General features: G+C 35.3%; 2 protein-coding genes and 1 long non-coding RNA gene across 3 annotated transcripts; 1 reads left to right on the forward strand and 2 right to left on the reverse strand.

Annotated features, from left to right (window-relative positions):
- Nucleotides 1-2,250: 2,250 nt before the first annotated feature.
- LOC127563887 (kinesin-like protein KIF19) lies at nt 2,251-63,805 on the reverse strand. Its single transcript, XM_052000096.1, has 12 exons — nt 58,687-63,805; nt 57,605-57,685; nt 49,925-50,035; nt 46,113-46,200; nt 35,127-35,263; nt 25,108-25,233; nt 21,264-21,458; nt 13,156-13,308; nt 11,321-11,443; nt 10,110-10,260; nt 9,187-9,361; nt 2,251-3,202 (listed from the first exon to the last, which is right to left on the reverse strand). Exons 1-12 carry the CDS (start codon nt 58,810-58,812, stop codon nt 3,037-3,039), a joined length of 1,632 nt encoding a protein of 543 aa, XP_051856056.1. The 5' UTR covers nt 58,813-63,805; the 3' UTR covers nt 2,251-3,036.
- Nucleotides 63,806-63,890: 85 nt separating this feature from the next.
- EIF3B (eukaryotic translation initiation factor 3 subunit B) lies at nt 63,891-93,714 on the reverse strand. Its single transcript, XM_052000094.1, is given in 20 exon segments — nt 63,891-64,430; nt 65,732-65,850; nt 66,254-66,362; nt 67,858-67,935; nt 68,634-68,759; nt 72,454-72,592; nt 74,230-74,308; nt 76,489-76,611; nt 78,628-78,700; nt 80,371-80,581; nt 82,441-82,487; nt 82,864-82,930; nt 83,022-83,153; nt 84,756-84,913; nt 85,313-85,441; nt 85,636-85,693; nt 85,810-85,929; nt 88,596-88,788; nt 93,039-93,146; nt 93,149-93,714. Coding segments are annotated over 19 exon segments (2,490 nt in total). The 5' UTR covers nt 93,585-93,714; the 3' UTR covers nt 63,891-64,430; nt 65,732-65,746.
- Nucleotides 93,715-94,478: 764 nt separating this feature from the next.
- LOC127563903 (uncharacterized) lies at nt 94,479-102,395 on the forward strand. Its single transcript, XR_007954150.1, has 2 exons — nt 94,479-94,736; nt 102,251-102,395. It is a non-coding gene; the product is annotated as an uncharacterized LOC127563903 (long non-coding RNA).
- The last annotated feature ends 5,248 nt before the right edge of the window (nt 102,396-107,643 follow it).

Here is a 107,643-nt window from a genome sequence, read left to right on the forward strand (position 1 = left end):
CAAATATAAAGATGTCAAAGCCAATATAAAAATATTTCTTGCCAGTAGAGCTGTCCAAAAAGTAAATGAGTTGTCTGCCTGTGGAGACAATGAGTTTCCTTTGAATAGAGGTTTTCAGATGGAGACTGGATGACCATGTGTTAGGGATATAGTGGAAAGGAGTCATGCTCATGGCTAAGATGCAAGAAACAATCTCTGAAGTCTTTCTCAATCCTGGGGTTCGATCAGTGTTCATTTTCAGAAGGTTCATATGTTCTACCTCCTACCTACCTAGAGGTCCCCAGTCTTCTGCTGCAAGTACTGGCCTAGGTAGTGAAATGTCTCAGGTAGTACATATGCCATCAGGAAGCAGAATTCACAGGTACCCTTTCAGTAATAGCTCTATACCACAGAATATTACCAGGACAGTAAGGTAGGAGATAGATTATCTGCAGGACAGTAAGGTAGGAGATAGATTATCTGTGGTTCTTATGTCTTTTCCTATAACCTTGAATAGCCACAACCTAGTACTAGTACTATTCCCTAGATGTTGCTACCCCAAGAGGGATGCAGATACTTACTTTGAATGAGTCAACCAAAATCCCCATGGATCACAAAATATACGGCCCTAAGAAAGGAAAACCAGGATTTCCCCAAACACCATAGCTGCTTCCATACATGAAAATGAAAGTTCCTAACTCTTTCACCCTTATTCATTCAAACCTATAATCTGCTGCTGCAGAATGATAGAGCAGAGCTTGTTTCACAGTGACCTGCATCTTTCTGCTACTGGGTCCCTTTTATTTATCAGATAAGCTTTTATTGATTGCCTTTGCTTTCCTTCTCTCAGTTATTCCTTATGTTAAAGCATGAGAAAAAGAAGAAAAAAATTTCACAAAATCCATCAATTATGTTCATACCCTTCTTCTTTTTTGCAACTAATAATAACATTCCTATGGCACTTTAAGGTGTGCAAATTGCTTTTAAAATATTATTTCATAAAAACTATAATTTTAAAAAAATAAAATTAATCTAATTAAAAATATATATTATTTCATGACTGATACTAAGGAAAGCAGGCAAAACCTGGGAAGCAAGTTTGTGTAATGACCAACTATGGTAGATTTGGCTTTTCTCAGCAATACAGTGATCCAACCCAATTCCAATAAATTTTGGTTAGAAAATGCCATTCCATCTCTGGCATATTATTTTCATTTTTTTTTCTTTTGTTTTGTTTTCTTCTTTCTTGTGGTTTTCCCTTTTGTTCTGATTCTTCTTTCCCAATGTGACTCTTATGGAAATATGTTAAAAATGATTGTACGTATGTAACTTATATCAAGTTGCTTGCTAGCATGAGGAAGGGAGAGATGAGAAAAAGAGGGAGAAAAAAATGGAACTCAAAGTCTTATAGAAAATATTGAAAGCTATCTTTACATATAATTGGAAATACAAATTTCTATTGAATAAAAAATTATTTCATGGAAATATGTTTTTCATGATTGCACATATATAAGCTATATAAATTTGCTTACTATATCATGGAGAAGAGAGAGAATTTAAAATTCAAAATTTTAAAAAACAAATGTCAAAATTTGTTTTCAAATGTCATGTCAAAAGCTGAACTGAAAGCAGCTAATTCTAAAAATAATTATTAACTTTTTCACATACATTTCATTTTGTGGTAAGTGATAAGACCCCTGTTTTATTCTAATCAATATTCATTAATTTGATATGATTCCATAGGGGTGGTGAGTCTAAATTCTATTAAGCCCCAGATCTGTGAATTGTAGATTGTACATTTACTCACTTAACCACGGGAAGCTAATTAGAGGACTTTCATCCTTGTTTTTACCTTTCTGTGGTGACCAAATCTAGCATGCCAGAGGAGGAAATCTCCCAGCTCTTTTTGTTGTCCCTCCATTTTTTATCATCCCTTTATTACCCAACATGGAGAGATAGAAATAAGCATTTGTTCAAAAAGTGGTCCATTTTGCTGGCCTGTGGCCTGCCTGTCCATCAGCCCATTGGCTCACATGGATGTTTTGATATCTGTTTATCAGCCCAGCCCATGACTGCTTGTCAATTTAGTAGAACCTTCTGAAAGGCCAAGATAAATCTGTCAAGGTCTGCTCATCAGCTCAGTAGAAGCTCCTAAAATGTCAAGATAAAAGTTTTTCAACCAATGGAATTCTGTGTTTTGTGTAGACTCTCTTGGAGAGAAAAGGTCAAGATTTATCAACCATTGAAACTCTATTTTCAGTTTGCCTCATCTATATTATCCAGGTATCAAGCACTATACAACTAAAGCCCTGGAGAAAGGAGACATTAACAAGTATCATATAAGGAAGATCTGAGGTCCATTTCATTAGAGAAGGTCATGGATCTTAAAGTACTATTGTGGAAAAGGATCCACATGTGCACAAACGTTTGTGGCAGCCCTTTTGGTGGTGGCAAAGCACTGGAAGCTGAGTGGATGCCCATCAGTTGGAGAATGGCTGAGTAAGTTGTAGTATATGAATGTTATGGAATATTATTGTTCTGTAAGAAACTATCAGCAAGATGATTTCCGAGAGGCCTGGAGAGACAAGAACTGATACATGAACTGATGCTGAGTGAAGGAAGCAGAACAAAGAGAACACTTGGATTTGGCTCTTTTCAACCAATGAGGTGATTCAGGCCAATTCCAATAGACTTGTGATGAAGAGAGCCATCTGCATTCAGAGAGAGGACTGTGGGAAATGAATATGGATCATAACATAATATTTTCACCTTTTTGTTGTTGTTTGCTTGCTTTTTTCCTATTTTTTTTCCTTTTCCATGCTTGTGTGGCATGATTTAGAAAAAAGTTTAGAAAAAAAAAGAATGAATGAAAAAATAATAAAGTACTATTGTCTCAGAGTTTAGTCTCAGTTTCTTTTATTGTTTATGGGACAATTTTGGACCCCAGGATTTTCTGTCTTCCCAGTTAGATTATAAGCTTCCTAAAGGCAGGAATCATATTGTTCACAATAACCAGCACAGAACTCAGTCAATAATTACTCAAGTACCTGCCTACCTTTAGAGCTGCTGTTTTCCGTTGCTCTGCCAAGAGCATGTTGATCTCCTCCCTGGCCACTGAAACCTCATGAGGTTCATTAGAGTCTCCCTCCTCTCCTTCACCATCAGCCTCCACATTTTCATCGTCCTTCTCCTTGTGAGCCTGATGGCCTTTTCTCGTTCCCAGCTTCACAAAACCAATAAATAGGGAGAAAAAAAAAAAAAAAAAAAGACTAAGACCGCTGTACACCAAAGCAGCAAAACAAACTTAGCATGAAACAGTCTTAGTATCAGAAGTAGAATCTGAACTCCAGTCTTCTTAACTCGAACCTCTGCATTCTATCCATTGTGTCATCTTACTGCCTCAAACTGTAGTATGATGGAAAATAAGTACACTAGAATTAGAACTGGATTGGGAATCAGGAGAAATATAGAATCGAATCTCTTCTATATAACTTACTTTGCTATGTGCTCCTAAATAAGCCACCTAATTTTTCTGGCTTTGAACATAAACTCTGAGGGTCTTCTCCTCCAAGATTTATTGACTGATTTATTTATTTAGAGTTTTGTTTTATTGTTTGTTTGTTTTTCTTTTTTGTTTTTGGACTAGATGAAAGAGAAGATTCTTTGCTTCGATTGCTACCTAGTTTTATTTACTGAATGGGTCGGTGCAGCCTCAGTCAAATTGAGACTTATTGAAAATCTTAGCTTAAAAAGACTAAGATCTCCCACTGCATGCAGGTCCATCCCCAGTCATCCTGATCTTTATCTGACCACTGACTCAGATAGGTCTGGAAGGGAAAGTGAGGCAGGTGACCCTGCCCAGTTCTTCCTCACTTAAATTCAATTCACTAGCATGTCACAGTATCAACTCCCTGGTGTCATGGTCCTCTTTGAGAATGAAGGACAAACAACAACAATTAACAGATGGACATCAGTCCATCAACTATGATTGACTTAGTTCTAGTCAGCAAAACAATGATCCAAGACAATTCCAAGGGAATCATCATGAAAAATCTTATCCAAATCAAAAGAAGGAACTATCTAAATACAGATCAAAGCATGCTACTATTTTCACTTTTTTTTTCTTTCTCATGTTTTTTTCCCTTTTGTTCTGTCTTCTTTCATAGCATGACTAATGTGGAAATATGTTTAATATGATTATACATGTATAACCTATATCAGATTGCATGTTGTCTTGGGGAATGGGGAGAAAGAGGATGAAGGAAAAAAACTGGAGCTCAAAATTTTACAAAGATTAATGTGGGAAGAGGATTCTGAGAAGATGGCAGAGTAATTGGTAAATCTCAAGATCTCCATATTTTCCCCACAAATGGAACAAATTTGTGCCTCAGGGTGATCATAGATTGGTAAAAATCAAGAAGATTTGGAACAGAACAGCATTCCTCCTGATACAACCCAACAAGATCTGAAGAAAGACCTCAGGCTGGAACTAACCCATGTGAAGGGCTTAACCCCTCTCAGCTAGGTCCACAAAAACACCAAGTGGGGACTCCTCGGACTACCTAGGTGTGGTTGGATCCCCAGTAGGAACCACAGAGACTTTTATCTCCTGGACTGTTTGTGTAGTCGGGGTTTGAGTCTGGGAAGATTGAGGGAATCTAATGATTAAGAATACCACGTCCAGCTGTGCTGTTGAGTGCAGAAGCAGTGGGAAAGGGATGCTGCTGGCTGTGGGCACTTGCAGGAAGGTGGAGCTCTTGGTTTGGGGTTCCTGGTCAGAGGGGAGAGCTGAAGGGAAGCTAGAGGCACCACCCTCCCTCCCCAGGATTAGAGGTGCTTACACTAATACCTCATATTTTAAAAAATGAACCAGCAAAGAAGAACGAACCTTACCATAGAAACCTACTATGGGAACAGGGAAGACCGAGGTTCATCTTCAGAGAAGGACATTGAAGCAAAAAAAAAAAAAAAAGCCTATTGCTACATGGATGGGAGGAGATTAAGTAATAGCATGGCAAGTTAAGAAGCAGAATTAAAGCAAAGTCAGCAGAGATGGGAAAGATATGAATGTGTGTGCATGTACATATAAATACATTAAATATATCTTTTCTTAACTATAGCTTGTTTGGGGGAGATGAAAGGAGGAAAAAGAATAAAGTAACTAAGGTGTGAAGCAGAGAACAAAAGAACAGTTTACAAGGAAATAAAGAAAAATTAACATTCGTGAATATAATTTTATATATAATTTGAATCTTTCCTGATGTTCTGCTGGGCAGATGACAATGTCCTCTTTTGTTTTGTATTCTTTTTCTGTTTTTCTTGTTTGTTTGTTTTTTATTATAAATAAAAATAAATAATTAAAAATAAACAAATACTAATGTATAAAAAGATGAATGTTGAAAACTATCTTACCAAAGAAGAACTAGAGATCACTATTGACCACAACATAGAAAAATTTGATTATATCAAATTGAAAAGTTTTTGTACAAACAAAACAAATGCAAACAAGATTAGAAGGGAAACAATAAACTGGGAAAACATTTTTACAATCAAAGGTTCTGATAAAGGCCTCATTTCCAAAATATATAGAGAATTGACTCTAATTTATAAGAAATCAAATCATTCTCCAATTGATAATGGTCAAAGGATATGAACAGACAATTCTCAGATGAAGAAATTGAAACTATTTATAGACATATGAAAATATGCTCCAAATCATTATTAATCAGAAAAATGCAAATTAAAACAACTCTGAGATACCACTACACATCTGTCAGATTGGCTAGAATGACAGGGAAAGATAATGTGGAATGTTGGAGGGGATGTGGAAAAACAGGGACACTGATACATTGTTGGTGGAACTGTGAACACATCCAGCCATTCTGGAGAGCAATTTGGAACTATGCTCAAAAAGTTATCAAATTGTGCATACCCTTTGATCCAGCAGTGTTTCTACTGGGCTTATACCCCAAAGAGATACTAAAGAAGGAAAAGGGACCTGTATGTGCCAAAATGTTTGTGGCAGCCCTGTTTGTAGTGGCTAGAAGCTGGAAAATGAAAGGATGTCCATCAATTGGAGAATGGTTGAGTAAATTGTGGTATATGAATGTTATGGAATATTATTGTTCTGTAAGGAATGACCAGCAGAATGAATACAGAGAGGACTGGCGAGACTTACATGAACTGATGCTAAGTGAAATGAGCAGGACCAGGAGATCATTATATACCTCAACAATGATACTGTTTGAGGATGTATTCTGATGGAAGTGGAACTCTTCGATAAAGAGAGCCTTAACTGATCAAAGATGGACAGAAGCAGCTACATCCAGAGAAGGAACACTGGGAAATGAATATAAACTGCTTGCATTTTTGTTTTTCTTCCCGGGTTATTTATACCTTCTGATTTCAATTCTCCCTGTGCAACAAGAAAACTGTTCGGTTCTGCACACATATATTGTATCCAGAATATACTGTAACCTATTCAACATGTAAAGGACTGCTTGCCATCTGGGGGAGGGGGTGGAGGGAGGGAGGGGAAAAATCGGAACAGAAGTGAATGCAAGGGATAATGCTGTAAAAAAAAATTACCCTGGCATGTGTTCTATCAATAAAAAGATATTAAAATTTAAAAAAAACTATCTTCACATGTAATTTTTAAAATACTGCTAAATTTTTAAAAAATAGTCTAGGTGAAAAGATATGAGGGCCTAAATTAGAATAATTGCAGCACAAGTAGAAGAGAGAGGACAAAAGGCAGAAATATTACAAAGGTTAGAATTAATAAGACTTGATAACAAATAAATAGGACATAGTTGGTGAATAAGAGAGAATCAAAGATGAATCTGAGGTTATTAGTTTGAGAAGTGGAAGGATAATGGTTCCATCAATAGACATTAGAGGACATTAGAGTACACATTAGAGGAAAGGGAAAAATGTAGGGTGTGGAGACACTAAGATTAGGAGTTCAGTTTTGGAAATATTGAGTCATTGGTACCAACGAAACACATAGAGAAAGATCCAAGTAAGTAGCTGGAAATGATGATTGGACCTTTGGGAAGATATTAAAAGTGATGATAGGGATTTGGAAATCATTTGTATATAGGTGGTAAATGAAATCATGGGGATAGATGAGATCTCCAAGGAAAGAAGTTGGGAGCTTCCTATGTCTTTAGGGAATACAGAAAAATTAGGAGAGAGAAGGAGCAGTCAGAAGAGAAGGAGGAAAAACATGAAAGTGCAATGTTAGAGAAATAGAGAGAGAAGGCAATATCAATAAAGAATAACAAATACTACCAAAACATTAAGGAAAAAGAATGAGGACAGAAAAAAAGAATTTAAAAATAAAATACTCAAAAGAATAGTCTCAGTGGAATGGTAGGAATAGAATCCAGATTTCAAGGGGTTGAAAAAAATGGATAATTGAAAAGTGAAGGCAGCCAATATCAATAATTCAGATGGTTGGCAATGGAAGGGTAAGAAAGAGAGGGAATCATAGCTTTAGTGTGTGGAACAAGGAAGGTTTTTTTAAAGGCCTGCATATTTCTAGTCTAAGGGGAGGAATCTTTGGAAAGTGAAAGATCAAACACCTATGTTCAAGGGGAGAATTCTTAACCAAAGAAGAAGAATAATAACTATAATCAATAAAAGAGACAATTTCAGCTACCTAATTTTAAAAAGTTTTGGCATGAATACATTCATTGTAGCTCAAATAAGAAGAGAAATTGTTGTTTGGGAGGGAAAAAATATCACTACAAATATTTCTGGAAAAGATTTGATATCTAAAATAAGTAGTGAATTAATATAAATTTATATAAATAAGAGCCACTTCCCAGTAGTTAAGTGGTCAAATAATATGAATAAGCAATTTTTTAAAGAAACATAAATAATCAGCAATCATCTGAATGTTTCAGATCACTAATAATAAAAAATGCAAATTAAAACAACTTTGAAGTTTAACTTCACTCTCATTAGATTGACAACGATAACAAAAGAATATGGTAAAGATTAGAGGGGCTGAACAAATTGTAACATTAATGTAATGGTATATTGTTACACCATCAGAAATGATGAACATGAAGTGAATTCTTCAATTATTATAAATTATTATTATATTCCCTGAATTGAAAAACTTAGGAAGATTATATGATATAGAGGGAAAAGCCAATAGAATAATTTATATAAAGGAAAAAAGAAAATTTATATAAAGGAAAACATTGATCAATGCAAGGACCAAATGTAAAAAAAATACTTGTGGATGATGAGTACCTCTTTCCTAAAGAGTTAGGAGAATATAAGTACAGAATGTAGCAGTATTGACAGACAGGAACAATATGTTGATGGGTGTGTGTGTGTGTGTGTGTGTGTGTGTGTGTGTGTGTGTGTGTCCTCTTTGGAAAAGGAGAGAGGAGGCTACAGAAAGTTAGATGTCAGAGTAAGAGTAAAGACAAGAACTCACCTAACTCTCACCCAAACTGTTCCAAATTTCTTTAAATAATGACTCTAAATCAATGTTAGAGGCTCAGAATACCAAAAAGACAGAGCCAAAAGTTATTGGAAATTGACAGTGACATATTAAAAGAGCAACAATAAAACATTTACTTCTGAGGCTTTTGATGGAGGGTTAAACTGTGTAGGGATGGTGGTCTATAGGCAGTGTAATAGTAACAATAGGACTGCTAATGAGAAATAGTGTGGTAAGTAGAGTCTGTGGCATCAGAGGCTGGAGTTTGGAGGCTTGATCTTGACTACCATCTCTGACACTAGTTGGATAATTAAGGGCAAGTCACTTAATATCTATAAACCTTAATTTTTTCATAGATAAAATGGGTAGTGATATTTACACTTTATACATCACAGCATTGTTGAGAGTTAAGTATTTTGTGGTCTTTAAAATGCTATGGAATTGTAAATTATTGTAATAAGTCAATACGGATGAATTTTCCAATATTAGTTCTATCCAATTCACATGTAACATGGTTGTATTATGTGAGGGGAACAATTCCATTGATTTCAAATCCAGCACACTTTCCCCTAGGCCATGCAAGTGGTTAGTAACAGAATAGGGATTCAAAGGCAGGTTTACTGATGTTTCCAAACCCAGTGGTCTTTCCAAAAGTGATTGAGATAGGATATTACATCTAAGTAACATGGACAATTCTATATCCTGTGATCTGTCTTGGGCACATTAAAGACCCCAGTCATACTTACTCTGCTATTGTCAAGAGGTGTCTGGAAGTATCAATATGCAGCTCAATATTTGTGTTTTCTAATTCCATAAGGCTTCTTCTCATTTCCATCTGCTCTTTGAATGCACTAATCAATTGTCCCCGAATCTTATTCATCTGAATTCGACTATCTTCCTCTGAGTCATGATGGACTTCTGCTATGAGAGAGAGACAGAGACAGAGACAGAGACAATGAAAGAAATACAGAGAGACAGAGGCAGAGGAGAAACACAAAGAGACAAAGAGAGAAAGAAAACTTTAACTCAGCTAAAGGAAAAAAATTAAATTAATTTTTCAAATTTTACATATAGAAAGGGTCTTGGATATCATTTTTTCCAAGGCTGCTTCTCACTTTATAGATGAGTAGACTGAGAGTCAAAGGGATAAAAGATAAGAAATTAGTTCTCCCTAACTTCAAATCTAGTATTCTTTTAAACGTATCTATTGCCTCCTTTCAAAAGGTCTAAATATAGTTAAAATATAAAAATAGAAGAAAAAAATAAAGGAAAAAGGAAATATGGGAGAGAAAGTCTAAATCCCTTATTTTCCAAATGGGAAAATTAAACCCTAGAGACATTATAAGCCTTGTTCACAGTCACACAGTCATCAAAAGTGTTAGGACTACAACTCAGGTCTCTTGACTTTTGCTGCAGAAACTTTTTCAATTATACCCTATCCTTTGAATGGAAACGTCAATCCTAGAGAAATGCAATCCTAGTGAAAGACAGGGCTTTACTTTTTGTTTTGTTTTGATTTGATTTATAAGGCTTTACTAAAAGAAGAAAGCCACATGGTTACAAGATTAGGGTCATTCTAAACCAAAGAAAAATCACCAGTGTTATCAGATAGTATCCAAAGAAAAGTCTAGCAATTCTACAAGAAAATAACATCTGCTTTCTAAACTACCTTGCACATCTCTGATATCAGGTCCATTTTTCTTCTCCTTTTCTTGCTTCTCAATTTTCGATTTCAGATGTTCTATCTCTCTGCGTAGATCTGAAATTACGTCAGTGTATTGGGCAATATGATAGGAGACATTCTGTAGATTACGTTTAACCTAATGAATAAGAGCATAAAGGCCAAAAATGAGATGTTAGCTCCACATAAGGAAGAACTTTCTGATCATTAGAGTTATCCTGAAATGGAATAAATTGCTGTGTGAGCTCTCTAGCCCAGGAAGTAGTTGAACAAAGTGTTTGAACACTTGTCAGGGATGGTAGAGAGATTTCTTTGAGTGAAAAGTTGATCTAAATTACCTTTAAGGTCTTTTGTAATTCTAACATTTCATGAATCTGTGAATAGTTGAGTATATAAATACCTTGTGTTTCCCAAGAGCTATTCAATTGTTTAAAAATAAGGCAATACTTTTTTTTTAAAGTTCCATTGTTGTTAATCACATCCAGAGAAAGAAGTATAGAAACTGAATATAGATTGAAGCATAGTATTTTCATCTTTTGTTTGTTTGTTTCTCAAGGGTTTTTTCTCTTTTGGCCTAATTTTTCTTGTCCAACAAGACAAATATGGGAATATGTTTTAAAAGATCGCACATATTTAACCTATATCAGATTGATTACTGTCTTGGAGAGGGGGAAGGTGAAAGAGGGAATGAGAAAAATTTGGAACACAAAGTTTTACAAAAATGAATGTTAAAAATTATCTTTACATGTATTTGGAAAAATAAAATACTATTAAGTAAATAAAATTACATTGTTAATAGCTTAGACCTCTGAAAAAATATCCCTAAAGCATTGTGGGAGCAAGGTGATTTAATATTGAAAAATGTGCTAATAAGGTTGAATTTCTCTTCTAATCTCCATAAACATTTCCAGCTGGATTATCCTCTTGTCTTTCTACAATACCTCTTTGTTATACTCAACATCAATCAAAAAATTATCCCCTTCCTTTTCTGTGACCTTTCTGCCCTACCCTCAATTTATTCTTTTAAATCTGTATCATTTTTCTGAGCCTTTCTGATAAGTTATATTTGTTACTTCATCTATTATACAATAAACTATTTTCTGATTCCAAATCTCATTCATTTTGATTAATTAATCCTCCAGCCTGGTGCTTTATTGTTGGTTGGATAGATTTTTAACTGCAGTGTTTGATTTACTTACCCTGGTCTTGATATTTTTTGCTCGATAGGCATATATCAGAGTTGTTCGGGATTCTTCAAAATAAATGCTAGCAGGGCTGATGTGGGCAATCATCACTGTTCTGCTGTTCCCTCCCAAGGCATCCTATATAATGCAAATATTGCTGGAACCAAGTTGGAAAGACAGAGCCCATCTTCCATATAAGCATTTATCAAATCTGAATCATATCATGGCATAGAAAATAATAATAATAATACAATTCCCCATCTACAACTTTCAATCTTCTGTTTCAGTGTCATGATACAAGTGATCCCCCATGTCTAGAATGTCCTCTCTCTTCCCCTTTACCAGTAGAATAGCAAGTTTTCTTCAAAGTGCAACCCACATACTATTTTCTCTATGAAGTCTTTGCTCTATCCCAAAGATATTAACTCTCTTCCTCTTGAAATTATTTTGTATTTACTTTCTTGCATACATGTTACATCCTGTCCCCTAGTAGAAGTTAATCTCCCTGAGATTTTGAAAGGACTATTCTTTTCTCTCTGTCTGTCTATCTCTGCCTCTGTCTCTCTGTCTCTGTCTCTCTCGCTCTCTCTGTCTCTTTCTCTCTGTCTCTCTCTCTCTGTCTCTCGATTCTCAGCATTTAACAATAGTGCTTTATTCAGAGGGGTAGGACTAAGAATCACTCCCACTATTTCATTAGTACAGAGAACTCTCAGAGAAGAAAGCTCCCTCTTCTAAGACAGTTTGGTGCCTTTTCTGTAACCTAAGCTTGAAAAATCATCTGGTGCACTAAAAAGAAAAATGACTTGTCCAGGGTCATACAGCCAGCATGTATGAAAGGCAAAATTTGAACTTCTTTAATCCAAGGCAAAATTTCTATCCACTGCATTTTTTTTTTGCATGTAGTAGGCACTTAATAAATATTTGTTAGATTGGATTGAATTCAAAGAAAGCTAGACTTAGACTCAAATAACATGGGTCAGAGTCCTGTTTTTGATACTACTGACTATGTGACATTTCATTTCTCTGAGTTTCAGGTTCCTTTCTGATGGAACTCACTCATGTCCATGCTCATATGTGAACACTATGCTCATACTCCACAAGACCCTGGTCCAACCCAGAAACCAATATTAATGATAAATTAAAATATTTTCCTCAAAGATGATCTTTTCTAAATTAAATGTTATTTTATTTTCATGAAGATCTACTCTCTCACTTCCTCTCCCTATACCCCCATTGGGGGGAAAAACACACAAAAGAAAAACAAACCCCTTGTTACAAACTTATATAGTTAAGAAAACAAATTCCCAAATATAAATATATATGTCTAATATGTATGTGTGTGTGTGTGTATAAACTTGAAGTGGAACACAGAGGCTCAACAATTAACTATCCTTTCTGTACCTCCTCTTCTTGTTATATCTCAGTTTCCCAGCATTAGTTTCCCTCAATTGTTCTGCTTCAGTTTCCTGAATTGTTCTGCCTCAGTCTCCCTAGAGTCAGGTGAACCTGTGTTCAAATTCAGACTCAGGCACTTGACACTGATTAACAGCATGACCCTGGGCAAGTCACTTAACCCCAATTGCCTTACCAAAAAACAAAAAACAATGAAAGATTGATAAACTAATATTAAGTACAATGACCTATGCTGGCTCCTCATGGCAGAGAGATGGGATACAATGGGTACAAAATGCTGCACATGCTGTAAAATGAGGTTGTTACGCCATTCTCTCTTGCTTAATTATTATTCTTTTCACATGAAAGAATTCAGTGAAAGAGGGATATATTGGGAAATGAATGTGATATGAATGACAAAAGGCATCAATAAAACTGTTTATAAAAAAAAATTATACCTTCAACAAACGTGTGAGTTTGCTGTCCCGAAAATTGACATACTGGGATCGGCTTCCTCCCTTTTCACTCAATGCATTGATGCAGTTGCCAAGAGCCAGCAAAGAACGGTTGATATGAGCTCCCTCCTTCATTCTCTTGCCTCGATTCTGGGTCTGAAGAGGAAGAAAACGCAATAACTTCAGAAGATGTTAGGTGGCTTTGACAGTCATTTAATTAATAACATAGATTTCGATCTCAGTTCTAAGTAACTGAAGCTAGATTTAAACTCATGTCTTCATGATTTCAATCCTAAAGTTCTATCCATTGCACTATGTAGCCATCCCAGAATGGTTGGATCAATGTAGAATTCTACCAATAATGTATAAGATCTTCCCATAGCACCTCTAATATAACTATTATCAGTTCCAAAACTATTGGAAGGAATTTGGGATTTCAGCTTGGCCTTTGGTCAAAAATCTATGATTATCTAACTACTTGTTGAATATCCCCAGGACTCTTGTAACTGAAATCATAGTCAAAAACAAAGCTAATTGTCAAGAAATCAGTTGTGTAGATCCACTTCTCTTTCATGATTGTCTTCCTAAGTAAAGACACTGCTAAACATAAGCCTATTCATTAATTCTAAAACTATGGCACTCCTTTTTCTCTTAATTTTATTCATTTAATTTTTAGAATAAGACAAGCATTTCCATAACATACAGAATAAAAAAGATGATTGTACATGAAACTACAAATACATTATACACAATTTGCAATTCCTTTCAAATATACAACAAAATTATCATTCAAATTTCTTTTTTTTTTTTTTTTTTTCCTTCCCTCCCTCCCTGCCAGAGATGCCATGTGCCATTAGACACAAATAAATGTACAGCTGAATTGCTTGCTATCTAGGGGAGGAAGGAAGGGGGAGAGGGAAAAAAAATTGGAACACAAGGTTTTGTAAAGGTGAATGTTGAAAACTATTTTTGTATGTATTTAGAAAAATAAAATACTATAAAAAAGGGAAAAAATAAACACCGAAGTTCAGATGTATAAAATTTTTTTTAAAAATTATATATGAACACCTTCATACATATATATATATATATATACATCACACATACATACATATATACTTCTTGATCCTTTTAAAATGTTGCTTTTACTTCTCTAGCAAGAGGACCCTTCCTCATAATGGACAAATAAACAAAATGAACCATTACATTGGCCATGACAGACTGGTTATGCCACATTCTACATCTATAATTCACCACTTCTCCACCAAGAAGAGGAAAATATTTTTTCATCAACATTTATTTCAAGTCAAGATTGGATTTGAAATGAGAAAACATGGGTTCATATCACAATTATACCACTTACTATCTATGTAATCTTGGGCTTCAGTTTCTTCATGTATAATTCTCCCTGTGCAACAAGAGAACTGTTCGGTTCTGCACACATATATTGTATCTAGGATATACTGTAATCTATTCAACATGTAAAGGACTGCTTGCCATGTGGGGGAGGGAGTGGAGAGAGGGAGGGGAAAAATCGGAACAGAAGTGAGTGCAAGGGATAATGCTGTAAAAAATTACCCTGGTATGGGTTCTGTCAATAAAAAGTTATTTAATTAAAAAACAAACAAACAAACAAACAAACAAAAAAAAAAAAACACTGATGTGCTCTATATCATCACTCTTTTTTTTTTTTGCTTTCATATGTCAATTATATAACATTTTATAATTTCACATTTGTTTTTTTTTATTTTTTTTTATTTAATGATTACTTTATATTGACAACATTATTCCTTGCACTCGTTTCTTTTCCGATTTTTTTTCCCCCTCCCTCCCTCCACCCCCTCCCCTAGATGGCAAGCAGTCCTTTATATGTTGGATATGTTGCAGTATATCCTAGATACAATATATGTTTGCAGAACCGAACAGTTCTCTTGTTGCATAGGGAGAATTGGATTCAGAAGGTATAAATAACCCGGGAAGAAAAACAAAAATGCAGATAGTTCACATTCGTTTCCCAGTGTTCGTTCTTTGGTTGTAGCTGCTTATGTCCGTCATTTATCAATTGAAACTCAGTTAGGTCTCTTTGTCAAAGAAATCCACTTCCATCAAAATATGTCCTCATACAATATCGTTGTCGAAGTGTATAATGATCTCCTGGTTCTGCTCATCTCACTTAGCATCAGTCCATGTAGGTCTCGCCAGTCCTCTCTGTATTCATCCTGCTGGTCATTTCTTACAGAACAATAATATTCCATAACATTCATATACCACAATTTACCCAGCCATTCTCCACTTGATGGGCATCCTTTCATTTTCCAGTTTCTAGCCACTACAAACAGGGCTGCTACAAACATTTTGGCACATACAGGTCCCTTTCCCTTCTTTAGTATTTCTTTGGGATATAAGCCCAATAGAAACACTGCTGGATCAAAGGGTATGCACAGTTTGATAACTTTTTGGGCATAATTCCAGATTGCTCTCCAGAATGGTTGGATTCGTTCACTACTCCACCAACAATGCATTAGTGTCCCAGTTTTCCCGCATCCCCTCCAACATTCATCATTATTTTTTCCTGTCATCTTAGCCAATCTGACAGGTGTGTAGTGGTATCTCAGAGTTGTCTTAATTTGCATTTCTCTGATCAATAATGATTTGGAACACTCTTTCATATGAGTGGTAATAGTTTCAATTTCATCCTCTGAAAATTGTCTGTTCATATCCTTTGACCATTTATCAATTGGAGAATGGCTTGATTTCTTATAAATTTGAGTCAGTTCTATGTCATCACTCTTAACTGCTTAATGATTGACTCTTTTTTTGACAATACTGATGAATGATTTCTGTAAGTCATCTGTTCAAATGCATGTTATAATAATTTGGTCAAACAGCATTTTTATCATTATTGAAAGTCCTCATCCTCCTTGACACCACTAACTCAATATAAAACAATAGCAACAATACTGAAGATAAGATCCCTGTTCTCACAAATACATTTATTAGCACTCTACTAAATCTACCATCCAAAATGTGGTTAGTTCACTAATGATTTCAGATATTTTCATATCTCCCTTCTTCTAGAGTTCTAAGAATAGTCTTCTTGCTTCTCCTTGAGTAGTTTTCATTCTTTGTTCCCTTCTATGAAATGTGCCTATAAAATACTGGCTTTTTGCCCCTAACTTCTGGGAAAAGAATTCATTATTTGATAAAAACTGCTGGGATAATTGGAAATTAGTATGGCAGAAATTAGGCATGGACCCACACTTAACACCATATACCAAGATAAGATCAAAATGGGTCTATGACCTAGGCATAAAGAACGAGACTATAAATAAATTAGAGGAACATAGAATAGTTTATCTCTCAGACTTGTGGAGGAGAAAGAAATCTGTGACCAAAGATGAACTAGAGACCATTACTGATCACAGAATAGAAAATTTCGATTACATCAAATTAAAAAGCTTTTGTACAAATAAAACTAATGCAAACAAGATTAGAAGGGAAGCAACAAACTGGGAAAACATTTTCACAGTTAAAGGTTCTGATAAAGGCCTCATTTCCAAAATATATAGAGAACTGACTCAAATTTATAAGAAATCAAGCCATTCTCCAATTGATAAATGGTCAAAGGATATGAACAGACAATTTTCAGAGGATGAGATTGAAACTATTACTACTCATATGAAAGAGTGTTCCAAATCATTATTGATCAGAGAAATGCAAATTAAGACAACTCTGAGATACCACTACACACCTGTCAGATTGGCTAAGATGACAGGAAAAAATAATGATGAATGTTGGAGGGGATGCGGGAAAACTGGGACACTAATGCATTGTTGGTGGAGTTGTGAACGAATCCAACCATTCTGGAGAGCAATCTGGAATTATGCCCAAAAAATTATCAAATTGTGCATACCCTTTGATCCAGCAGTGTTTCTATTGGGCTTATATCCCAAAGAAATACTAAAGAAGGGAAAGGGACCTGTATGTGCCAAAATGTTTGTAGCAGCCCTGTTTGTAGTGGCTAGAAACTGGAAAATGAATGGATGCCCATCAATTGGAGAATGGCTGGGTAAATTGTGGTATATGAATGTTATGGAATATTATTGTTCTGTAAGAAATGACCAGCAGGATGAATACAGAGAGGACTGGCGAGACTTACATGAACTGATGCTAAGTGAAATGAGCAGAACCAGGAGATCATTATACACTTCGACAACGATATTGTATGAGGACATATTTTGATGGAAGTGGATTTCTTTGACAAAGAGACCTGAGTTTCAATTGATAAATGACGGACAAAAGCAGCTACACCCAAAGAAAGAACACTGGGAAACGAATGTAAACTATCTGCATTTTTGTTTTTCTTCCGGATTATTTATACCTTCTGAATCCAATTCTCCCTACGCAACAAGAGAACTGTTCGGTTCTGCAAACATATATTGTATCTAGGATATACTGCAACATATCCAACATATAAAGGACTGCTTGCCATCTAGGGGAGGGGGTGGAGGGAGGGAGGGGGAAAAAAATCGGAACAGAAACGAGTGTCAATATAATGTAATTATTAAATAAAAAATTTAAAAAAAAATACTGGCTTTTTTCAAAACATACATTTTGAATGAGTGTTTCTCTTCTGTGAAGTCATACACTTATTTGAATGATGGTATCATTGAGCAAAACATTTTCAGAACTTTGCTTTAGAACTGTGGACTTCTTTTAAATGATGGTGGTGATGGCCATTTTCCATATTTTGGAAGGTGAATTAGTTTTAGCTTAAAAATGAGGTGTGGTCATAAAGAAATATAACAGGCTTTACACTAAACAAGATAAATGGTATATACTAAATGATTGCAATATCAGCGCTACACAAACATTAATCCCACTGTTTTCATAGAAACATTGTGTAGCGCTGATATTGCAATCATTCAATATATATTATTTATCTTTCTATGCCTCCTATATTCTTTCAGTTATTTCAAGCTCTCAAGACTCCTCCTAATCTGTTCTTCCACTGTCCATTCACTTTTCCATTCTTTCATTTATCATTGTCTATGAAAGTTTTTGATTTTGCTATTCTTCTCTTTCTAAATGAGATATTTCAGAATTATTTAACTTTATGCTTTTCACTTTGGAAATGTCAGTCCTTCAGGGGATAGAGTAAAAAGGATAAATCTTTTAATTCTGACATATTACTTGAATTTTTACCCCTCTAACAATGTGATAACAGGTGCATTCATTCACTCATTAATTTAATCAGTTTACTAAAAACTAATAAAAATGGACTAAATATCTAAAAATACAAGGCTTACAGGAAATTAGTCTCTGTAAGGATTGAGAATCTATATTGATTCAAATAACTGATAAAATTCACTGCTACACAAATTTAAAGTTGAAAGAGCCCCTAGAGGCTCCTTGTTGCAGTCTTCATTAATACATCACCCCCATTTTACAAATGAAGAATTCTTAATATTTAACATTATATCATGGCCTACCTAAATTCAAGATTTGCCACTTTCTAACTGTATGAACTCAAAGAAGTTATTGTAATCTTTCTAGGCCTTAGTTCCCTCCTTTGTAAAATGAAAGGGTTGGACTAGATTTCTCCAAGATCCCTTCTAGCTCTAAATTAGTAAACCTATAAATCCTGACAAACTGCTCTAATATTCTCAGCTTACTCCCAGAAAATTCTACAATCTTTTTGGGATAATGACTTTTTTCTATTTCTTTAAAATCAAAACACTATGACTAATCAATATTCTTAATTTCAGCATTTAAAAAAAAGGCCTTAATGTTTCCTTTAATGCAGACCTAGATAAATATAACCAAAAGATAAACAAGGAAGAAATTAATGACATGAAAAGTACTTGAGAAAAATTAGAAATGATAAATTTCTTATGATTACTGAATGGGAACAGAAAGAAATTTATGTGCTTCTCATCTGTACATGGCACCTTTACAAAAACTGACAATATGCTGAGGCATAAAGATCCTTACAAAGCATAAATTCTAAATGCATCATTTGCCAATCAGTGCAATAAATTATATTTTAAAAAAAAAGGATATTTAAAGAAAGAATTTAAAAATAGTTGGAAGGTAAATAACAATTTTAAGACCAGGTGTTAACTAAGTAGATGATGAAGTGAAAAGAGCACTGAGCTTGAAGTCAGAGTTCAAACTTAGCCTCATTCACTTAAGAGCTGTGTGACCCTAGGAAAATCACCTAATCTATTTCTGCTTCAGTTTCCTCAAATGTTCTGAATACAGACTTAAGCATAATTTTTTTCTTTTCTTTTCTTTTCTTTTTTTGCTGGGGCAATTGGGGTTAACTGACTTGCCCAGGCTCACACAGCTAGGGAGTGTTAAATATCTGAGATCATATTTGAACTCAGATCCTCCTGTCCTCAGGGCTGATGCTCTATCCACTGTACCATCTAGCTGCCCCTTAAGCATACTTTTTTAAAAACTTTATTTTTCTTCCTTTTTTTCTTTTTTCTTTTCTTTTCTTTTCTCTCTTTTTTATTGTCTGTGTTCTCCTTTTCAACGTAGCTGATATGGAAACATGTTTTATGTGATGCACCTGTATAATCTATATCAAATCCTTTCTTCTCAAAGAGAGAAAAGATGGAGAAAATTTGAAACTCAAAAATTATGAAAAACTCAGAATAAAAAAAATCAATGTAGGCTCTAATCTGAATTTATTTTTTACTGTTTACCTGTATTTTAGTAGGGAAAATGAATACAAAGCCTTTATTAAAAAAAAGTCACAGTAGTAAATTATTGGTGATGCTATGAATTGATGCAGCTATTTTGGAAAGCATTTTGGAACTAGGCCTCCAAAGCAACTAAATTGTGCAAACCATTTTAAACCAGCTAAAATACTATCAGGCCTAAATTCCAAAGAGATGTTTTTAAAAGAAGGAAAAGAACCTATATATGGAAAAATGCTTATAATACTTTTTGCCATAGTAGACAAAACTGAGTGGGAGGGGAGCAATGTTACCCTTCTCTTGAGAGAGTCATGGGGGATTATGGGGACAGAACATCAGAAATAATCATTCTATTAGTTGTTTTTGCTTAAGTTTTTCTCTGATACTATTTTTTTCTGTTATTACTACCATAATCTTCCCTTCCTCATATTCTCTGTTCCAACTAAACTTCATTGCTATCTATCTTTCAGACACACACTATGGGAGGGGAGTGACTGATATAAATATAAAAGACATAAATAAATTCTATTTATGTTTTGCATGACTTCATATGCATAATCAGTATTGTGCATTTTGCTTTCTCAATGGGTGAGAGAGAGGTAAAGAGAGAGAGACTTTAGAACTGACAAAACACTTTTTATTTAAATAAATAAGATTTCTTTTTAAATGAAACTAAACACAGTATGATTATGACCAAAAATCCCCAGAGAAGAAATCTGAAAAATACATCTTGTTCCTCCTTTGCAGAGGTGAGGGACTATGGGTATGGGATATTCCATATACTATCAGACTTAGCTGGTAATGTCAGTTTTGCCAAAATATTTTTATTTTTCCTCTTTCTTTTTTATTCTCCATTACAAAGGATGACTTACTGGGTAGGATAGAAGAGAAGGATATATTCAGAAATGAAGGTGATATAAAAACACAATGAAGCAATATAGTTAAAAAAATTTTTTTAAATAACTTTTTCAAAATGGCCAGAGAAGAATCCAATTCTCCCTGTGCAACAAGAGAACTGTTCGGTTCTGCACACATATATTGTATCTAGGATATACTGTAACCTATTTAACACGTAAAGGACTGCTTGCCATCTAGGGAAGGGAGTGGAGGGAGGGAGGGGAAAAATCGGAACAGAAGTGAGTGCAAGGGATATAATGTTGTAACAAATTACCTGGCATGGGTTCTGTCAATAAAAAGCTTTTTAAAAATAAAAATTAAATTTAAATTTAAATTTAAAAAAACAGGAAAAAAAAAAAAAAGAAAAGAAAAAATGGCCAGAGAATTTTTTAAAATTTGATTTCACTTGTGAATGTCCTGGGCTTGTTATTCCCTAGGGATGGCCCTGGATCCATGTAGCCTCCTAATTATAAGGATAATCTTATCGACCTAAACATGCAGCATTACCTGGGATGCTCTCTCTGACCCTGCCAAATCAACCATGAAAAGCTTCCCTACTCGAACTTCCTCAGAAAGATCCTTCACTCGACTTCTTTGTTTTACAGTGACTTGCAGAACAGCATGGGAGCGGGAAGAAGTCTTGTTTGCTGCTGTAGGTTCCTGAGTCCGTTGCTTGTTCCCTTTAATTAACAGCTGCATGATCTATTGGAAAGAACAGGCAGGGAAAAGGATGTCTTCTGAGAAAAGTGTCTTCCGAGCAATTCTCTGTCCTGGGGACAGTCCCAATACCTACTATTCCATAAGCATGGATTCCAATGAGCAGAGCTTCATAGAATCTCAGATATGACATGACTTTTTTTAAAGTCCCAAACATTTTTAATCAAAATTTATTAAATCTCTATTATATGTCAGGCACTATATCAAGCGAGGCTCCCAGCATTCCTATGAAAGGTCATGATCTCTAGCTCTTTCTCAGACCCCACACTGGGAATTTGTATTCTTTATAGCTCCAGGAACCCATTTGTTGTCTCTTCTTAAAAAAGAGTACACCCTCCTAGTTGATCACTGATGCTTGAGAGTCCACACAGGCCATTGAGATTCCATCATGGAATCTTACTCTCTCAAGGGCATGGTTAAGAAAACCTTATCTAGAGTCACAATGGCTGAATCCCTTGCCCCCACAGAAAATGCATACAACTCATAAGGGAGGAAAGAAAAGGATATGCCATCAATAAATGTAAATAGTGCTTTAGTCTAGCTAGTAATATGAGCCAATTGTTAAAATTTCAGTGTGCGCAATTACTTGCTTGATTGATTGTTATTATATTATTTTATATTACTATATATTATTTATTTATATTATGTTATAACATTTTGTTATATTATTTATATTACATATTATTTTTATTACTGTTTAGACTCTATTCTTTAGAAAATGATAGAGAAAATGTTAATAATGCAAATTAAATTTCAAACTGTATTTCTGCTATTTATTTTTAAGAAAGGAAATTGTTAAACATTTACCACTCATTCTTAGGTCAAACCATGGAAGTTTTTTTTTTCCTTGGTCCATAGCTGGGAATTACCAAGATGAGAAAACTCCCTCTACTAATTCAGATCAACAACTCTTGTACAAATCGATCCTTCTTGGCGGCACTATGAAGTTTAATGATTTGCCCAGGGTCACACAGTATGTATCAGGATGAACCTGGACTCAGATTTTTTATGATTTGAAATAAAAAGTGTTCCTATTCTCCAACAATGTGCTTCTTCCAACTTAGAAATTTTTATAGATTTTTATAGTTTTAAGGGATCTTAAATCTAACTTCCTCATTTTACAAAGAAGAAAACTGAGGCTTAGTCAGGTAATAGATAAAGCAGCTAGGTGGCAATGGGAATATAGAGCACTAGATCTGAAATCAAGAAGACTTGAATTCAAATCTAAACTCAGATACCTACCAGCTATCTGATCTCTGTCTCACTTTTCACATCTGTAAAATGAGGAGGTTAAATTGAGTGATTTTCAAGATACTTTCCACATAAGATTACATACGTAAAGTCATATGAGATAATATTTGTAAAGTACTTTGCAAATCTTAAATGGCCATATAAATGCTGGCTATTATTAGTTATTATTATTGTTCTGGCTTTACAATAGCAGAGTGAGATTAAGTCCTAAATCACAGAATCGCAGAATCCCAGAGTTGAAAAAGAATTAAAAATGTTCACACTTATTAGGAAGAAGACATTAGGGAATAGGGAATGAATTATAAATTTTCTTCTTTATGCTGAGTAGTTACAATGATAATAAAGTTCCTTTCTTATCTTTAGTTAAAAAAGTATCTCCTTTGGGATAGTCACTGATCTCTTCCTAGCCCCTTAAGTGATCCCTAAAAGTTTGTCTTTGGCCTTCTCTCTCTAAAACACCAGTTTTTAACCTTTTTTGTGTTTTATGTCAGGGATTCCTTTGACAATTTAGTGAAGTCTGTGAACTCCTTCTCAGAATAATGTTTTTAAATGCATAAAATAAAATGCATAGGATTAAAAAAGAAGCCAATTATGTTGAGGTAATTATATAAAAAATTTTTAAGAAAAGTTCATGAATTCCATGTTTAGAATCCCTGTTCTACAGAACCAAGAGAATATTGCATACAATAACAACAATATTGTGCAATGATCAATTACACATAATCAGACTTAGCTCTTCTCAGCAATATAATAATCCATGACAATTCCAAGGGATTCATGATTTAAAATGATATCCCCATCTGAAGAAAGAACTACAGAGAATAACAAAATTCTATTTAAAAAAAAAAAAAAAGAAAAATTCCTTAACAATGAGATGATTCAGACTAGTTCCAATGATCTTGTGATGAAGAGAGCCATCTACATCCAGAGAGAGGACTGTGGGAACTGAGTGTGGATCACAACATAGCATTTTCATTTTTTTTATTGTTGCTTACTTGAATTTTACTTTCCTTCTCATTTTTTCCTTTTTGATGTGATTTTTCCTGTGTAGCAAGATAATTGTATAAATATGTATGCATATATTGAATTTAACATATCTTTACCATATTTAGCATATGTTGGTTTACTTGCTATCTAGGAGAGAGAGTGGGGAGAAAGGAGGGAAAATTGGAACACAAGATTTTGTAAGAGTTATTGATGAAAAATTATCCATGCATATCTTTTGAAAATTAAAAAGCTTTAATAAAAACAAAAAAAATTATTGCTCTAAATTCTCTCCTTTGGTCAATTCATTCATTCATTTCCATTCCTCAACTATACAGACAACTCCTAATTAGTCCTGACCTCAATTCTGAGCTCTAGAACTCTTCAACCACCTATAGGAATTTTCTACCTAAATGTATCATTGGTACCTCACATAATCCAAAAAACAAGCTATTTATCTTTCCCCTTACATCTGTCAATTTTTTTTTCCTTTACTATTTTCTTCATTACAAGGATAAACTAAGTCATGCTGGACAGAGCACCAGACAGCATCAGAAGATGTGAGTTCAAATCTGTCCTCAGACACCTATTAGCTATATGACCCTGAGCAAGTCATTTAACTCAGTCTGTCTCAGTTTCATCATCTATAAAATGAGCTGGAGAAGAAAATGGCAGACCACTCCAGTATCTTTGCCAGGAAAATCCCAAATAATATTACAAAGAGTAGGGCACAACTTAAAAAAGACTAAATAACATTATTGTTCTTATTATCATAGTGTTCCCATCCCCATACTCTATGCTCCAGCTAAACTGAATTATTTTCTGTCTGCCAGACACATGCTGTACTCTCCTACTTTCCTAACTTTCTTCTAGTTATTTAGAACTTACAGCTAGAATGTTCTCTTCTCTCCTTCTTTGGTAGGATTCCTACCCATTCTTTAAAGAACAATTCAAAGAAGTTAGTCTTTGAGACTTCTTCTCCAGGAGACTAACTTCTCCAGGAAGTGACATTCCCTCCATTCCATCATTTTCAGTAATTTCAGATATTGTTTTGTTTTGCAGCTCTCTGTCCATTTACCAAGGACATTATAATTATATGTGTTTGTTATTTATCCCCCACAAAACTCTTTATTAAGTTCCATAAGGATAGGGATCATATTTAATTTTGTATTTCCCCCAGGGTATGGCATAATGCAGCTGCATATATATGGCTTTTAATAAATATTGTTAAATTGATCTGCTAAACAAGCTGCAAGAACCGAGGGGCTCTCCCTAGGATTTTATTTTGCATCTACTGATTCTGTTTCATTCATTCTGAGTACAAATAACAGTATACACAAGTGTGTGGTTTCCGGGAATGATATTAAGTATCCTATTGAAAGCTGCTACTGAAATTTACCTCTTGGGCATTTGTGGTGGAGACCTCAGTAATGCCTGCTATCTGAATGCTTCCTTTGGCATCTTCTCTCAACTCCAGAAATTCTGAAGATGGATTCAGAAGGTCACGGATTACTTCATTATAAATCTGTAAGAAGAAAAGAAAATATGAGGTTGCTTTTATGGCAAAGAGGTCTTTAACAGTTACAGAGGACTTGAATACTCATCAAACTAAGCCTCACAGAGTTAATTCAGAACAAAGATGGACAGAAGCAGCTACACCCAAAGAAAGAACATTGGGAAATGAATATAAACTGTTTGCATTTTTGTTTTTCTTCCCAGGTTATTTATACCTTCTGAATCCAATTCTCCCTGTGCAACAAGAGAACTGTTCGGTTCTGCACACATATATTGTATCTAGGATATACTGTAACCTATTCAACATGTAAAGGACTGCTTGCCATCTGGGGGAGGGGGTGGAGGGAAGGAGGGGAAAAATCAGAACAGAAGTGAATGCAAGGGATAATGCTGTAAAAAAAATTACCCTGGCATGGGTTCTATCAATAAAAAGTTATTAAAAAAAAAAAAAAAACTAAGCCTCACAGAAAAATCTACATTCCTTGAGGGCAGGAACTATGTTTGTTTATGTTAAAAGCTGACAATTAAATATATATACAATATATTTTTAATTTGAGACCCACTGTGATATAAATACTATTCCCAATTTCCAGAAAAGGAAACTAATGTAACCTGCTCAGTCACAGAAACATATCAGAGGCAGGATTCGAAAACAGGTCTTTCCTGAAACCATGGTACACAACTACATGGGTTACATCACATTGCCTTAGATCAGTCTTCCAACCAGCACCATATCGTTATCAGGCAATCAATCAACAAGCTTTTATTACGCACCTCTATGTATCCACTAGATACCAAAGCTACAAGTATCAAGAATAAAACAATCCTTACTGACAAGGAATTTATATTATAATGGGGAGACCATAAGTACATATATGTATGTGTGTGTGTTTGTAGATATACACATATATATATAGTATTTGATGATAAGCCAACATTTGGAATTTAAAATGTTATTAAAATTATGTTTCTATTCTTTGAATAACATTCACAAAATAAATTTTTCTTGTTGTTGTTTTTCAGTCATGATCTCATTTGGGGTTTTCTTGACCAAGATATTGAAGTGGTTTGTCAGTTCCTTCTCTACTAGCTCATTTTACATATGAAGAAACTGAGGCAAACAGGGTAAAGTGACTGAGGCTGTATTTGAACTCAGGAAACCTGATTTCAAGTCCCCTGCACCACTTAGCTACCCCATGATGTATTGGTACTTTTTGGAAACAAACTAATATTCTGATCTAAGGGATGACCATGTGTTGTATTTTGTAGTCACATGTGGTACAAGAGAAGGGGCATTATGCACAAGCAGGAAAGCAACAGCAGATGTAATAGAAGAAAATCAGTAAAAGGACACTCAATAAAGGGCTTACATTTCTACAGCACATAAAGTTTTGAAAAGCACTTTAGTACATGACTGAATTTGGTTTTCATGTGAGATAAATGTTATTATCCATATTTTTCAGATGAAAAAATTAGGACTGGGAGAGGTTTGGTAGAATCCCACATCTACTAAGTATTTGTGGTAGTTCTTTCCATTTCCAATTTTCTTCAGTGTGACAGACGAGGTAATAAAACCCAACAAAAGAACATGTCCTTGTTAGCAAGTCAGTGTCTTAGATGGATATAGGGAAGGGTGTTGGACATTGGTTGCATTTAAGTGGAATTTAAATGGGCCTTTGTTGCAGTGGACTCAATCTAGTAGAATTCCCACAGCTGCTCAGAAATTCTTGTTTACATGCTCTCCTTTGTTTATTAAAAACAAAAACTTAAATAATCTCTACTAGAAATGAAGTGATACAGCATCTAGGATGGATGTAACAATAACCCTAAGGCTATCTGGCCTTAACCTTGAGGTCACTTGGACTTAGGAGTGCTACAGTTCCCATAAACAATGCTGGCTGTCAGATAACAATCTGTTGGTCAGTAATACACAATTTCTGAGACAATAATGAGGTGCGTATCAGATCATGTCTCAATTCTACCTCTAAGCATCTCTCTACCATTTTCCTAGATTTATCTTCTTCTTCCTGGTTCTTTGCTAACTTCCTTTTGCAACTTAGTCCCCATCGTAAATCTTTGCCCCTTAACTTGGAGACAAATTAAGTTTGTGAATTCTTTTGCCATTCCCATGACACTGACCTGGGGAAACTAACATTGGGAGCCTCAACATTTGCTGGCTCACACAGGGAGTCTAAAATTTTACATCTTCCTTGTTAAGGTAAGCTCCTTTCTATCCCTATCCTATAGTTGGGACATCTCAAGCACCCAGGAAAGCTTGCTGGGTCGTTAGGAGCTCCATGCTCAGCAAAATTTCCTTGATTAGGGACTTGGACTTGGAAATTCTTACAATTATTGGCATAATTCCCTCCTGACTAGGGAACATCTGCCACCTTTCCACTGACATGCCAGAGGAGGCAAGACACCATAAGACTAGGAATTCTAAGACTCCTGGCAAAGATGGGACAACCCATCTCTATCCCCTAAGGATTCTCTCTTAGGCTATCTCTTTAAAAATAGAGACAAATTTGGCCTAAAAGATCTTAAAGTTAAGAAACTTATTTTCTTTTGCAATATTGCCTGGTCTCAATATACCTTAGAAGATCGAGAAAAAATGGCCCATTAATGGGTTCATTAACTATAACACGTGCTTTGTTTTGCTGCAGGCAAGACAAGTAGACTGAAGTCCCATATGTCCATGTCTTTATGGCTTTTTCCAAGATCCTAAATAAGACAGCACTGAAGCTTCCAAATTTACTGGAGGGAAATTGAAAGTAGATACTGACCTCCTAGATGATCCCCTCCTCTCCACTCCTCCAGGGATAAGGGACCCCCATCTGTCCTCTTATGCAGTCCTTATCAGGAGACTGGAGAATCCCTTCTGGGATCTCCCCCTTATTAAGATTCAGACCTTATGTCCAACAATGTTTCTTCAACTCAGTCCCCTTCCCCCGGATCCCCTAGACCCTCACTTCTCCAACTAGATTATGAAACCTCCCGGCCCCAACTTCTCAGTCCCTGCCATACAAGGAACAAGACCCTTTTTCTCCCCATCAAGATCCTGATTCAGTCACTCCTTCTAAACTGCCCATTCACAGAAGTAACAGACTCTTGGGATGGAACACTCAGGGTGCATGTGTCTTTTACAATGTCAGACCTTTCCTAGATTAAAGAAAAACTTGATCATTACTCTGAGGACCTCACTAAATATATTGCTTCCCTCTTGGTAATCCCACCCAGATCGGAGACTGGAACAGCACTAGGAGAGGGCTCAGCTATATCATCTCCAAAATTCTGGATTAACTCCCAGATTCTCTTTTTCTTCTCTATGGCACAGCAAAAAAATAATAATAATAATATATTAATATCTCCCAAGTTAAGATCAAATTGGAGGGAGATGGCTCCTCAATATATTAAGTATGCAGGGAAAATCCTACAATTACTGCAAATTGTCCCTAGATTTAGAGAGGTTTCTGTTATATTTTATGAAGGAAACTGGAAGGGGGTTCATTTCAGACCAAGAGAAACCAAATGAAAATCCAGCTGCTTGTACTGCTCCTGCTCCTGCTCTTGCTCCTGCTCCTGCTCCTGCTCCTGCTCCTGCTCCTGACCAAGGCAGCTTTGATTCCCCAATTCCCTGTCCTATACTCGCATATATCTCTCGGGAATAGGCCCTTGCTAAAGAAAGGAGATCCATTCTTTCCCCTTTCTGGGTGGTTTCAAACACCCTCAGGCCAGTTTCTAATCCCAGAGGCCAGCCAGTGGAAACTTCTCTATGGCATAAATCAAGCTACTCACTTGGGAAAGAAAGCCCTCCAATCCCTTGTGAAAGCTTTTTTCACTGCTCACAAACTGGGAGAAACAATGAGACTGGTGTTCCAGGCCTGCCTGGTTTGTGCCCAAGTAAACCCTGAAGGGGCATTAAACCCCACCTCTCCTGAAGCTCATCTAGGAGGGGTACATACCCAGGCAGATAAATTTTACACATATGCCCCTCTTACAGGTGCTTCAAACTGCTTTTGGTTTTTGTTGACACTTTTCCTTTCCTTGTAGAACTGAAAAAGCCAGGAGATATCAAAGTGTTTGCTGAAAGTACTCTTACCTCATTTTGACCTACCTAGCTTTTTACAGAATGACAATGGCCTAGCCTTCACTTCTCAAATAACCCAGGTTGTAGCTGAGGTACTTAGGATTACTTATCAACTCCATTCTCCTTGGCATCCTCAATCTTCTATAAAGGTGGAGAAAAAGAATCAAACCCTCAAGCAAGTCCTTTCTAAACTGTTCCTGAGGCTCCTAAAGATTGGGTAAAGAATCTCCTGTTAGGATTCGTTAAGAGACTACCTTGTTCCTCAGGAGAACATCAAGCTGAGCCCATTTGAACTTCTGTAGGGAGACCGTTCTTAACCTCTGACATTCTTGTAGATTCAGATCAGCATCTGGTCACTCACTTTGTCACAGCTTGGTGCAGTCTGGAAGGCTCTTTTGCAATATGCAAATGTATATCTCCTTAAACCCACAGATGTTCATCCCCAAACTGTCAGCCCAGTAAATCCAAGGGACATGCTATACTTTAAATCTTGAAAGGCCCAAGGTACTTACCCCCTGGGTATAAAATGGAAAGGATCATATAAGGTCATTCTGACCACTCTAGTTAAACTTAAAAACTTTCCCAGCTAGGCTCATGTTTCTAGAATTAAAAGTGGTATCCCTGTTTCCTATTATCCCTCAGACCTTACTGGATATTCCTGTGAACACATAGAGGACTTGAAACTACTGTTCCACAGGATTCTCGGAAACACTGGAAACATACAAGATGGAAAAGAGTAAACTTACTCCAGATCATTTAATTCCCAACTATTTCTTCAATCTGAATACCATTGGCTACCTGATTCTGAGCCTCAGCACCGCCTGGATGCCACTCTTACTATCTTCAAGCCACATATCTCCCCTCCTCAGTCTAGACCCGGCTTGAGACAGCTCTACACTGTTGGGCCAAAGTTCCATTTTGGGGTCCTGACCTAGTTTCCCCATTGTCCTATTTAGTTATTCTGCCTCAGGTTATAACCTTTCCCTCTTAATGTTTGATGAGATAAAGGTTTTATATCTTTAGATTATAGACATTCCTTCTTAATGTTTGACAAGATAAAGGTTTATCCATTTTAGATGTCATTAGAATATCAGTAACCTCCATCCATTGTGTCATCCTAGGGGCCTTTCCCACCATTAGGTTATCCCCACCTAGGTACCTCCATTATGTCTTTGTTCTTGTTATCCTATAAAAAAGCTTGCCCTCTGATACTTAAGTGCTGGACTCTTTGAGATGATAGTCTCATCCAGCCCTGGGATCAAACATGGATCCATTGGTCCCAGTATTTCTCTCCATTTAATAAACTATTGAATTGGTCTCTAATCTCTGTCTTGATCACTTTCTTTGGCATTACATTTTGGAAGCCCCAGCGAGATAATTAGAAAATGAGCAGGATTAGAGGTAAAAGACTTTAGGGTCTCTGCCTTGGGCAGGGTGGCTGCAGATCTGAATTCTTGGCCTGGAGAGGTGGAGCCCTTCTGGATTTTTTCCCAGAGCCTCTGGGAAAGAGAGCAGTCTCCAGCCACAACAGCCTGATGGTAGACACCCCCATTCAGCCACAGGAAAGTAAGTCTGTCTGGGTACCTTTTGGGGTACCATCTGATTATGTCTTAAGACTTGTTTTGTTTGGTATGCTAGCATTTGGATTCCCAGAGTTATAGATTCTGGAAGTAGGGTCTTTTGCTCGCAGGGGACCCTACCTGAGTGTCTTTTAAAGACACATTGGCTTAGCCTTGTGTGTGAATAACCAGACGTGGTTGTCACTATTGGGGTGTCCTTGAGAAATCCAGAACTCTGGACAAGGTAAAAGACTTTTGTCAAGTGGATTGGGATTTGCAGTCATCATTGGAGCTCTTGGGAGCTCTGGCACAATTCTTTAGGAATTGCTGCGGATTGACAAAAGGCTTTCTTTTGTCTAGCTCTGTCTCTAAGAGATACGAGGGAGGCTACAAAGATTTGGAAAAAGTTTTGTGGATTTGTGAAAAAGTTTTTACCTGTCCACAATCTAGACACTCTGCTGCCTCTAAAATCTTTCCTGGAGCAGATGCATTGCTTGAGGAAACTCCCTCTATCCAAATCCTTTTCCAGAGACAAAGGCCCTTCCTTTGCATCTCAATGCATTTCTACAAGAGGTCCTCTCCCACCCTCCCTCTGGCCTTTCCTCCCATTTCTTCCATCGAGTGGGGAGTATATACATTTGAAAACGGGACTCAGTTTCCCTGATTTGATCATCCTATGATAGAGTAATGCCCCTCCCATCACAGCCTTTTAACTGTAGAAGCCTCTGAATTAGGCTTTTGCATGCTCAGGGGGCTGTCTACAAAGACCGGGACCATTTGTCTTGGCTTTAATGTTAGTGTCCTACTGAATGTTGTAATTGTGCAATCTAAGTGTGATCAGTGTTCTGTATGGCTTGTATAGTTGTGCTCTGTGTTCTGTGTGATTTTTGTCTGTGTTAAATTGTAATTTGTTTATTTTGTTAATTTAAGAGCTCTGTTAAATTTAAGAACAATGATCAAATTTGGGAATTGATTATTTCAATACTGAATTCCAGCTGGAGAAAACATTTGATTAGAAATTTAAAGATGAGTCTAAATTTGGGAAATGAATTGGTTATCTTTAAGTATAAGATCTTAAAGGAACAATAGCTTGTTAAAGAAGTTCTGTTAACTTGCCTGAAAGGGGTCATGTGCCTCTAATTAGGTAAAGTATGTAACAAAAGGGATCTGACTTTTCTGAAAGCTTCAACTCGGGCCAAGTTAGAGCTTAGGAGGAGTCCATTGGGAATAATGGCCACATGGGGCCAGAAGGAGAGAAAGAAACTACGCTCTTTTATTTTTGAAATGAGATAGGAAAGGCAGTTTTATAGTATTGGGATTTTAAAGCTGTTTGTTACCTATATTATAACATTGTAAATTATGCTTTAAATCCAGCTCTCCTGGACATGTGAGCTTTATGGAATTCCCCCACCCACCCAATCACCCACTGATTTCTGCTACTTTAAATATTGGATGAGGTAGGGATCTTTTGTAAAGATTTAAACTCGCCCCACCCCCACCCCTTACACCCCTTCCCCATCCCCCTACACCCTGCCTCATCCCCCTGTTACTTCAGCTATTAGAGCATTTAGTTAGCCTGGAGTGAAGTTCAGGTAGATTTCTCTCCCCCTCTTGTCTCTTTGGAGGTGGAGTGGAGGGAAAGGTAGTCCATGGAATCCTCTCCTCCCTCCCCCCCCTCCCTCCGCCCAAATTGTTCCAGATTTTTTTTTTTTTTAATCAAGTTGTACCTACCTGGTTCTTGGCTAAAAGCAGCAAACTAATAAGGTTATGATATCATATCTGTTTAGGATTTGTTACTAGAGGTAAAATTTCTTGGGTTTGTAGCTAATATGCACTGCATTTTTTTTCCTCCTGTAACTGATTTCTATGATTGGAATAATGGTCAATAAGAAATTGTTAATTCAATTATGGCATACCTTGCTGTTTCCAGTCTGGTTATCTGTAATCATTATATTCTAAATACTTGATCAAATAAGTATTCAATCTGGTCATCTATCAGTTACTAGATATTGTGTCTGGATATTCAAGTTTTTTTAAGGTTTATAACTAATGAGAGGCCACATCTTGTAGCAGTCCTTGTGGACCAGTCTTTCTATCTCAGACTGTTGTAACTTTTCTTTGTTAGATTTGTTTTTGTTTTTAGATTTGGTCAAATTACAGCTATATTGACTTGCTTCTGGGACCTACATCAAGCTTTGATTGTCAGCACACCACACTCCACCCATTTTCAGCAGGAAACAGCTATTGAGAACCATCGCCCAATTTTCCTGATGTAATTTGGACTGATAAGGGGGAGTGGGGAAAGTGGTTGACTTGTCAGAATTTTAACTGTATTACTGTGTGTTTAAGACTTGGGATGGAGATTGTTAAACTTGTGTAACTTGCTGTTATGTTTGATGGACTTTTAGTCTGTTATGTATATGCATATGTATATGATTTATATGTGGAATGGTTGTTTGATAATTTCTTTCCAAAAGAAAAAAAGGAAGGAGAAGAAATAGGAAATTGGGGAAACTGGTGTATTTCCTTAGGCACTTCTGCCCTACCCCCTATCTTACTAGTTCAGATTTAACTGAAAGTCCTTTATTCCTTGCTTAAATTTACTAGACTATGATTTGCTGGTGTGCTTTAACTTTGAAATCCCTTATTCTGTTGGAATTGCCCTGGCAGACTCAGTTTTGGGGATTATTTTTTAGAAACAACCAGAAATTGGATACCTGTCTTGGAACTGGCAGTCTCTCTGATCTGTTTCTCCACTCCTGTTACCCCTGGTCCTTAACTAGTAACTTTTCAGCATACTTAAAAGGACTTTGTAGTTGATATTGGGTCTCTAAAAGTTTGGGGTTTGCCTGCCTTGGTCTAACTGTGCATAATCTGCTCAGAAATCTGATACTTTCTGCAATCCTGTTTGTTCCTCTGGGCAGGGACAGGTGAAGCTACTCCAAGCCTCACCCTTCTCCCCTAGAGCGAGTTGCCCCTCTGAATGGGCAGCACAACTGCCTTGAGCCCTGCTGCTCTGTAAGCAGAGGCCGAGTCATGCACAAATGACCACAGCTGTCCATATGCTCCCCAACTGCAGAGGACCTGACAATTGATTGTCAGAAATAATTGAAATAAGGAACTGTGTGTATTGCTGATTAACTCTGGGATTATCAGGGAGAGACTTGACCTTGCCATAAGTTCTTGCATTGGTCTAGCTTTATTTTAATTTTTATTTGGTCTATTTACTTCACGTAGGATTGTTCAAAATTATGGTGCTAAGACCTTCTAGAGGAAGGTAATTCAAAGATTTGAATAGTTACCATGAGAAGAGTGGAATGTTGTGCTAAAGTTCCATTTTGAGGTCCTGACCTAGTTTCCCCATTGTCCTATTTAGTTACTCTGCCTCAGATTATAACCTTTCCCGCTTAATGTTTGACAAGATAAAGGTTTATCCATTTTAGATGTCATTAGAATATCAGTAACCTCCCTCCATTAGGTTATCCCCACCTAGGTACCTCCATTATGTCATTGTTCTTGTTATTCTATAAAGAAGCTTGTTGTCCCAATACTCGGGGCTAGACTCTTTGGGATGATAATCTTGTCTAGCCCTGGGATTAAACATGGATCCATTGGTCCCAGTATTTCTCTCCATTTAATAAACAATTGAATTGGTTTCTAATTTCTGTCTTGCTCAGTTTCTTTGGCATTACAACACCCTTATCAGTGTGAAGCATCTCCAGAAAATGAGACCTTCCCTTTACTCCAAGTGAATCTGGGTCCCAACTGCTCGAGGGGGAATGATGTGATGTAGCTTGTAGGGAGTCTGTAGCAATAACCCTAAGGCTACCTGGCCTTGAGAATATTGTAGTTTCACACACAATGCTGGGTGTCAGATAACAAGTCAGTAATAACAAAGAGATAATAATGAAGTGCATACCAAACTACTCCTCAACTCCACCTCTGAGACCACTCACAATACTACTTCTGTCATAAAATTAGGATGTCAGTGATATGAAACATTTGATCTCTTTGTCTTTTCCCTATAAATTTATCTTCTTGTTCCAGGTTCTTTGCTAACTTCCTTTTGGAACTTAACCTGCTGTTAGCAGCATAATAGATCCTTTCCCCTTAACTTTAAGAGACAAACTGAGTCTGCAAATTCTTTCGCCATACTTGTGATAGTGACCTGAGGATCCTAACATTATTTGGGTATCTTATGCCTGCACAGAAGCAAAGTTCCAGGTTGGCCCCTCTCTGCCATTAAAGGCACCTCACCTCCAGATAGGACATGGAAACTGTATATTCCATGTCATCACTAGTCTCTTCAATAGCCTGAAAGAGATCATTCAATGTCTGGAGGTAGATCCCAGGTTCAGAGTCCATTCCCAGCATGGTGTAAGTTTTACCAGCACCTGTTTAAAAAAGAAGAGAAGCACAGATTAGTGTTGCATGGAATATGGCAATTAAGGCTCCTATTTCCCTGCAGAGATTCAGATGTCACACAAATAGCATTCTTTTCACATATCCAAACCAATTGGAAAACAGCTCTTACCTGCTTTAACATTATTTTTTTAATTTGCTTACTTATTTCTTTGTTTTACCAGATTTCAGGTTTCCTAGATATAGGGAGCTGTAAATGAGCAGAGTATTGCGTGTTGGAGTATTGAGAAAGTGTTATACAGCCAATACATAGCAGAAAATGGACTTGAAGTCCAATCTTCCTAATTCTGAGACAAGTACTCTTTTGCCACTACCTCTCTGAAATTGTTGCCTTCACTTTGGAAATAAGAATAAGCCATGTCACCTTATATAAATGATGTAGTACAGCCATTGTCAGGAATGATGTGAACTCTAACCATTGGATGTCATATTCCTAGGACTGTTATCATGTCCAAATGAGTAAAGCTTGCTCAAACTACCAAATCAATAAGAATCCTGCAGAAAAAAAGACCCTACCTTCCCCTGGGCAGCTGTGCTAAAGATACTCTTGCCCTATAAGTAACCTTTGTGACTAAAGCACCTGTATTAGTATATCCCACTTCCTATATCCCACCATGCAATTGCTGATGTAGACATAATGAGCATGTGAGTTCATTTTAGGCTAGACCCTTCTTAATTCCTCCCTAACTCTTTTTACCCCACCTTTATTTCCTCTTTTCCTCTTCATCTATGATTTTAAAAGGTATTCTTTCATTCACAGCCAGCTGCTAAAGAATCTTGATCAACCTGGTTTTCACTCTTTTTTACCCTGTATCTACAAGAAGCTTTCATGATTTTTTTCACATTCCCAACTGCTTTCCCAGAACCTGGTATTTCATCATAAAATATTTTAACGTCTCTGGATCATAGTTGTGGTTTTTTTTGTTTGGGTTTTTTATTTGTTTTGTTTTGTTTTTTAATCTGGAAAATTAGAGTAAAATGAGAGTTGAAACAAGAAGATATCTAAGATACTTTCTAGATCTGACATTCTAGAATTACATGAATCCTCTAACCATTGTGATACACCATTTTCTTGTCCCTGAAGTTATATAATCCTTAGATTTGTGTGCACAGAATATTCATCCAAATATAGTAACAGAATTTTTTTATATTGGCTTTATAACTTAATGACAACTAATCACATCTCCAACTAGAGTTTACAGAAATTTAGCTGAAATAACAAATTTTAGCACAGATAATTAACTGGTTAGTGATAGAAAAATTGCTCTTTCAGCTTTATGAACTCTACTTATGATGAGCATATCCTGTCATTAGCTATAGCTCTAGAGGAAATGTCTAATCTGTAAATTCCAGTTAATACCCTAATGTTTGCTGATCAGTTTATTATTTTTCTTAAAGTAGATCTTCTTTTTCTGTTAGCAGTTCTTTCATGTGTAAATCTTTACCTTTCTCTAATGCCCTCTGTAAATTCAATGGTATCCATTTTGCTGATGTAACTAAGAAGTATAAAAAATTGCTAAAAATGTAGATCAGTGTCCATTGGTTTTTGGTGTACAATAACACTATAATCATATAGTAAATTGGTTATTAAAATATTTCTCTGTGTTGATAAGTATGACTAGTAACAGTATTTATCAATGAATCCATAGATAATTTTTAAGTCAAATTGGCAGATGACAAAAGTATAGAAATAACATTGAATCTTCCAGCCCAGTAGCCCTCCGGCATGCACAAGCTAAAATTTACCCAGGGAGAGTTTTAGGCAGGAAAAATCGACTAAACAAAATATACTTCAAAAATTGACTTAATAAATTTCCTACTACAAAATCTCAATGACAAGTTAACATTCTGAGTACTTCTCTTCTATTACCTGTTGACTAACTCTTGTGCATAAAAAATCAAATAGGCATAAACTGTTGAAGTTTGGAGTGTTTGAACTAGTAGCCACATAGATCTCCTTGATGATCATGCCACTATGGGCTGAGAGGGTCTCCTCTACTTCTCCTTTTTCTGGGCAAATACCTAGGCTAGGGCTAATAATTCTCCAAATTAGGGGCAGCTAGATGGTGAAGTGGACTGAAGTCAGGAGGACCTGAGTTCAAATCTGGTCTCAGACACTTAACCCCAATTGCCTCAGCCAAAAAAAAAAAAAAAAAATTCTATCCTTTTATCTCATTTTCTTATAGATAAGAAACTTATCTTTCTGCCATTGGTTATTACTGCATTTCCTTGACTATCTATGCTCCTAGTATGAATAGTACCCCTTTGATCTGGTTTTTAAACATAATATAAAATTCTACCCTAAGTGGATCCCTAAAGGTCTGTTTTGGTCTGGTTAAAAGAAAACAAATCTGACATAAAACTCAATTCTATACAGGGGGCATCTGACATCTTTGGGGTAAGATCTCTCAAGTCATTTGTGTGATTGTGGTTGCAATTACTGCACTGTCTTGTCAAATGTTTGCTTGCCAAAAAGACTGTTTTGTGGAGAACTTCACATGGGGCAAGTACTCACAAGATAGTCAGAAAAAGTGATACAAGGATATTCTCAAGGTATTTTCTAAGAACATTAGAATTAATTGTATGACATAAGAGGCACTGACACAAGTCCATCCAACATGGAGCACTCTCATTCCAGAAGATGCTCTGCTCTATGAGCAAAGCAGAATTGAAATAGCTCTGAAGAAACATGAGATGCACTAAGTTAGAGAATATTAGGATTCTTACGAGGTGCTCAGTGGAATTGATGAGATAATGATTCTCTAATTTACATGTACTTAGTACTTATTATAATTCCACAAGATTCACACCTTTAAGAGACCATATATAAAGAGGAGCTGTCAGGGCCAAGAAGAACAAGCCCAGTAAAGGACAAGCCCACTAGAAGAGAAATGCACTAGAAGTTCTGAGCCTCAGCCAGGATTCAGTGGAGGAGATTCACAAGCCAAAGGAGGCAGCTTAAGCTCTCAGAAGCAATACTACAGAAGGCCTCCAGAAAACTAGCCGAGCCCCAAGTGAAGAAAACAAGACTTTAAAGGATTTGGACTTTAACTCCTAGCTGCATTTGGAGTGATTACACTGAACTGAAACTATGGCTGCCTCCAGAAGCCCCTCAAGAAACCTGCTCCCAGAGAATAAATACATTTTAGAGAAAAATATTACCCCAAGATGTTCAAAGGGACTATCTGTGTCTGAACTGTGGCAATGCATTCTGAGCTCTTATGATATCATTTTGGTCCTCTTGAAGAATAAAGGATAACAACCAACTAGTCTTGACCAGTTCTGGTCCGGCTTGATAGGAATCTTAAATGGTCAGAAAGAGTGTAAGGATAGATAGGAATCTATCACCAATAATATACTTGATGTAAATCATTATTCTGCCTTGAAAGGTCAATGGTAATTATGGGATTCCTCAAATAATCCTGGTTAAAAGTCAAGGAATTCTAGTTTGTGAAAACTGTAGATTCAGAAGTTAAATTATTTATTCTACTCTCAATATAAAAGGTCCAGTCTAGTTAAACTCTCAGAAAAAAATTATGAATTGTAGAAATGGATAGAAATATAATATTCTTGATCCCAGAAGGAACTTTTGAACTTGAAATCTTATGTGTAAGTTTAAATGAATTAGCTCTGATTGTCTATAGTAGCTACTGTTCTGATATTGACCTCACTTTACTGTAAAATGTAAACTTGCAGTTAAACTTTTAGTGGGAGAAAATTTCAAGAACTAGAACACATTTTTTAAAATGGGAACTTTTTCTCATCTTTATGTCCCAATTCTGGCTAGATTGGGAGTGTAAAGAGAGAAAAAAAGAGAGAGAGTTGTCTAAAAAGACTTCCCTTTAGCAGAAACATGCAATAAATATTCATGAAAATGTGATTTGAAAATGCTGAAATATCTTAGTGAGTTTTGTGGGTAAAAGGATTTTTGTTATATAAAATACCTCTGTTATCCTCTTTATTGCCTAAAGATATTAAAATAGAAAGAAAAAAAAAGAGCAAATCCTAAATCTTTTAATAGGAACTGTAATGGATTTGCTTCTGTGAGAAAAATTTCTGAGGAATTGCAATATATCTTGTACCTAGGGTAGGAGGTCTCTAATTTCATTAGAATACAGAGGGAGGGCAAGAAATTTCCTAAGATTGTAGAGATCTCCTTCAAGATAGGATTTTGGCTAAGTGCAGGCTAGGAATAGTCTTTATTTAAACAATCTTGTAACTGTTCCTTGTCCCTCTAAGAAGCTTCAGTTATGATCTGGGGAAAGGATTGAAGGTTTCATTTTAATTAGTATTTTGTTAATTTTCAAAGGAGTGATTCAGTGGAATGAAGGAAACTAGTTCTGAAAATAGATTTGAGATATGACTGGGAAATATAGAAATGTGAGGGATTAAGAAATAATAAGAATAAGTGTTAAATAAGTTGATAAGGCTTTAATCAAAGTACATAAGAAGATAGAAAGAAAGCTTTAGAAAGCTTTGGATGTTATTGTGATCAGAGGAGAATGGGAAGATTTCTGTTCTCATACATTTGAAAGAGAGCCATACATTTGAAAGGGAGAGATAAAAGTAAAAGGAGGAAGGGAGAGAGGGAGAGGGAGGGAGGGAGATGGAGACAGAGACAGAGATACAGAGATTAGAGAGAGAGAGAGAGAGAGCTTGAAATCTTACCAGCTCTGTGAAAACATTAGGAAATTGTGGTTTGTTGATTCGACCTGAAACTAGAAGTACTTTGAGTCTTTATATTACAAAGGTACTAAGTCCTTTCCCAAAAACACTCATAGCCTAAAGTGAGAAAAACTTCGTTATTTATGTAATGTATTTGTCCCGACACAGATTCTGTAAATTGTGGAATTGTATCTGTAATAATATGTATTAATGTTTAAATCTTTGAGTCAATTTAGTTTTACCTATATATCTTAATATCTTCAGACCAGTAGTTAACTGTTATTTCTTGTTCTGGGTTATGAATGAATTATTCAGTATTCACTTTGTGTATAAATGTTCAGAATACAAATATTTTAAAATATCTTCTTACTTGGCTTTTACATCAGCATATGTTTAAACTTTGAAAGTAAAACAATGAATATTTTTGGAAAGCCTTGTAGATGCTTAATAAGAACTGTCTTTGAATGCTTTTATTGTTACTTATTGTTAATCAGTTGTTATTACAACATGAAAAACAACTGTATTCTGCTCTAAACTGTAAGCAGTGAAACTTGCTGTCTGAGATAGAACTATAATTTAAGATGTTTTGAGTTTTAAATTCAAATATATCTCTATTTGAATTAGTTACTCCAATATTCTACCATTAAAGGAAAGTGCTTTCTGTAAGAAATGACCAGCAGGATGAATACAGAGAGGACTGGCGAGACTTACATGAACTGATGCTAAGTGAAATGAGCAGAACCAGGAGATCATTATATACCTCAACAACGATATTATATGAGGATGTATTCTGATGGAAGTGGATTTCTTCGACAAAGAGAAGATCTAACTCAGTTTCAGTTGATCAATGATGGACAGAAGCAACTACACTCAAAGAACACTGGGAAATGAATATAAACTGCTTGCATTTTTGTTTTTCTTCCCAGGTTATTTATATCTTCTGAATCCAATTCTCCCTGTGCAACAAGAGAACTGTTCAGTTCTGCACACATATATCGTATCTAGGATATACTGTAACCTATTTAACATGTAAAGGACTGCTTGCCATCTAGGGGAGAGGGTGGAGGGAGGGAGGGGAAAAATCAGAACAGAAGTGAGTGCAAGGGATAATGTTGTAAAAAATTACCCTGGCATGGGTTCGGTCAATAAAAAGTTATTTTAAAAAAAAATTAAAACAAAACAAAACAACAACAACAACCAAAAAAAAAAAAAAAAAAAAAAAAAAAAAAAAAAACCAAGAAAAGAAAACAGGGGAAAAAAAAAAGGAAAGTGCTAAAAGGTGCTTAGAGAAGCTGCTTTATGGAACTGCTACTGGTTAATATTAATGAGTAGGAAGGTTGAGATTCCCTTATGAAGGGAATCAAGGAGTTTCTTGACTCAGTTTCCTTACTGTGATATTTCTTTTTTCAGCAAGAATGTTTCCCTCTTGCTTGATTCTGAGCTTGGCTTTAATATCCTGTAAATAATTTGGAACTCTCTTATATGTTCTAAAAGATATTTATGACTTTTGCTGTGACTTCGTTATGGCAATACTAAGCAAGTTTTTCCCTGGTATAACTATGACAGGTCTATCTGTGACTTTAGGCTCAGGCTTGAAGCAACAGTGCTGATTTTATTTGTTACAATGTCCTTCTTTCTTGTATAACAACTTTCTCTAACAATGACAAGAAAACTGCAAAAATCTTATGGTGGACCTTTTTGTTATTGGTGATTACACCAAGCATTTCTGAACTGCTAAAATGGAATGCAATTATAGAAGGTCCTATTGTTTTGTTTTTACTGTACTGAATTTGTGACCATAACTTGCCTCAATTTCCTCATCAGGGTGACTACAGAAAATTAGATTTTTCGACTTGGTATTTCCTTTCTCATTGACTCAATAATTATTGCTGGTCAATCAGTGAGAGCAAGAGTGACTTGGATTTAAGGCATGATCCTTAAGAAAAAAATCTAACCTATAAATCCCAAGATACCTTGCAAAGTTTCAGTGATCAAAATTTATATTCCTTTGGACAGAGCACTGTCAGGTAAGGATATGATACCCTATGGGGACAAAGGGAAGGGAAAGAAGAAGAAAGAAAAGATAAGAAAAAATTGCATTTCCCAACTGGCCAGTTTCTATTGGGTCCCCAATAAGGCAGTTCCAATTCCTACTCATAGAAGTTGTTTATACTTTGTTGGAAGAGTCCCAGTTGTTCATTGTTTGGACCCTGATTGGTTCAAAGGGAATGTAAATAGCAATTTTGCTGTTTTGATCAGAAACCCTGAGGGTCTTCCCCTCCCAGATTGATATTTTTCAACTAGGTAAAAGAGGCCATTCTGCCTCATTTCTTATCTAGCCTTAATAAATGACTGGGTATTGCCTCAGCAAACTGAGATCTGTTAAATAAAACAAAACAAAACAGAAGCCTAAGCTTAAAAAGACCAGGTTCTCCCACTGAATCCAGGGCCATCTCCATTCATTCTGATCTATATTTTTCCACTGAACCCAGTTGGTTCCAGAGGAGAAAGTGAGGCAGGTACCCTTGCACAGCCCTCCCTCATTTCAATCCAATTCAATTACACATCATGGTGTCATCTTCCTGATGTCATGGTCCTTTTTGAAAAGGAAGAACAAACAACAATTAGAACTTAATAATTACATATCTGTGTATAAGATTAGATCTGCAGTTGGAGAATGGCTGAATAAGTTATAGTATAAGAATGTTATGGAATATTATTGTTCTGTAAGAAATGACCAACAGGAGGGGATGTGGGAAAACAGGGACACTAATACATTGTTGGTGGAATTGTGAATACATCTCAACATAATATTTTCACCTTTGTTGTTGTTTTTTGTTTTTTTCCTCTTTTTTTTTTCTTTTTGATCTGATTTTTTCTTGTGCAGCATGATAATTGTGGAAATTTATATAGAAGAATTACAGTTGTTTAACATATATTGGATTACTTGCTATTTAGGGGAGGGGGAGAAGCGAAGGGAGGGAGAAAAAAATTGGAACACAGTTTTGCAAGAGTGACTGTTGAAAACTATCTTTGCATATATTTTGAAAATAAAAATCTATCATTAAAAAAAGATGATATCTATATTGCTATCACATCTTTTTCTGGATGAAATGAAGGACATATAAATATATGAATGTATATATATATATATATGTATGTGTGTGTTTATACAAAATTCCATTTCCTTTTGAGAGAAGATAGTTATATCTATATAGTGTATATGTGTACATACAAAATTCCATTCCCCTTTGAGAGAGGATACAGTTATATCTATGTGTATGTGTGTAAAGATGTGACATGATAAAGATATAAAATTTTACTTCTAATGGAATAACAAACTTCACTTTATGGAACTCAACAATATATTCTACTTGAGAATAAGAATGTAAGTGATTGACTTTCAAATGTTTCATTGGATAAAGGAATATACGTAAAATTTCTTATGATAGATGTAATTATATTTGTAATCTTAAAATTTCCACTGTTGTGTCAGTTATGAAAAAGAAAAAGAAAAAAGCTGAATAATGATGATGGTCCTAAATGATAGATTTTATCCTACAAGTAACAGGGAATTACTAATAATTCCTAAGATTTATTTGAATATTCACAGATGTCTATCTATGCAAATACATAAATACACAGGTTTTGGATATGTTTTAATAACAGCCTTTAGATAAGTTATAATAACTATATCTGAATATGTCAGTGATTCTTGATAAAGTCTCAAATTGAATTGAGGCTCTCACATAAAGAGCTGTTTTTAAGTGTCAAGAAACTGTTTCACTACTATGGTTATAGGCATATACATTTTGTATATACACATTTGGAAAACAGAAGGAAAATATTTTTGGTCCTCAAGATGATCAGAAATAGGATATCTTGCCATAACATATAACATATAATTATATGCTCTTAAAGCACTTGGCTTTAGGGAAAAGGTTTCTCAGTTTATTGAGGCTTATACATTAGATAGATTGGTTATCCATAATATTTGATATGTGCAAGATGGTTAAATAGATATGGAAATTTTAAAAGAAAAAAAAATGAAGTCTGTAGTGCTTTGTTAAAAAGCCAGTTTTTCAAATTAGGGTAATATTGGAGAATTACCAATCATTAAGAATGAATATTGTGGGATGCTATTTTTTTTAATTAAAGCTTCTAATAATTAAGAGAAAAATGCATTTTGAATTATATTTTGTGAGTTGTTCTTAAATGGGAGATCATTTTTTTTTTCCACTGAGATAATTCTTTGATAATATGGAGAAACAGAATGACTTATTTTACAAAGACTATTTCTTCCTCTGGCTGATGGATAGAATTTTTCTTACAGAGTTCAGATAAAAATAAGAACAATCAGTATGACAAAACTGAAATTCTTTGAACTTTCAGATGAACTACAGGTAGTCTAATTTGATGTTCTTCTCCCAGCTCTATTTTGTATTAGGTTAACTCCATAAAGTTTGAACTGGCTTTCATCACATGGATTACTGGAAGGCCAATGTGATTAGATTTTGTCAGGCTCTACTAAATTACACTAAGCATAACAGCAAGCAATTTTAAGCAGCATTATCTAGAGAACTTCTATGATTGATTTAAAAACTGTGAATTTACTAAGAATGTCTTTTTTTAACTACCCTAGGAACAAGACCCATTCCAAAATTTCCAAGGGAAAATGTTTTCCCAGAAGCAGATGATTTCATGAGGGAGAGAGCTGAATCCAAGTTGACAGGATATCTATTGTTAAAATCAACATTAACTGAATTTTGTACATACGTGTTTGATTAAACTCTTGATATTTTCTCAGTACCCGAATTACTTTTGGAAAGCTAGGGGAAGATCTGAAGAAGATTAAACATTTGGAGATATTGACTGGATATCTGGGGTTGGTTGCTTATAAGAGGTTAAATTGAAGACATCATGAAAACTCTATATTGTACCTTGCAAATAATTATTATTGTATTATTTTTGCTTTGCTCGTAATGTATTCAATGCTTCACAATACTTGTATCTGAAGAGAGCCTTAATTGATCAAAGATGGACAGAAGCAGCTACACCCAGAGAAAGAACACTGGGAAATGAATATAAACTGCTTGCATTTTTGTTTTTCTTCCCGGGTTATTTCTACCTTCTGAATTCAATTCTCCCTGTGCAACAAGAAAACTGTTCGGTTCTGCACACATATATTGTATCTAGGATATCTTGTAACCCATTCAACATGTAAAGGACTGCTTGCCATCTGGGGGAAGGGGTGGAGGGAGGGAGGGGACAAATTGGAACAGAAGTGAATGCAAGGGATAAAGCTGTAAAAAATTACCCTGGCATGAGTTCTATCAATAAAAAGTTATTTAAAAAAAAAGTCAAAAAAAAAAAAAAACAATACTTGTATCTGCTTGTGAAAATACTTGATAGAAAACCTGTATTAAGGCATCCAGAGACAAGTTTGATGTGCATTAATATGGCCAGACATGTACATGTTATTATGTGTATCTATGACCAAAAATGGGAACTATGGTAAGAGAATTTTTCCATGCTGGAATTATAACCATCAGTCAGACTCAGTCAGAGAGGTCAGAGAACAGCAACTGCCTCTCAGTCTCCTTGTATCATCCTCTCACAAGAAAAGATCCATTCTGCAGGTCTGGGTTGGATCTCTAGCAGCCATTATCAGGTGGCTCCCATGTATTCCAACAGCTCCCATTAGCACAACTTGTGATGAGAATTTTGTGGTTCTAGTGTTAGTGGTTAATCTGTAAATTCTAAGTAAATCTTTTCATGTTCTGATTATTTTACCTGATGTAGAATTTTCCTTTCTTCTAGCAGCCCTTGGTAAATCTTTACATTCTCCTTCTATCTTGTGTAAAATTCTATCCATCTTTCTGATATATAACTAAAAACTATAAAAAATTGCAAAAAATGTTGACTGGAATCCATTAGATTTTTTTCATACCATGAGACTGTGCTCCAAGTATATAATAACAGTCATTAAAATAATTCAGTAGGTTGTTTAGTATGATTGGCAACAGTACCTATCAATGAATTCTTGGACAATTTTTGTGTTACTAGCAAATAAATCTTGCAATTTTGGGTTTAGTCCTCCTCATTTTAAAGCCTTTGCTGATAAGCACGTTTTGCTTTTTGTTTTTTAATTAGTACCTGATGGGCCATATGCAAAGACTGTTGCATTGTATCCAGAAATGACTCCTTCCACTAAGTGTTGAGTTGTAGAACAGTACACTTCCTCCTGCAAATAAACAGTAAATCTGTCACTCTAATAAGAAGCCAAAAAGGTGGCAGTCAGCAAGTGTTTCATTTAATTGCTATTTTTTCTCTAAATTATGCACGTTATTTCCACTTTTGCCTTTCTCAGCAAGAAACAAGAGAAATAAAAAGAAATGCAAAAATTAGCAAGACAAAAAGAGTTTAAAAATCATAGAATCATAAAATTTCAAAAGAGGAAATGATTTGGAGGGATCATCTGTGAATTTCCTCATATGATTTATAGCTAAGTCCCATTAGTTTTAATAATGAATCTCCCGAAATGATCACATTATTATTTCTACTGAGCAATAACCAGTTATTATATTTTACATTATTATGATGTCAAAGTGTGAATTCAAATATATGCGACAATTTCAAAGAACTCTTTATTCACACTAATCGGGTCTTAGCTATAGTTATTCTGTGAGCTTGGAATCAAAAGTACAATCAAACTAAAAAAGTGAATGTGGAAATTTTCCATGTTTAATAATAATATAAAAGAATGCCTCAAATCACTTAAAATAAGAGAAATGAAAACTAAAACAACCCTGAGATTTCACCTTATCCACCAAACTGGCAAAGATGACAAAAGACAGGAATGGTCAAAATTGGAAAAGTTGTAGAATGATATGCATATGAATGCATTGTGAGAGGAGATATTAGCACAACTACTCTAGGAAGGAATTTAGAATTAAGAAAATAAAGTAAGATGTCCATACTCCTAAACCCAGAGATCCAATACCAGGCTTATTTGGACAAGACTCTTTGGCTTTTAGAAAATAAATGAGCTGGGAGCAGCTAACTGGTGCTGTGGATAGAGCACTAGCCCTGAAGTCAGGAGGATCTGAGTTCAAATCCGATCTCAGACACTTAACACTTCCTAGCTGTGTGATGCTGGATAGGTCACTTAACCCCAATTGTCTCAGAAAAAAAAAAAAGAAAAAGAAGGAGCTGTATTAAATCAATGGCTTTCAGTGTGAGGCAGAAAATCCTGAGGTCCCTGAGACCCTTTAAAAGAGCCTGGGAGGTCAAAACTATTTTCATAATAATATTAAGTGTTTTAATTTATAATATAATAAATATCAATAGATATAACCTGTACAAACAAAACTTCTTTTGAGGAGGGTCTTCAATAATTTTCAAGAATGTTTGAGACCAAAAAGTTTGAGAACTGCTAGACCAGATGATCTTTGAAGATGTAAGCCTAACTTGAAATCCAGTATTCTGTGGTTGATTTTCAGTGAATAAGCTACTTAATTCTTCTCTGTTTCAGTTTCCACATATGTGAAATTATGATAAATGGATAAACTTGTAAATCTGTGGGATCATTGATTTAGAGTTCTAAGGAAGATAATTACTGGAAAGCCTTTTAGTCTGAACCATAGATGATATCTAAATACAGAATAATAGAGCTTTACTATTAGGAACTTGGAAAGGACCTTAATTGGTCTCAGTTCTTCTGAAAAATTAATATTCAAGAGCCATGACTAGGCCAGAGTCACAGGAGCAGTGTCCTAAAATGCTAAGATTTAAAGGGCATTTAAATAACATTTACCTTTTCAACAGCATAGAAAAAATTAAGCAAGGGCTCAGTTGAAAAGAATATTAAAAATGTCTTATGTGGCATGGTGGAAAGAGTTATAAATTTGGAATCAGAAATAACAGAGTTGAAATACTACTTAACTATAATTATGATGATGGTGGTGAAAAAGAAAAGACCACCACCAATAAACTTTTTGGGGAAAAAAAGAACAATTGAGCTCAGTATCTAGTTAGCAAGAATAATTAATTAAAATAGAAAGCTGCCAGCTGGTGTGGGCTTCCATCTTTCAGGCTGCTTCACCCTAAGTGAACTTCCTACATCTGCCTGCCTTGAGGCCCTTCTGGGTTTCTGGGGTCTTTGCCTACTGGGGGTCAGTGTCCCAGGGTTTCTATCTATCTCCTTCACCTCAACTGAATTTATCCTAAGTCAATTTGAAAAGATTACTCATACTACTTACTTGGGTCCTCTTTTGTGAAATTTGCCCCAAAAACCAAAAAACAGAAAAGCTAGTAGCTCTAACAAATCTAAATGTTGGATGGATTATGGGGCTTTAGAGCAACCATTCATTTATTTATTAACTACTTACTTAGTGCAGAGCACCAAGCTAGGGAAGATCCAAGGTTTGAACAAAGCTAAAACAAAGATTTGAACATTGGTCTCCTTAAACAGCAGGCAGATAAAAGACATCTATACAAGTAACTATATTACTTTTTTTTTATTGGATCCATGATTTCATAGATACAGGAAAATGCTGTTGAGAAATTTCTTCTACCAAGGCAGATCAGTTCCAAGAATTTCAATATCTATTATGTGCCAGGTACTGTGCTAAATCATGGGGATACAAAAAAAGACAAAAAACAATCCTTGCTCTTAAAGAGCATATATTTCAAAAGAGGAGAGAATATGTAAATATGTGTGTGTGTGTGTGTGTGTGTGTGTGTGTGTGTGTGTATGAAATAAATAGAATTGATTTCATGACATAGTAGACTCTGGAAAAGGACTATTCAGCCTGGCATTCCCACATCAAAGAAGTCACTGAAATGTGTGAGTGAAGCAAAAAAAAAAAAATGTGAGATGTATAAAGGTAAAAACATCTCCGCTCCAAATGTTCATGAGGACTATTTGTGCCCGACCTAAGGTAGTTTTCTGAGCTCATATTGATCTGGTCAGACACAGAAAGATTGTACCTTGACTTCAACATAGTAAAGTCCTTTTGGTATTCCTTTAAGAATAAAGGGCAAAAAAAAAAAATTAAAAAAGAAAAAGAATGAAGGGCAACAACATATACACACACATCACTAATGATGGTAATGTGTATGAGGAAGACATGAAGGATGGGGAATGGAGAGAACTGGAAAGATTCTCTTGCAGAAGGTAATATTTGAGCTAAGTTTTGAAGGAATCCAGGGAAATTCAGAGACAGAAGGTAGCAGGGCATATTCCAAGTTTGAGAAATAACTAGTGCAATGGCCTGGACAAGGAAGTAGAATGTCAAGAAACTATTAATAGGTCGTTACAGCTGGACACTAGGATTCAGAGTAAATGTAAACAGCAAGAGGAGCTCTAATTATGCCATGGGAAAACTTGCACATGACCCTGGGCCATCCGGGCCTTCTTTATTTCTTCTTTATTCTATTTTTATGCAATACCTGACCTGCCCTGGGGTTGATGTGAGGATCCACAAAGTTACTTTATCCTACTACTGCCCAAGATGACTGGCCTCTTATGACTAAACTCCTTTAAACAACCAAATCAACCTAATGAATGCTAATAAAATCTCTTGTTAGTATGAGCCCCTCTTTCTTTGGTATCTCAATATTTTCTTGGAGGGCATGCAACTGGCATAATTAGAGCAGGATAGTCTGCCCCTTACAGTTTACCACTCTCATTAGGTGCCACTTCAGTCACTGTATAAGGGAATCCAGAAAAAGGGGCCCCTTAATAGATGGGAACAGGGGAGCTCCAGTTGTAATTGTTAGAAATTCATTAAAGAATTACAAAGCAGAGTACAAAGTCAGAGGAGGAATGAAATAATCAGATTTTGTGAAGGAAGTGGTATTTGAGTTAGGTTTTAAAGGTTGGTCAACTGGCACTTCAGTAAAATGACCCTATTTGAAATCAGGCATCTGAAATCTCTGAAGAAATGTGCTAGGAAGAAGTTCACCTGGGAAGCTTGCTGATCGAAAACAATATCAAATATAAATGTCTTTTCACGAGAACGATTGGCTCTCAAAGCATCATCTGGATCCTCATCTGGGTCCATAAGCACCACCATCTTTATAAAAAAAAAAAAAGAAAGAAAGAAAGAAAGAAATTGAAATAATTAATATAAGGTGGAAAATCTTTCAAGTGCCAAAACAATCTGATTCTAGAATGAGTGGAATCACGGGAAGGGCTTTTGTGAACTCTGAGCTACTGGTAGAAGGAGATTGAGGAGCCTCAAAGGCTGAAGTTAGATTAGTAGCCCATGGCACCACTGGAGTAAGTGATGGCTCACAGAAATAATCTTTGCCATACTGAAGAGGGAAAGAATTTGTGTCAATTTTTTTTTATTCTACTTCCATTATTACCTTGCATCTATCTCCTTTCCACATACAGTCATTATTCGACTTGATCTGGACAATTAGCTTCCTAATTGGTTCCTTTGCTAAAAGTCTCTCCTTTCTCAATTCCAACCTCCACAGAGAAGATAAATTATTTCTCTTTTTTTGGACATAATGAATACATTTTAATAGACTGCCATATTCTGTTACTTGATTTTTCTTTTAAATATATTTATATCACTGTTCATTAGGAGGATTAAATTTATTTTCTTTCTCCAGGACTATCTTTTATTTATTTTTTAGCTTTTTATTTTCAACATTCACCCCTGCAAAACCTTATGTTCCAATTTTTTTCTCCCTCCCTTCCCTCTACTCCCCCTCTTTGACACCAAGTAATTCAATATAACTATCTTTTTTTAAATAACATTTTATTTTCCCCCAATTACATGTATGAATACCAAATTAATATTTCTAAAGCATTGGTTTGACCATGCCATTTCCCTGCTCAAGAAACTGAAATGAAATGACTTTTTTTTGCCTCTAGAAGAAAATTACAAATTTTTCTATTTGATTTTTAAGGTCTTTCACAATCTGATTTCAATCTTCCTTTCTAGGTTTGTTTCACATTACTTTCCTCTATGTGCTTTGTGATCCAGCCCAATTGGCCTGTTGCTTGCAGAGAATTTGGGGGTGGGATGCAGTCAAGGAATAGAGTGACAATTAATAAACATTGACTGATTGATTGTTGAAATCTTAGCAAGAGGTTAGAGCAACACATCTCCAAAAGAAACCAAGATTCAAGTTCAATTCTTCACATGCTTCAGGCTTTCAGGCATCAGAGAGAGAGATTTTGGGAGAAAGGGAGAAGGAACAATATTTTAGGTAATATTTAACTCAGTAACATGTAAGACCTGTCCCTGACACCTACAAATATTGCCACTAAACAAATCTGTCTTCTCCATATCTGCCTAATGATTTGTTCACAGTAGGCTCTCCATAAATTACCTGTTAGAACTGCACCTATTAAACCTGTATCAGATTACTTGCTGTCTTGGAGAAGATAAAGGAGGGAGGGAGAAAAATTTGGAACACAAAATCTTACAAAAGTGAATGTCAAAAATTATCTTTACATGTATTTGGGGGGAAAATATTTTTGAAAAAAAATTTAAATAAATGACTTGTTAAAGTAAATCAGCCACCAAGGTTAGGCTGGGAGAAAAGGGGGAAAAGGATTTGCAGAATATTTTGTGAGTAGATAATTGGAAACCAAATCAAAGCAAAGAAAATCAGAACCCAGGGAATGTCCAAAGTCAACCTTGAAAGCAGTACGCATGATCTCCATGGGGCCTCCCATGGCGACCAAGATGAGAAAAAGAAAGAACAAAAGATTCATACTTGAAAGATTATGAAACAAGTTTTGTTTAGCAAAGTGACTTGTAGGCATCCTCTGGGACATAGTCTGCTCTATTGCATAAATACATAATTATGAAGGAAAGTGTATTAGGTTCTCTGGAGGCTGGAAAAACTCATAAAGAACTGCTTCAAAGGGAATTATGCTATTGGAGGGAGTAGGGAGAAATGATAAAAAATAAAACCCACGTGCTATTTACTCAAGAGAGGAGTTTCCACAACTGAGAAATGTAGAATTAGCTCAGTTGGCATAGTAGGAGGCACTTACTCAGTTGGACTGTCATCCAGGTAGGCCCAGAATTACATCATAGAAGCATACAGTGCTAGGGTTGGCAGGAGACTTATAGGGTGTCTGGTTCAATCTCTTTACTTTTGCTGTTGGTGGCCTTAGAAATCATTTACTCCAGGGGTATATAACCATTTTGGGGGTCATGGAAAGCCCTGTGGATCTCTTCTCAGAATAAGTTTTTAAATGCAAAATATATATATACATATGTGTGTGTGTGTATATATATATATATATACACATATATGCATATATATACATATACATATATGCATATATATAGGATTACAAGAGAAAATATATTAAAATAAAGATATCAAAAATTGTTTTAAATTCATGGATCCCAAGTTAAGAACCCCTGATCTAGTTCAATCTCTTCATTTTTATATTTGGAGGCCTTAGAGATCACTGAGTCTAGTGGTTCTTAATCTAGGATCTGCAAATTTGTTTTGTGTGTGTACATATACATATACATATGTGCACATACATATATACATATTATATATATAAATATATGTAGGTATAATATGTATTGTATGTATACATTTATATGTGTGTGTATATACATGCATATACATATATGGTTTCCTTTATAATTTTATACATTTAAAAACCAAATTCTGAAAAGGGTCCAGAAAAAGTAAGGAAATATATTTGTAATAAAACTCTGTCTTGTAATAAAACAAGTCTTTTTTTTTTTTTTTTTTTTGCTGAGGCAATTGGAGTTAAGTGAGTTGCCTGGGGTCACATAGATAAGTTAAGTGACTGAGGTCAAATTTGAACTCGGGTCCTCCCGACTTCAGAGCAACAAGTCTTAATACTATAGATAACTAGGACTATAAATTGCAAGCAAGATGGAGACCCTTACTGGTACAGATATAAATATCACATTTGAGTTCCTAGTACCAAAGAAATCACAGGTCTTTTTGGCTTTCAAACTAGGTATCTCACCCCTATAGACTGCTTCTCAAATGGGGAAAACAGAAAAGGAATAGCAGCCGGGAAGGGTTGGAATGGGAAAAGAACAGAAGGATAAGACATATCTTTGCCTTTTTATAAGGACTTTACCATCTAATTGCAAAGGGAAGACCGAGATACATGCAATCATTAGTAAACAAAATAGTATCTAAATACATGTTTAATTGTTCAGGAGAAACAATTAGATATTGTGGTGTATTGTATTTGGACTTGGATCCCCCAAGAATACATTAACCAGGGCATATTAGTTGTGCAAGTTGGGCAAGTCACATTCTGGTTCAGTTTCTATCTCTAATACAAGCATGTTGGACTAAATCATCTTCTAAGTGATCTAAGAACAATCTAATTATACTAGATTTAAGCATAATGTCTTGGTGGAAGAAGAACTTCTACTCGTGTTAAATTTTAAAGGCTTTTGGCCTTTCAAAAATGAATTTGTTAAAATTCCTGCAAAATCAGATTAATGATATCTTTTGACAGCGAGATGCATTTACATGCATTGGCTGTTTATTAAATACACAGTTCCATCTGATAGACACTCTATCAAGACAAATTTTCTCTCTAGGTGCTGTGAAGGCTTAAATTACTAGGTGGGATTTGCTTCTGATGCATAATGGACTTGTTTGTAATGGATGGGCACCAGTTTGGTTTCAGTTACAAAAATAAAGAGAAACAGTAATTTATAAAGAAACTTGGGATGAGCAGGTTCCTAGCAGGGAACCGAAACACCCAGAAAGGACCACAGAGACTAATTAATCAACTCCCCTCAATTTATAGAAAATGAAAGCCCATCAAGGTTAAGAAAGAAGAGAAGCAGCATGATAATTGAGTCAGGAAGACCTAGATTTAAATCCTCCCTCAGACTGGCTTTATGACTTTAGGCAAGTCATTTGCTGATATGTAAAATGGTGACTAGGTCAGTATGTAACTCATAACTGTCATATAAATTAAATGAGATAATCTATTTAAATTCTAGGAACTGACAAGAATGAAGTGAACAGAATAACCAGGAGAAAAAAAAATTATGTAATAACCACCACTTTTTAAAAGACAACTTTGAAACATCTAAGAACTCTGATCAACACAATGACCAACCATGATTCCAGAAAACTCAGAATGAAACATGTTCCTCACCTCCTGACAGAGTGATAGACTTGGAGTAGAGACTAAGATATAATTTTGGGCACAGCAACTGTAAGTATTTGTTTTGTTTGACTATGTAGATTAGTCACTCAGTTAACTAGCTATTATTTGTTATAAGGATTTCGTTTTTGCATATTCCTCAAGAGGAGGGAGGCAGAAAATAGATCTTTGATCACTGAAAAAAGAAAATTAAGCTTTCAAAAGATAATATATGTAAGGCACTTTGCAACTCTTGGGGAAAATATAAATGTATATGTATATGTGTGTATAAAACTATCATGTTGTTATTATTAAGTGACTTGCCCAAAGTGAACAGGTGGTAAATGGAAGATCTGGGATTCTACTCAGTAGTTTCTGATTCCAAATCTAATGCCCTTTCAACTACAGACAGTATTTATTTTCTGCCTATTGATATGTCTTACAAGCTAAAGTAGAGGCTCGATTTTTTTTGACATCCTGGACCCCTTTGGCAGACTGATGAAACTTACAAACCTTTCTGAGAATTATGTTTGTTGCCTTCGACAAGGTTTGCTAAATATCAGTTAACAATTACTGAAAATAAAGGTATAATTTTTTTCCTATCCAAATTCAGGGCTCCCCTGAAATCTATTCATGAACCGCAGATTAAGAACTCCTGGACTAAAAGATAAAGTGATTAACAAAATCTCTTCCTAAGAGATTTAAATAATAGCTCTAAGGATAAAATAAAAATAAAATGAGAGTTGGAAAAAGTCTAAAGTCTCATAGACTAAGAAGGAGGCAATGTATCTAAACAAGCCATAGGAAGACAAGGAGTTTTAACAATTCAGACCTTGAAATTAAAATGTCACAAGTGTGCGCTTCCATTTGCAAGCGAGATGTCACAAAATCTTTTCATTACAAAAGCATGAAGCACAAGGTGACTATAAGGGGCCTCTAAGGGTCAGGCTGTCTTGCTGACAGGCAAACAGGTGTTTCTTTTGTTCTTAAAGATCACCAGGGAAGCCACTTTAGACTATGTACAATTAATTCATTTCAGTGTTTAGCAACGCTTATTGTCAGACAGATCTTCTTTGTAGGTAAATTAAGCCCTTTTTATTCTGAATTCAGTTAAGAATGATTTCAGCTGGATTCCAACCTTATATAACAACTATTTGTGCATGCATTATGTAAACACCATGTGGCCCATATTGCATACAGACACACTCTATAATTTGGTTTAAAAAAATCAACTACACTTACAAGAGTATCTCTTAAAAATTACTATGAACAAAATAGCCTCTTAGAATTTAATATCACTAAGCAAAATTTCACCAGGAGGCATTATTACCCTCGCTCTTTGATGCTGATTTAGCTTCTGAAGGATATTGTGAAAAAGACCTGAAGTTGGGAATCCTTAGCTCCAGCTTTTTCAAAAAGGTCAAAAAGCCCATTGGTACATTAATTAATTTGTCTGAGCTTTAGTTAGTTTCTTTATCTCTAATATAGAAATAAAGATATTTGCACTGTCTTATGAGATAGTTTTTGAAGAAAGTACTTCGTAAACCTCAAGTGATATTATAATCAATTTTTTTGAACTCTTCCTACCCCAGTCCTATATACATGTATTGGGTGCTACAAATTCTCTTTCCCTCCCCTTCCTTCTCTCTCTCTGTCTTTCCCCCTTTTCTCTGTCTCTCTCCCCCTTCCCCTCTCTTTCATATATATGTAACTATATACATATCCAGGTACATACATATATACATATGTATATAAATATTAGTACACATATTATATGTATCCCATACACACATTCATATAACACTATGTGTCTCAAGAATTCCTTGAAGGCAGGACTATGTTATATATATATATATGTTGTAGAACTTGGCATAGCACCTTGCACACATATGATAGTCAAATATTCTTTCAATGAATATATATACACTCTATACCACACACTCAAATATGTATAGGTTAACATTTATAACTATTAATAAGTTATAATTAATAACTCCAAGTGCTCAATAAAGACAGCTAGATGGTTCAGAGAATAGAGCCCTGGACCTGAAGTCAGGAAGACCTTAATTTAAATTTAACCTTAGACACTAGCTAAATATATTTGCAAAGTGGAGATAACAATAGCACCTGCCTCTAAGGTTGTGAAAATCAAAAGAAACTAAAATTGTAAGGTACTTAAACATGGTACCTGGCACATTATTGTTGTAATTGAGTCATTTTGGTCATGTCTAACTGTTCCTGACTTCATTTGGAGTCTTCTTGGCATGTTGTACTATATAAATGGTAGCTATTATCGTTATTGTTCATTGTAAAAAGTTACACTACTATTTTTGTGACTGGTTATGATGCAGAAATAGTCTCATTTCCCCAAAATAAAGAATGCATTGGTCTCACTTAGCCAAAAAAAAAAAAAAAACCCACAAAATCTCATTATTTCAATGCCTAGGACCAGAAGTTTTGACTTGGAAGGGATCTTAGAGGTAATCCAAATTCAATTTTTCCATTTTACAGATAAAGAAATTAACACCTAGATATGGTGATATGTGGTTTATCTGAGGTGACTAGGAAATGGTCAGGTTAGGATTTAAATAGAAAACCTCTGACTCCAAATTCATTGTTCTTTTTGCTTCACAACACACAAAAGATAAGTAAGATATGATCCCTAACCTAAAAGGGCATGAATATGACAGGAGAGATAGGATGAATAAAAAGAAATATAAAATCAAGCAGAATATAAAAGTGCCATTAGAAATACAAAGTTAATTCAAAGAATAGAACATATGGAAATCCTTTACTACTGTTTTGTCCATGCTTTTGCCTCCATTTATAGGAATACTATCTTGCAATCTATTTTATTACTAAATTTCAGCATGGTTATTAACCGTTATCATCAACCAACATTTATAAGCTTTTTAAACACAACCATACCAAACACATCAATAATAAAATTTATTATTTTATGGTACTTTTAAACACATTACTTCCACAATCATATTTAGCCTTCTTATCAACCATATCAAATAGGTCATAAAAATATTATTCTATTTTTGGAATGAGTAAATTAAGGATGCTTGGATATTAGTTCCATACCTGTTCATTTAGAATAATTGTAACTTTTTTGGTCTTTATTTATATATTGTTGTTTTTAAAAATATTATTTGCCTTTTTTATCAAGTTAAGTAGCATTTATGTGATGCTTTAAAGTTTGCAAATATTATTTCATTTTATCTTCACAACACTCCTGGGGCATCCTTATTTTACAGATGAGGAAATGGAGGAGAAAGAGGTTAAGTGTCTTGCTTAGGTTCATTCATCTAGTAAGTGTTTAAGACCAAATTTGAACTCAGGTCTTTGGGACTATTTTACTCATTCCATATATTGTACTTCCTAGATTCCACCTAAGTCATTAGTGATATAGGAGTTGCTAGACTCTAGTAAGTATACTTTTAAAACTGTCTTGACCATAACTAGCTACTATCTTAAGGTACCAAATCCCCATTCTCACCTGATCACCCACTTTGTGGGCAATGATTGTAGCTCCCTCATCCAGTTCAGTGTCATTAATTGGGCGGATCCTAAGTGCTACCTGCACAGAAAGAAAGATTATATATTTCTTACAAATAATTTCCTATTTTCCTTTCAAGGGTCTTTTGGAAAAGTTTGCAAATGGTGATTATTCTATCAATAAATTCTTTCTGATTATTTATACTTTATAAAAGGTTGTTAAAAATTCTTTACCCCTATTTCACTCCTTTTTTTAATACTGGGAAGTTAATAATAACATGAGACACTTCTCAGGAAAAACAAACAAACAAACCTTTAAACCCAAACATCTTTATTGAAAAATAAAAATCAAAAACAAAACATAAATCTCAGGTAAAAAATAAATCAAGTCTTTGTAGACAGAAGAAAAATCAGTTTTCAAATTCATACATTTTACGGAAAAAAAAAGTAAATTAAAACTCTTCTACTTCTGGGAGAGCACGGGTGTTTGACTCTGTTGACGCCTGCTACTTCTTGTGCCCTCCTGGTTTAAAGTGCCTCCCCAAATCCTCCACCTCACCTCCCCATCTCCGCAGAGAAAAAATGATTACATTTCTAGAGCAGCTATGTAAATTTTTTTTTTTTCCTGTTCCTTAAGTCAATCTTAATTGTGCTTAGAAGGCTGGTCTAATCTATTCCACCCATTTCCTTGTCAGTTAAGAGAAGATGAATTTCCCGGAGAGCTGTAGCTCCGGGTAGTGAAAGGCAATATGCACAGTCCCATCCTGAGCACGGAGGCGACGGGCTGGGATCTGTTTAAGTACCTTAAGAAGAAGAAACAACTGGAATGCTAAGGGTGGAGAGATGGGGAAACTTGTAGAGGAGCTATGGAGGAGGGCAACGAAGCTAAGAAAGAGGAAGATGGAGTAGCATACTTGAGAGCTCTCTTTGGGAGTAGACGATTCGGGATTTGGAAACCTTGGAAAGGTCTTAAAAGGTAATGTGGACAGTTCTGCGAGCAGGGAGGGGACTTGGGACAGAGCTAAAAAACCCGGCCGCTCTGCTGTGGGGCTGAAGGAGGAAGGGAGCGATCCTCGGACTCACCATTAGCTGCTGGTCCTTAGGCTCAGCTGGGAGCTCCTTCATGGCCGGGCTGCTCCGGCCTCCGAGCCCACTGCTGGCCCGGGATGAGCGCTCCTCAGTGGAGGGCGCGTTGAGCCGAGAGGGCATAAGAAAAATGGGCAAGAAGCGGAGCCACACACCTGTGCCCTCCCAGTCACCGATGGCGCCTCTAGGTACCTGCAGTCCCCACGGATATGCTCATACATCCCCGGCTGGCCCCGGATGACATCACCGCGCCGGGTCCCAGAAGGTTCTCTTGAAAAGGACCTGGGAGTGGGAAGCTTAGGAAAGGTTTTGATTGTAGAAAACTGCAAGTCTCCCTTCACTCTTATCAGCTTCTTCAGCCCGAAGAAGTTAAACCTGGGCTAGAGCATCCTGACTTCTAAAATAGGGGTTTAACTTCCCGAGGGATGGAAACGAACAACCTCAATTCGCAAGAAACTCCTGGAGTAATGAAGCACATTAGAAGGAAGGTGGGATAAACAGATGCACGTGGCGGAATTCTTAAAAGGAAGTGGAAATTGAAGTGGGGATGGGGAACCTTTCAACTGGGGAATGGATTAATAGTTATGGTATTATGTGATAGAATACTATTGCCACCACAAGAAATAATGGGAGGGATAGTTTCAGAGAAGCCTGGGAAATGAATGGAGCGAGCATGATCTGAAGGAAAATTTGTATATATGACAACACTACTGGACGAAATAAACAACTTTGAAAAACTTAGGAACTCTGATCATCATAATGAAAAATTCCAGGGGACAAATGATGAAAACATGTTATCTCCTGAGAAAGTTGAAGGACTGAATACAGAATGAGACATATTTGGGGGGATGAGAGATGGATTAGTAGGAACATGGCCAATGAAAAAATGTTTTCTTCAATGGTACATGTTTGTAAGAGGGGTTTTGTTTTTGTTTCTCAGTTGGGCTAGGGGTAGGGAGAGAAAGGGAGAGAAGGTAAATTGAAAAAAAAAATTTTAACTTTAAAAAAAGTAAAGCGATCAAAGGACATAAACAATCCTTAAATTGCAAACTATTAACAACCACATGAAAAAATGCTCCAAATTACTAAGATAAATGCAAATGAGAACCCTAAGGCTTCACTTCAGTCTGTAAACTGGTCAGGGTGACAAAACAGGGGAATATTCAATGTTGGAGAGGTTGTTGGAATATACACTAATGTATTGTTAGTGAAACTACTAATCAATAGTCATTTTTGGAGGGGAAAAAAAAAACTATAAAATGACAAAAAAAATCCATTTTAACCCAGAGAATTTTTAGGCTTATACCCCGTAAGGCTACTGATAATGAATGGATTAAGTATTTATTAAGAGCGTGTAATTGTAAAGCACTGTGTTAAGTACAGGGCATACAAGTAAAATAGTTTTAGTTCAGTCTCTGATCTTGAGGAGCTCACAATATAATGGGGGAGACAACACACAAGTTTCAGCTGAAGACAAAGACAAAGGCCCACGGATACAGCGGCAAGGCAGACAGACAGGGATGCCTTCTTCTTTAATGTCTTTTTCACTTTGAAAATACCAATTTCTTCGAAAAAAGAAAAATGACAATTTTTTTTCTATTGTGCAATAAGAAACGAATAGGCAGACTTCAGAAAAACCTGGAAAGACATGTACTAGCTAATGCAAAATGAAGCGAACCAAGAACATTGTACACAGATCAGCGAAGTGCAATCAACTATGATTAACTCAACTCCTCAGCAACACAATGACCCAAGACAAGTACAAAAGACTCATGATAAAAAACGCTATTCACATCCAGATAAAGAACGGTTATACTGTGAATACAGATTGAAGTATATTTTTTCACTTATTCTGTTTTTTTTTTTTTTTTCCTTTTGATGCTTATTTCACAACTGTGATTGATATGAATATGTTTGGGAGGAAAGAAAATTTGGAAGCCAAAATCTTGTAAAAGTGCATGCTAAATTTTCTTCACATATAACTGGGAAGAAAAAAAAATACTATCAAAAAAATAAACTATCAGTTTCTACTATTGAACTGTTGGCAATACCAAGGACCTTGGTGGCAATACTTGCCAAGAGTAACTGTCAGAGTGTATTTCTACATGAGTTTCTTACCAGCCTGGCCAAGGACTCTGGTCTACCACACCATTGCTATTCCCAAAGTTCTTGGGTTCAGAGTCCTAAGCTGTTTTCATCAGGACTTGAGGGGAAATTTTCAAGTGGTATTTTGTTTTGCCTGACATGTCTCCTGTTCCTCCTTTAGTGCTTCAGCTAGACTGACCTGCTTATGCTATATGACAACTTTTTGATGGTTAGGGGGGATATTTGGCCTCTTTTCTAAAGGAGTTACTTCCCCAGAAGCTGTGAAGTCTCATACTGAGACTCCCATCTTTCCTTTAGGGTGTCTTGCTAAGAAAAATACTCCCACATATACCAGAATATTTGCAGCAACAATTTTTGTAATAGCAAAGTTGTAAACAATGGAGATTCTCATAGATTAAGAAATGGATAAACAAATGCTGTTGAGATTACTAACTTGTTAGAAAGAAGTAAGGATTTTCATGATCTGATTCAGGGAAGTAAACAGGCAATAAAACAATATGCACAATTACAAAATGCAAATGGAAGAACGACATAAGTCAAAAGTGAATGTTTGCAAAATTACAAAGAACAAGTAAATCTCCAAAAAGAGAAGATACTTTCACCCCTAGGTAGATATAGGAGGTCCATAAAGTCTGGTATGCTGTATACATTTTCATTTTTTTCCAATATATTAATCAATTGGCCTTTTTTTTTTTCTTTAAAAAATGTTATATGAGGGCAGCTAGGTGGACAGTGGAGAGAGCACCACCCCGCCCGAGTTCAAATCTGACCTCAGACACTTAACACATCCTAGCTTTGTGACCCTTGGCAAGTTACTTAACTCCAATTGCCTCAGCCAAAAAAAAAGTTACATGGAATATTTATGGGTCAAGGAGAGATACTGGGGAAAATTATGAGCTAAAAAAAAGACATTAATAAAAATTTGGTTAAAATAAAAACAAATCTAGAACATAGAGTCACGAGAGATCATAACAAACATATAGTACAACAATCCCCTCATTTTACAGGAGGAAACTAGTCCAGAAAGATTAAGTATTTGGCCAGGGTTACACAGATAATGTCATAAAGGGTTTGAACTCAAGTCATGAAAGGCAGATAAACCCCTTCCCTTTGAATCATATTTAGTTACTCAATACTGTGTCAAATATCAGCTTAGATTATATCTGATTCAATAAGTGTTTTTTATACCTCAATATTTAGTAGATGCTGAGGATACAAATAAAATCAAAAACTTGCATTCTACTGGGGAAAAATAGGTATATTAAGCAAATATAAAATATAAAATACCAAGTAATTTTGGGGCAGAATTACTTAGCAATTGGCTTGATCAGGGAAGGCCTTCTGTAAGATTGGACACAAGCTGAGCCTTGAAGGGAGGTAGAACAAGAGACAGAGATGAGACCTGACAAAGCATTCTAAATATGAGCCATACCCTGTGCAAAGGCAGAGGCTGGAGATGAGAATATACTGCAAAATAAAACGAGTAGAGCACTTTGCCTTAAATAGAAAAAGTGAGGTAGAATCCTGTGAAATCAGTCAAAGATGAGAGGTTTGCACCAAATTTGAGAGGTTTGCACAGAGCATCAAAATGAGGGCGGTAACAAGTCTACTGTGATCTGCACTGGTCAGTCCACACAAGGAGTATTGTACTTAGTTCTCAGGGCTACATTTTAGGAACAATACTAAAAAGGCAAAGCAAGATGAAGAAAGATCTCAAATGTGAGTCAAGTGCTAATTATTCAATATAATTAATTGCTTTCCAATAATAGACTCTACCAATAGAATCTGCTCCATGCAGCTGGTAGATCAGTAATAATAAGACCATTTAGCCAGTAGCTCAAATCTATCACTAATTCTAAATAAGCTATACAAAAATCCATTTATATGGAGGGAAAGCTTATTAAATCAAGCACAAATATTTCAGAAATCTTTTATTTATAAATTATGTAAAACAATTACAACTAGGAAGTTAAAAAACATTAAATGCTAATGTTGGAACAGCCCTGTTTAAAATCCATCAATCATCAGACAACATGCCATTGTTCTCTGGAAAAACTCAAGAAACTAAGTAGTGGTATACTGAGATCTAAAAAGTGTGAAAAGGGCAACCTGAGATACCATGAAATAAGGACACTAAGGAAGTAATATGATTAACTAAACAGGATCAGAATATTTCATCAGTTATGAGAATTTTGGATAAACCACAAAATTAATTATAAAGCAAACAGTAGATGCCAGAACTGCTTAAAGGCTTATAAGAGGGTCAGAAGGGAAGTAGAGGAAGAATAGCTTGAAAGCAATCTGATATTATTGCTCTCTTTTGTATACAAAGTGGTAACAAATATTACTTGTCATCTTAGAAGTTAAGGGCAACTGGCAAAAACTAGAAACTTTGTACATTATGAAACCCCCAGAATGCTTCAATCCCAATAAATTTGGCTTCAAGAATGTTTTTGCCTTTGCATACCAACACATAAAACATTCTTGGTAGAACTTACCACCTATTTTTCATCCCAATAAAAACTTTTTCTCTGGTATGAACTGAACTGAACCATAAAGGTGACCCAGTCCAAGTACAGCATTTTAGGACCCTCTGATAGGAGGAAGAACGTTAAAGGACAAGAAGTATCACAGTGGGGTTAGTAAGGCAGTTTAAAAATGAAACAGGTTTGCATACTATCTCTTGAATAGGAATGTGGCATTTAAAATATTTAAAGGGAAGACCATAATTTGAAGATTAAACCTCAACCAAGTGTCTCTGAGTTTGAGACTTACTTTGTGAGTCTCATCAAAGTGAGATGACATGAATTTTCCACAAAATCAAAATTCTCTTAACTACTGCATTTTAAACAAACACTTGTTAGTGCTGTAACACTTTCTGAAGAGCTCTCAACTAAATGCACATAATTTTTATGTTGCTTCATCACTCAAATAGAATACTCTTGTAAATGAAATATAAATAATAGAATCAGAATGATACACACCAACACAGTTTTGCCTTGAAAACAGATTTTCCATTTCCAAACAGATTATGGGAGAAAAAAAAATTAAGTCTAAGGTAGTTTTCTAGGTTTAAAAGAGATGAGAAAGACGGCTTTTTGACATAGGTCTGCTTTTTATTTCCATGTTCAACCTGTTGAGAAACCCTATCACAACCTGAAGGGCGGAGGGTATAGCCCGCTGTAGCGCTGCTTCAGCATACTAACATGTGAAGGATACACTGTTTTCCTGCAGATTTTTTCTGGAACAAAAAGAACACCAGTCCATGCACTTGGGACATAAAGAGAGTCCTTGAATGGCAACATTGTGTGATTGTGGGGATGATACACTTAAGAAATGCTACCGAGAGCAGTAATCAAAAGTTACCTGCCAGTAGCACTGCATAAAAGTCTGAGTAGCAAATACTGGTGTTTTTGGATTTTTTAAAAAATCCCCCAAAAGTAAGAATTTAAAAGCAGTGCCTTAAAACCTCCCACAATGCAGACACTGGGGTTTAAAGGCACAAAATGTGTCAGAATGGAAAGATCCAGGTGTGTTCACTGTCCAGAGAGCAAGAGAAAACACAAATAACTCAGAAGCTGTGTAGGCTTTCTGCAAAAGGATGAACTCCACTTCTGGCACGAGATATGGCAATGCTGCAATGATTAAAAAAAAAAAATTATTATTTGTTTTACTCAACATGCAAAAGCACTTTTTATTAGAAAAAGGCTATATGCAATTACAAGTAATGTTATCATTTATTCCCTTTTCCTTGGAACATTCCAAGAAGACAAAGATGATCACAGAATCTTAGAAATGCAAAGTTGAGTCTCATCTCCTATCCACTGCCAGAAATCTATCCTAAAAATGTTTTTGACAAATGGTCTTCCAGTCTCTATTTAATACTTTTGGTGCTAATAAACTTACGACTTCATTAAATAAGAAATAGGGAATAAGTAATACACTTGAGGATCAGAAGATAATGAAATCAAGTGAGTTATCACATGAAATAAACAACTACATGACAATGTAATATAAACATGAAATAAACTGCTACAGCCAAGACTGCTCATTAGTCCCTTATTGTCATCCTGACAATACAGCAATAAATGTAGTTGCTTTGGTGCTATAAAGAAACTCAAAACAACTAAAGCTAACCCCTGTGATACTGAATAAGCTAGCTCAGTCCCTGTGGGAAAGAATTTCTTTCCAAGTAGGGCTGATGGTGAAAATGTATGGAATTCAGGGATGAGTAATACCAACCCATGCTAATGGGGATACTTGGCCTTATATCAGTAAGGCCCAATGCTGACTTTCCTGGCCCCTTCCATCCCCCAATGATCTCAAGAGACAGAGGAGAAGCCCATAGCTAGGTAGTATAAAATGTGCTTTCCACCAGTTCATTTTAGCTCCAGACCAGCTCCTCCAGTGCAGTCTCTCAAAATCTAAGTCTATTAATTCCCTTTGTAGTCATTAGTAATTTTCGGGTCTATTTCATCTTTTTATGAAGTAGTATTGTACCCATCTAGGAAATCTCATATAAAAAGTTTTGATTTTTATCATCAGACTAATTAACCATCACACAAAGAGAGAACATGATATAATGGATAAGAGTCTGGACTGTAAAGTAAGGAACACCTGGGAGCTAGACACGGTGCTAAGAGTTTTTTACAATTATTATCTCATTTGATCCTCATATTAAACTTGTAAGATAGGTGTGGTATTATTATTATTATTATCCCCATTTTACAATTGGGGAAATTGAGACAAACAAGATTTTAATTCAATTTTTTCTACTCCAGGATCTATACTTTATCCACTGTGCCACCAGCTGCTTAGACATAGAAAGATTTTAGTCTCTCATGAACACCTAATTATTTTACATCCTAATTTATAAGATAATGATTTGGAAGGGAAAGAAAACTGATAAGAAAGTATAACAAATAGTTAATCTTACCAGGACCTTATCAGACTACTCCTGGTTTCCAAGAGGAATAATTTCTTCAGTGACAAAAAATTCAATTGTCTCTTCTTCCCAATCATCTACATTGCTATCTAGTTCATCAGTGTCTACACCTAAAAAAAGAAAGGGAAATTGTTACATAAGATATTTAGAGCACTTTGGATGTTCAACAGCAATATTATATTTGTAGTAAACCAATAGCTACAAAAGAACAAATAAAAATTAAGGAAAAAATTATCTCTTATTTTTCCATTTTAACTCAATGGCTTAAATATCAAATGACTGCTCAAAAAAAAAAGCATTTCTGTATTCAAACAAAAATTAACATCAAACTTTCAGTTTTAAGTTTTTTCAAGGGTGAGGAAGTACTTGCAATACAGATGCAAAAGTGCTTTTTAACAGCCTTAATTTAGCAGCCATTCCCTGAGTATCCAAAGGTTTTTAAAATATATTTACCTCTCTGCGATACAGAACAAATATGTAAAGCATCAGATCATTATAGCATTTGTGATTTACCTCCTCGTAATTCCAGACGCTCATTTTTCTGTTCCATATAAAGTTCTTGGGCCATTTTTCGATATTTCCTAAAATCTTCCATCATTGTACGTCTCCTTTCTACTAATTCCTAGAGAAAAATGTAGAACGGCATTACTAAATGAATTGAGTACCTAAGGCATTAAGTATGTACTAAAATCACCTGAAAATATTTTAATATTGCTTACTATAACTTGAGAGAAAAAAAATTTTAATTAAAGAATGCTTAGGGGACAACAAAGGGATAGGGAAAATGGAGTTGTCTTTTTTTTTTCTGTTCTTGATTTTCCTCCATTTCAGAATACAGTTTCTTTTACTGGAATATTACTTTGGTTGCTGCAAGGATATAGGAGGAGACAGAGAGAGAGCGAGAAATCACCTTATTTTGGAAGCTGTGACTTCAGCCTTTATATAACAAAGTGCTTTTGGATAGAGAATCTTTACTATTGGGTAAAAACTATCATTTTCATTATATTATAGAAGTGAAAAGTAATGACAATAATTGATTTATATCCTTTGTGTACCAAGAACTAGACACTTCAAGAACATCAATTATATGAAGCTGACTTCAAACCTCCCTAACATGTTTTTAATGTGTAGGAACAGAGGTATATTTTTCAATATTTTTATATAGAAAAACATTTCTACATCCAGCCATTCTGGAGAGCGATTTGGAACTGTGCTCAAAAAGTTACCAAACTATGCATACCCTTTGACCCAACAGTGTTTCTACTGGGCTTATACCCCAAAGAGATTTTAAAGAAGGGAAAGGGATCTGTATGTGCAAGAATGTTTGTGGCAGCCCTCTTTGTAGTGGCCAGAAACTGGAAACTGAGTGGATGCCCATCAGTTGGAGAATGGCTGAATAAATTATGGTATATGAATATTATGAAATATTATTGTTCTGTAAGAAATGACCAATAGGATGAATACAGAGAGGCCTGGAGAGACTTACATGAATTGATGCTGAGTGAAATGAACAGAACCAGGAGATCATTATCATTATATAACAATACTATATGATGATCAATTCTGATGGATGTGGCCCTTTTCAACAACGTGATGAACCAAAACAGTTTCAATAGAGGAATAATGAATTGAACCAGCTATACCCAGCGAAAGAAATCTGGGAAATGACTATGAATCATTACATAGAATTCCCAATCCCTCTATTTTTGTCCACCTGCATTTTTGATTTCCTTCACAGGTTAATTGTACAATATTTCAAAACCCAATTCTTTTTGTACAGCAAAATAACTATATGGACATGTATACATATATTGTATTAAACATATACTTTAACATATTTAATATGTATTGGTCTATCTACCATGGGGGAGGAGGAGGGAAAAATTGGAACAAAAGATTTTGCGATTGTCGATGTTGAAACATTACTTATGCATATATCTTGTAAATAAAAAGCTATAATAATTTAAAATTAAAAAAAGAAAAGAAAAACATTTCATTGTTATCCTTCCTTCCTGTGTAGTCATGATGCTCTCTTCACCAATAATCAACATGCTTGTTTTTCTACATCATGAAAAAGCTGGGTTTGGCTTTTTATTGAGGTCAGGAACAAGGCTTACCTTTGAGGCTTTGGATTGACTCAAACGATCCTTCTGTTCAAAAATCTTGGAGTATCTCTTCAAATCCTTTTTAATTTGCTAAAACAAAAACAAAACCACTCATGATTTAAACATCTGAAGTAAAAAAGTAAACTTCAACGGTGTGACCCTGAGGCAAGTCACTTAACCCCAATTGCCTCAGCTCGCCCCCCCAAAAAAGTAAACTTCAAGATTACCAGAAAGAACCATCACCCACAAAAATTAAGTAAATACACTCCCCTCCCAGGAGCATCAAAGTGATCTAACATTCTTTTTAAAAACAGGCTTCCCCTTCATCTAGAGGGACTTTCTTCTCTAGCCCTGGGATTTTCTCTTAGCTTTGCCCTAATATTATTAACTTATTTCATTATAATTATGCAAATCCTATAGAAATGTTGCTTTTAAACCCATTAAAGTACTTTCCCATTCACAACCACTTCAGTTTATACCAGAGTTCTTGGGATGCTATTGATATATTTTAAAATAGCTAAGATTCTCTGAAGGAGCTAAAGTGAGAAGCCACAAAAAAAAAAAAAAAAAAAAAATCTACATAATCCCCTAAAACTGGAACTTTTAATTTAGATTATATTGTCCTAAAAAAAAAAATTCCCTCTTAAGAGTGGGGTCTTAAAATATCTTTAACCACATTCCCTAAATAGCAATGAAAATACAAAGTAAAACTAAACTAATAACTTCCTCCAAGGTAATGAATCCTTGTATAATCTAACCTCCTAAAAATATGCTGGGGGGCAACATACCTTTATCTGATCCTGGCTGAGCAAGGTTGGGGGCCGAGGCCTCCACAACAACTGGCAGAAACGATCCTTGTTATTCTTCTGAAGGAGACGTCCTTGGAAGGTCCATAACCAGTAGGCATTATCCACCTAAGAATGGAAATTGTGAAATATATGACTCTAGGTATGTACACAGAGATCCTGGGTATACAATATAACTCTAGGTTTAATATAAATAGGGGAGAGGAAAGGGGAAAGGGCACTCAAATAATTATGCTGGCCTTTCTTTGAACACTAATCCATAGTTCACTGACACAACCTATTGTATATTTCCTCTTACGCATTCATGGGATGCCTTCTCAGATTTTATACCCACCCTCTCCCCACCCCCCCAAAAAACCCCCACCCCATTCTACCATCAACAATTCTTAAGACTTATATTTTTCTTTCTGGTCATAGTATATCCTTCCAGTTCGTCCTCTGCCTCACTCCTCCTACCATTTTTAGTCATTACTTCAACCTCCAATGCCCATTCTTAATGCTCTCAATCCTATGCCTTCCCCCTAGATATATTATTTTCCCTTGGCTTTTTTAATCACTACTCTCTTTTGATTTTCCTCCTACTGATGAGAGTATTCCTTCTCAGTCTCTTGAAATCTAATTCAACATCTATTATACACCTCCACCAGGATATCCCAAAAGCACCTCAAATATGACTCAAACTTAACTCATCTTACTACTAAATCTTTTCCAAACTTCCTAACTTCTATAGACATCACTTTATTTCAATTAGTATCATTATTTGTCAAATCACCAAAGTTCATAACCTCAGAGGCATTGTTAACTTCCCCTCAATCTTTGTCATATTCTATCAGTTGCAAAATCCTAGTTATTCTACCTTCACAGTAACTTTTGAATCCATCTTTTCTTGGCTACTCATCCAGTCATCATCTTACTTCATGCCCTTATCATCTTTCTTCTATGCTATTCCTTTTCCATCAATTTTCCACAGCTGCCAAAATAATCTTCCTAAGGCACAGATCTGAACATAACATTTCTTCACTTAAAACTCTTGAGTGACTTCCCATCATATTTAAGAGGTAGCATAGTTTAGGAGTGGCAGTACCATGTTATGGTGAAGGTAATAGACAGGAAGATCTAAGTTTGAATTCCACCTCAAATACTAACTGGACATAGGTTCACAAGCAAGCTGCTTAGCTTCTCTGTACTTACATTTACAAAAGGAAGAACTGAACTCAATGGATTCCAAAAATCTTTTTCCAGCTCTCAATCTCTAACCTCTAATATATGAAAAGACAAAATTCTTAGCCTGGCCCCAAAGCTCCTCTGTGGTTCAACTCCAATGTCCCTCCTCTAAGTATCATTCTACATCATTATTCTCAAAGACTCAGTGTTCTAGACTTGACTTCTATCAAGTCATGGGCCATTCCCCAAGGCCTGAATTGTCCTCCCTCTTCCTCTTCTACCTCTCAGGATTCTTACTTTCTACAAAGCTCAGTTCAGGTGCTACCTCCTCCAAAAAAGGAGAAATCATATCATATAGTCCCTGGCAGAATCTAATTTTATTTTTGTCTTTGTATTTCTAGCATCTATTGCACAACAGACAGTTACATCTCTGGTGAAGGAATAATGATGAATTTTATTCAAAGTACTGTCAACCCTATATATAGACAGCAATCCTCTATAGTAAAAGTTCACTCTAATCCCACTAAAACAATTAATCAATAAGCATTAAGTCCTATTCTGTCCCAGATGGCCAATAGGCTAGATAGTCTATAAATTTTAGAAATGAAACAATCTTACTTAAGGTACAGAGCTCACATTTTAACAGGGATGACAAACTAAGTAATAAGTAAACAGAATAAATACAAATAGAGACAAATAACAGAAAATTTGGGAAGGAACTACTGAAAGGATTGAAAAAGGCTTTATGGAGAAGGTAGAACTACAGCTTAAAAGATTTTGTGAGGTAGAAGAAAAATACATTTTGAGGGAAGGGAAGGGAGAGAGGAAGAGAGAGAGAGGGAAGGAGGGAGGAGAGAGAGAGGGAGGGAGAGGAAAAGAGAGAAGGGGAGAGAGAAAGAGAAGGGGAGGAAGGGAGAGTAGGAGGGAAGAAAGGAGGGAGAGAGAAAGAGTGTAAAACAGTCAAGGTCAATTTGGTTAGTGCAGAGCATGTTGGGGAAGTAATGTAAAATAAAGACAGGTTTAGGAAAGATGATCAAAGCCTTTAATGTTTATACAGAATGCCTCAAAAGTGTTAGTATATTAAGAATTTTGGGAATAAGATCCAATTCTAAAGGCAGAAGGAAGCTAATGGAGTTTATCAAGTATAGGAGTAGGATGGAAGAAAGGGATATGAAATACTCATCTACAGTTAATGCCATTTTTAATACTACAATTGCTATCATTTTGACAGCAATGCAGAGACTGGACTAAACTAGGGAAGACACTTGAGGCAGGGAAACTAAAAGAGGAAAATGTAATACATTAGGCAAGAAATGAAGCAGACCTTTAAGGCAGAAATTGACTGCATAGAAGAGCAGTGATCACATGTGAAAGATATTGGATAGAAAAAAAGCAAGAAATGGAAAGTGACTATGTGGGATGGAGGAAAGCAACTGGTCAAAAAAAAAAACTGAGATTATAAAGATGAAAAACCATAAGAATGGCACTCCTTTTGGAAAAAAACTGGGCAGAAAGACCTGGAGACTTACAAGAAATGATGTTGAGTGAAATGAGCAGGGCCAGGAGATCATTATATACTTCAACAATACTATATGATGATCAATTCTGATGGACGTGGCCATCTCCAGCAATGAGACGAACCAAATCGGTTCCAATGGAGCAATAATGAATTGAACCAGCTATGCCCAGTGAAAGAACTCTGGGAGATGATTAAGAACCACTACATAGAATTCCCAATCCCTATATTTTTGTCTGCCTGCATTTTTTATTTCCTTCACAGGCTAATTGTACACTATTTCAAAGTCTGATTCTTTTTGTATAGCAAAATAACTGTATGGACATGTACACTTATATTGTATTTAATTTACACTTTAACATTTAACATGTTAATCTGCCATCTGGGGGAGGGGGTGGGGAGAAAGAGGGGAAAAGTTGAAACAGAAGGTTTTACAAAGGTCAATGCTGAAAAATTATCCATGCATGCATATAACTTGTAAATAAAAAGCTATAATAAAAAAAAGAAAAAAAGAAATATTTGAAGTGGAAAAAAAAAAAAGAAAATTATCTAGATCTAGGGGAGGGGGTGGGGGAAAGGAGGGAAAATTGGAACACAACGTTTTGGAAGAGTTAATGTTGAAAATTTATCCATGCATATGTTTTGAAAATAAAGTTTTTATTTAAAAAAAAAAAAGAAAAAAAATTGGGAATTGTGGAAGATGATGGATTTGAAGAAATATGTTTTAGACAGCTTGAACTTGAGGTCTATGGGACTTCCAAGCTTAACAGGAAAAAAGAAGATATGGTGTATCCATTGGGGAGCCAGCAAGCATCAGAAATGAAATTTCAAGTCTTCTGAGTCTATCCAAAAAGTTCTTTTCTTAATTATGAGCCAATTCTCATTGCTTGTTATGACTTAAATCATTCAATTGGCAATTATTGAAGTCACATGGATTCTCCAAGGCATGGAGGCCTTTTTTAGATGAAGACAAATGATCTATAATTTCAGCACATGCCCTTTCATAAATACTAGACATTTTAGGAAAGGAGGCATTTATCTGACAATATAAGATGTAACTAAAGGTAGTCACACTATCACCCATGTCATTCATTTCAGAGGCCCAGTAACAATTGTATTTACCTTGTGACTCCACCAGGACACCGAAGTTACAACATAACGGCCTGTAGGATCCCATTCAACATCAGAAGCCATGTAGTGTTCTGCAATGTTCATCATGGTACAATCTGACGTATCAACAAATGCCAAGGCGCCATTCATGCTGTAGAAATAAATTGGTCATTGGATACAAAAAGCTTTATTACCCTGACAATTATGTGAAAGCTAGAGGTTAAGGCATGGAATAAACCACTATGGCCTCTCACTGCCCTCTGACATCAGTTTTACCTGCAGCATTTCATTTAATAGAAGACTAGGGCTTCACATATCAATAAATATAATATTAATGTTAAAATAAAATGGGGAAAATTAGGAAGTAGAATATATTTCAATAACATATAGAAGTGATGAGAGAATGTCATTTGCAACAGTATATCTTCTTTGATAATGGCCAATATGCAGAAGCAAGAAAAGGACCTCTTCAGTTATTATATGACTGATCTCAGAAATAAAAATATTTTCAAACATTCTTAAATACTTTTTCTTCAAGAAAATATGCAAATTATGAAAGTATTATTGCTAGAGAAAATGATAATTCAGTACTCAATAAGAAAGAGTAATGGAGCTTCCAGAAAATGTTTATATGATCAAAGATCATATATAACATATGTTAGGTCTCATAGTATTTCCAAAATTATACAGCTTCAAATCTAAGGACACTGATGAGTCTGTTGTGTGTTAATATTGGAAAGGTATCAATAGAGTACAATGGAAAAACACAGCATATGGAATCAAAAGTCATAGCGGAATCCCTTTTTCTGCCACTTATTATTGTTGTCACCAGGAGAAAGTCATTCCATCTCTCTAAGCTCAGTTTCCCATCTGTAAAATGAGGAGGAACCAATGAAGAGGAAATTTAAGAAATACTAAGGGGTATTTGCCCAACTTTATGCCAATAAATTTGATAACCTAAGTGAAATGGATGACTACCTCCAAAAATATAGACTTCCCAGATTAACAGAGGAAGTAAATTGCTTAAATAGTCCCATTTCAGAAAAAGAAATAGAACAAGTTATTAATCAACTCCCTAAAAAAAAATCCCCAGGACCAGATGGATTTACATGTGAATTCTACCAAACATACAAAGAACAATTAGCCCCAATGCTATATATAAACTATTTGAAAAAATAAGAGAATGAAGGAGTCCTACCAAACTCCTTTTATGACACAGACATGGTACTGATACCTAAACCATGAAGGTTGAAAACAGAGAAAGAAAATTATAGACCAATCTCTCTAATGAATATTGATGCTAAAATCTTAAATAAGATATTAGCAAAAAGAAAATCATCCCCAGGATAATACACCATGACCAAGTAGGATTTATACCAGAAATGCAGGGCTGCTTCAATATTAGGAAAACTATCAGTATAATTGGCCATATTAATAACCAAATTAACAAAAAACATATGATCATCTCAATAGATGCAAAAAAAGCATTTGATAAAATCCAACATCCATTCCTATTAAAAATACTTGAGAGTATAGGAATAAATGGATTTTTCCTTAAAATAATCAGTAGCATCTATTTAAAACCATCAGTAAGCATCAAACTGCAACCATTCCCAATAAGATCAGGAGTGAAACAAGGTTGCCCACTATCACCATTACTATTCAATAAAATGAGGAGTGATAATATCACCTCTCCAAAGAACAGGAACCAAAACTTAATTTTCCATGATTACTATGGAGGGCAAATTCCTTAAAACAACCAAAAGGTACGGAATAAGAAAAACCTACCTTCTCAGACCAGCTAGAACAACAAATTGTCCCTGGGGACTCCAAAAGATTGTGTTTGCCTGCTGCTTATCAAACATTTCTGAAAAGAAATAAATAATTTGTTAAAATCTTTTTTTAAGGTAAATTTCTTTATTCTAGGAGTAATGACCAATTTGACTAACCAAAGAAAATGTTGCCCCCTGAAGGTTTTCAAATTAGTTAATCACATTTTTAGTATATCTACTACTGTTTCAAAAAATGACATGAAGTATGTAACCTATCATCTTGGAGGGGAAATAAAGGGGAAAAAGGGAAAGAGGAAGGGAGCAAATTTGGAACTCAACTTTTTAAAAAAACAAGTCTTAGAAATTGTCTATTTACATATAAATGGAAAAAAAAATTAAGATGCTATTTAAAAATTTTTAAAACCTGGTCTGTCAAGTTTTTCAGAGTCCACAAAAGATGACTATCAGGTTGAAGCAAATAATCTAAAATTTATTTTCAAGGGAAAACAGGAAAAATTAGGGAAACAATACTGCTTAAGTTAATAAACAACTTTCCCATGAAAATCATTTTTTTAAAAAGAGGTTTACCTGAGCAAATAGTTCCATTATAGCTTGTTTGTTTTTTGTTAGCTTATTCTTGTGTTTTTAGCTATTAGTTCAAATATGTTTTTCTAGATTTTTTTAAAAATTCTGTTTGCTTATTAACAAGTTTGTCTATTAAATATCTCATTCCAAATCATTTCCATTTACTTTTCCAGAGGTCATTTACTTGGCAATCTTACCTAACCGAGACAGCCAAAACAAAATAAATCTAAAAGAACCTCCAAGAGTTAACATGATGTTAAAAAGTCTGTGCACTAAAATGTATGTTCAATATTGATCTTAGAAATTGGAGCTTATTTAATCATTTTAAATATAATGTTATTAAAGGCACATGGTTTTCTACATTTTGAACCAAGTTTTTAAAAGCAACTCTTACACAATAAAGCATTTTCCTAAGCTGTGGGGAAGACACAAAGATAACCATGTTGTGGCTCCTGTCTCTGTGGAACTTACCACTAACAGGAAGTATTGCAACATAACATTCACCATTCTCTAGACAATTCCCATAGGGCAAAGCAGAGAATATTTTAAAAAAAAAATCAGTAGCATAAGAAAAGATCTGAATGGTTATGTCTGTCAGAGGCAGCCCAGAAAGGTTTCTTAGAGAGACTGAATTCTAGATGGGTGAGAATTTCAAAAGGCAGAAATGAAAAGGGATGGGAGACAGAATCTAAACAGAGATTACCTACTTGTTTTTCCTTTCTGCAAGATTATGCAGGAAAACTATAGTTTTTAACAGATTTCACTGTGGTTTATAATTTTTAAAAGATAACACTTTGGACTTTTTCCTTTAAAAAACTATCCTCTTATTGTTCATTGGTTATTTAAGATTTCTTTAATTTGTTTGCCTCACTTTTTTTAAAGAACAATGAAAATCATCCAAGTTATAAGGAAAGCATAATAGAAAAGGATCCTCATCTCCCAAACATACAATTATTTATTTTTGTCTTATATAAAAGTCATTAATGTGATCAACTCTTTAAATTGAGTTTCCATTACTATATCACATAATGACAGCAGTGAAAGCTAGATTATCTGGAACAATATAATCTGTAGAAAAGAAAATTATTGCTCAGAATATTCTCATACAAAAGTAAGACCAAAAGGCGCTGCTAGGTGGCGCAGTGGATAGAGCACTAGCCCTAAACTCAGGAGGACCCAAGTTCAAATTTGACTCAGACACTTAACACTTCCTAGCTGTGTGACCGTGGGTAAGTTACCTGCCCAAATGCCTCAGCCAAAAAAAAAAAAAAAAGTAAGACCAAGAATACTTAATTATAACCTATCTTGGGGAGGAAAGAAGCAAGCGAGGGAGGGGAAAAAAAATTTAGAACTCAAAATCTTACAAAAATGAATGTTGAAAACTATCTTTACATGTAATTGGAAAAATACTTTTGAATTTTTAAAAAGAATCCTTGATTATGCTTTTCACATGAAGGTCTTCTAAGAGTATTTTAATACATAATTTTCCAAAAAAAGCCCCAACCTCCCCATCTACAATAATTTTAAACTGTACTTCACTTTTTTATCTTTATTAGACATTTAAATAATTGTGATTTAGGAATTAGGCTATAGAAACACTGGCCCCTATGTAACTAAAATGAACACTGTTCACAAAGGATAAACAATACATCAGTAACACAAAACAATATAACAAATGAAGCCTACTTACTAATAAGTTCAATTTTTCCATTGTTTTTTACATGGTAGAAGGACACAGATATTCGAGGAGCCTCTCCATGTAACACAGCAAACTTACTTCCATTTGGTTCCCAAGCAAAGGCTATTATGCTTTCTGGAAGACAAAATGGGAGTTTTCATATTTCCTTTCACATGACAAAAAACATAGTATTTATATAGTGATTTCAACTTTACAGTGTAACTAACATCACCTTGGAGTCTTAAAACAATCCTGTGAAGAAGATACAAGTACAATCATACCTCTTTTACAGATGAAAAAAATGGGACACAAAGAAATTAGGTATAGGAGAAAAGATCCAAACTCAAGTCTTCAGCAATCATTAATAAATCAGTCTTACTTTAATAACTACAGTTAAAATAGCTAGAATTATAGTACTTTAAGACTTGTGAAGCATTTTTCATTTGGTTCTCATAAATCTGGGAGTATAAACTGTTTATGCAACATGACTTTCAAGACGATAAAAAATAAAGATATATTTATGCTTAAAATGGGATATTTAACTTGGTAAATTAATGTATGTATTACCCTTTATAAGAGATTAATGGTTCAGACAGAAATAAATCCAGGTACTGTTTCCAGCAATTCTGATGAATAAACCACTTCAAAGAGAGCAAAATCTCTTAACCTCTGTGTGATTCAATTTCTACACATATAAAACGGTAAAAATAACACTATGTACCTCACAGGGTTGTTGGGAGGATAAGTTAAGTTACTATGTATAAAGCACTTTGCAAATTTTTAAATACTATAAAAATGCTAATTACTGTTAAAAAAAAAAAAAGTAACCCATTAAGGGCAAAAAGAGAGGAATTATGCCTTTACATAGTTTCAAACAACAGAAATATTTTCAGACACATTACTTAAGACTGAGTTGTGAAATTTTCCTAGGAACATTTCCACTTCGATGTGTGGTGTTCTCAGTGCTTTCTTGGAGGCGGTGTTCAACCACTCACACAAATATTTTGTCAGTGGAATGAAAAGGATCTGAATCAGTGGTTCAAATTCAATGAATACTTGCAAGCCTCATACTGACTTAGAAAAGATATTAATATTATTTCTGTTCTCCTGTATTTTTACTTGTTCTGTTAAACATTTCTCAATTACGTTTTAATCTGGTTCCAGTGAGTCTGATAACTGATATAGGCAATCTAAACACTAAAAATATTCAAGCAAGTATGAATGTTCTAAAGCATTAATAAAGAATTATGCAAACTTAAAATAATCTTGAGAGGTTTCAATTCACAGTCCACAAATTGACAAAGATGCTAAGAGTCAACACCAGAGAAATTGTGGAAGACAGCCACATTAATGCACTGCTGGTGGAAATGAGAGTCAATACTGGAAATGGAATTATGAAAATAAAGTGACCAAAACATTCATAACCTTTTGAACCAGAAATTCTGTTACTTATGTGATCAAGGAGTCACAAATATTAGAAAAAAAATAAATCAAACTAAAATATTTATAGCAGTACTTTTTGGTGATTCCAAAAGAGTTGGAAAATATAGTAGATGACCATAAATTGGGGAATGGATAGAATCATGGTATGTAAATATAAGGAAATATTATTAGGCTCTAAAAATAAAAAGGAAAAAGAAAAACACCTGTGAAAACAGAGAAGAATGGAAAAATCTACACAATCTTATGCAGTATAGTAAAGAGAAACAAGAAAACTGACTACAATAATATAAAAAAAATATTCTTTGTTTTATAGGATGGCTTTCTGAGAATGAAGTGGAAGAAATTCCAGTCATGGAGAAAGTATAATAAATAATTTCTGTCAAGAGAAAACACTGAAGCTAGAAAAGTCAGATATAATCACACCAACTTTTCAAATTAAGCCAACTACTTTTACTTTATACAGCATTTTAAGATTTGCAAAACACTTCACAAATACTACCTTATTTTAACTTAAATGTTCTCCCTTAAATATTTTTCACAGATTTCAATATATCACTTGGAAATGCAATTTCTGTAAGAGAAACACCTGTATTTAGATTCTGGTCAATACTGAGTGGAATGTAAATTCTTATTTAAGCTTAAAGAAGCATTTCTCTTGTTAATTGTATAAACATGGCACATAAAATAACACAAAAAAGTGAAGCTTGCCTTTCATTTCCACTACATCAACAGGCACCTGTTTCTCTCTCATACGGAAGATTTCAAAGTTGGTTACTACACCCTGTTTAAAAGTAAAGAAAAAATACTGTTTCAATAGTAGTTATAATAATAACATACAATACTTATAATCCAAAAACAGTTCTAAAATTAGTCATAGAAATTACAGACAGAAGATACTTTAAAAGGTTTTCAAATGACTTACACTACAAGAAAAGTGATTACTCTGAAATTAAATAATTTGACCCAAAACAGTATATTATCTGTCCAATCAGAAAATAATGGAACCAAAACTTGAATAATGATCAGTTAAGTTTGGTTTTTATTGGATGAATGTTTTTCTCCAAAAGTCCTATGGACAAGCTTACAAAGGAAGAAAACCAAATTGAGCTTTGTGAAAAATTCTCTAAATCATTCAGAGAAATGGAAAAAAGTAAAGCAACTCTGAATTCTATCTCACATCCACAAGATCAGTTTAAAAAAAAAAAAAAAGGGGGAAATGACCACATAATGAAGGAGCTGTGGGAAAACTAGGCATATTGAGACTTGTGAAGTAGGCCTCTGTGGCCAAAAGCAATCAGGGAACTTTGTCCAAAGAGTTATTAAATTATGTTAAGGCCTCTGACCTAGACTACAGCAAGATCAAAGAAGAAAAGGAACTTTGTACACAGAAATACAAAAATATTGCTAACAGTCATTTTTTCATAGTGTCAAAGCGACCCTAGCATTTCATCCCATGGTGCTTTGTCCATAAACAAATAAAATAAAATGCTTTATTTATTTGTTCATCCAAAAAAGTAGAAACAAACAGGGTGATATAAATTAGAGATAATGAATAAAATTATAGTACATGAATGTAGTGGAAAATTACTATATAGTAAGAAATAATGAAGGAGACAATTTCAGAGAAAGCTGAGAAGATTTGCAAGTACTGATGCAGAATGAACAAAGCTAAGAGAACAATTTATATGATAACAACATTGTAAAAATAAATGCCTCTAATCAATGTGAGAAGCTGATTAAAAGCATTTACTAGGAGACAGGTGATGAAGGTGATAAGATAAACTTCAAAATGAGCCTTTTTTTAAACGTGGCCAATGCAGGAATTTCTTTTCCTTAATAATACATATTTCCTATAAGGATTTTGAATTTCTCCTTTATCAATTGGAGAAGGGAACAAGAGGGAAAGAAAAATCAACTTTTTGGTTAATTCAAAAAAATGTTTCTCCTCCAATATAGCAATCTGACATGGCAGCTACAAATTTATTATCAAATACTTTGATATCAACCGCAGTTGCTAAGTCCAAAATTCAATGCACATATAATCACAAAGTATTATATAAAGTGGGTTAGTGTTATAGAGGGAGGGAACCTGAGATAGAAGAAAAGTGGCTGACTTTAATTAGAAAGCCTGGGGGTTCAAATATCCCAGCTCAGATAGATACTCACTAGCTATCAGACTTTTTCTGAGCAAGTCACACTTAACCTTTCAAGTTCAGTTTCCTCCTCTATTAAATGCAAATAATAACTACTTCACAAAGCTCTTTTTGTAACAAAAGCAGAGTATAAATCTTTAAGCACTACATAAACGAGTTTTAAAAAATGAAGAAAAACCCATGTTATAATCTAGCAAAATAAAAAAATATATATTTTATCTGTAGTAGGTGAAGCTACTGAAACATGAAGTGAAAGGTCTAAGTACCAGGAAACCAGGTGATTAGTGTCATTACTTACCTGGGTACCTTTTGGAGTTCTATCTACTTTGACACACAAGTAATCTCCATTCTTTTGCCAATGTAGTTTGCAGTCAACAACATTAAACAGATTCCTAACCCTGATTTCTTGTCTGGTGGGGAGTTGCATCAAGGTTACCCTGGCAGGAATGTCCTTATCTTCTGGCACCCAAAAAGCAATTATGTTACCACCAGGTGACCAAGAAAAGTCCCTGTGGGAAAAGATATATCATCATAACAATTATGAAAATTAATGAATTCTGACTAATTGATTTTGAAAATATATAAAATCTATTTTTATTATGCTCTAATAGTTCCTGGAAAGGCTGAAGAACATAAGGTGATGTGTCATGTTATTAGTTTATATGAACAATATAAATATAGAAGATATAAAGTTGATGGAACATGAAATATAGGCAGAAATGGACAGATCCAACTATAATCTGATCTTTCTTCAAAGACTCCCATTACTGAACTATAGACCTAGAATTGGAAGGGACTTGAGGCCAACTAGTCTGACTCCATCATTTTACAGATCAGAAAACAAAAAAAAGAAGAAAAAGCTATAGTATAAATAAACACAAGTGCAAAGGAAAAATTATAGATGAATCTATAGATTATAGATAAAATATTTCATCTACATTTTTTCTTCACAGCACAGGCAGTTATTACAAAGAACAATTAATGAAGACAAATCATATAACTCATATACATATCTCAAATTTCTACATATAAGTAGACAATATAGAATATAAATGTCCTAGTATTGCACAGCATTTTAATCACTATTGCAAAATGGGAGTGGAAGAATGCAATCTAAGACAATATGCACCAGATATTCATATATGATGTTAATAGGAAATGCACATTAACTCATTTTAACAAGAGAGCTTTGGATTGTACTAAGGTAACAAAAAAAACCTTGTAATTAAGAACAAGCTTGGTAGTGGCCAGAAACTGTAAACTGAGTGGATGCCCATCAAGTGGAGAATGGCTGAATAAATTGTGGTATATGAATGTTATGGGATATTATTGTTCTGTAAGAAATGACCAACAGGATGATTTCAGAAAGGCCTGAAGAGACTTACATGAACTGATGCTGAGTGAAATGAGCAGGACCAGATCATTACATACTTCAACAACAATACTATAGATGATCAATTCTGATGGACGTGGCCCACTTCAACAATGAGATGAACCAAATCAGTTCCAATAGAGCAGTAATGAACTGAACCAGCTACACCCAGGGAAAGAACTCTGGGAAATGATTATGAACCATTACATAGAATTCCCAATCCCTCTATTTTTGTCCACCTGCATTTTTGATTTCCTTCACAGGTTAATTGTACACTACTTCAAAGTCCTACTCTTTTTATACAGCAAAATAACTGTTTCGACATGTATACATATATTGTATTTAACTTATACTTTAACATATTTAACATGTATTGGTCAACCTGCCATCTGAGGGAAGGGTTGAGGGGAAGGAGGGAAAAATTTGGAACAAAAGGATTTGCAATTGTCAATGCTAAAAAATTACCTATGCATATATTTGTAAATAAAAAGCTATTAAAAAAAAAAGACATCTTCAAAGCTTGAAAAAAAAAAAAAGAAAAGAAAATTATGCTTAAGTTTCAATTTTAAAAAATCTGCCTTCTTTCCCTTCTACCTGACTTCCCAACTGATTGGGAATAAAAAAAAAAAAAAAAAAAAAAAGAACAAGCTTGGGAGATAAGGAATTATGTTTAGGGTTCAGTTTGAACCCGCAAAAATGAGCTTCTATGAAACTGATTAAGCTGGAAACATAATCTCTTTACAACCATATTAACACAGACAGTATTAATGATTCATGAAGCTTCTATAAAATAAAAAACAGGCTGGCCTAGTTCCTTCTGGAACCATCTAGAGTAGTTAGTGAAAAATAATTACTAAGCTTGGCATTAAGTTTCTTCCATTCTGAAAAATGAAATACACTTCATTAAGGAAGAAAAAAGGTCAGAACAAGAGGCACTCACATTAAAGACATAACAAACAAGAAACTAGGCTTTCCTTAAAGAAAGAAATTACTTACTTTATCCCAGGGATTTTCAAACTTTTCTTATCCAAAAGACCCATAGACTACAATGAAAAAGATATAGCCAGATATGAGGACATGACAGATAAAAACATGTCAGAATCACATTCTCACAAGTCACTCCAAATGCAATTCAAGGGTAAGAAACAATATAAAATACACATTTGGTTAACACTAAAAACATCCAATGTAATGCTTTAATTAGCTCTGCCCACAGAAAGGTTACAAAGTAACACTAAAAATTAAAATAAAAAATTAACACTGATTTGCTAGATGACAGACATTAGAAAATAGTGCCTGTTCAGAATTCAGAATCCAGAGAATTAACTAAATTGAAAAGGCAAAGAGAATGGAAATAAATGTCATTAAGCAAAATTATTTACAGTAAATATTCCATTTTCTAAATAAGTAGTCACTTACAGGAGTCTCATAAATGCTGAGTGTATCCATTGTCATTCGGGCAAAAAACTTGCCATCATGACTCCACCTAGGGGAAAAAAAAAAAATCAGATGTTACTATGTATCAGTTCCACAACAAAAGAATAAGAGACCATCTTTGATGCTCATATTGAACCTACTTAAAAATGGGCCAGTGAGCAGAGCTTTCACAATGAAATCCTCGTTTCTTCTGTCCCGTGAGGATGTCCCATATAATTATGGCCTGAGGGTCATCCTGTGTGTCCATCAGAGGGCTAAAAGTCACAAGATACCTAGGAAGGAGAAAAAGAAAAACCACTATATTAAACTTCTCTGTATGTTCCTTCCATTAAAACTGGTATAATCTATCCCCAACCAAATTAGAGAGAAAGGGACAGAGGTTAAAAAGATTAAAGTTATGACTGAATTACTCCTAGAGCCCCAAGAGTATTCTTATCTCAGCAGTTACTACTATTGGAGCAAATCTAAGTAGGTATTCTCAGTGCTAAGTGAGAGTTGAAAAATGTTTCTCCTTTGAAGTCAAGATGACAAAAAATAAAAATAAATAATTAAATTAAATTAAATTAAACAATGTGTATATGTCCTAGAAGCATGGGAAAAGAAAACTTTCTATTAATGTGGAATTAACAAGGTAAATACAATGATGATCAGATATGATTCACATCTGAGCATTTATCAGCTGAGGAACCTTAGTGCCTAGAGACCATTATTGTTTGTTTTCTGTCTCCAGAACATCTGTTTTTGAAAAAAAAACTCTAAACCAGGTTGTTCCTTATTACAGGTCGGCAAAGTACAGAGAAAAACTGAGTGAAAAGGGTGACAGAAATAGCTCGAGATATGTAGAGTAATATCTTCAGTGAATGCATCTTCCCTGGCAGGACTACCTAACATCAAATAAACTCAATTTGGGATTGACCTCAAACCAGTTTATCTTACCATGAAACTCCTATTTCTATCTACCTTATATGTTTGGATAAGCCTCTTTAAGATTAGTGAGAATCCCCTTGATATGTATAAACTGTGCCAACATTAATCATCTCATCCTATACAAACTTAAACATTAAAATGATATTCCATACTGAAATATTTGTGCATATCACAAATGGTAGCATTTGAGCAAAAACCTAAATAGCTAAAGATTGTGGCTGATCTTACTGCGTGTAGGGGATGAATAAGATATTTTGCTATTTGTGCTTTCTATAGCAAAGGAGACACGTTAAATAAAAAGAGTGGATTGTAAGACAGTTTAGGGCTAGAATTATCAATCTAGGAGTCATTTAGCATCTAAGTTAATAGTTGAAACAGAGATGATGAACAATATTGAGAAAGTATGAAAGAGCAGAAGATAGAAAACTGAGCCTACAAAAAAAATACATGAAATGGGAGAAAAAAGAAGCACTGAAGGAAATAGGATAGAAGAGTAAAGATATTAATGTCAAAGAAGCTAAGGGAAGAAAATATTCCAAGAAGGAAAAAGCAAAATTTGAAATGTTAGAAAGAGGTTAAGATGAAAATTTCTTAGGTGACAAGTCAAATTGTTTTTAAAATGAGTTTTAATATAATAATGAGACTAGAAGCCCAAGAATAAGGGGTTAGAGAATACAGGGGGGAAAAATAGGTAAAAATACTTGAAAATATAGATGTTATTTATATGCAGGACAATGAAGTTTTTGAGCCTGTATTAACAAGGACCTAACTAGGGCTTATTAGATCATTCTTAGATTTTATTGTTTCCATTTGCTTTCATATCCAAACTTTGCTAGGCAAAATCTTTCATACTTTTATGAAGAAATACTGAATGAAATAAAAGCTGATTTCTCATTTGATAAGACTCAATAGCACTGAAATGAATTATTAGATCTTACAAAACATACCTTTCACAAGGTGAGAAGTCAATAAGCTGTACCCCCTGGTGGCTAAATCGCTGAATTTGTTTGAATTTTTCTCCCCCCCAGAGAGCAATTCCTCTTTGATGGAATGTAGCCAAATAAGTGCCCTTTGGGGACCAACGCACATAGGTTTCTGTCCATCTCTGTGGAAATCAGTATAGAATTAACAAACAAACTGAGAAAATAATCATATAAAAGAGAGAACCACAGAATTAAAGACTACTGCTCAGTCCCACTGAATCAAGTACCTATATTTTTTATGACCCAATACTTTGGCAAAAGATAACTATAATGGACAGCTATGAAGTTAGAATCTCAGAGGAAGAAAATGATATCTTTTCATACAACTTTTACATGATAACATTGCTTTAAAAAAAAATTTTTTTTTAAGAAACATACAAATAGGTTTAAAGGAAGGTCTCTGCTCAAAACCCAAATTTTGAGATATGTGAAATAGGTATCCTTTGAGAAGGGAGGAGGGAAGAGGTCTTACAGTTTCCCTATACTATTGCTCTAGGAATCCCAGAGCAACTGATTCTCACCGCTCTTTCTTCAATGGATACTGGATCCTTCACATCATTCCAGAATATAGATGTACGATCCCCAGATTCAAAGATGACACTGTACTGATCTCTGCACTCAGCTTCCTCCAACCAATAGCGTAGATTTCCCTAGAATAATAAAAAGGGACAAAATGTTTATGACATCAAAATTTTTTTTTCAAATTTAATCACAATTATCAAAACAAATGACTAATACCATCTGTTTTCTCTGGTGATTCTGACGGATTTCAAAAATAGCACTTAGGTATTGGATATTGTTTTTTTAACCCTTTGAGACTAAATTTAAAAACAAAATGTCATACCAAGTCTTTAAAGGGCTGCTTCTCTGGAATGTCCCATTCATCACTAATTGTCATATACCTGAAAGAGACCATGACCAATATTAAGCAATGTAATATTACAGTACATTGATTAGATCACAGGGCTGTACAGGTATGTTTATATGAATGAAAATATAGCCAAAAGTGTGTACTTACTTGTCAAAGTCTGTAAAAAGGTTTACTCTGAATGTATGCTGTTTGTCGAGCTTGTAGCCATCAGCATTTTTAACGGCGTCCAAAGCATGAGCAGGCGAGACATACTCCAGAAAAATGTAACTACAAATATAGGAAGAACAAAACGACAGTAGTTGGCACAACTATAATCTTTTGCATGTGCAAGGTGATATAATATTAAACTTCTTTGTGACTGGACATTTGGAATCCCTTTAACATGGTGATGTCTTTCATCAACAGAAAAATATAAAAAAAATAAAACCAATGTGTAACAAACATAAATCAAGATCAATTAATGAATATTAGTATATTTGCTGGTTACAGATAAAATAACTAAGCTATTTAAAAGATGTTTTACTTTAATAAAAAGTCAAATAAAATTTCAAACTTTTTCACAAAAGAGATAAATTTCATTGTAATATAGAAAGGTTATCAGTCATTTCTCTCAAAATCCACACTGTCAGGAAAAGATAATGATAAATGTTGGGAGTGGATGTGGAAAAACTGGGACATTAATACTTTATTGGTGGAATTGTGAACAGACCCAACCATTCTGGAGAGCAATTCAGAACTATACCCAAAGGGCTATCAAACTGATCCAGCATTGTCTCTACTAGATCTCTATCCCAAAGAGACCTTAAATAAGAGAAAAGGGCCACCATGTGCAAAAATATTTGTGGAGCTCTTTTTATAGTGGCAAGCAGCTGGAAACTGAAAAGATACCTATCATTTGACTGAATAAATTATGGAAACAATCAGCAGGATGATTTCAAAAAATCCTGGAGATACTTACATGAACTGATGCTAAGTGAAGTAAATAGAACCAAGAGAACATGGTATACAACAACAACAAAATTAATTATGTGATGATCAGTTGTGATGGATTTGGCTGTTTTCAACAATGAGGCGATTAACGCCAATTCCAATGGACATGTAATAGAGACAGCCATTTACATCCAGAAACAGGACTGTGGGGACTGAATGTGTATTACAACATAGTATTTGCATCTTTTTTGTTGCTATTTGCTTGCTTTTTTTTTTCTTTCTTTCTCATTTTTTTTTCACTTTTCGATCTGATTGTTCTTGTGCAGTATGATAAATGTGGAAATATGCATAAAAGCTACATATGTTTAACCTATATTGGATTATTTGCTGTCTGGGGAGAGAGGTGGGGGAAAGGAAAGGAGAAAAACTTGCAACACAGGGTTTTGCAATGGTGAATGTTGAAAACTAACTTTGCATGTATTTTGAAAATTAAAAGCTATTATTAAAATAAAAAAAAATTTTTTAAAAAGAAAAATTCAGGCCATCATCTAGCTGCAGTTATTTTACCTTTCTCTATTGCTTTGTCCAATTTTACCACTTATTTAGAAAAATGTTTAGTTGACAATTTTTTAATACTAGTTGCTTTCCTAAAATACTTCCACATGTCTTCAGCAAAGAGAAGATCCAATTCAGTTCTAATTGATCAAGGATGGAATCAGCTACACCCAGAGAAGGAACACTGAGAAATGAATGTGGACTACTTGAATTTTTGTTTTTCTTTCCAAGTTCTTTTTACCTTCTGAATCCATTTTTTCTTGTGGAACAAGAGAACTGTATGGATCCGCACACATATATTGTATCTAAGATATACTTCAACATGTTTAGTATGTATGAGACTGCCTGCCATTTAGGGGAGGGATTGAAGGGAGAAAGGGAAAAGTTGGAACAGAAGTGAGTGCAAGGAACAATGTTACAAAAGTTACCCATGCATATGTTCTGTCAATAAAAAATAAAATAAAATAAAATACTTCCACAAAAATGCATTCCTTGGGAAGCAATTGTATCTAACAGTAATACTACATGCCTTTTCTCTCTTTTCACAAATCACACCCCCAAAAGAAAGAAATCTCCAAAACCAAGACTGGTCCTTATATTTATCCTGACTCTTAGAAGGGATGATTTAAGATAGAATTCTGGGATGACACAAATTGATGCAAAAAAAATGACTCAGGAACTCTAATTAATGCAACAATCAATAAGAAAGTGGCTACCCACCTACTAAAGGAGAGGCAAAAGACCAGGATGAGAGGTCAAAAGTATGGAATAAGACAAGGATATTTATATTCTTTCTCTCAAATTACTTTTAGATGCCACCATTACAGAAGTTGATTTTGCTTGACCGCATATTTTCAAAACAGGTTTTATTTTTCTTTTGTTTTCACTTTGGGGGTAAGAGTAAAGGAAGAAAAAGTAGACTTTTGCTGAATGAAAAAATAAAATTTAATTTTAACAAAGACAGAATAATTACTAACATTTACCCCACATCGCAATGGTACTATGAAAGACATTCAAATAATTATCTGGCTGTTATGCTGTGTATAAACCTGTGTTCCTTGCTAATCTTTTTTTAAAAATGGTTAAAAAAAGGTAAAATTTTATTTTTTGCTTTTGACAAAAATTCATCCAACTTGCATTTCTGCTCAAGCCTTTTCTCAGGATTTGTGGTTAAATGATTGAATTGTAAAATTATATGTGAAATGTAACAACAGTGAAAACAAGCAATAACTGGATTTCTGCAAGTTATCAACTAGTTTACATGATCACAATTCAAGATCCACAATATCTTCTTTCTTTAGCTGCCTGCTTTGTGACTAACCAGTTTACTGATAATTTCTATTCCACCAAGAGAGTTGATGCTGGGGGTGTATATCATTATTACAACATCATTATTACAACCTATCAGGTACCCCTAAAAAGGAGAATAGACATTTTGTATTACTTACCCTTTAGTTTTTCCATCTTCCTCTGGGTAATAATCATTGGTTATTTTCCCAAACTTGGAAAAGATCTTGTGGATGACATTCTTTAGTTTCTCAAGACGGTCTGGTCCTACCTGAGGAACATTGTCCACCACTATCACGGAATCAATTCCATCAGCTTCCTGTGGTCTATCTTTCAGTATATCTCCCAGCAATTCTGTAAAAGTTAAAGATATGCATTTACCAAAAAAAAAAAAAAAAACTCATGCAACATATGCACTCAATTTCTCAATGGAATGTAATTCCCCAACTTTAAAAGTTATGATTAATAAATTGTTTTTAATAAAACTTAAAAAAAAAAGCTGCAAAAGTGAAGAGAAGCAAGAGTTAGTTTAAATGATTCTTAATGACACAATGCTTCAGTATAAATCACCTATTATTTCATGACCTAGTAAGTCTCCATTCCTAGTTTTCAAAACTATTTTAGACTTTAAACCTTCAGAAATCCCAAAAAAGCATTATCACTAGAATTATAATAGTAGAAAAGCGAACCATCAGACAACAGTTGGTTTCTAATCCTATTTCTAGCTTTGTGATCTTAGGGAAGTTAATAAATATCTCTAAGTCTCATTTTCCTCATTTAGAAAACAAAGATAATATAATATCCCTTCTGCTTATCTTATAACATCATAATTATCAAGTAAGAGTTATGTAAAATGTTTTGTAAATTGTACTACAATATCTGAAGAAATGGAAAACAGCTGCCTTAAGTAACAAATAAAGTTGGCAACATTTCCAATAAACTAGTTTACTTTGCTTTTCTATAGTGAAATTAATAGCTCTTTTTTCCTTAAAAATCTTTCATAAAATTCTGCTTCAAGTGGATTAACAGAATGGACCAATCCAATGTGCAGAAACAAATGCTGTCTTGATACTAATGAAATGTCAGATCCTAAGCCTAAGTCAAGAATTCCAATTAACTAGCTGTCTGTATGGTCTATTACTATGAGAGCTTCCTTTGAACTAGAAGGGCCTCCCAAACAATGACATCATTGGTCATAGTTCCAGCAATAGTTTTTATTTAGCCTTAACAATTTCACAAATTTAACAAATGAGCAAACTATCAAAATGGAGGTTACACAATACTCTAAAACAGTATTACAAGAATAATGGCTTTTCATAAACATACTTATCTCTACTAAATCTAATTATAATTCTAATTTTTCTTTATAATCTTGAATATTTTAATACACAAAATATCAAGAGGTCAGAAAAAGACTGGTTGACATAATTTCTTACTGCAAGTACATTTTTAAAAGTTGGTCAGGATGAAACATAAAAGGGGAAAACATTAAGAACAGAATGCAATTTTTTTAATTCCTAACAAAAGGGTATCTAAATATTTGAGAGATAATAAAAATTTACTTTTAAAAATGATTTCCAAGACTATTATTCTAAGTTTAAAACATTTTAATAGGAGGCTAAAATCAAGGTCAAAGCCTAGAAAAGTAGAAGATAAAAGATAGTACATGTCAAACTCTCAGTTTTAAAAAAATACCTGGTACATTTACCATGTAAAGTTCAATTAAGTACATAGGCTTAACATCAAAGAGTACTTTCAAGGGACTCAATAAGAACAAAGTGTTTATATTTTACACATGGAAATGTAAACCATCTATCTAAAATTGATAATAGTGATCAGGTAGTCCAAAATGGGGTAGAGCTGAGTACGATGTGACTAAAAAGAAAAACCACCTAGGAAAAAGTAAAAATTGTAATTATGTTTTATGAATCAGTTGTCCAAGAACCAAGAAGTGACATAAAGGAATTAGATAGAGATAAGGACTGGTAATTCTGAAAACTATGCAAAGTGGGAAAGGGATTAAGAGGAAATACACACATATCTATAGTGTAACACCCTCCAAAATCTATAAAGAAATAAGGGGAGAGGGAATAGGATAAAGTGAGGTATAGAAGGATGAGTAGATTAATGGGAATGGGTTAAAGAGGGAGAAGGAAGATAAAGGGAAGAGGGGGTTGGGGGGAAGTCTTAATAGAAAGAGTTAGCAGGGACAGGAAAAAGTTATATACACAAACACAGTAACAATGATCAGGAAAATTTTTTAGAAAATTTATATTATATAAAAATTTATTAGAAAAAAAGGGGTAGTGATCATTGGTCTCAAAGTCAAACTTTAAAAAAGATTCAACAGAGAAATCTACATTATGTCAGTCATATTAATATTGTTTTAGATATGTGTATATACGTAATGTACATATATATGAGTGTATATACCTATACCTATACATATATGTATGTGTCCATATTTTGAATTCTTCCTGATGTTCTACTGGCTATAAATGTTCTTTCTTTTTCAATTTTTCCTTATATTTAAGTTTTATTTTTTTTTAATGCATGGATTTTAAAACTCACATACTATACAAATACTCAATACTATACAATTAAGTTGCCTGTTAAGCCTGCTCTGCTTTTATAAGGTTTGCATCTTATGCAAGTCAGTTTTTATGCAAACTGATGCAATCCCTCCCACATTCATAAAGACCTGACTAAGTCTCATTATAAGTACCTATCCTTTTTACAAGTAGCTCATAGTGAAAAAAAAAATAGCTAGATGAAGAGAAGAAAGTGGAACATAGTAGATACTTTGCCTCAAACTAAGGTAAACTTGAATTCAACTCCTTCCTCTGACACATAGTAGCAGTGTGACTGAAAAAGTCACTTCTTAGAGATCTAGACAACTCTAAGAAACCTGTGTGAATGTATGAAATTTTTTTGAGTTTTGAAAACTCTATTCAATCAAATTGGTTGCCTTTGTAATCCTATAGATTTTATTTTTACAAATTTAAAAACAGTATTTAGAGAGGGACCTAAACCAGACCAACACTGGGGTCCAAAAAGATTAAGAACCCGTGTTCTAAGACTGAAAAAGAGTCTAGCTGCATAGGTGTTAGCTATCCTGGAAAAGGAAAAATGTTCATGAGCTAGGAGGAAAACATTTAGAGTTAAAAACTTGACCACTATTTGCTTAATTAAGCACCAAGTTCAGTGGAAAAACTAAATGGAAAATATGATTGTAGATAAAGACATAATAGTGAAATGAGTTAACCTATCAAGTCTTGGGTTATTGCGATTTAACAATGTGTGCTGCTTTTTAAGAAAGGCAAATGAAAAGTTCAAATGAAAAGCTACACAAAATTCTGAAAATTTATTTGGTATAAGATTATCTGAAGAAATACCTATGATCAGGTCAGAATGAGCCGTTTCTCTAAGAATAATAAGTAGCTGGCATTTATAAAACATTTTATGGCTTGCAAAATGTTTACAGAAACATTCATATTAGCAACTTGGAGCTCTTGACCAGGGAGTAGTTATTTTGCTGTGCTAGTTACAAATTCTCTGTCACATATCTATACCTAGAATTAATCCATGAATATTAAAAATGAATTATGAATTATGGCAGCAATACTATGAAATTAAATTTTTATTTTTTAGTTTTAATTCAATGAATAGTTGGACATAACCTACTTTTTAAAATTTTATAAGATACCAATAATTTTGTGTATTCCACTTTCTTTTATTATATATTTCTGCAAAAAAAGTACATGTTATTATTTTTCATTTTAGTCAAAGTATGATAAAAGAGCAATAAGTTTAAGGAACAAGAGATTAGAGTTTGAATCTCATTTCTGCTTCTATTTAGGTGACTCTCAGGCAGGAATATCAGTTTCCTCACCTACAAAATGAAAATGTTAAATTATAAAGAAAAACAACTCTGAAAGGCTTGTCTGCTCAGGTCATCCTCACTTTTCTCTCCCTTCCCCATCCCATCTCCCACCCAATCACCATACATAGCAGTTTCTCTATCTATAGAAACCTGAATAAATGAGTAAGTGGAGAAAAAAATGAGGGAGTGAGATCTGGGAGTCAAGTTCAAATCCTAAATCTAGATACTTAACTGGTACCTCTGAAACTTGTGTGTGTGTCTGTGTGTGTGTGTGTCTGTGTGTGTGTATAATACACACACACACACATAGAAACAAATACATACATATACATACACACACACATATATATAAAGGAAATTGACCACTGTAATTCAATATGATTAATTTCCTTTGTCACTTTAGATGTGTTACACTTCAGATGTAAGTTTCACCAGACTGCCAAAGAAGTACAAGGCACAAAAAGATGTACTTTGTAACCTTTCATCCGTCACTTACATGCCTCAGTTTCCTCATAGTAAAATCGTGACAATTCTTTCCACATCCTGGGTGGTTGGCAGGAAAGATCAATGAGAACTATTATTAAGTGATCATTGCAGATTCGGGGAAAAAGGCTACTTCTTGTTCCAAGGTGGGGGGCCGGACCTGCCCTTCCCTGAGGGCCCCTTCCCTCCCCAACCTCCCTTTCCTCCTCATCCAAGTTGTCCAGGCTCTGGCTCTCACCCTCCTCGCTAATGTCATCTACGAAGCCCTCAGGATCGCTGAAGGAGATCTCGTCCTCCTCGTTGCCATTCTCCAGGCGCCTGGGCTCGGCCTCGGCCTCCTTGCCTGGTCTTTCTTCTCACCCCCGGCCTCCTTCTCCTCTTCCTCCTCTTTTCCTTCTCCGTCCTCTGCCTTTTCTTTCTCCTCCCGCTTTTCCTCCTTAGCCGCCGGAGACTCAGCCTTGAGCTCGAGAATCTTCTCGGGCTGCGGCTCCCCTGGAGATGAGGACGACGAAGGCGGGGATTCGACCGAGGTCGGTTCTCCGGAGGCCTTCTCTTCTGCGGGAGTCTTCACTAGTGCCTCGGGCTCCAGCCCGGACTTAGCCACCGTCACCGCAGCTGCGACCTTTCCCCCCTTCTCTTCGGGCACGAGCACGGAGGCGGCAGCTGCCGCCTCCTGGACCCTGGGCCCCGCAGGCCGCTCCGGTTCCTCCTCCGCGGCCTGCTGCTCAGGCTCGGGCCGCTGCTCGGCCGCTTCGGGCACCGCCACGTTCTCCGCGTCCTGCATGGGCCTTGGCGCCACCGCTCAGCTCTCACTGCTTCCCGGGTGTAGTCGCCACCAAACTTCCGAATTTACCAGCTGCCACTGCGGGGCCCACCGGCTCCTACTACCAGGCCATGTGCGCCCGATCTGGGGTAAGGACTGGACCAACAGGCCGAAGGCGGGGGGGGAATATCCCACGCCCTCATCTGCTACAGCGTGTCTGTTAGAGCTCAGAACCACAGAGAAGTGTTTGGAGATGTTTTAAATATATGTATTAAGGACACAAGAAGAGGACTTTCCGTCTTTGATGACGCTCAATTCTTTAGGTTAAATACTCTCCAACTTTATATTCCCTATTTTGGGGGAAGAAATTGGTTCAATCCAATATGGCAGACACTCTCGCAGTATCCCGTTAAGCGCTACGGTAACAGCCTGAACCATTTGGAAGCCTCAAAGGGGGAGATAGTAATTCCTTTCTTGAAAGAATCAAAAGAAAAGGAAATGTGACCCATTAACCAATTCCATAGAAAATGGAAAATTTGGCAAAGTCCTTAGGTAATGATCTATTAACTTCACAATAGAATTTTTACCAAGTTATAATCATAATATCCCCTCCGTGCACGAAACTTTAGACTTGTCTACTGACTAGGCAAAGAAACGGACAATTCCGAAGTGGAAAAGAAATTCTGGGCGGGACGGAGGGGAGTTCAATCTCTCAACAAGGAAGATTCCACTAAATTTATTAGAATAGTCATATCCGTGGTACTACTCCCTTTCTTCTAACGCTCCCTACTACTGTCTTTATCCCTCGTTTTGTCCCTACACTCCATGGTTTCTCTGGAATGGAATGTCCCTTTAGGGACCTCCTCCCCTGGAGCCGGCCTACTTGAGGCGTTCCAGTTCCGGCGGGACCTTGGACTCATTGAGGCCCTGAGTCAGGCCGGGAGGAAATGAAGTAGTTCTTTTAGAGGATCTGAGAGGTTAGTCTAGAAGGGAGGGTATCGCCTGGTGTAGGGTCCTGAGCTGGTCATTTACTCTCCTAGTGATTCTCTCGAATTTTGATCAGAGCTGAAAAGGGGCGTTTCCTCTCCTGAAGTTTCCCATTCCCGCCGAAATACCAGGTCAGGCACTTCTCCTCCCCAGCGTACCGAGGCGGAAAGTTCGTGGTGGAAAAATGTGAGCTCTTTAAGGATTGAGTCTGCTCTTTACCCCAGCGATTAACGCTAGGTCTGGCATGTAGTACTAGAAGTAGTAGTTTCTGGGAGTAGGAGGAGTAGGAGTAAGACTAGGAATGGGAGGAATAGTAGGAGTAGTAATAGAGCAGTCTTGGTGGTGGTAATAGTAAAAATAGTAGTGGATGTCACTACTAGGCCTTTATCCCAAAGAGATCATGAAAGAGAAAAGAATCCACATGTGCAAAAATCTTTGTAGCAACTCTTTTTGTAGTGGCAAGGAATTGGAAACTGGATGGATGCCCATTAGGTGGGGAAATGCTGAATAAATTATGGTGTATGAATAATGGAATATTATTATTCTATAAGAAATGATGAGCAGACTGATTGTTTTTGGTAAATTTACTTTTTTTAAAAAATATATTTCCATAAAAGTCATGTTGCAAAAGAAAACAAATTTACACATACACACACATCCAAAAAAAAAAAAAAAGCTTTAAGAAAAATCAAGTTTTGGGCTTTTTTGTTTTTAAGTACACTTCAATCTATTCAAACACAATCAGTTCCTTCTCTGGGCATGGATAGTATTTTTCATCACAAATCTTTCATAATAGTCTTGAATCATTGCTGAGAATAGCAAAGTCATTCACGGCTGATCATCCTACAACATAGATAATATTTTTACTTAATACATTCCTGTTCCATGAGCTCATGAAGACATTTCCAGGCTTTTCCAAGAGCATCCTGCTCATCATTTCTTAAAGAACAATAATATTTCATCATAATCCCATATCATAATTTATTCAGCCATTCCCCAATTGATGGATATCCCCTCAATTTCCAGTTCTTTGCTCCCCCAAAAAAGGGGCTGTTATAAATTATTTTGTGCATATAGGTCTTTTTTTAATCTCCTTTGGGATTCATACCTAGTAGTAGTATTGTATGAAATATGCATATTTTATAGCCCTTTTGGCATAGTTCATATCTTTTGATCATTTATCAATTGAAAAATGGCTAAATTTGACTTGGTGCCACAAACATTTGAGAAGAGGACTTCATTAGAGACACTGCTTCAAAATTCTTTTGCAATTAATATTGCTAACTGCATCCTCCCCCCTCCCCCCATTTATTCTGTTCTCTCTCCTTTTACCTTCTCTCCTCAAGGGTTTTGCTTCTGATCACTCTCTCCTTTATCACTTTGCCCTTTCTTATATCCCCTTCCCCTCCTATTTTCCTAGATTAAAAAAGATATCTAAATTTTTATTGAATGTGTATGTTACTTCCTCTTTGAGCCAATCACTACTCCAATCTCCCTCTTCCTCTCCACTGCAAAAGCTTTTTCTTGCCTCTTTTTTAGCAGATAATTTATACTATTCCACCTCTACCTTTCCCTTTCTCCCAGTACATTCCTTTCTCACCTTTTAATTTTATTTTTTAAAAGATATTATCCCTTTGTATTCAACTCACACCTATGCCCTGTCTACATACATTTATAACTGCCATATTAATGAGCGTTCTTATGAGTTACAAGTATTATCCTTCCATGTAGGAATGTAAACAGATAAATCTTATTAAATAAATTATATTTTTCCTTTCCTGATTACCTCCTTATGCTTCTCCTGAAACCTGTCAAATTTTGACAGTCCATTTTTTTATTCAACTTTTTAACATGCATGCTTGAAATTCCTGTATTTTATTGAATATCTCTACCTTTTCCTGTAGAGAACTCCCAGAAAGCTAGAAACTTCAGTAACTGAGGTGTTCCCCTCCTCCAAGATTATAAAGCGTACATTTAAGCTTGAAATAATGAGAAAGCATAACGTCCTAGCACAATTACTGGGGCATTGTGAACTTTGAATAAGATTGAGTCCATATAACAATATGCTTGAGAGAGTTACACCGTAGAAAACAGAAAGTAGGATAGGTTACAGAACTGTTTTTCATAGTTTTCATAGCTACAGGGGCAGCTAGATTGCTTAGTGGATAGAGTAGCAGCCCTGAAGGTAGGAGGGTCTGACTTGAAATCTGGCTGCAAACACTTAACACTTTCTTGCTGTGTCACTGTGTGATACTTAACCCCAATTGCCTCACCAAAAATAAAAGATACATAAGCAATGTGATTTCTCTTAATTAAACAGCTCTGTTGAATTATCAGTAACCCCATCTCCTTATTTTCAACCACCACTAGCCCATTTGTTATGCTGGCCACAACATTTCCCCTGAAGGATTATACTTAGATTTGCTGGTCAGATGATTCTTGGTTCTAATCTTAACTCCTTTGCTCTCCAGAACATCATATTTCAAGCCCTCAGATTCTTTAAATGTAGAAGCTGCTAAATCTTGTGATAATCTGATTGTGGCTCCACTATACTTGAATTTTTTCTTTCTGGATGCTTGCAGTATTTTCTCCTTGTCTTGGGAATTCCAGAATTTGACCGTAATATTCCTAAGAATTTTCATTTTGGGCTCTCTTTCAGGAGGTGGTCAATGGATTCTTTCTATTTCTGTTTTACCCTCTGGTTCTAGATCATTAGGACAGTTTGCCTTGATAATTTCTTGAAAGATATGTCTATGATCTTTTTTTGATCATGGCTTTCAGGGAGACCAATAATTTTTAAATTATTTCTTCTGGATCTATTTTCCAGGTCAGTTTTTTCGGTGAGATATTTCACATTGCTTTCTATTTTTCTATTCTTTTGATTTTGTTTTATTGTTTTTTGATTTCTCTTAAAGTCATTAGCTTCAACAAACTGGGAAAACATCTTCACAGTTAAAGGTTCTGATAAAGGCCTCATTTCCAAAATATATAGAGAACTGACTCAAATTTATAAGAAATCAAGCCATTCTCCAATTGATAAATGGTCAAAGGATATGAACAGACAATTTTCAGATGATGAAATTGAAACTATTACCACTCATATGAAAGAGTGTTCCAAATCATTATTGATCAGAGAAATGCAAATTAAGACAACTCTGAGATACCACTACACACCTGTCAGATTGGCTAAGATGACAGGAAAAAATAATGATGAATGTTGGAGGGGATGCGGGAAAACTGGGACACTGATGCATTGTTGGTGGAACTGTGAACGAATCCAACCATTCTGGAGAGCAATCTGGAATTATGCCCAAAAAGTTACCAAATTGTGCATACTCTTTGATCCAACAGTGTTTCTATTGGGCTTATATCCCAAAGAAATACTAAAGAAGGGAAAGGGACCTGTATGTGCTAAAATGTTTGTGGCAGCCCTGTTTGTAGTGGCTAGAAACTGGAAATTGAATGGATACCCATCAATTGGAGAATGGCTGGGTAAATTGTGGTATATGAATGTTATGGAATATTATTGTTCTGTAAGAAATGACCAGCAGGATGAATACAAAGAGGCTTGGAGAGACTTACATGAACTGATGCTAAGTGAAATGAGCAGAACCAGGAGATCACTTTACACTTCGACAACGATATTGTATGAGGATGTATTCTGATGGAAGTGGATTTCTTTGACAAAGACTCAATTTCATTTGATAAATGATGGACAGAAGCAGCTACACCCAAAGAAAGAACACTGAGAAACGAATGTGAACTATTTGCATTTTTGTTTTTCTTTCCGAGTTGTTTTTTGCCTTCTGAATCCAATTCTCCCTGTGCAACAAGAGAACTGCTCGGTTCTAGACACATATATTGTGTCTATGATATACTGCAACATATTTAACATATATAGGACTGCTTGCCATCTAGGGGAGGGGGTGGAGGGAGGGAGGGGAAAAATCAGAACAGAAGCGAGTGCAAGGGATAATGCTGTAAAAAAAAAAAAAAATCACCCTGGCATGGATTCTGTCAATATAAATTTATTATAAAATAAAATAAAATATTTTTTTAAAAAATAAATAATAATAATAATAATTAAAGGTATCAAATAAAATAAATAAATAAAGTCATTAGCTTCCATTTGTTCAATTCTGATTTTTAAGGAATTATTTTCCTCAGTGAGCTTTTGTGTCTACTTTCCTATTTAGCCAATTTTACTTTTTAAGGCATTCTTTCCTCCTTAGCTTTTTGTATTTCCTTTTCCATCACTCTCATTTCGTTTCCCATTTTTTTCCTCTACCTCTCCTACTTGATTTTCAAAATCTCTTTTCAACTCTTCCATGGCCTGAGACCAATTCTTATTTTTCTTGGAGGCTTTGGGTTTAGGAACTTGGACTTTGTTACCTTCTTCTGAGTGTTTTGATTTTCCTTGTCACCATAGTAACTTCCTACAGTCAGGATCATTTTCTATTATTTGTTCATTTTCCCAGCCTATTACTTGGCTATTAACTCTGGTAAAATAGGGCTCTATTTCCAGGATGAAGGATGTAATGTCCCAAGCTTCAGGGGTTTTCAGAGATCCTTCTGACCTCAAGAGGTCTTTTCTGCGCTAGAACTGTGAGGAGGAATTGCTCTGCTTCAGTATAGCTGTAAATTCTAGTGTGCTAAAGCAACATAGTCCTTCCTCAGGGGTAGTAAAGCGACCTCCTGCAGGTTCAGGCCTCCAGTTTACCGATTTCCCAAGGCCCTCTCTTTCCTGCCAACCTTCCATGTTATCTTTGGTGTCTGTGGACGGATTCAGAAGTCCCAAGGCTGTATTTCAGCTGATTTCAGAAAAATCTGGAAAGACTTACATGAACTGATGCTGAGTGAAGTAAGCAGACTCAGGAGAACATTGTATCTAATAACAGCAATATTGTTCGATGATCAACTTTGATAGACTTAGCTCTTCTCAACAATATAGTGATCCAAAATATTTCCAGTATTTTTGGAATGGAAAGTGTCATCCACATCCAGAGAGAGAATTATAAAGACTAAATGTGGATGAAGTATGGTCTTTTCACCTTTTTTGTTTGTTTGTTTGCTTTTTTCTCTTTTTTTTTTCCTTTTGGCTTGATTATTTTTTTTTTTTTTTTGCACAACATGACAGATGTTGTCATCTGTCATCAGAAGGAAATATGTTTAAAAGGATTGTACAATATGTTTTGTAAATAAAAAGCTATAATAAAAAATAAAATAAAAGGACTGTACATGTTTAATCTATATCAGATTGTTTGCTGTCTTAGGGAAGGGGGAGGGAGGGAGAAAAAATTTGAAACACAAAATCTTAGAAAAATGAATGTCGAATACTAATTTCCAATTATCTCATCTGATCTGATAGCCAACATTTGTGGAACCCTTACTGTGTGCCAAGCACTGTGCTAAGTACTTTCCAATTATCTTATTTGATCTTCCATGGCAATAGTTAATATTTACATAGTACCTAATATATGTCACACACAGTATTAAGTGATTTACACTTATCACATTTGATCCTTAATAATAATAATTTATGTAGTGCCGCATAGGGCAGATAAATGGTGCAGAGGATAGAACACTGGACTTGGAATCAGTAAGACTCTTCTTCCTGAGGTCAAATCTAGCCTTAGACAAGTCATGGCTATGTGACGTTAGGCAAGTCACTTAATTCTATTGATGGAGAAAGAATGGCAAACCACACCATCCAAGAAAATTCCAAATGAATTCACAAAGAGTTGGAAATTTAATTTGAGCTTTACAATTACAACTTTTTAAAAATAGCTTATATTTATATAGGGCCTACTATGTGCCAGGCACTATACTAAGCCTTTTTAAATTATTATTTCATTTGTTCCTCACAGCAACTCTGGGAGCAACTCCCCATTTGACAGATGAGGAAACTGAGGCAGATAGTGGTTAAGGCCAGTTCAATAAACATTAGTGCCTACTACATACCTACTAAGTGCCCACCATATGCACAGACACTGTACAAAAGCTGAGGATGCAATTAATAAAAACAAAAACAGTCCCTGTCATCAAAAATTTTATAGTGTTAAGGGGTGACAGCATACAAAAAAAAGGAAAGAAAAAGGGTATCTTGATGAGTGGGGACATTCTGTTTTGTGGAGTGGATTGAGTTGAATTCTGTGAAAGACTTGGCTTCTTGAACACATTTAAACTAGTAGAGAAATATTGTTTTAGAGCAGTGTCAATGTACTGCTATTACTACAAAACTGTCCTTTAAATGATTTTTTTGTTTTTTGAGAAGCAATTGGGATTAAATGACTTCCCTACAATCGCACAACTAGTAAATATTAAGTGTTTGAGGTCTGATTTGAACTCTGGTCCTCCTGATTCACAGGGCTTTATCTATCTTGTCATCTAACTGCCCCATGTGATTTTTATTAATATTCTATGTGACTTTTTTTAGTTTCTATTTTTTTTCTCATTGAAGCTTTTTTATTTTCAAAATATACACGTGGATAATTTTTCAACATTGACCCTTGAAAAAGCTTGTGTTCCAATTCTTCCTTCCCTCCATCCCATTCCCTAGATAGTAAATAATCCAATATATGTTAAACATGATAAATATTATTTAAATCCAATATAGGTATACATGTTTATACAGTTATCTTGCACACAAAAATCAGATCAAAAAGGAAAAAAATGAGAAAGAAAATAAAATTCAAGCAACAACAACAAAAGAAGCGAAAATGCTATGTTGTGATCCACCCTCACTTCCACCATCCTCTTTCTGGACGTAGATGGCTTTCACCATCACAAGATCATTGTAACCAACCTGAATCATTTCATTCTTGAAAAGAGCCACATCTATCAGATTTGATTATTGTATAATCTTGCTGTTGCTATGTACAATGATCTCCTGTTCTGCTCATTTCACTCAGCATCAATTCATGTAAGTCTCTCCAGGATTCTCTGAAATCATCCTGCTAATCATTTCTTCCAGAACAATAATATTCCATAATATTCATATATCATACCTTATTAAGCCAGTCTCCAATTGATGGGCATCCACTCAATTTCCATTTTCTTGCCACTACAAAAAGGCTGCCACAAACAGTTTTGCAGATGTGGGTCCCTTTCCCTCCTTTAAAATCCCTTTGGGATGTAAATAAGCCCAGTAGAAACACTGCTGGATCAAAGGGTATGCACAGCTTGACAACTTTTTGAACATAGTTCTAAATTGCTCTCCAGAATGATTGGCTCTGTTCACAATTCTACCAACAATGTATCAGTGTCCCAGTTTTCCCACATCCCCTTCAACATTCATCATTATCTTTTCCTGTCATCTTAGCCAATCTGAGAGGTATGTAGTGGTATCTCATAGTTTTCTTAATTTGCATTTCTCTGATCAATAATGATTTGAGTACCTTTTCATGACAAGAAATGGTTTTAATTTAATTTAATTTAATTTGCTTATAATATTACTGTTTCTGTCTAAATCATGAACCCATTTGACTTTATCTTGGTATATGTAGTATTCTTCTCTAAAGTGTAATGTTCTCTGGGATCAGATTTCTTGGGGGACTTCTGGAGGCAGCCTTCCTTTCAGTTCGGTGTAATCACAAGTGCAGCCAGGGATTAAAGTCCAAATCCTTTATTGTCTCCTTCCAAGTCTTATCTCTTTTCCTGGGGCCTGTTTAGCTTTAACAGAGGCCTATCTCTCTCCTTAGTTCCAAGAGCTCCTGCTGCTAGTCCTTTGCCTCTGCCAGCTTCAACCTCTCCTCCTCCGAATGTCTCCAGATCCAAAGGTTTGTGCTTCAGCCTCCAGCCAGCACAAAGGTGGAAGATGGAATAAATTTGTCTCAGCCTCAGAAAGCTTCTAGTGTGCTTGTCTTTTCTAGCCCTGAGAGCTTCTCCGTTATATCCCCCTCACTGAGTATACATCAATCATTATATCACTAGGAAACCATTATTTGTTGTAGGATTAAATCAATGCTAAACTAGATTTAATCACTGTCTCCTCAATTCCACTTACTTAGCACCTTGTAAGAATCCTAACAGGTATACAGTGTTAGGTGTGGGTCAAGCCCTAATTTCTTCCATACTAGTTTCCAATTTTCCCAACAGTTTTTGTCAAATAGCGAGTTCTTATTCCAAAAGCTGGGGTCTTTGGGTTTGTCAAATACTAGATTACTATAGTCATTGACTATTTTGTCCTGTCTATGTGACTTTTTAAAGTGTTCCAAGATACCCATGTTCTTCCTTATAGAAAATATATATAATTAAAGATGTCTCAAAGATATCCTTGACGTATTTTAAAATCTCATTTCTGTTAACTTCAACAAAAATATATACTTAGGTTACATAAAACCTATTACTAATTTACCATTTCAATAAAAGTCATTTGAGCTTTAAACTGCTAAATATACACAGAAAAGCAAAACCAGTTCCTTACTCACCCTCAAGGAGCAGTCTAGTGAGTGACTACATGCAAGTAGTTATATACATACAACATATTTAAAGTATCAATAAAAGTTTGTGTCAGAAGAAAGGCTTTGTGGGATATAGAGCAGAAGCTGGGGCTTAATCTGTCTTCACCAAAGCCAGTGAGTGGAGTATTTGAGTCATGGGGGATGAACAGTGCAAAAAAATGGCAGTAATGTGTGAAGAATGGCCTTTGGCCAGCAGAGCTGAATCATAGCTATTAAGCTTAAAAGCTAGGAGGACTCTTGAAACACACCCTTTAAATATTAAATTCAGCATGTTATTTCTATTTATTGTTGTTTCCTTTTACCCTCCTGTTTTCTACTATGCATTTTGAAAATTTTAAAATAATATTTTATTTTTCTCCAATTACATGTAAAAAAAAAAAATTAACATTTATTTTTAAAAAAATGTTGACTTCCAATGTCTCCTTCCTTCCCTCCCTTTCCCCTTCTCCCTTAGATGATAAGCAATTTGGTATGTTATACATGTGCAAAAATGCAAAATATATTTTCATATTGTAAAAAGTCATATTGTAAAAGAAGATACAGACCCAAAGGGGGGAAAAACATGAAAAAGTAAAAAGAAATATAGTATGAGTATGCTTCAATCTGCATTCAGACTTTAGCATTTCTTCCTCTGGATGTCTATCTTGCACTTTTTGGGGGGAAGAGGAAGACGATAGAGATTAAATAACATGCCCAAATAGTTAATAAGTATCTGAAACAGAATTAGAACTCAAGTCCTTCTGACACCAAAACCAGTGCTCAATCTATTGCATCATCTAGTTGCCCCTATATCATGCATTTTTAAAAATGTATTATCAGTGCTTTTCTCTCCTTTTGATTCTTTCTTTTTCCATCAATAACCAATTTTCTTTCTCTAAAAAATAAAACCTTTCCTGTGACAAATTAACATTAATACAAAATAATATTTATGTAATGCATACTCTGTTGGGCATTGTTCTAAGCAATTTAACATTTTTATCTCATTTGATTCTCACAACAACATTGAAATATAAGAGCTATTGTTAGCCTCATTTTAGAGTTATGGAAACTGAGACAAGCAGGTGACTTTCCCAGGGTCATACAATATCTGAATGGGAAAGTGAAGTCAAGTCTTCTGACTCCAGGGTGAACATTTTGCTTCACCACCAACTGACTTAAATACCTAAGATCCATTTATTGATAACATACTAAAATATGTTTCTTATTCTTTATCGGTAGTCTGTCATCTTTCTATCATCTTTAGTACTATGTAATCAAAATTGGTCATCTGCAAGTTTCTTTTTTTTAATGCATTTTATTCATATCTTTTGTGTTTATATCACCTAAAAATTCCCCATTTAGAGGAGCTTCTTAATTAGTCTCCTTGCCTCTAGTTACTCCCCTCCATATCCCCCACAATCTGTCAGTTTGATATTCTTAAACTACAGATCTGACTACACACTTTGCACAAATGCATAGGGAGAGTAGGTACAAATTTGAAGTTCCAAGGTGTGGTGCATCTATAGAGAACATATATGGCAAAGAAGTACTTTATAATTCCTGGTTCCTGGAAGCCCTTCTGTCCTTCTGTAGAGTATTCTGGAGGTTCACTTTAGGTTTAATTTTTGGCTAGACTCCAAGGATTAGTTTGTTCATGAGAGAACTAGCTCTCCCACCAGGGATATAAAGGATGTAATATGTATTAGGCAAGTCAAAGCACCACCTCGGACCCAGAACTCTTTGTAACAGCAGGTATTTCCCAAACCACTAGACTTTCTGCCGACCCAGTTCCTACAGTCATCATTGAGGGGATGAATTGTGAAAAGGAGCTCAACTTCCTTGTTACCACCAGCAACGATTGCTGACCAGCTCCACTCAAAAGAAACACAGGAATCTTGACAGTGGCAGCAAACCCCAGACTTCCTTCACAACCATCATTTAGGGGGGCAATGCCAGTAGAAGAAGTAACTCTCTCTTTCCATCACAGGGCAAGCAAAGTAATTTAGCCAAAGCAGCAAGGTTCCCTGAGGCAGAGACGAGGCAGTGTATATCAGGCAAGTCAAATATCACCTTGGGAATAGCAATGCTTCCAGCACAATACCCTCAGCTATTATCCTAGGAAACAGCCCCTGGGGAAAGACAGCCTGACAATTTTTCCTTTAAGGTGCCACAGCCACAGCCTCTAAAGACCCAGAAAAGAAAGTTCTTGCCACCAAAATCCTTGATACTGTTAAAAAGTTCAAAATCATCTGTCAGTTAGAGAATGGCTGAATAAATTATGGTATATGAATGTTATGGAATATTATTGTTTTGTAAGAAACAACCAGCAGGATGATTTCACAGATATCTGGAGAGACTTACACGAACTGATGCTGAGTGAAATGGGCAGAATTAGGAAATCATCATACACAGCAACATCAATATTGTACAACGATCAATTCTGATGGACCTAACTCTTTTCAACAATGAGATGATTCAGGCCAGTTCCTATAATGGGCTGAGGCTTGAGTTGATGCACTGAGATCCCAAGCATGTGAGGCTAAATAGTAATTGGACCATACTCTATTAATATATATGCTTGGAGAAAAATGGCCCCGCCCACTATTAATAAAGTATGGTCCAATTACTATTTAGCCTCACGTGCTTGGGACCTCAGTGCATCAACTCAAGCCTCAGCCCATTACAAGTTCCAATGATCTTGTGATGAAGAGAGCCATCTGCACCCAGAGAGAGTACTGTGGGAACTAAGTGTGGATCACAACATATCATTTTTACTCTTTTTGTTGTTTGCTTTCATTTTATTTTCTTTTTCTTTTTTTTTCTGTTTGATTTGATTTTTCTTGTGCAGCAAGATAATTGTATAAATATATATGCATATATTAGATTTAACATATATTTTAACCATGTTTAACATATATTGGATTACTTACCAGCTAGGGGAAGGGTTAGGGCAAAAGGGGGGAAATTGGAATATAAGGTTTTGCAAGAGTTCATGCTGAAGAATTTATCCATGCAAATGTTTTGAAAATAAAAAGCTTTAATAAAAAAATAAGTTCAGCCTCAAAAACTGGTCAGATTTTTTTTCAGTGGAAATTACATTAAAGGGGCATCACCATTTGCTTTCCTGCTGTACATTAAGGACCATGGTACTTTTCCATCTGAGTTTAGGGGAAACCTTCCATGTGGTCTATTTTTCTTCCCCTATTAGAATGGGAACTCCTTAAAATCAATGTGGCTAATTTTTCTTGTTGTATTTTCACACATTTATCATGGAGCTTTCTACATAGTAAGTGCTTAATGAAGCACAAATGCTTCATTAACTCATTCATTTAAAATATTCTACAAATATGTTTTATATTTTTATCTCCTGCCTCCTTCTCTTTGCAAAACTGGTACTATAAATCGGGAATTTACTTGCTAATTTTAGCTCCATAGAATCTCTAATATAGTGTTGAGTCGGTTCAGTGAAAAATCAAGATAGGGAATGGAGGAAATATCGAGAGGTCAAAGAATAAAACATGATAAGCATAGGACTGGGAAAAGCTAGAATGATCAAAGATTATGAACAGATAGAGTTATATCCGAATTTCTAAACAAATAAGTTGAACACTAGATGGTGGCAAAATGTCTGTGTGTAGCTAAGGTAGAATGGAGAAGTAGGTGATGAGAATTGAGAAGTTGAAGAACTGGGAAGTTTGAATATTCGAGGAAGTATTTTGAGGCTGTGTGGAAGTCCCTTGTAAAATAGTAGGAGATGGAGAGGAGAAAAGGGCTGATCGGCCAGATACAATTAATTTACTGGTGGAAGAATGAGAATGTGCTGGTGATTGCTTGATAACAACCACTAGGATTTGAATTCAGTGATAAATTTGGGTGGTAAGTTAAAAGGAGAATTTATTAGCAGACATGAGAGACGTGATGGGGGCACAGGAAGTGGCTAATATCTATTAAGACCCTAATTCCTTTTTAGGTTAGCTTTCCATTCAATGGCATAAACCCCCGTTAAAACTTCTTCTCTAGGAACTTTCTATTTTAATGGTGTCTTCCCCCAGTTAATTATGAATTCCACTAGGAAACTTAGCTCTTGTCTTTCTCCTTATTAATTTCTAAAATCTCCATGTGGATTTAGCCCATTGTTAACAGCATAATAAAATCTTTGCCCTTTGATTTAGAAAAGGTCTAAACCTACAAATTCTTTTGAGATACCTTGCCATACTAGCTTGTGAGTATAATATACTTTTGGGGTCCAAAACCCCCACTCCCCAACATTTAGTGGTAAACTACATCAGAGGGATAGCCTAGAAGTGACAATGGGGAGCAAAGAATATTTCAAGGCATGTGATGAGATTTTGCTCCCCTCAATAGACCAATTAGCAAATGATGAGGTTCAGCACAGGGCAGGAGTTGTATAAACCCCCTTCTTGTCCGTGCAGGTCCTTCATAAATGAATTTACAAACCTGAAAAGTTAAACTGGCAAAAGAAGTTTATTATTAAAACTGAAAGGTCAGCTTTTGCAGGCTGACTTTCTTAGTGGCAGAGTCCCGATAGAGAAGTGAAGATCTAGCAGAGAAATCCTGACAGAGAGGTAATTAAGGTCCTATAAGGGAAATAGGTGAGAGAGATAAAGAGGGAGTAATGCTGAAAGAGAATG

The sequence above is a fragment of the Antechinus flavipes genome, chromosome 1, assembly GCF_016432865.1.
Source record: "Antechinus flavipes isolate AdamAnt ecotype Samford, QLD, Australia chromosome 1, AdamAnt_v2, whole genome shotgun sequence".
NCBI classification, from domain to species: domain Eukaryota; kingdom Metazoa; phylum Chordata; class Mammalia; order Dasyuromorphia; family Dasyuridae; genus Antechinus; species Antechinus flavipes.

What these genes read in the sequence shown, in the direction of transcription:
- LOC127563887 (XM_052000096.1), bottom strand. Translation starts at nt 58,812, where the DNA reads ATGCCCTCTCGGCTCAACGCGCCCTCCACTGAGGAGCGCTCATCCCGG. An exon ending in CTAAGGACCAGCAGCTAATG is followed by an intron (nt 57,686 to 58,686) that starts GTGAGTCCGAGG and finishes CTTTCTGTGCAG; the next exon opens with GTAGCACTTAGGATCCGCCC. An exon ending in CACCTCTTGACAATAGCAGA is followed by an intron (nt 3,203 to 9,186) that starts GTAAGTATGACT and finishes GGTTTTGTGAAG; the next exon opens with CTGGGAACGAGAAAAGGCCA.